General features: G+C 38.4%; 1 long non-coding RNA gene across 1 annotated transcript; it reads right to left on the bottom strand.

Moving 5' to 3' along the window:
- Positions 1-72409: 72409 nt before the first annotated feature.
- LOC110342881 lies at positions 72410-121343 on the bottom strand. The gene is made up of 3 exons (XR_002385056.1): positions 121233-121343; positions 104318-104384; positions 72410-72732 (listed from the first exon to the last, which is right to left on the bottom strand). It is a non-coding gene; the product is annotated as an uncharacterized LOC110342881 (long non-coding RNA).
- Positions 121344-144179: the final 22836 nt, after the last annotated feature.

Here is a 144179-nt window from a genome sequence, read left to right as displayed (position 1 = left end):
CTGATGCTCACGGAGTCCTACAATTCCTTCAACTGTTTATGAGGCTTCATGTGAAAGGCCTGGTGAGAGTCCACCCTTAATAACAGAACCTGTTAGTCAGGTTGTTTAATTTTGGAGGAGATGAATGGAAAGCTAAGAAAGTCCAAGGAATTAAGACCATAACTGAAATAATTTTGTCTAGCCACTGTGGGGTTTTGAGAAAAAGAAAATAAAAATAACTGTGGTGAGAAAGATAGCAATTTCTTCCTTTCCTCTCTCCCCTGTAGATATTTGCTTATTATTAAATAAAAACATACCTAGGTATTTTGCAAAGACCTGAGTAATCTCTAGATGTGAAATTTTGCAGTCACCCACAGCCGGTGCTCCCAGCAAGCAGAAAGGGAAAGCGATAGTTTTTACTTTTTTCCTGTGAGATTCTGGAATACAACTTCAAAGTATTAATTACAGTCACGTTTGATAGATCCAAAGGGCAAACCATTGTGTTGATTCGGTTTCACAGGGGACTTGAGGTTTCTGTGAAATTTAATTAATTTTCTTTCTTCTGTAGGTTAAGTTACTGTAAGTGGGGCTGGATTCTATCAACATGGTTTTTTCTTCCCATTGAATGTGTTTTGAAAGTTGCCTCAGAGAATTTCTCAGTTGAAAAGGAAAGATATGGGTTGGTAAATTTAACCGTGTTATTAAATACAGAAATTGTGACTGCACCAACACAAATCACTTAAGACACATGGCAAATAATTTATAATTACTGGCTCCAATAATAGTGAATATAAATATTTTTATAAGAAAGTCCAGATTGTGCTTATTTGCCATTTTCACTATTAATTCCCCGTTACTGTAGGCAAGTCATCTGTGAGAAGGTGCTTAATTATAGAAAGGTCTGTGACCTTTCTCTCTCACACTGGCCAAGGTCACATTTCACTACTTACATTATTCCACTCATGAAGAAACATTCTGCTGCACCCAACAAGCGGTCTAGTGAGAGCCTGAAGGTTAAAGGACATGCATTTTAAGTTTTTAAATTTTGCTTGCTGTTTGGAGGCATATTTCTGCACTTGTAACATTAAGCTCCTAAGCATAAATATATCGATTCAACAATGTTACATATGTGTTATAATTCGTTATGTTAGGTTAGATTATATCTTGTCAGAAATTGCATCTTTTGTTCTTTTCTCATACTTTGGAATATCCTAAAGTTAATTACTAAATGTATTCTGTGAAACTTTAATTTCTTCTATTTTAAAAAATACTTGATGAGTCAGGTGGTGGTGACTCATGCCTTTAATCCCAGCACTAGGGAGGCAGAGGCAGGGTGACATTTCTGAGTTTGAGGCCAACCTGGTCGACAGGTTGACTTTCCTCTCTCTCTGCTCTTCTTCAAATTCACTGCCTTTTCTTTTATTGTTATTACATACATTCTTAATTATCACCTGTTTAGTTGCTATATTGTTACTTGTATGTATGTTTTCCAGGCTGACTAAATTTTTAATCCTCATCAATCTCTCTCACCCTGGACATCTCATACTGAAGGATTTTTTTCTCACCCAGACTGTGCCACTTTCTGTGTGATATCTTTCTATTTTCCTTGTGCTGTGGCTTCATTCTCTTAGCTTGGGCTGCTGGCATGAAAATAGATGTGGGAGTATTTAACTGGATTATGCAGAACATCAGTGGATACCAAACTCTAGTGAATAACAACACCTTTCCTAGCTACCAAACTGCCTGTAGCCCTTCCTGATCGAGCATTGAAAGACTCAGTCTTGTGCAGGTAACCACAGTTGCAGTGAATTCCTGAGTGTGGCTGCCATGCTATATACACACAAGAGTGTTTCACAGCAGTCCTCTTCAGCCTCTGGATCTTACAGTCTGTCCACCCCTCTTCCACGCTATTTCCCAGTGCTTAGAAAGAGTGGCTAGGACCAATACTTAACACTCACCTTTCCTATTCTTTTGACCAGTGTGAGTCTCTGTGTAAACTAGTGCCTACTGCTTGAAGGAGCTTCTAGAATGAAAGCCAAGAACAACACAAATCTATGGATATAAACACACATATTTAGAAGGTAGATTTTACAGAATATCCCTTTAGCAACACAACAGTAGCAGGCTTTCCTGTGGGGACTTTGATCTTCCCAGTTACTGGCTCTTTCCTGTCAGATCCGTATTACAGTTTGTAGCATTTAAAGCTTGTTAGACAGAAAAAGGCGACCCAAGCTTTCTTGTCTAAGGTCAAGTACGACCCCTGTTTTAGTCCTTTCTAGATGATATTACAAAATTACTTGAACAGGGTAATTACAATCACTGTTAGCTTGTTCCTTCCTGTTATAGAGGCTGCAAAGTCCAACATGAACTCACTGACAGATGCAGCATCTGGCAAAGACTTCCCTTGCAAACACAGCACCATCTCGCTATCATCACCTGGCAGAGGGTCAGAAGGAGGCACAGGGCTATAAGTACATCAACCTCCTTCGTGATGGTAGAATCTTCATCACTACCCACATCCTGAGGTTCCCATCATTACAGACACTTTCTGTGGAAGTTAAGTTTTACCATGAGGTTTGGAGGCACACACCTTGATGTCATAGCAAACCCTTCCTCACAGTGCCAAAGAGCATCTCTTGCTCAGAGGAGATTTCCCTGTGAAGTCTTCCATGCTGGAGATTGCTATCACCTAGTGTTTCACTCTTTTTTAAATTTTTTCCTCTTTAATTTAAGTTATAAACAATCTTGTTTTAAAAGTCAATCCCAGTTGTGAATTAATCCTACCTACCCTCTCACTTTGTGTACTTGTGGTTTGTTTTTTGCTGCAACAATGACTACATATAGATGTCACCCATTTATTTTACATGACAGAGAGTTTGACTAACTTCTAAATCACTATATCACCAGGGTCTTATAACATACTATGTTATGATAAATTGATATTTGCTGAATAAATGAAAATATGAGTGGATTCATGAATCAAATTAAGTTATAACATGTTTTAGCTAAAGAGACCCATAGCCTTAGTTAAAACTATTTAACTAAAAACAACATTTATAATTATTGCAAGGTGATTCCTGAACCTAAGAATGTGAGGACTACAAACTACATATACATTTTGCAGCTTCAAACACAATTATTAGTGTCTTATAGGAAGCAAACCTTCCTATGTTTATCACACTGTTTATCATAAAAATGTTTCTCATTCATTTGTATGACTAAATGAAAAAAAATATTATCTTATTTCTTTCCCACATAATCACTCTGAAATAGGTTAGAGTATTATAATTTCAACTGTTTCAACTGAGGAGAATCAATTTCAAGATGGTTTAATGAAACATAGAAAGTGGATCCAAGATGAATCCCTTTGCAGTGTACATTTGCAATTAGAGATGTGTGGACAAAGGGCTACACAGAGAGACTTGTTGGGTCACACTGCAGCTTCCATGACTAGATTTTAAATTTTTCCCTACTTTTGTTTTTTCATTTTATTTTCTTCCTTTTTTCTCCTGAATTTTGTTTTATTGATGGGGGGGTACAGGGGCAAGTAACGGATGCAAAGGGATGGGAGAACTCATGGGATCAAGACACACGATGTGAAAGACACATAGGAAAAGAAAAGAGAAAAGAATGTAAAAGCTAGAGTCACAGGAGGAAAGCTCTGCTGTCCTCTGGACATAGCCCAGCTTTTGCACGTGTGAATTCACAGTAGCTGTGCTTACCCACACAAGATGTACACAAAACAGAGTCAATTTAAGACTCCAGCAGGGAGGGACAAGGGATTCATAAATAAAGCTCCACCACTAACTGAGAAACTATCAGCAGCTGGTGGCTGCTGGAGTAGAGAGTCACATCATTCTGAGTGGATGATTCAATCGCATCAAATGTGATTACACATCCCGATACAGAGACACTCAAAAGTTTTATGCAAATGACCAGTGTGAGTGTGTGTGTGTGTGTGTGTGTTAGTGTGTGTTCATGTTAAGCACTGTGTTAACAGTTATTCAGAAATTATTTTATTTGGTGCAATGTGATGGCCTGCTTGCATGACCAAAAGGTTTTATCAAAGAATTTCAAATAGAATACTGTTATGCCTTCCATGCAGAAGAATTCAAAACTAGATTATTTTTTTTATTTTGTGCTTGTCACATTTAATGATAATAATCACCTTCGATCCGTCAAAGTAATTTCATATCTAAGCAAGAGACAGTTTTTCCCTTAAAATTCTGATACATTTGTTGTGATACAATTGCATTGACTAAGCAATTAACAAGTAACAGGGCTGAGATTGCAGCAGTGGCATAAACAACAAAGCAATTTAAAGTGACAGAGCTGTCAGGTGAGTGAATCTCATTTGACAGTCTTAGCCAGTTTTAATATCTTACTATTTGTGTTCTGGGAGCAATGTAAATGAAGCATGAGAATAAGTTTGTCAAAGGTTTTTTTTTTCTTTTTGCACACTTGTTTATGTCATAGCTAGTCATCATGCTGAAGAATTTTAAAAGGTTACAATGAAATGGAGCTTACCTTGGCTTGCATTTATGAATATGTGTGTGTATGATGACAGGAAAGCAAAAGCTCAGGCAAACAACAGAAGCTCACCTACGTCAAAGTGAACTCTCAGGCTGTGCACAAATGTTATAATTTATGCAAGATTGGTTGAATACTATAGAGTCAACTTTTGTAATAAAAAAGGTTTCAAGTTTGACATTCATACACTGAAAATATGGAAAGCAATCTCATCCAATGTGTAGGCTGCATACTGACATATGTCACAAAACTCATGAGAAAGTGAATGTTTCCTCTCAGGTTGCATTTAATATATTCACAGCAAAGTTTATTCTCACTGAATTGTATATGTATTGTTTTCCCTCACTAAGCACACATTCCAAGCTGCCCACATGCAGTGTCCTCAAGCAATTGTTTTTCCTATGGCAATTCTGGTCAAACTGAAAATAACTTGAACTTTCCTTTCTTATAAAAAAGAACATTATGATTTTTTAAGATGGAACTGATATAGAAGTTTGTAAAGCAAAGGAAATTCAAGTATAAAGTTTCCACTTATGTTGGTAAACTTACATGGGTATTCCCACTGAGTCATTCTCAAAGAGCCTAGAGTATGCTTATTATTATGGATAATATCGGTGAATTTTCATAATGGCAGAAGCCAGTAAACAGCTTGTGCCTCAGCCACAATTTGATGTGACTGAATACCTCCTACTGAATCCTTAATTTTGAGAAGCAGTTAATAAAAAGTACTCATGCATTTTGGTAATATTGAAAGAAAACACCAGCGCAAAATGCAAAATCCATCCTTTCACTCTGACTGGGAAGCTGCTTATCTCTTGGTGGGGAAGGAACAGTCTACACAAACAGGAAGTTACATAGTTGATAGGCTGTCTTTGGTGAACAGTGACCTTCCTTAATGGCTACACTTGCACCAATGGAACAGTACTGCACCACTTCTTTAGTGATAGACTTGCTTCTGTGAATGCAGAGGCACAAGTTGTTAAAATGCATATAAAATTGTTTAAAAGACAATAGCTACTATTTTTGAAGAAATTAAGTTTAGGTGTTCCTCAAGGCATTAAAATCAGTCTGTATGTTTTTTCCATGAAGTCGATTTTCAAATTCTTTTTTTCCACCTTTTCTTCAATATAAGCAAAATTATAAAGGGATTGACTTCCTTGCTTCATTAAAACTGAACTAAAATAAAGCTGTGGAGATGAGTGGAAAAGATAGGTTTGGCAAAGCAGAATAAACAGAAGGTTAGTCACTGAAATGTTTCAACCATGCAGAGAAAGCTGTCAGATATGTCCTCCTTGTTGAACCAGATCCTAATCCTTGCATCAAGCAAGAATGTGATCCAGCAAGCAGAATCCATTGCAGATGTTTCCAATATAAATCATGAGCAAAAGCCTCAGGACATTCATACAAGCCCGGAACCTAATAAGAAAGTTACAAATCACCCATTCTTCTCCCAAGACAAACTCAAATTGTAAAAGAAGCCAACTGTGATAGGCAAGGATGTTTACTGACATTATGGACATCCTGAATAACTAGATCATCTTTCAGAATTGTCTCTCATGTGTAAATTAATGAGTTTAGAGAAACTTCCATAAGCAAGGAACACAAATGTGAATCATACACCACAGAGACCACAAGCACACTTAAATTTTGAAATCTCCCCTAATGCTGCTGTAACTATCTTTCTTTTGTCATAGTTTAGGTTAGCTAAGACATAAAAGGATGGTCCAAAGTATTTAAATATCTAGAAAAGAAATCTTCACTGACTGGTAATTAGTTCTATTTAATTAGATCTGTCTTCAGTATTCATAGGCATATAAGAACTGTCTATACAAGTATGTTGATTAGTGCTGAGTACTGTATTCCAGGGAGAGCTCTAAGGCTACCATTTACCACAATAGTTCAATTTAACTCATGTGAGTTATTTCCCTGTGATGAATCTCTCTGATGCTTTTATGTTCATTGTAAGGACTATGCTGCTAATTATGTAGTGGCCAAAAAAGTGTTCTCAGTGTCATGTGGGTGTGATTACTGTAACTCTGCTTAAAAGATGAGTATAAGACTTTTGGGTAGGAGACTATAATCAGTGCCTATATAAACATGCTTTTGCAAGTACATTCTAGCCAATGATAGGCAGAAATCAACACAAGAAAGGAGATAACTAGCAGAAAGCAGTCCCGATTTTTAAGAAAGAAATTGAGACTCTTGTGCTCAAACACCATTGTAGGGAGAGATTTACGTACCCATAGTACTGATCACGACCATTTGGGTATGTTCGCAGATATGTGGAACGTACAGGCGATAAAAGAGCTGGAGGGAGGAGATGCTTTCTCTTTGGGTTCCAGAAAGCAGCGTGCAGAACTGTGTTTCTCAGATTTCTTGGCTTGGCCCCAAATCCTTGCAGTCAATCAAGAGGCATAGGTGCTATGTCTTTGGAAGTACAATCAAGTTTGGGAGCTGTGGTGGTTTGAATGAGAAATGGCCCCCCAAAATGCTCTGACATTTGAATATTTGGTCTCCAGCTGGTGATGCTGTTTGGGGATATTGAGGGGGTGTGGCCTTAGTGAAGAAAGTATGCCACTAGGGTGGTATTTGAGAGCTTAACACTTTGCCCTATGTTCAGTTTGCTCTTTATGATTGTGATTGAGGTTGAAGGTATGAGCATTCAATTTCCTGCTCCAGTTGGCATGCCTGATTCTTGTTGCCATCCCATCCCTGTCTTTGTAGACTCTAACACTTTGGAACCATAAGCTCAAATAAACTCTTATATGAGTTGTCATGGTAATGTGCTTTTTTTTACCAAAACAGAAAAGTAACTAATACAGTAGTATAAACTAGGAAAATGGTATCTTCAGAATAACTATTATAAAAAAACTATTCAGTGAAGACCACAGAATTATCAAGTAGCAGGGAAAATGTATCTGGTGTCTTGCTGTATTCATTGTTATATCTCAATGGTTTTCAAAAGAGATATCTGGTGGACATGTGGTAACAGTGTCTGGAAACATATTTTGTTATCACAACTGCAAGGATACCACTAACATCTAATAAGAAGAAAGATGCTAAGCATCTTGCAATGCACAAGACTGTCTCACACAACAAACCACTATCCATCCCAAAGTGTAAATAGTGCCACTATTGTAATGCTTCACTCTAGGAATATAATAGTAAGTCCAGCAGGTCAAATTCCTGTTTACTGTGACAAAACTTCCATAATAATCAATTCACTAGAATGAAAGGCTTATTTGAGTTCAGAGTTGTGAAATTCCTGTCACTAATCAGTTGGTTCACTGTTTTACAGCCTGTGGGAAGGCAATGCACAAGTATGGGGTGTTTATCAAGGGAAAAAGTGAAAAGAGATGAAGAAGACAGGGTCAGATACCAATATCCCCTTCAAGGACATGTCCTCAATAACATAATTTCCTTCCTCTAGACCCCACCTTCTAAAAATTTCACCATCTTCTAATAGTTCTATGGGCTGGGATCAAAACTGTTTTAACAAATGAGCCTTTAGAATTACTTTCCAAATTATAGGAACAAATAAGACAAAAAAGCTTCATAATTACACATATATATGTATGTATTCACATAGTTACATACATATTTATGCAGACATATGTATATGTGTATGCATGTATGAATGTGTAGAAGCACCTTCTTTTAGCCATTACTCATTAAAAATAAGAATTACAAAAGGGATCCAATGGAAAACACAGGCAACATGTAGTTAACTTGAGATACAGTCAAATTCTCATCCATTTTTTACTCAGATCCCATGAATAGATGATGGATGATACTTCATTTATAAGTGGATTGATGAAGATAGATAAGGAGATAAGAAGGTAGATAGAATATACTTAATAGATTGTTTTTATATTCATAAACAGCAAGAACATGTTAAATATATTGCATACAGTTGATGCCACAACAAGGACCACAAGAGAATCATGACAGCTCAGGGATATTGCATAAAATCTAATAACAGGAAATTTCTTCTTTGTAATAAGAGAAAGATACTTGATTGCACCGGACTTGACAACATTGCTGAAGAGTGAAACAGAGCACAAACTCTAAGCACTTAGTGTTCAAACCCTCGGACCACATGAGAACTAGGTGCTTTACCAAATCTTTTTACTCTACTGAGACTTAATTTCATTATCTATAAAGTGGGATTAATTATAGTTCCAGCCTCCTAGGATTGTTTAAGAATTAAATGACTTCGTGCATTTAAAAGCTTAGAAATGTGACTGACATAGTTAGTCTAAGTAAGCATGTGCATGTAAGGGACTTGATTTCACTACATTAAATGGGAAAGGAGAAATAATTTAAAAGGAAATATTTTTCTTGAATTTAATTCAATTTGTGTTTTAAAACGAAGAGTATTAAAACTGAAAATTAAAAAGTAGTGCATATGTAGGCTGCATTTTGGTTAAGTAGCAACCAGATTGAGAAGATACTGAAGGGAAACTTCATTGTCTATAAACTGGCTTTAGACATACCTAGGAGACACACCTCTGGACAGGTATGAAAGCTTTCCCACGAATTAATAAGTGGAGCAAGATATACCCTGAACATACATTTCTTTCATTTAGTGAGCAAGGAGTTTGCAGGCCAAATAAAAGAGGAAATATGAAAAACGCAGAAGAATGTCAAAATTAATCTCTCTGTTCTTGCAGCTCTGTCAGGATTTGAGAAAGAATCCCTATTCTCTGCACCACAACCAGAAGGTATTCCTGCCACCAAGCTTTGTCCACTATGATGGTCTTGCTGTGAGTCAGAATAAGCCCTGCCTCTCTGACTTGCTTTGTTGTATCTTAGAGGTGAGACAAGTAAATAATATAACAGTTTTATTTCTTTGTTTGTTGATATTTATTCTAAATCTACAGAACTGACTAAAGACACGATTAAGGAAATAGATATTCTAGAGGTCATATTCCAGGAGGAATGATTCATAGACAACACAGAAATTTGGCTAAGAAAGATCTCATAGGAAGAACTGTAAAGATGGTTCGGCAGTAAAAATATGTTCTGCTTATAACAGAGGATGTAAGTTCAGCTTTCAATACTCACATAGGGTGACTTACAACCACCTGTGACTTGAGCTCTCAATGAACTGATTCTGGCTTCTATGTGCACCTGTACTCACACACATAAGCCGATTTTCCCTCTCCATTCCTGCCCACACACATATACACCTATTTTTAACTTTAAAATCAAATATTTTTAAGAAAATATCTTCTAAGAAGCACAGATATTTTCATTAAACATCTGAGGAGTATTGAATATAGAGGGACTTGAATAGGTCTGAATCACCCAATGAATATAATTTTGAGGCAAAATTACAGGGAAACTAATGTCAGCTGATTTTATTGTTTTAAATTTTCTTCAAAAGGATTTCATAAATTAAAAGTTCCACTATTAAGAAACATAACATTTCTGGGTTGGGGAAACGGTTCATTGGTTAAAGTGCTTGCCGTGTAAGAATGAAGAGGGAGTTGCATCTGAGTCATCTACACTAATCTCCACTGATCTCCTCACACTGTAGCACCATGGTACATGTGGAAAACGCATGGTGGACAGGCATTTCTTTTTTTTCCCTCCCATAGAAGTGGGATACACCAGTACTTCTAGATGAACACTTTCTACCACTCTTTCTTCTGTATGTAGGTCAAGCAGAGGCCCAGGGCTGGATTTGTTCCCTTTCTCCTGGATGCAGGTAGATCAGATGTCCCAGCTAGAAGACCCTACAGAAACATGAATAATCCCTGTTTTGGGAAGCAGAGATAGGAAATTCCTGGGGACCTTGTAGCCAATCAATCTAGCAAAAAAGTGAGAGACTTTGCCTCAAAAATAAGATGGTTGAGGGCAGATGAAGAGGTAAGAGAGATACTAGGAAGGTTATAAGGCTCATGCTGCATGTTATAAGTGCATGAAACTGTCAAAGAATAAATTCAATAGAAGTTAAATTATCAGTGACCTCAAAATGGATTAAAAATAATAAGACAGATAAATGATGAAGAAGAACATCTATATATGTGAGCATGAGTGAGCACACTCACACAAATGTACACACCCACTTACCACACAAAAATTAATTGACATACTGTCATACACACAGTATTTTTGTTCTAAGGAATTCTTCCATAATAATTCTGCCAAAATGAATCAGACATATCCTAGTCTTGGTAATAGGGTCAAAGAACTGTGATACTAGAAAGATGGTTCAAAGAGTGGCAAGAATATCTTGGGGTAGAAGTACCCCCAACACACAGTTGGAAGATAAAAAAGAATCCAAAACAGAATAATAGTCCAAAGGAGCAGTGAAGCTGGCAGCGAGGTCATCACTTCCAGTGATGGCAATTTATAGACAAATTCACAGAATGCTGAAGAGAAGGACAAGCCACTGAGCATTCACCATAGACATGTCCTTCTTAAGGAAACCATTATCTGTTCAGACTCTGTGAAGACTTCTTTAATATTGTTCTCTTTAATATTCTATGCAATTTTGTTTGTTTTTCATTTATCATTGTCTGAAATCATTTTATTTTCTTGCATATAACTGCTATGTTCTGTCTTCTCCTAAAATGTAAGCATGATAAGAGCAGAGATCATTTTGTTTTCTACTTGGTAGGCATGGAAAAAACACCAAATTCACAGTGCACACATTCAGTAAGCACTCAAGACACACATGAACAGATGTTCAGATTTGTCAACCAAGACCCAGGTTAGCCAGAAGCCATGGAGTTCACTGAGGAAGCAAACTGTTAGTTTTTCCAGAAATAAATCTAGAGTTAATGAGTGACCATATGGTTTGCTTATTGTAACCTAGTGATTTGGCAGATAAGTAATACATCACAGAAAATTAAAAATATTTGAAGAAATTAACAGTAAAAAATGTCTAAGGACATTTCAAACACTAAAAGAATCTATGTAGTGGAATACATAGGAGGCTTTCAATGGATTACCCCCATGAAAATAGCAATAGAATCAGCTAAGTATATTGAGTATCAACATTAAGCCTCTTTCTTCAAACATTACCAGTTCTTCAAGTATGAAGTTAGCAAGCAACCTTTATACTCCTACCCAGGTCCCTATAAAGCATGCTAAAGTCTGAGAGTCACTGGGATCTTATGATACTTTAAGTATTCTGGCCCCAAGATTCCACAAGCAACAAACAGTTCAGAATTCAGCTCCAAGCAGTAGAAGAAAATCCATACCCTTATATAAAGTGTGCACACTCCCTGAAATTGGAAAACAACAAAATTAACTAGAATAATTCCTTAGCATGTCAATAGCCTGTTATGATTTTTTTAAATATTTAGAGAGAAGCTAGGTTTAACAGCAAATTTCTTCCTTCAGTCCTCCTCAGAACCGTAACCCTGGAAAACATTACTAAGAAAGCTAATGTTTTTTGCAGTGTTATACTTGATTAAAAAGTGTCCATTTGCTTCTCTTCTTGTCTTTAATCAGAGAAGCTACTCTTGGTATTGAACAGGGATAAAATGTGAAGATTCATTGCTTTTTAAGGTGGTGAGACTACATGACAGGTGAGTGCTAAGCCTGAATAAGGCATTTATGCCATTCCCTCTATAGTTCAGGGAACACTTGGGGAGAAGAAGCAAAAAGAATATGAAACCAGAAGGTAGGGAAAAGGATGTTAAGCCATCTTGTGTGCATGAGCACACAATAGCTGAGATCATCAGCACTCAGCAACATTGACCCAGCCAACACAGCAGTCAGTTATTGAAAAGAAATGACTCTTGTGGCCCTATCCTTCCTGCTAAACTACTGCATACACACAGATTTTGTGAAAGGAGTTGTGTCTTAGTGTGGGGTTTTATTACTATGAAGAAACACCATGACCACGGCAACTCTTACAAAGGACAATATTTAATTGTGGTGGTGGGTTACAGTTTCAGAGGTTCAGTCGATTGCCACCATGGTGGGGAGAATGGCCATGTGGAGCAGGTGTGTTACTGGAGCTAAGAGCCCTTACATGACTACAGGCAGGCAATAGGAAATTCAATGACTTGAACACAGAGAAGCTTGAGAAAAGAGACCTCAAAGCCAATCCCCACAGTGACACACTTCCTCCAACAAAACTATACGTATTCCAAATGAGGCCACAACTCCTAATAGTGCTACTCCCTTTGGGGCCATTTTCTTTCAAACTACCATAGACTGTATTCCTTTTTACTTTGTACTTATTGGTAAATTCACCAGGCTCCAAAGTATAGTTCCAAACCCATGATCACAGATATGGTCCTGGCTAAACAGAGTGTGTCACAAAACAAAACAAAAAAGACAGAAGTGTGGGAAATGGATTTATAGGTGGTGGGATAGGCGACAACAAGAGTGGGAGGAGGAGTTATATTCATTAAGAACATCTATGAATTGTCAAAAAACAAACTTAATAATAAAGATACAAACAATTTCGACTTCTACTGTGAATCTTTTTATAAAGCTTTACTGAATACAATCTATAAAATACTCATTTAAAAAAAGATCAGAAGAGCTGCTGACAGAATCCAGAAGTTGAATTTTTTTTCTATGACTCACATCATGTCTTAGGGTTGCTACTTCTGTGATTAAACACCAAGTCAAAATCAAGTTTGGAAATAAGGGGCTTATTTGTGTTGGGGGAAGTCCTGTGCATTTGTCAATAAAGTACTGTTGAGCCTAGAGGAAACCTAGATAGGAGGGACTAGGAGTCCAGGGGAACTCTGGGAAGGAGAAAGACAAGAGAGTCGACATGTGACGCCATAGGGGTAAGAAGCCGGGAACTATTCTCCGGTAAGAAACATACTTAGATTAACAATTATGGGGTAATTACTTAAGGCAGAGCTAGCCAGTAAGGGAAAAGCAAGGCCAACAGCTTCATAATGAATATAGCCTCTTGTGTGTTTATTTGGGACTGATGCGGATCTAGAACCAGGCTGGTGCGGCAGAGCCCAGGTGACTGGCGGGGGATATACCAAATCGGCAAGCAAGGAAAAAGCTTCTCTTAACAATTTGGCCTACAATTACACAACAATGGTCATCTAAGGATATCAAGACAGGAACTTAAACTCATCAGGAACCTACAGGCAGAAGATGATGCAGAGGTCATGGAGGGCTGAGGCTTACAGACTTGTTCCTCATGGCTTGCTCACAGTTCTTATAGAACCTTGAACCACCAACCCAGGCATGTCCCCACCCATAATTGGTTGGGAAATCTCTAATTCATCACTAATTAAGAAAATGTCCTACAGGCTCTTCTGGTTACCCCACAAATATTCTGGAGGCTTATTCTCAATTGAGGTTCTGTCTTCTCAGATGACTATAGCTTATGTTAAGTTGACATAAAATTAGCCAGCACACCATTTTTGTTTATTTAAATGGTTTTGTTTTAAGTTTTGGATAAATGGGAATAAATAATAAATATTGAATTCTATTTATTGAAGATAAACCTTTTATACAATATATTCTGTTCATGGTTTCCCTAACCCCAACTCCTCCTAACTCCTCCTACATCCCAATTCTTCCAACTCCATGCCTTCTTTTTCTTTATCTTTGGGAAACAAATGATCAATGAAAACAAGCAAACCAAAATTAAATAACAATGATAACAAAGGGAAGGCACAAGAAACACACAAAAACATTTAAAAATACAAAGTAAAAAAATATGCAAGCAAAAACTCAGTAACACAAAAAATGCTCTCCAAAAAAAAAAGCATGATGATGTCAAAAGCCACAAAAAAGCCATTACATTTGTTAAATTGACATCTACTGCTGGGCATGGGGCCTGCCCTAAAGCATCGGTAATATCCCCAGTGAGATTCCACTGAGAAAAACTAATTTTCGTTTGCCATTTGGAGAGAGCTTCTTGGTTATGAGTAGGGAGCTCAAATCCACTTTTCCCAGTCAGTACTGGGATACCATATGGCTTAGGCCTGTGCAGGGCTTGTGATACCACTATCTCTGTGAGCTGATGTGCATTGATTTTATTTTATCTGAAAGGTGCCGTTTCTATGGTGTCCCCCATCCCCACTGGCTCTTACAATCTTTCATCCTTTTTCTGTATGACAAGGTGTTTCCATCTATGGTGAGATTTTATTCCTTCAACATAAAATGGAATGGGTGCTTTTTGTTTGGTAGTTTAGTTTTGTTTTCTAGAAAATTGTATGTTCTACTGGAGATGTGAAAAACAGGCATGTATATAATTCTGGAGCTATTTACTACATTTGACCCTCATCTTCATTCCACATACTGAAAAATATTTATAAGTAGAAAAGAAAGAAAGTTTATTTTTCTTCTTAGCTTAAGAAACTAAAATTGTACTTGGTTGTGATTCAATAAACAGTTTGAGGAGTTAGAAAACTGAATTTCATTGAGAGCACAAAAAATATGAGTTAGAATGTTGTTAGAAACTTTTCAATTAATCTGTTTAAGCATTTGCAATTTTCATTTCAAATCAGAAGGAACAACATGAAATGCTGAACAAAAAATAGTAAACTGTAAATACAATGCTCATTAAAATACAGGAAGAATTCAGTACTGTCTCACCAAGAGTGCCTTCTATATACAAGCAGACTTCAGGAGTTTTGTGGTTTCTATAAAGTACAACAAGGAATCTTAATGAACGCTAATTAATCAAGGCAATATTTAGTTCTACTTCCAATTAACTCCTGCAATGAATGTTTGCACGAGAGAATACGGACGTTTGAAGACAAGTCTATTAGTTACTTAGGCATTACTTATTTATGTCCAGACTACATCCAGAAGTAATTGATTCAAACCACAATGCAAGTAATCAATGGAAGAAAACAATTTTCAAATGCACAAGAAAAAAACACAACAGGCAGTATGTAAGGAGAGGGAAAGGATAGTAATTACAGAATAAAAGCCAAGCTGAAGGAGTTACCATGCACACACAAAAGTTTATCTTTGAATTTACTTGACTCAATGGTAATTGACAGTTGATCAAGTTCATCATAACCCTAAACTTGGAATAGTAAATACATCTCTTGGGTATCATATCAGTAATTTGAATGATTTTCTACTTAATATCTTAAATTTCTGTTTAACTAGAAATATACTTTTCACATAAGACTATTTCTCAAATGGTATTAATAAAGTCAGGAAAAATGTTATACCTATTTCCACTGCACATACGTAGATATATATAGTGACCTAACCTGAAACACTTAAAACTTATAGTCAGGAGGAGCAGGTGGACAATGTGTCATTTCTGGTAATCCCCTGAAATACTAAGTATATATTGATGTTAAGTTTCTTTGAACCCTTGAAAGGATTCTGTGAAAGAGTATTCCAACCTAGGGAAGCTTTCCAATACTTGAAGTTTATGTATTTGGGGTTATTGACTGGCTTGTGCCCCATGAATGCATGTCAACTAACATTATTCCCAAGAGCTTAAATCTACTACATGGACAAATGTTTCCTGGCATATGAAAGATCAAATAAAAGTTAATGATGTCAAATGACCCTGCCAAGAAGCAAAGCATATTGATTTTACCAGGACTGTTTATATGACTTACAGAGATTTTGTGATTCTTTTATGAACCAGTTAGGGCAGGATTTAACTTCTTTATGTCAATAAAAACAAGACCAGCTTGTCTAATTTATTTACTCGGTATGCTAGATTGAACAAAGACTTTCACTCTTGGACATGAGAGGAGTTAATTTGTTGCTGTTGTTATTTGTTTATCCCACTCTAGCAATGTGTTCAGTATAGTAGATGTCTATTAATCATCACTGGCATCTTGACTTAGAGTTATATAGATCACCTGTGGGTTTGTCTGTGAGGGAGTTTAAGGAGGGAATCAACTGGGAAGACAAGACCCACCCTGAATGTGAGTGGATCCATCTCATGTCCTGGTGTAACTAGACAGAATAAAATGAATTTAGGGTTACCTTGAACTTCAATTGTTGTGTAAACTCAGGAAACTAAATTTTTTCATGTCTAATCTCCAGTGGACTCAAAAGTGACTGATCAACTCTAATATGTTCCCACTGCCAAAGAGATGCCTCTGCCACAATGGACTGTTTCCTTCTCAAACCAGACCCAAACATAGATCTTTAACCATTAATTTGATTCTTGTTGAGTATTTATTTACAATAACAAGAAAAGTAACTATTATAGTGCCCAAAATGCATATCTGAATAAGTAGCTATTATTTCAGGAGTCTAAGAAATAAATTATATGACAAGATTTATTCACCTAATCAGCTAACATGACTATATGCTAACTCTCTCCATTTCCCTGTACTAGACATTGATCTAAAGATGCAGTACTGATTCAAATAGAAAGTATCTGTCCTCAAAAACACCAAGTAATAAAAAAGTAATTACACAAAATAATACCTCAATTCCAAAGGAAATATTTCAAAAGAATACCATGGGTATTGATTAGAAAACCTGACAGAGAAGAAACACAAACAGTTGCCTTTGGGACTGGGTAGATGACTCCTTAGGAGTAAGGGGGACCAGCTCTTGTAAATGTGGAAAATATTCTTGGAGCACTTATTGTGTTGACTCCAGACCAGTCCCTGGGGTTTAGTGATGATCAAGATAGGCCTTCTGTGCTTAGCAACTCCAAAATCTAGTATAATGATATGCTCCAGCTATAACCCAAAGAAAGAATTTAATAGCTGGGTAGAAGAGAGATCACAAATCCACTCATAAAGTTCAGAGGATCAAAAGCCTCTCAGAGTGGAAGTGATCAGAGAGCTGTGTAAAAGTGACATTTGTGATGGGAATTAAAGAATGCATATGCAGAATACTGGTAGATGGAGAAAAGAAGAAGTTGGATGACTTAGTAGACAGAGAAGAAGAAAGCAAAGGAGGAGTTGGCATGAGGAAACCCAGGCTGCCAGCAGGTGTCCATAGTCATGGATGAAGGACACAAGTAAGTTAATAGGGGGCACAAGGCAGGACAGGTGGGTTACATCCAGTTCAGTTCAGGAGACGATTAGAGGCTAGACTACAAAGCCTGTTCTTCTTTCAATACATGAGGGGGACCCACAGGAGACTTTTGATTGAAGGAGTGACTTGGTAAAAAAGGAGCTTTAAGAACCTTATATTCTGTAGGTGAATTTGAGTGATGTGAGGCCAAAGTCAATCAGACCAGCTGGTAGTCCAGACAAGAGGTAATAAGGGCTTGAACTATGACAGTGTGAATGGAAATGAGGAATTAGCAAAGAATGTTGAGCTCTGAACCCATTAGGAATCACCCGCAGTAACTGATCAGATCACAGCTGCCGTGACACCTCTATTAACTCCATAGCATTACATCTCCAGGAGCAGAAGATCTGAAGGACCTGAAGCAAATGAGTCCTCGCTCTAAGGCAAGCCTATTCTGCCACCATTTGCATGATGGATTCCACTGCATATAGTCTGCAGCTTTTGACAGTCTTTATCCCAGTGTGCTCTTTCCCATATCTTTGAATTACTAAAATACTTGTTAACTTTTTCCATTCTTACCTGTGCTTGGTTACAAAAAGGATTAGTTGCAGGTAACTTTACATGATGAGACATCTCACCAGCCCCTTTTTCCTCTTAACTAACATAACTTTCTTTATATCTTAGCTAAGGCCAACCTTTAACTTATCAAGTCTCAGATGCATACACAGGACATGATGCTGTATCTTGCAAAAAGACTAGAAAAATTCCAGTATTCCAATAGTAATTAGTAAGAATACATGTCCAAAAGTATTAGACATTTTTATCCACAGACATGCCTTTCATAAAGATGGTACACTGTAGCTGGAAGTTTATCTCCCACCTGCAAGTTCCTGAATAACCACTAAGAGGCTTATATTAATTATAAATATTTGGATGATGGCTCAGGCTCTTAGTAACTAGTTGTCACAACTTAAATTAACCCATTGTTATAAGTTAATATTTTGCCTCAAAGGCTCATGACGTGTTACCTCACATCTTGGTTTCCCCTTACGCTACATAACATCTTTCTGACTTCACCTTCTTAATTTCTCTGTTTATATTTCCCACCTAGCTATATTCTGCCCTGTCATAGGCCAAAACAGCTTTATTCATCAACCAATAAAAGCAAAACATATTCACAGCTTACAGAAGGACATCCCACATCAGTACACCTTGATGGTTAATAGAATTGTAACACAGACAAGCCTCTAATGCTTGAAAATGAGAACTTGGAAGTCATATATCCTGTATTCTCAATTTCACATGAATCCTGTATTCTCAGTTTACATATAGGCTTCATGACTTACTGACTGTGAGATCTGGGATCTGGCAAAGATATAAAATATCAGGCCTTCCTCCTCATGAAATAATAGTAGAATTTCAATGTTCTGGTGTGTTATTTGCTGTTTTGGAACATTATAAAAAAACTATGTAAAGCACTTCAACACATTGCCAAGAACATAAAATGTGAACTATTATCCCTATGTCAGTATCAATTAAGTTATAATAGAGATCTCCTATTTTCTGGCTCTCTGCTAAAAAAGACTTAGGATTTATCTCCCCCTTATCACAGGATAGATCAAGAACGGTAGCCCAGTGATTCAGAGTTATGTGCCTTTACATTGAAAACAAACTATCATTCCCCTTTTGGTGCCTAACATGTCTCTTCTTCCCTTGGACATTCATCATTCTTTGTCACTTATGTCTAAGGGCTAAGACAACCAGAATTTTCACTTTCATCCATCATGATAAGTAAAGTACATTAAAAGTATATTTTAAAAACAACTCTTCATACAAATACACTATATTATCTCATCACCCCCAGGCTAGTAGTAAAGTGAAGGCTTCAGGTTTGATTTTGTTTTAAATTTGAAAATATCATATATTCCACCCACTTCATATGAAATTGCTTCACCCCAAGGTAACACATTTTGGTTTGTAAAATAAAAAATGCAAACTTTTCTGTTTTCTGTGTCTCTGAACATATAAACAGAAATTCTAACATCTTCCATATCAGATTTTCTCAAAACATGCACCACTGAGTGGTCCCCTGAGGTATCTTTCTCGGAAGTACTAAAACAAACGTAGAAAATTTTGTATTCCCTATTTCTGGTCCCCTGGGGAATCATACCAAGATCACTAGTATTTTAAAATACTGTGAAAAAAATCCCTTCAAAAACATTTATGTTAAATGATGAGTTATCCATACTTTAAAATGTTAGTCAGGCTTTCATTACCTTTAAAAACTACCTGAGGTAATGGACTCACAACCAGGAAACACTAATTTCATTATGTCAGTCTATGGCCACCCAGCCTTTGCTAGCAGCCTTGTGGTGAGGCAAACCACCTGGACAAGATGATGTGGTGATGCAGAGAGAGAAAGGAAGAGCCAGAGTTCAGCTCACATTCAATGATCTAACCCAGTGATCTAACTTTGTTCCAGTAGGCCCTGTCCTGTAAGTCTTCCACAGTCTCTTAGTTGTTATGAGCTGGAGACCAAGACATAAGTACATGGTCATGGCTGTTGGTGGCACATTTAAGCACTGAGTTGAACTCCTGGAATCTAGTTGTAGAGAGGGAAGAGTGATGAGCAAAGGGGTCAAGACCACGCTGGGGAAACCCACAGAAACAGCTGACCTAAGCAAGTGGGAGCTCACAGATCCCAGTCTCACAGCTGGGAAACTAGCATAGGATCAAACCAGGTCCCCTGAATATGGGTGTCAGTTGGGAGGCATGGGCAGTCTATGGGGCCTCAAGCAGTAGAACCAGTATTTATCCCTAGTGAACAAATGGGCTTTGGGAGCCCATTCCCTATGGATGGATACTCTCCTAGCCTAGATACATGAGGGAGGCCCTAGGTCCTGCCCCAAATAATGTGACAGGCTTTGATGATCCCCCATGGGAGGCCTCACCCTCCCTAAGGAGCAGATGGGAGGATGGAGGGGGAATGGGAGAACTGGAGCGAGAGGGAACTGGGATTGGTATATAAAATAAGATTGTTTTTAGCTGGGCGGTGGTGGCGCATGCCTTTAATTCCAGCACTTGGGAGGCAGAGGCAGGCAGATCTCTGTGAGTTCGAGGCTGGGCTGGACCGACAGCCTCCAAAACAATACAGAGAAACCCTGTCTCGTAAAAACCAAAAAAAGAAAAGATTGTTTTTAATTTAAAAAAATTTAAATAAGTGCTAACATAATACCTTTTATTTTAATAACACAACTTCAATATTACAAAGGAAATTTAACATGTAAAATTATGGCCTTTTTTGCTTAGTCTCATCTACATTTTAATTAAGTCAATGAGAACCCTTGATCTACTTTCTAAATTAAGTAAACTACTGACAAATAGTATAAGAGATTGAAAGCAGTCATTTACTTGTTCAATGATGTCTGCCATTGATCCTTTAAAGGGATTGTTAGTCCTAAAATTATTGAAACACATTATAATGGGTGATCAGAATTTAATTAAAAAGTTAGTCTAGTGCAAAATTTTTGGAATTCACATGCAAACTATTAGGGGGACTAATTTTAAAAGTTGTCTTGAAATCTCAGTTCAACTATTAACAGGAAATGTTCCTTTTATTACTATCTTCTCATTTTGTGAAGGAAAGATTTCATACCTACTGAACGGATGGGATTTTGATATTTGAGGGAGGGCCTAGGCCTGCCCCAAATAATGTTACAGGCTTTGATGATTAAAAGAAATTCTTTTAATCGTCATGTAGCTGTGTGTCACAAAATACACATCATGGAAGCAGATGTCTTGTGTGCTTCCTAAGATACTCTAACATTTGATCTTCTCTTCTATATGGATAACTTAGAAGCATGAATCCACAACTCTGTGGCTGAACAAAGCATGGTTTTCAAGAAATATCTGTTCAGAGCTCCCAATTATATGGTTTGCCAAAGGCTCTCAATTACAACAGGCCCACTAAACAAAGCTGAAGTGCAACTTAGTAGCACACATGCTGTTTGTTGATGGAGTGTGAGACTGAAGCTTCCCTATGTAAAATTGGATGAGAGGTCTCAACAGTTTCATCAGCTTCTGTGTATATCTGCAAAAGGTGAGGAACAGAGAACCTGAAGATGGGGAAAGAGTTAAATATGGAAGAAAAGTATAGGCAAGAGGCAGACATTTAGGGTAGGTAAGATGCTCTAAACTCCAGAGATGACAGACTTTGCTTAAGATTTTCTTTTTTTTATTTATTTATTTTTCAGGTTAAATTTAGATAAGAAACAAGGTTGCTTCACAAGTCAGTTCCAGGTCCCTCTCCCTTGCCCTCCCCTCCTCCCGTGTCCTCCCCCCAATCCCCCCATTATCCCCTCATTTCCCCAGGGAGGGTGAGGTCCTCCATGGGGGTGTCCATAGTCTGTCATTTCATATAGGGCAGGGCCTAGACCCTCCCCCAAGAGTTCAGGGTGAGAGTTCATCTCACATTGTTGGATGGGAGTCCAAAGTCCGTGTGTATACTCGGGATGAGTACTGATCTACTGCCCAAGGCTCAATAGATTACCTAGGCCTCCTCACTGACACCCACATTCAGGGGTCTTGATCAGTCCCATGCTGGATTCCCAGGCTGATGCCTGGAATTCAAGAGTTAACCTTTGTCAGGTCAGCTGTTTCTGGGGGTTAAACCAGCCCAGTCTTAATCCCTTTGGTCATCAGTCCTCCCTCTCCATTACTGGCTTTCTTGAGTTCAGCTCAGTACTTAACCGAGGGAGTCTGCCTCTTCTTCCATCAGCCGCTGAATGAAGTTTCTGTTTCCCAGACTCTCTGGCCATGAAATTGTAGGCTGGCACTCCCCAGATCTATGTCTAAAATCCATATATGAGAGAGTACATGCCATGTTTCTCTTTTTGTGACTGGGTTACCTCACTCAGGATGGTTTCTTCTAGTGTCATCCATTTGCCTGCAAATCTCAGGATTCCATCGTTTTGTTCTTGTTGCTGCCTTTTCCAAAGACTTTTTTATTAATAAATGAGTGTGCTTATACTACAACATATCATCCAGAATGTGTTATGACATATTCAGCACTCTGTATTTGGAAGTGATATTTTATCATGGCTTACCTATATAGGATCAAACTGTATGATTTCAATGAAAAATAATATCTTGATCATTTTTCAAAGTTTCATTTGCCTTTGTTGTCTGATTACTCTTCATTTGTATCTGTTTGATCTATAAAAATAAATACAAAGAAGAAACCCTTACTTTGTGTTAACAGAGCAATCATTGGATTAGAAACAAGTTCTAAACACTACAATGGTTTCAAAATGTATTATAGATTTAGATTGGGGACCATGATGTAAATAGCCAATTTTATTTAAATGCCTCAGATTCACTTTCTTCTTGGAAATGTCAATTTAATGTTATGTAGCAATCAATAAAGAGTTGATTACTAGTACTTTCTTACATTATGCCTATTATAATTCAGTAATACACTTTATTACATTTAGTTGGGTTCACAGACATATATGTGATTTTTCATACATCATATGACTATGATGCTTTGTAGATCCATGAGCCCTTGGGGTGCTTAGTCTCACCTGATACTTTCCTCCAGCTCCTCTTCAACCAGCATCCTTCCCTGCACACTGTTGAACTACAAGATTAATCTACCACTGTGTCTGTGTAGAAAGAGCATGACTACATCATTCCTCTAAAGACTTAAGAACAACATCCTGTGTAGCAAACTATGGTCTCAACCTCTCCTCTAGCCCTCGAGAGAAACCCGCTTTCCTCTATGAGCCTAACTGCTTCTGCTTCTGTGGGCAAAGACTGGCCCCTCTTTATCACAGCTTTCTTCTTAGACATAGAATCTGAAGTCTGTGTCTGGTCCTCTAATTTCCTTACCATCCAACATCTATAATAGAAGTTGGTGGTTCAAAAAGACACAAAAACACAAACAAAAGTCCTTATCATTTTTCATCAACCTATAATATGACTTTAGAGTAAATGCCATTGGAAATGCTTCAGCTATCCACTTCTTTTTCAATTTGAGATAAAAAAAAAGAAATACTCCACCCAAGGAAACGTGAGCTGGAATTAAGGATGAAAGTGATGGAATCTAAGTCATAAAATTGCCAATCTCCTGATTCATTCATCTTTTGATTTTAAAGAGGATACTAAATTTCAATGATTCTGTTTCTGCATCTGTAAAATCAAAGAACTATTCTAGAACAGTGTTTTTCACGGCTTTCCCAAACTAATTTACAGGTAATGTGTGGAGCATACTTCACAAGTATGTGTGGTCTCATTTGCTCTAAGATGCATCAGTCTTGAATGTATCATCAGCTGGGGTTGTTTTGTAGTTCTTACTAACTTTTTAAAGTCATATACCCAACTTTCATTTTACTTTGTGCCCCGTGAAGCTACTTTTGCTGATTAAGTCAATTTAGTGGACTGAGATCAGCATTTTGTTCTTAATTAGAAATAGATGAGAAGAGGAAATGCCTTGATATATAACACAAAACAAAGCACTTTATACTGAAATCCTTGATTCAACTCAATTTACATATATCCAAATGGGTATATTGGAACAGGAGCAAGAAATGAAGGGCATCTGTATATATACTCGGCTGAAAATGCAATCTGCTAAACTCTCTACCATCTCTAATATTCTACATTCCATGTTTCTGTAATTAACAAAACTTTTTTTTCTATAGAAGAAAATCCCATTTTCCAGTGGGAAAACCTAATCTTCCAATAGGAAGATTCAAATTCTTAGATAGCCAGAGCTGTTTTTCTTTGGATGTAAGGATTTATGCTCATTTTGTCTACATATTGCACTCAAGATTGAGATAGCCTACATGAGACATTATCTCTGGATACAAAACAAAAGGAAAAAAGAAAGAGATAAGTATAGCAACTTAAATATTCTCACTTTGAAATACAAATCAAGTTATAGTTCAACTGCAAAGTGAGACACTGTTTCAATACTTACCCTTGAGTTGTTGGTCAGGGGTTTAAGAAAGACCATTGAAGTGATACTAGCTATTTTAATTGCTCTTGTCTGCCTATCAGAACTTAACAATAAGACCCTATTGCTGAAGACAGGAAGAAATGCTGATATTGTAAATGTCTGATACTGTAAATCTGGCCAATAATTCATTGTAGATCATACAAGCCTCAGAGGTTAACCTACAACAATTATTTTGCCAAATCCAGATAACATATACTATACTCAAATTTCTGTCTCCATATTGGTAGACTAGTGCAGCTCTCAGATCTCATCAGGGATGTTTTTGTGCACTGTGGATAGTATCTAATGCAGAAATTCACAACTGGTCAAAACAAGAGAACAAGTTTTCGTGGAGTTTTCAGAGACAAATGAGACATCTGTATCCCAACATATCCCCTCAAGGCCCAACGACCATAATGGCAGAGAAGGTGAAAAAAATAAGAGGCAGAAGTCAGGGAGGATCAGATCAAATGAGTGTCCTCCACACATGACAGGACTGATGCAGTTATAAAAGCAAAGCAGCTATAGCTGACTGCACAAGACTCACACAAGTTCAAACCAGTTATCATTCCATCATAGTGCAAAGGATGTGGGTGCTCACGAACGTCCACCTTGAGCTAAGGAGCTATTGGTAGTAGATGGCTTCTGACAAATGGAGTCAGTTTTCTTGAAGGCTGCAGTCCTCTGCATGGTACCACATTCATGAATATATGAGCAGTATAAATTTAACATGACAGATTATTTTTTAAATGAATGCAAGAAGTTAGAAAGGGTAGAAAAAAGGACGTGGAGTTGAGAGGAGTTGGGGAGATGGGTGGGGGCAGTGACTATGATCAAAACATATTGTATGCATGTATGAAGTTCTGAATGGATTAATAAAAATGCTAAGAAAGAAAATAAATTGATAAAACCCAACCCTACAACACAAGAATATTAAAAACTATGTAAGATACAGAAATATAAAATTGAAATACTGTTTCAGTAACTCGAAAACAGTACCACACAGCACACAACAAAGAAACAGAAAGGATAGAATTGGGATCTGCTGGCAACACCATTAAGCGTGTTCTCCAAAGCTGGTAAATGCTTAATGGGCTTCTCATTCCAAGTTCACCCTCCAACATTTTCATCACACACATTCATTTTTGAGCCTCCAATTATTTAGAACTTCTGTTAGGTCTCTTTTATAGTGATTACATTATAAATATTTCACACAATACTCTGACACATGTTTATTGAATCTGTGCACTGAAGCTGGGAGTAGGCATAGTATTTATGCAATAATAAGCATTTTCCAGAGATGAGTGTGTTGATGAACAGCTGCTAGGTACATTTGAGTGATATAATTTGTTTCCATACTTAGGAAGCAATGACATTCTCTTTCTTTTAAAGAAACTACTTTTATAAACCATGTTTTTCAAACTGTGAGCTTTCCAAAGATTAAAATCTTTCTCTAGCCAGGGCAGAAATAGGAGGGAGCTAAAACATCTTCCTGACACACTCTGGACTGAACAGGGTTCGACAGGAAAGCTGTGAGAAACAACTGCTCAATGATATTACTCTCCTGAGAGAATGTTCAAAATATAAAATTATGATTACCAAGGTGAACTGAAAGCTAGGCAAGCCTCTGCTATTAATTGTAGTTCCAAAGCCATTTTGATTTCAGTACATTTTGGAAGTTTCCTATATATGGATTATCTGTCAAACTAATATTCCCTAGGTGTTGTGTGCATTTTTGTTACCTACCACAAGTACCTTACTATCAAATACAACTTGGCTACACAGACCTAACTTTGATAAAAATGATGTCACTTCTATTGTTACAAAAGTCACAATGTTATCCCTGCTGGCAACACAGTCCAAAACACATTCTTAACTATGTCATACTAATGAACAAAAAATAACAAGGGAATAGCCAGTAATAATACAGCTAAGTCGTGTTATCTCTGTGTGTAAAAAAATTGACTATACAGCTATGTGGTTAAGTAGATGGTTTGCAAATAATGAAATTAAAGGATGGGTGTCAGTTTCTTGTTTCAGCTCCAGCTATAAACCCTGGTATTTCAAATGTCTTATTGGTAAGAAAGGAACCAATGTGTTGCTAGAGCTGTCTTCCAAAATCCCAATGAGAAGAAGAGAGATAATGCAACACTGAAGGATCTTAGATCCAGAAGTCTTATATCCATAGCTCAACCTGTTGTGTGAATTAGGGCCACTTAAGTACAGAAAGTTTCAATTTTTCTCATGCATAGGATAATCATTCTTATGCCAACCATCACATAAATTAATACACAAATGCAATCATTTCCTGTACATAAAACTATATCTGTAAAGGGTAAATTTCTATTTTGCATGTTAAAGTACTATCTTGGGGTTATATAAGGGATATTTCACAAAGATTCTAATAAGTATTCTTGAAACTGCTAATTTCATAGGAAAATAACTCTAAATGAACTATAATTCCAGTACTACCAGATATTCAAAGTTTTAATCGTTAAAAGGCTAGTAAAGTTAGTATGGATGGGGGTGAATCAGTTTGACAGTAAATACATGCTAAATCATTTGAAACTAAAGAGCACTGAAATACTGGGGGAAAAAGGATTTTGTCAGAGGCATTGAACGTTCACCAGGCAGGTATTGAGATGTTGGTTTATCCTGCAGCACTTCCTACTGAATCACCGAGACAATAATTTCTTTCTGTCTCATCTAACTCAACCATCACTGTTGCACATCCGACACACACTCACTCCTATCTTAGTAACGTTTATACCTGCGAGTATCTACAGAGAGAAGGGAGTGGAAGAAGTAACATCCGACTTCAAATATTCTCGCCTTTTTTCCAGGGTGTCCTGCCTAATGTATCTGAATTTAGAGTGGATTCAATCCCCTAAGCCCGTAGGCAGGATGGAAAGGAACAATGGAGACTTCACAATAAAATCTTAGTACTTGTCATAGGAGAGTAAATAGATATCAAGTGGTCAAAGATGGCAAATGGACAATACCACAAAACACTCCAGGCAGAGAGAAGGGCCATTGTTTTCAGTCATGTACAGTTCCATGACTTGAACCTGACTTCTACAGCATCAGGTTTTGTCTTTTAGTATTCTCTGACTGCATCTAGATGACTTTCTTTCTTTCATGGTCTCTATATAAGATTTGCTCCCCTAGTTATTGCCTTCATGTCATGAAGACTCATTTCAAATGGTGAGTCTTTGAGACTTACTTTCCTAATCAGAAAGCTAGGTGCTGTAGCCTTCTGTTTCTTTGAAAAATCCTATATTGCTCTTGACTCATTGACTTGAAAGCCCCTGCATTTCTTGGTCACTTTAATGTAACAGAAAACCAGTTTGAGGGGATAGATGTTTTGTGTCATCTTTCTTTGTTGTTCTAGACCAGGATACAAAATTCATCAACCATTTCTCTGCATACACAGTTTCTGGGATTTCAGATGGTTCTAGGATTGTTTGCAGTTCACAAGGTTGATTGGGACCAACTTACAAAAGCCAAAGGCAAAGAAAGGGTAAATCTAAACAATAGCATCAGGGAGAACCTATAATTCATTAATGACCAGATGGTCTAGAGTTAATCCTGTTAAATTAATAGTCTTGGCCCAGGCTTGTGAACTTGAGACATAGACAGGCAAATAAAAAGGATAGAGTCCAGGGAGAGCAGCAGATTCCTTACATCAGCTCTGGAAACAGCACCAGTGACTCTCCTTACCAGAAACTAGAATTCCCAGGGCCTTGAAGAGTAATCCTTGCTTCAGAGTCAAGGGTAGAAGAAACTGCTAATGGTACAAAGCATGGGTCAGACTAATGTGAAGATACCATCACAGGCAGTATGAAATTGTTCCCCATATCTTACCCAAACTAAGATAAAATGTAACTCTATGATAAGGACACATAAAAGGAATAAATGAACTAAGATAGCTTTCTAACCATAATCTCATCCAAAAAAAAAGTTCCCACTGAAAAGATTCTAAAAGCACATTTTCTAACTCCTGTATTTATGAAAGACAGTAGAGGAGTGAAACAAATCCAAAGAATGATGAAGCATATTGGTTTTAATGCTTTGGAGATTGTTTTAGATGAGTTATTCATATGCAGTTCTAACGTGTATGAATAAATGGCAGGTTAAACTAAAAATGTGTGGTGTAAAAGATTACACACATACATAATACAAACTACCTGATTTGTGTTTCTAATAAACATGTGAATTTTAAAGAGCCAGGGGAAATAGTTAATGTTGAATATTCAGAGCAAGGAGAAGTTTTATCCAAGGGAATATTTCATAGGCAGATGGAAGTGAATATGCAAAATTGTTCCAGTTAGGCAAATGTTCCAGATAAATTTTCAAGATAAAACATGTTAGCAGTCCAATGCAATTTATTCTATTTTTAATAGTCTGTTACTGGATTTCTTTTATATGATTTAAGTTATTTTATCACCCTACCCCTTTGAAGCAACACTGAGGATATGAAAAATGGTACTGAGAGAAGAGTTCTGGGTAGGCAGTGGGTGGGAGTGTCAGTGGGATAATGATGTTTCAACAGTACTATGAAAAGATGACAGATGTACAAGAGAAAGTTCTTAAGTATGCTGGAGATAAAGCCCATTAAGCCCCCAAACCTTGTGATATCTGTCTCATCATTCACTCTGGGATTCATTATACAATTGATTCAATACTTCCAAGATATATTAAAGTTGCTGCTCTCATGCTATAGCCTCATTCTTAGAAACACCCTGTTAAATCTATCCCTAGAATTCCTGAAAAGAAAATAAATAATTAAATGATTCCAAGTCTAGAAATAAATGTCCATAGCAAATGTTAAAACAACAAACCAGGAATCAACATCACTGAATTTTAATCCAGATCCATCAGCTGTAAAATATGTAACTTTGGATATCTTGCAATCGTCTCATATTCTGCTTCCTTGCTTGTAAAACAGAGACACTATGTCGACTATGACACAGAATTAATGTGACAGCAAATTATGGAATGTCTATTAAATGATGTCACATAATAAATCCATAGATGAGGTTACAGACAAATGGCTGAGAAAAAATCATCAAAACAGTAAAAGATTCTAAATGGCAATGGCCCAAGGGCTCTAAAAATTTCTATTTCTTCAATGTGGTGTCAAAATTCTGCCTTGTTCAGACTAAACCCAACTGCCAAACAAAGCAAGGATAATGACATTTAGTATAAGAAAGCAATGATTTTCATGCTTACTAGAAATTACCTAAATTAGTCTCAAACTAATTTCACATTAGTCAGAAATGATGGATGGGCAAGACTTATCATAAAAAAAGATGCTTTATATATTTATGCATTTTTATTGAAAAAACACAGCATTTGGTGACTCATTTCCAAGTTAAATTACAAAACAAATGCCTGTGAAAATTTTTACACCAAATTTCTCTGAAAATTTGAACAAAACTTTGAAATGTATATGCTTGAGCTGTAATTCAGCAATAGTGTTTGACTCAAAGATTCAAGTCCCTAGATTTGATCTCTATCACTGTGACGAAACAAAGAGCGCACACACACACACACATGCACACACACACACACACACACACACACACACACACAAGCTAAAATGAGTCAGTCTTTTGTAGCATTAAGGCCAGAGAATTCAACTCTACAAAAGAATGTGAGACCCCAAAGCTCCAAATATACATGGCTTGCATGATCAGTCAGATATTAAAACCAGGAGCAAAGCAAAACAGAAATATTTTTCATTCATCATTCCAAGATATCATATTGACAGTGAAATACTCGTATTACTAGTATATACGAGAGAGTTAGAAGTTTAATAATTGCTTAATCTGCATAAATTTTTACTGAAAGCCAGGTATCCTATATAATGGGCTGATTATAAATGCTATTAAGAAATCAGTTTGTGAATCTTATAAACCTTAATTGACCAATTATTTGTTTTGCTGACTTAGGGATGTTGGTGTATATGTGTTGATTTCATTAATTTAATTTAAGCCCTGATTCCATTTATTGCTTCATATGTATTTTAGAGTGTTGGTTGTTGCTGTTTTAAAGGTCTTCAAGCATATCGTTAAGTTATTAATTTGAGATCACCAAAATTTAGGGTGTAGGCACATTGTACTATGAACTTTTTCTCTTACGACTCCCTTTATGTGTCTCAAGGACTTTGATATGTTGTATATTCAATTATATTAAAATCCAGGAACTTTTTAAAAATTTCTTCCTTTACCCAATTTTGATTCAGTAGTATGTTCTTTAGCTTCTATTAGTTTGTGTACTTTTTTTTTTTTTTTTAGGTTTTACGAGACAGGGTTTCTCTGTATTATTTTGGAGGCTGTCGGTCCAGCCTGGCCTCAAACTCACAGAGATCCGCCTGCCTCTGCATCCCCAGTGCTGGGATTAAAGGCGAGCACCACCACCACCCGGCTGAGTTTGTGTACTTTCTATGATTTCTATTATTGTAGATCTTCACGTTTATTCCACTATGGACAGATGTAATGCAGAATGTGATTTTTTAAATGTCTTGTATTTATTGAGACTTGTTGTATGTACTTATTTGAGTCCTATTTTAGACAAAGCTCCATGGACTGCTGAGAAGACTGCGTAATTCCTTCATCCTTGGGTGGGATGTTTTGTATCTATTTTCTAGGTTCATTTGATTTATGATGCTATTTAACTCTCAAGTTTCTTTACTTAGGTATTTCCAGATGGCCTGCCTATTGGAGAGTGTGGGGTGGTAAGGGTACTCATATCACTGTGCTGGTGTCAATCTGTAGTTTTAAATTTTAATAGTAATTTTATAAGAGATTGGGAAAGAACTAATTCAAGATGCAAAGTAAGATTCAGTCTGGTATTGCTGAGGGAAGAGAACATAAAATAAAGACCATAGACTTCAGAACTTTTTGAAGAATGAGAAAGAACAATGGGAAGAGGTATTCATTGCCCTCCACATTTAGAAAAATAGAGAGAATTTTTAGATCGATACGGGAGATTATGTTTGCAAAGACGGCTACAGCAATATCTCCTACTCAAGACATTCATTTGCAATGTGGCCTTGTCATTTGCTCATCATCAGGCAAAGTCTGTTCCTTTTTTCCTTGAAGATGTGCTGACCCTGTAATCCTTTTTGAACAATAAAACATGATGGAAGTCATGCTGACATGGCTTTGGAAGCTAGGCTTCAAAGCACCTGCACAGCTTTCCCAGCTTTGCTGTATATGAAACTTCTTTTATGAAGTTGATCACCATTCTATAGGCAACCAGACATGTGGGGCCCCTGGTGATGGCAGAGGCTCTTGGCTGACAGATGGGTAACAGGGATTGGGTCCTGCAGGACCTCAAAAGCCAAATAAAGCATTTTTTCACTAGATGCTTTATGGATAGTAAGTGGCAGCTAGCTGGTATGATATTACTTAACTTTTAGAAATATTTCTAATTATTGTATCAAAAAATAAAGTGAAAAAACTTAAAAGAGACAAAAGGGAGTGACTAAAAGTTATTAGTCCAAGAAAGAGTTGCCTTAGACTATGGACAGTAGATGGAGAACAATCAAAGATACAAGACATATATTCAAAGTGATTCTGCCATTGACCATCTTCCTTGAACCAGACAATGAACTTCAGTGATCTATTTATTATGTTACTAATACCTTCATGGACATATTTATCACTCTTCAGATTGGCTTAAAATGTTGATGGAGATAACTTTCTCCAAGTCAAAGCTACTCTTCCTAGTGCACATATTCCTAGGCAAAACATGACATATTTAATAAAATCTTGTGAACACTATCAATGCTTCTCAAATGAATCTGGTCATGGTAACTGGGACAAATACGTTATCTGAGTTCATCTCTTCCAGTACTTCGCAGTAGGTACACAGACAAATATACCCTATTGTATTATATCTCATTTCCCGTCACTATGAGATGTCATCATGCAGCAAGTTTGAATTTCCTAAATGACAAAATTCAATTTTCTCAAATTGTCTTTGTCTCATTCCAAAGGCTTTTTTAGGGGGTGCCTTTTGTTTTGGGGGGCTTTAGCCTCATCAAGCCTACTGCTCCATTGAAACTCAGCAGTTGAATTCTTGAGATGAACTAGAAATGGAAACATCAGGAGGGAAAAATAACTCTGAGCCATCCTAAGCCAACCTGGATAGATAGACCAAATGCCATAAGCATGATATGTTTCCACAGACCTAAAGAAAGAAATGCATGCCTAAAATGAATCCGATATTTTATTATCCATCATTAAAATTATAGCCTGCATGCCACAAGTATCATCAGTCAAGGATGAAGAATTAAAGTCATGCATATCAACACAGGGGGTCAATGAAGACCAACCAGGGGATCAAGAATCAACATCCCAGAAGTGAACCTGATTAATGAAAATGACCTCTACATTCCACTGAATTCCTTCTGCTGCTGCTACTGCTGCTGCTGCTTTAGTTCCAAAGCCTTCCCTTCCTTCAGGCTAGATCTTAGCTGCTCATTACTACAGGAAATTCTCCTTCCCCTGTCACAATGCATACTCTTGTATTAATTCCTATCTCACTGGGTTTGGCTTGTTATAATATGTCGTGTCTTTGGGTGGTTTATATGTGACTCTAGATCATGAATTTACTTCCATGATCTGAAAACTGGATGTTTAGGATTAGGGTACCAATAACAGAGCCAGGGCCTTCTGTGGCCTCCTTATAATTTTGTCTGTCAGCTTCTCATGAGCAGGAAAGAAAGACTGCCTAGGATCTCTTTCACAAAAGATGAATCCCACTCATGAGTTTCTGTCTCATCTAATTTATCTCCCAGAGGTTCCCACTACCTAATACCATCACATTATATGTCAGAGTTTCAACAAATAAGCTTTTCTGTGGTGCATTCAGTTGGGAGCATTTGCCTGTTCCTACTCTGCACTCTGTCTAGGCTATGACTAAAGTCAGATCTTATTCTAAAATATATATTGCTTAACACAAAATATATTCTCTATAAATGCTTGCTACTTAAATAACTAAATGACCTCTTCCAACTCCTGAAGTGAAAGAAAGACTCAGGTCTTAAATTATTAAGTTCTGGGAGCTAGAGAAGTGGCTCAGCAGTTAGGAGCACTGGCTACTCTTCCAGAGATCCTGAGTTCAATTACCAGCAGTCACAATGGCAGCTCACAACCATCTACAATGGGATCCGATAACGTTTTCTGGTGTGCAAATGAACATTTGGACAGATCATTAATTTACATAAATAAATAAATATTAAAATAAAATAATAAAACATGGAGTTCTGTGTGGTTTAGATTAATGCTCTTCCAAAGGCTTAAGATTTAAGATTTGATTACTAACCAGTAAGACTCTTAGGAGGTTGTATGGTGAATCTTTAAGAAATGTGGCTTAATTGGTAGAAATTAGGTCATACAGAACAAGCCCAAAAGGGGATACTGAGGCTCAACTCCTCTTTCTTTTTGCCTCTCAGCTCCCACAAAGTGAGCAGCTTCCCCTACCACTATCTCCCATCATGATTTACTGTCTTACCACAATCCAAAACAAAGAAAACAACGCTCCAAAGACTGAAACCTCAGAAACTATGTACCAAAATAAGCCTCCACTCTGCTTAAGTTCCTTTATCTCAGGTATGTGTTACAGAAGTGGAAGGCTAACACAAGCCCTACAATCAGAACTAAGAACAAGCCAGGTCTTCGTCAAGTTAGTAATCATTATCAATCTGTTTACATAGTTTGGATTTTGATTGTAACCCTCAGGTCTCCATGTTCAAGCCTTGGCTGACAACCTGTGGTATGGTAGATGCTTTGGGAATCTTTAAAAAGTGAAATGGACTCTAAAGAGGACAGGCCACTGTGATGATGTAGTAAAAGGTGATCTCAAAATCTTAGCACAGTACTACACACACACACACACACACACACACACACACACACACACACACAAAATCTCCTTCATTATTTCCTATAGTACATTATGATGTTAGCAAATTTCTTTGTCATGTATTTCTGACAAGATGGGTTACCTATCCCAGGGAAGAAAAGCAATGAGTATACTGACCACAGAAAGCCTTCAAAACTTGGAGTCAAAAACAACCTTTTCTCCTTATGAATTGATTTATTGCTGTCATTTTATCTCAGTGACAGAAAGATAACTAACATGCCTGCTGAAAGAAGAATTGGGCTTAAAATGTTCTAGATTTACAAGATAAAGTTAATATTCAATTGCCCAAGGTAGGTGTAATAAAAATCTGGGAGATGAAGAAGTCATTTACATTGTCATAGCTCAGAGTTTTCAAATGTACAGTTACTTATTTATATAAATTTAGAGTCTAACTATCAACAGCCATGTGTCATCTTGATGGGGGAAGTCTTATGCATATGTCAATAAAGCACTGTTGGCCAATAGGGAACCAAGATAGGTGGGACTAAGAATCCAGGAGGACTCTGGGTAGGAGAAACACAGGAAGTCAAGATGTAACGCCATGGGGTAGGAAGCCCGGAAACCTATCCGGTAAGAGAAATGTTTAGATTAGCAATTATGGGATAAATACTTAAGTCAGAGCTAGCCAGTAAGAAACAAGCAAGGCCAACAGCTTCATAATTAATATAGCCTCCTGTGTGTTTATTTGGGACTGATGCGGCTCTGGAACCAGGCTGGCGGGAATGCTTCTCGTTACATCATCTAAGTTATCTTATTTGACATTGCAGACTGTGGCTAAAAAGGCATTTCAAACTACAAAATATTGATTGTACTTATGCATAGAAATTGCTTTTAAAAAAGAATTTCTTTTCTAATGCTCTGAATACTAGTGGAATACAATTAATTAGATTGTTTTCTTTTTCCCCAGGAAATTCCTTAAAGGTGACAATCTAGAAATATTAATGTGGGCACAAAACGTTACATTGCTGATGGCATAAAAAGGGACTTCTTCATTTCAGTAGAAAATGATGTCTGAATAAAACACATGTAAAATAATGGTACCTTGTTCTTGGACAACATCTAAGACTACTTGTTATTTCAATGGCTTCAGCTGACCCAGTGTGATAAGTATAAAGAGAAAGTGGTTTACATTCACAAGACTCCATATACAGCAAGACAATAGAAGGGATGTTCAATAGACTGAGGACAATTGTCAAAAGAAGATGAATGAGTTTCAGCATTCCACTTGAATTGATAATGAAACACCTGACCTATGATCTCTCTTGTCAAATGGGAATAAACCTACCACAAGACCCAGCAACTCCACTCTTAGGTATATATCCAAAAGATGCCCATTCATACAACATAGATGTCTGTTCCACTATGTTCATAGCAGCTTTATTTGTAATAGCCAGAACTTGGAAGCAACCTAGATGTCCCTCAACTGAAGAGTGGATAGAGAAAATGTGGTACATTTACACAATGGAGTACTATTCAGCAGAAAAAAAAACAATGGAATCATGAGATTCGCAGGCAAATGAATGACACTAGAAGAAACCATCCTGAGTGCGGTAACCCAGTCACAAAAAGAGAAACATGGCATGTACTCTCTCATATATGGATTTTAGACATAGATCTGGGGAGGGCCAGCCTACAATCCTATGGCCAGAGGGTCTGGGAAACAGAAACTTCATTTAGTGGCTGATCAAAGAAGAGGCAGACTCCCTCAGTTAAGTACTGAGCTGAACTCAAGAAAGCCAGTAACAGAGAGGGAGGACTGATGATCAAAGGGATTAAGACTGGGCTGGTTTAACCCCCAGAAACAGCTGACCAGACAAAGGTTAACTCTTGAATCCCAGGCATCAGCCTGGGAATCCAGCATGGGACTGATCAAGACCCCCTGAATCTGGGTGTCAGTGAGGAGGCCTAGGTAATCTATTGAGCCTTGGGCAGCAGATCAGTACCCATCCCAAGTATACACACGGACTTTGGACTACCATAGAACTCTTGGGGAAGGGTCTAGGCCCTGCCCTATATGAAATGACAGACTATGGACACCCCCATGGAGGGCCTCACCCTCCCTGGGGGAATGAGGGGATAACGGGGGGGAGAAGGGGGGGTTGAGGGGAGGGCATGGGAGGAGGGGAGGGAAAGGGAGAGGGACCTGGAACTGACTTGTGAAGCAACCTTGTTTCTTATCTAAATTTAAACTGGAAAAAAAAAAAAAAGAATTGTAAAGCAGAGTGTGGTGGCTTTATTCACAGAACTCTGTACGTTTCAAGGTCAGCCTGGCTATGTAGTTCCAAGATAGCCAGGGCTGTGTAGAGAGACCCTGTATCAAGAAACAAACAAAAAATTGTTATATGTTATAATAATCAGGGGTAAGTTTAAAGGGTTACACATGCATCTCTGAGCTCTTCATGTAGTCTGGAAATGACTACACTAATAACACTGAACTGTAAAACAAGACATAGATAACTCTTTATAAGTAGTATTTTATGTGTACCAGTTTCACCTTTAACTTAAACTGTGCAAGTTTCTTCCAAATGTTGTTTTTTGTAAGCACATTTCTAGTGTTGACAGGCTGTGGAACCAAATATTCTCTCTCCTCTGAGTAAGTTTATTGATTAAATCTTCCTTTCTGTGTGAACTTCCAGATGGATAACAAGAGTTGAGATATGTTAATGGAAGGCAAATGTGCTCTCTGCTCTCTCTCTTTCTATATTTCTCTCCTCCTCTTTCTCTCTGGTGTTCCTTTTCTCTTTCCATCCCTTCTCCCAGGCACTGTGTTCTCTCTCTCTCTCTCTCTCTCTCTCTCTCTCTCTCTCTCTCTCTCTCTCTCTCTCTCTCTCTCTCTCTCTCCCTGTCTCTCTCTCTCTCTCTCCCTCATATACACACACACAGACACACACTGAAACACACTCACACACACATACACTCACCATACACACACACATACAAACACATACACACACACACACACACACACAGTGGTTCTGGCAGCTAGAAAAATACCATTAGTTGATATATGTATTATGAAAACAGAAATCAAGCTGAGAGCCCATAAAGAAAGAAAGGAGAAAACAAAATTCTGACAATGCACAGAAAAGAATCAGGCCAAATGAAATGCCAAAGCAAATTTGAGAAAAAAATGTTTTCAAATCATATGTTGCAATATTTATGGTTGAACTTAGAAAATGAATAGGAAGCAGCTCATATCATCCCAAAGACTTTCACACTACTCCACACTGTCCTCAAATTTTAGAATTTGCTTCTTCACATACGATTCTATTGAGCTTACATGTAAGCAGATATCAGATGCATGGAAAACAGATCCCTTTTCTTTAAAAGAGCTGAATTCATTTTATGTGCTATGTTAAAAATAAAATGACTATTGAGTATAAATGTTCAAATTTCAATGAATTCTTTTTAGCAAAAAGAATGGAATGAACCAAGTTGTATCTCTCAAAATTGTTTATACAGAATATGTATCCTTTACTACCTCGGAGTCTGATTGCATTGGGAGACATAACTTTTAAAGAGATGAGTAAGTTAAATCAGGATAAAGATATTCCCTAATCCAAAGCAGCTGGTATCCTAGGAAATTAGAACAAAGAAAACTATAGGAATACACAGAAAAAGGCAGAGATGCCTCAGCAGAAACTAAGCCTGCTGACACCTTGATCTCATATTTCTATCCTTCAGAACTGTGAGAAAATAGTTTTTGTTGTTGCTTAGGCTTACACCCATAATGTGGCATTTTGTGATGACAGTCCTACCAAACCAGTACACTGCTAACTTCCTAAACACGTGGTGAGTGGCATATATTAAATACAAATCTAGTATTGCTCACAAAAACCACTTTTCTATGTCACCTATAGAAAAATTGTACTATTACTAGGAGAATTTCTTATGTAAGGAAACCAGGGTCAGTGACACGCCCCCCCTAGGTAAAAGTATTTGCCATGCAAGCCTGACAACTTGAATGCAATTACTGGACATCACAGTGAAAAATGAACTGACTCTTCCAAAGATCTCTGAGCTTTACATATGTACTGTGTAACAAATGCACCAGTGTTCATGTGTACATATACATATATGCGTGTATGGACACACACACACACACACACACACACACACACACACACACCAGACAGAGAGACAGAGGGAGACAGAAAAAGAGAAAATAATATCTTAAATAATAAAATAATGTCAACACATCTTATAGTCCTTTATGTGTCTTCTCCACAAGTCTGGCCAAGTTTTTCACAACCTTGAAATCCTAACTGAGCCTCAAAAGGACAGAAATGGCACATTCAGGAATTCCAGGCAGAACCACAAAATTAGAAAGGTACAAGTTGAGCTATGGAAACAAAAATACCAGTTATAATCTGTGTTTCTGAAAACTATAGAAGGTTTCCAATAGGCAGGAACTTCAAGACAAGCTGCCTACATCAAAGTCTCCATGACACCTAATTCCTGTTCCTAAACCCCTGTGATGCTAACTTGTTCCAGTTTGTTCCAGATTCCTGTGTACATACCTGCCTTCCATTGCTGGGCCTGAAGTTCCTGTAGGGCAAAATTCATGAGTCTGCCTCATTGACTGAGCATAATTTGGATAGTGTAGAGTAAAAAAATGATTTTTAAAATCATCTAAATTAGACTAAATCAGAGATTGAGAGTATCTTTGACTATTGCAAACAGTCAGTAATAAGCAGTGTAGGCACATGAATTATTTAATAGCAGCTGTTAGCATAACACTGTCATTGGACAACACATGCTGAGTTCCAGAAAGCATTATTCAGTCTCATTGTAAATTCTCTGAAAGTAGACTAGACCCCATTACAGCCAACATTTCTTATACTATTATAACATATCTAACAACCTGAACTAATGAATGTGAGTTTCTCCATCCAATGTAAAGCAAAGACCCTAGAGAAACTAGGAACAAGGAAACCTGTATTTGGAAGGTATATGTCCATACTTGTGCCTCCATTCATGACCTTTGTAGATTGTCAATGGATATTAGTGGATTAAATTGACTAATCTTAATTCAGTCTCAAAAATTTACTCGTCAGTTAGTGTGGAAATAACACATTAAAGTTAATAAAAGTTATGGTGTAAAACAAATTTCAATAATGAGTTGAACTAGAAAGACTAACCAGAATGATGAAACAAATCTTTTCAGAATCATCCCTTCTGAGTCCCACAGAGCCTGTGAGTCACTTTACACAGATCCCCTCTGCTTTTGGTCAGCAGTCAGCAGAAAGGCACATGGATCAAATGGTTTAATCAAGGTGTGTTCTGGAGCACTCAATATGCCTGTTATTTTAATCTGAGCCGAACATTCATCATTTTAATTACATATCCACAGCACCTTAGTCATCTATTTGGCAATTAAATGACTCAGAAGGTTGACGAGTTGCTTACTTGAATCAAGAAAAAGTTAGAGAGAGAAAAAGGGGTGAAATTGGGTGTGGGGTTGACAAAAGGGGTGCAAAATCAACTCAAATTAATGAGACACATGTTATAGACCAACCAAAATGTTAGGGAACTAATATGACTCATGTCATACATTCCCATAATAACTTGGGGCAGATACAACCATCTGTAGCCTAGCTTACAGACAGGCTACCTGAATCTTAAAGATTCATTCAGTTACCCATTTGGTAATTTTAAACAGCAATCATTTTATTATTTTCTGATGACTGTGATAAATTCAGCTAGGATACTCTATTAGTGTCTATAGAATCCCCTCAAACATCGCTGAACTTAGATCTAGTAAAGGGTTAGTTCCATCATGGAAAATGAGTACTTTTTTAGCTAGGTACACCTATTTTTCATAAGCAATGATAGAGCAAAATCCATAATTAGTGGGCAAGGAAACAGTACTTTTCCATAGGCTAAACTACAATCATATAGATCAAAGCAGATTCTAGCTAGAAACATTCTGCAAGTTCTCATAGGCATCAAGTGATTTTATTTCTCCATGCACCCAGCCAGCTGGTGCTCATTAAGTCAGATTTTGAAAAGAAACCTTGAGTCTTAACTTCACACCTCATTTCCTCTCCATTTTCATTGTTCTCTCTTCAACCAGTGTTACATGAGTAGTAAGGAGATAGCAAATTCTAGTTGAAAACATTCTACTGAAAATGATCTGCATCTGCAGGTTATTTTAAAATAAACTCCTCACCCACAAAAGGGTTCCCCAAAGTTAATTGCTTTGTCATGTTAACAGCATAACATGTTTCACTGGGATTGAGTCAAGTGAGGCTTTTGGATCATCATGTCTAAAGATCATTACATGTAAACTACAAAACTATGAATACTTAAAAATTTGATTCAAATGCACAAGCCTGAGTTTCAATCCATAAAAGATAGCAAAAAATAAAAATAAGTTTTAAAAAAACTCTAGTTATAGAGCTAGTGTTACAAAATGCCATTTGAGGAAGCCATTTGAGGATAAGAGCTGATGAAGAAAGGGATAATAGATAAGAACCAACCATAGAACATGAAGCCAATGTAGACATACAGGTTCTCTGAGTCCTTATTTCTCATTTACATGAGCAAGACACATTTTAATATGTAATCACTGTATGCACCACGTATCAATGTTTTTAAGCTTCTTTTTTTCTTTATTTTGTGTGTTTATTTCATGAGCATATGTATGTCTAAGTGTGGGTTATGTGCACAAAAGAGAAGGCCAATAGAGGGTGTCAGTTCTGCTGGAACAGGAGTTATAAACTGCCTGACATGTGTGTTCACATTTAAATTCTGCCCCCCTATGAGAGAATTATGGGCTCTTCACCACTGAGTCATCTTTCCAACCTCTGTTTCATTTATTTATTTACTTTATTTAGTGTGTGTGTGTGTGTGTGTGTGTGTGTGTGTGTGTGTGTGTCTGTGTGTGTGGTGTGTGTGTGTGTGCTCAGCTGTAGAGAGAAGCCAGATATAGTCATGTGTGATGAGGTAAGGGCAAGTGGCATGTATTTGCCTTTCTTTATAATCACTTCGATTTACATATCAGGAGTTAAATCTAAGCAGCTTCACATCTAAGAACTTACATACTAACCATATGCCATTGAAATCTGAAATAACATAATGCATGAGGTTTTTCTCTGGTGTGGTCATATTTCTAGAAACAAACTAAAGAGGAGGGCCAAGTTCTTTAAGCCCCTTACCATCATACAGAAATCATAGTGACATAAAATAACTGCAATAGATCATCAGCTAAGTATAATGAAATTATAGAGTATAAAGGATAAGTTAGTAATTAAAGTGTATATACATATCTTAGTTAGGGTTTCTACTGCTGTGAAAAGACAACATGATCACAGCAACTCTTATAAAGAAAAAAATTTAACTCAGGGTTGCTCTCTTACAGTTTCAGAGGTTCAATCCATTATAATCATTATGGGGAGCCTGGCAGTGTGCAGGCAGACATGATGCTGGAGCTGAGATTACTACATCTTGCAGGCAACAGGAAGTTGACTGATTGTCACACTAAGGGAAGCTTGAGAAAAAGGACCTCAAAGCCTCCATTCCAATGGTGACATACTTCCTCCAATACCTCCTGATAGTGCCATTCCCTTTAGGGGAAATTTTCTTTCATACAACCATGGTACATATAATAGAATATTATGCAGACATAAATAGGAAGCAGGCAGATTAATACATGGCTTTTGAGAACACTATATTAAGTGAAATGAACCAATTAGAAAAAGACAAAAATATCACAATACCTACTTGAACTTCCTGGAGTAATCAAACTTAGTGTTTTCCAGGTTGAAAATAGAGGAAGTAAGGAATGCTATTCATTGTAGGAAGAAATTTAGTTTTGCAAGACAAAGGAAGTTTTCAAGATTGGGTTTTATAGCAATGCACCTCACACTACCAAACAGCACATTTAAAAGCAGTAAAAATTATACTTATCTGGCATTTTGTTATGATTAAAAGTGTTTTTTAAAAATTAAAATCATGGAATTCACAGTTAAATGAATGAGGCTAGAAAAAAATCATCCCACATGATGTAATGCAGTTTGAAAACACACAAATATAGCACATATGAGCTTATATTTGGCTGTTAGCTATTAAGTCTTCAACATGACTTATAACTACATATTACATTCATATAACTACAGAGGCTAGGTATAGACTAAGACACTAGAGGGGAAGGATGGATCTCCCTCAGAAGGGGAAATAGAAAAGATAGGTATTGAAAGACAGGGCAGGGGGACCTGGAATGGGAGGATCAAACATGAAAGGGAAGAAAAAAAAGGTTAAGGGAGGGAATAAGGGGAGAAATAGACAAAACTAAGGGCCATTTGAGGGCTCATATGGAAACCTAATATGTTAGAAGCATTCTAAATCATATACATGTATGAAGGTTATCTAAATGGAACAGCCAAATAATGAAGGAGATAGTTTCCAAACTGTACACCTTTAAAGAAAATAAATGAAGCCTCCATTTCTACCAATAGGTTATTTCTAATGAATTTTTAGACAAAAGGACCCCATGGAAACCGCCAAAGAAGCCAAGCTATTGCCAAGATCATTGTTTTCTATCCACAAAGACCCTGTATCTGAAGACAAGAACTACACAATTCATTGAACATGGAGAGGTTGAGCTGCTGCCTACGTAGAGCCTTCAACCCTACTAACTAGTGTTCAGAGTACTAGAACATACTCTGCATGTTGCCAGAGGATAAAGGTAAATACCAATCCAGCTACAAACCCTTTGATCTACAATGATGGCCTGTTCACAAGATACACTGGTGTAATAGTAGCCAAAAACTAATGGGAGTAAGCAACCAATGCCTGGTTGTATTTAAGGCCCACTCCATGAAATAGAACACATTCCCAAAACTGCTTGGGTAGCCAAGAAACTGAGACTAACACTACTGTTCTATTAGGACTGTAGCAATAAAATGACACCTAATGACATTCTGCTATAATCACAAATCAGTGCCTTGATTGGTCATCATTAGGGAAGCTTCCTCTTGCAGTAGATAGGAGCAAATACAGAGACCCACAAATGGACAGTGTGAAGAAAATGAGAGATCTTGAAAGACACTGATGAGTTGTTAAAGCTGGTGATGGGAGGCTGACCAGGAGTGTGGTTCTGTTGGCTTATGGCTTTGTTGGACTCTGTTGAGGTATAACCTGCCATACAAGGTCTCAGCTGCTGCTCTGTGGTCATGTTGTAGCCAGCTCTAAGGTCATGATCATCAGTAAATGTCCAACACAAAACAGACCCAATGTCAGTTTTTTAGCTTCTTTGTCTAATAATACTTTGTTGGAGCTTACAAGTTTTTAAAAATATTGTGGTTTCAGGCTTTGCGTTTTTATGGGCTGTCTGTGTATTAGAATGTATATGTCTCTGTGTCTATTTGTGTTTTGTACGCTGTTTTGACTCTACATTCTATTTGTTTGCTTTGTCCTATTTTGGTTGGTTTGATTTTATTATTATGTTTAGATGCCTGTTTGTATTCTAATGAGACAGAAAAGAAAGGGTGCTTTGGGAAGGCTGGAGGAGTTGGGGAAAGAAAAACCATAATCAGAATATATTACATAAAATATCTACTTTCAATAAAAAGGAGTGTATTAGTATAAGTAAAATCCTATTTTATAAATCATATGTCTTATAACATAAAAATATATATGAAGTACAAAATATACACATGCTGCATAAACAAACTTAACCAATGAACAAAAAGGTACAAAGTGAACTCAATAAGGTTGTTGGATAAACAATAAGTGAAAAGCATAACATTTCTAAAATATAGCCACAAACAACCAAAAGTCCTGAAGACAGATCTCTGTATTAGCATGTTAAGAAACAAATTAATATATCCTATTGGTAATGCATATAGTGTTTGTTTTGTGCTATAACTTAAACTTTATATCTAAATTCTAGAATAAATATTTTTAAAGCATAAAAATTATTTTTAAAAGGTTATGCCCTAGAAGACTGTCTGCCTTCAAGAGAGGCCCCATAGTTTCAAAAGCAGTACGACTGTCAGGGATGAGCAAGGATGACTAGGAACATGAACATGATGGGAGTCTAGTAGAAATGAAATTGAAGTTTCTTAAATCTCTCAGAAGAGCAGAGTAATGGAAAAGAATGTCTATCTTCCAGAACAACACTCAGAGGTACCAACAGGGATGAGAATTCCCCAACAGAACAGTCAGCTTCAGGCCATTCAAAGACCTTAGAGCTGGCTGCAACATGACCACAGCACAACAGCTGAGACCTGGTGGGGCATGCTTCTCTTCAACAGAGTACAACAAAGCCAGAAGTCAACAGAACCACCCTCCTGGCCCAGCTTGTCATCAGCACCTTTCACAGCTCATCAGCTTCTTCCAAATACACAGAAATGGGGAAAGAAAAATGAAGGAAGGAAATCTCAGCTGGGGTCATCCAAATAGTGACTCAAAAATCAATGCCTTCAAAGTGCCTGAGTGATTATAAATGGCTAATACTGACTATATTGCTCATTATGAACAGGAGCAAACATTCTAAAGATATATTTTCTCATAACAAAATAAACAAGATATGTTTTGCATATCAAATACCACAATGGTACTATGTTATGTGAGCTGTATTCACTACATGCCACTAAGCAAAATAATGTTGTCTCACTACAAATAAGACCAAATTCACACAAAATTAAATAACTTGCTCAACCTGGAATGTCTGCTAGCTGAGATTCCCACTGAGCTGTGCCCTGTTCCAAGATCCAACCACCCACTAATCATGGCTACGTTCTCAGATTGCCACCTGTTCCACACATGTATCAATGTAATTTCTCAAAAAGACATATATCCCCAAAGGTGTCTTGTGTACTAACATCCTGAACAACATTAGTTTTCTTGGTGCTTTCTTCCTAAAGTTCTAGTCACAACTCAGTCTCTTTATTCTGCCTCATATGCTACACTAGTCCCACAACACAATTCTGTAGATTTGTTCTAGGTTCCTAGTTACAGCAGAAGAGATTCCTGTAGCTCCTCTTAATTCATAACAACTCAGCTCCCCTGCAATGGGGTCCATGAATACTCTCCAAGGTCCTCTCAGAAAGGCTTTGTCATAGTTCACAGTCACTTAGCATATACCCACCTGAAGAACAGGCATATACCAATCCCCAAATGCCCTGCTGAAAAGGCTCTTAAACAAAAATCAGATGAGAACCATTGCAGAAGCTGTGTTTTTCCACAGACACACTCTGTAATTGCTAAAATTGTGCCATCTTCTACAGACTACCCCCACATCCTTGCTGTCCGTTCACTTCTAACTCCGTGTGTACCCAACCTACTAGGGTGGTCATGGGGTGACCTCAGCTTCCAAGGAAGGTTCTGTAAAACAATCAGTCCAATCAATAGAATATAGAAATTAGCTCTGGGGGTTGGCAAATGTTTAAAAGCAGACTCTTGATTTTTTTCCTTTTGGCTATTTTTTATAGAAATATTAAGAAAGATGAAGCCTTTTTTCTGGAGCAGAAAGAATAAGCCAGTCTAAGGCAGATCCCAATGATGAAAGGAGAGTCAAGGAGGGAAAGTCCTCTAGGAGGACAAACTGTGACCGGACTTCTAAGTTGCACAACCAATTTTCCATTCCTTAATTGAACCATTATTAGTCAGATTTAAGACTCTTAGAACCCAAAGTGTTCTGAATAATGTAGTCCTCAAATGAAGCAACATTTCCCATAGTGACAAACAGCACACATAGAGTACTGGGAAGAGGTTAATTCAGTTTTGCAAATCTGGCCTTGTTGCCTTTATCCCTATCTTCAGGGAAGGGGGGAGTCAAGCAAGTTCAGAAGAAAATCACTGCATTTCTTTTGTTGTTCTTGCTCAATCAAATAAACGACACCCACCCCCCTCCTCAAGCACCTTCAGCCTCAGGTTTCTGTTTGTGCTGAAATAATTTATTGAGGTGTTGCAGTTTTCAAACTACTTCAATTTAAGATTCATTTTGTGCTTCTTCTGAATCTTATTAATCTTTTCAAAGCACCTTGAGATTTTTAGGTAAGAGACCAGATAAAAGACAAAGAAACATTATTAAGTAATTTAATCATTACTATTCTTTTAAGAAAAAAATACAAGAATGAAAATCTCCAGGGAACATGATAATTATGGAGACAATAATGGAGAGTTGATTAGGAAAAAGCCTCCTCATCCTTGAAAATAACAGAATCTTCTAAGGGCTTTTAGTGATGTGTGGTTTGCTTTTAATATCTTTTCATTCCTTGCAGACTCAGTGCCTCTAGCCCCCTCAGCACAAACACAGACATCCACATACCCACTCAAGGGCCTTTGTACATGTTCTTTAAAAAAGTCTGAAAGAAAACATGAGGTAATTCCCTCACTGTGGTAGAAATGTCACTTAATGAGACTTTATAAAGAGTTCTCTAGTAGAGATGAACATTTTAAAGGAATAAGCAATAGGAAAATCTCAAATACCTGTTCTGATGACTCATCAGAAGGGAGAAGCTCTGAAAACTGGAAATTGGGAAGGAGAGGTGATTCATGAGTCATTCTACACAAATTTATTTCTTAACATTCGAAGGTTCAGGACAGGACTTGGTAGTGTTTAGTAGACAGGCTAATTGTGGTTGTCCTAAAAGATGAGTTTAGGGGGCACTTAGAGGATGCAGCCTCTGCAGCCTCCATGCCGGGATAAATTCCTATGGTGCCACATCACTTCGTATAGAGGTCAGACAAAGAAACACTCAAGTGATAATGATGAAAAAACCAGTCATCTCTTAAGAATTAATGACTGGAGGGAAGGAATTGATAGTCTTTGACTCTACTTTCAGATATTAACCCCAGCTGGCCATTAATCCTCAGGTAATGCCCTGTGCTGGGGATGTTATTGCTGTTATAAACTATGACTGAAGGAACCTGCACATGCTCAAACACCAATGTAAGAAATTCAGCTAAATGAACAATGCACTCTGGAAAGCATACTCAAGACAGCCCAGAGAAACAGTTGTTCCACAGGCAATTCAGTCCACTTGCATCCATTGGCTCCTTTTAGCTAGGTTAGAACTAAAACTATAAATGGTACCAAAGCTAGACTCTGAACACGACTGGGTTGGCATATGAGTACTGTGATTGATATTCCTGTATTGTCAGTGTTCTTGATTAGAGCAATATAATTACAGGGTTTATTGCTTATGTCAGGGAAATTACAAAGAGAAGATTAGTAGCTAGCAGAGGGTTTTGCAGACATTTCCAGAGGTCTGTCCGCCCACTGACTAGTTGATAGAGTTGGTATTTTGCTCTCCATCAAATTATTTGTAAAAAGGAGCTGGACTATTTCACATTCCTTTCTGAGTGACATTTCTAAAACTGTCATCCTTATGCCTGAGGAGATAATTCCCCAAATTGGGTTTGCATGCTGAAAAAAATCAAAAGCTAATCCCCATAGGCTGTTTGAAATGCCACCTCTGCAGGGACTCCTCTTGAAGCCATACTTCTAGAGTGACATGAAAGGATTAAGAGGTAAATAAAGGAATTGGGCATGCTCCAAAGTCAATCTATTCAAAGAACAGGAAAAACAAAGTGTAAAAGTAATGCCACAACGGGGTTAACAGTCAGGAGTAAAATTCATTGAAACATAATAAGAGTAGTATTAAGCAATAGGAAGAAATTTCCTGGCCAAAATACAAAACGTTATCTGGAATTTTTAAATGACTCAAAAGTTAGTTGCTTTTTTTTTAAATAAACACCATGAAGGGATCTTACACAAGTGCCAATTTTGATGCAATTCATTTTGAATTTGATAAATCAGACTAGTTGTGCATGCTCAGGTAAAGAATAGTAATGAACCTGGGTGTGGAGAGAGTCTTGAGGAGTTAATATCAAAATGATATTTTCCCAAATTACGTAGTTCCAAGTAAAATGCAAGGTAAGCATTTTATTCCAATTTTAAAGACTTAGAGACTATAACTCATTGGCTGTTCAAGATTCTGTTAAAAAACAGATATCCAGTATCTTAGCCTTGAGTAATCTGACCCCCAAATACATGCCCTTTGCACTGCATTCTTTCAGAAATAGTTCACAGCTCAGCTTGGTGACTCATACTTGTAATTTTTCAGCATCTGGGAGGCTGAGGCAGAAGTGTTTTGAGTTCTGGACCAACCTAAGAAACAGAATGAGCATGGTGATTTCCATTCATGGCTGCTGTAAAACTAAGATCTTTTCTCAAAGAGAAAAGAAGAAAAGAGAAAGAGGATGGAGACGTAAGGTTCAGATGGCTTGTGGTCCTTCTGTGCATCTCTAGACCTCTCTTCCAGGACTGCTTGAACATACTCCAGTCAAAACTGCTTTCTACCATTCCTTCAGTGTATCTCTTTTGATTCTTCTATAGCATTGTGACCACCTGTAGATACCCACAGAGGCCTGTGTTCCTCCTCCTACACAAAGCATACCCCAATACACAGCAAATTCTACCTTTACACTTCCTGACCAACCAAGTTGTTCCTGAAGCATTCGACTCTTACAGACCTTGTATCATACTTGTGTGTGTTACATATTGCCTTGTTTAGAATGGGATTTAATTATAATTGCTCTGCATTTCTCATCATCACAATATCTTCTAAAAGTGTATGCTAAGTGAATGAATGCTACCATCTCATCACTCATAACTTTTCTTGATTGTCTGACTAGCAAATGTAAGCCAAGTGAAGATTGCCAAGTATAAAATAATCACATGTGGCCACTTCTAGAACTTGAGTAAATAATTTTCTGATTAGGTTTTTGGTTTGTCATCCTCCAAGATAAACTCAAACTAACTCCATCAAAGTCTAAGACCCTTCCTCATTCATTGCACTGTGATGGCTACTGCAGTCAAGACCTGTGTGAAAACTGTGGTCCAAGAATGGAAAGTATACTCCTACCAAGAAGAATGCAGCAGAACAATCTTTCCTCTTTTCAAAGTCAGAAAGACTTGAGTCTAACATTTTATTTATCCCCCTTGTTAGAACAGAGTCAGAATGAATCTCAATCTGCATCCTGGAAAAGCACACCATCACTCAAATGCACACCATTACAGCTAATCACTGGAAGTGACACACTGTGTGATGAGCATGTGGTATTCTAAGTCCTCTCACATATACCATGAATTACCTTAGTGACTAATCAACATCTCTTAGAAAAATGTCTTACAAACCAAAGGTGGGTATCATGAGGATAAAACTATACTTCATTTCTTAATCATCTCCTCCGAATTTTTCTTTATAACATAAGAGGGTTGATAAAGACTACCATTTGCAATCACAGCATGAGGTTATAGGCTTTGTGACCTTTGAAACTGTAATCATGCACCTCCAAAATCAGGTCTTTCCCAAGATATATAGGGACAACCAGCATTATCCATTTGTCTCACAGAACCAAGAAATATTTTAATTATCCCTTTTGTCTACTTCATTATATGAAAAACTCTGGTATTCTTTGTAAGAAATGTAATAAAATTCCTCATATGAAATTTTATCCACACAATGGGGTCATTTTGGGCTATCTTCCATGCATGTAACTCTAAAAAATACTTTATAATAAAGTGATTCCCTCATCTGTCTATTATTTTATTTTATGTTTTCTTTACAAGGAATATCGGTGAGCAATTTGCTAGGCCCTTCTCCATGAGCATGGAAGTTGTGTCACATGCATGGATTTATAAAAGAAAATTTTATTCTGAGTTACATGAGGTCTTCAAAGATCTAAACTATGCAAACAAAACATCAAACAGCTTTCAAAACAAACCAGAGCACACAGCAGAAGGAGAAAGATATAGGGAAGAAAGAAGACCAGGAGGCATAAAATAGACATCTGTCACAGTCAGCAAAACTGATTTGAGTCCTAAAAAAATGCATGTTCTAAGCAGATTTTTTCTATTTTTATTTAAATTAGAAACAAACTTGTTTTGCATGTCAAGCCCAGTTCCCTCTTGCTCCCATCCTCCCCTTCCCCCACTAGCCCCCCTATTCCATTCCCTTTCTGCTCCCCTGGGAGAGTGAGGCCTTCCATGGGGGATTTTCAAAGTCTGTCATATTATTTGAGCAGGGCCTAAGCCCTCCCTGTGTGTCTAGGCCAAGAGAGTATCCCCGTATGTGGTGTGAACTCCAAAAGTCCATTCATATGCTAGGGATAAATACTCATCCACTAACAGAGGCCCCATAGGTGCTGAGGGCTCCTAACTAGCACCCATGTTCAGGGGGTCTGGGTCAGTCCTATGCTGGTTTCCTACTTATCAGTCTGGGGTTCATGAGCTGCCCCTTGTTCAGATCAGCTGTACCTGTGGCTTTTTCCAGCCCGGTCTTGAACACTTTGCTCATCACTCCTCCCTCTCTTCAACTGCTTTCCAGTAGTTCATTTCAGTGTTTAGCTGTGGGTGTCTGTTTCTGCTTCTATTAGCTACTGGATGAAGGCTCTAGGATGGCATATAAGGTAGCCCTCAATCTCATTATCAGGAAAGGGCATTTAAAGTAGCCTCTCCACTATTACTTAGATTGTTAGTTGGGATCATCCTTATAGATCTCTGGACATTTCCCTAGTATCAGATTTCTCTTTAAACCTATAATGGCTCCCTCTATTATGGTATCTTCTTTCTTGCTCTCCTCTATTCTTCCACTGACTCAATCTTCCTGCTCCCTTATGTCCTCTTCTCCCCTCCTCTTCTCCCCTTCTCTTCTCCCCTCCTCTTCTCCCCTCCTCTTCTCCCCTTCACTTTCTCCTAGCTCCCTGTCCCCTCCCTCCATGCTCCCACTTTGCTCAGGAGATCTTGTCTCTTTCCCCTTCTCTGGGGGAACATGTATACAGGTGACCTGTATAGGATTATAATCCACTGAAGTACCAATCTACATTCAAATATTTTAAAATTACATATTAATTAGATAGCATGATTGATGGCTTAAGTATATGTATTACCACAAAGGAAAACTACCTAGGAAGCATGAAGAACAACCTACTTACTGAAATAAATTGACAAACTTTTTTCAAAAGTCAAATAAATATATTATGTACATACACAGCAGATATTTGTTTTTAATTGCAAACAGACCACCTGCTGAGGCCTCCCCTTCCTCTTTGCCTCCATCTCCAGAGGATCATGCAGATTTTCTTCTAGAACCTTCCTCTTTACCCACCTCTGAGCCCACAGCTCCTGTGTCTCAGCCCACAGCTCCTGCAGTCCTTCCTTGGGAAGCCACAAACCAGGCCTGCCACGGATGCACAAAGGCCTGGCAAACAGTTAGGCTATCTTCAGTTATTCACAATCTGCCCTCTTTTCCAAATCCAGTCTAGTCTCTTTCCCAGCTCTGTAGCAGACCACCTGCTGTGGCCTTTCCTCCCTCTCTGTCTCATTTTCCAGGTGACTAAAAAGATCCTGGTGAAGGTTCTAGGATGGCATATGAGGTAGCTGTCAAACTCATCATCGGGGAGAGGCATTTAAGGTAGTCTCTCCACTATTGCTTAGCTTGCCAGTTGGTATCATCCTTATAGATCTCTAAAAATCTCACTAGTGCCCAATCTCTCCTCAAACCTATAATGGCTCCCTCTATTATGATATCTCTCATCCTGCTCTCCTCTATTCTTCCCCCGACTCAACCTTCCTACTCTGCCATGTACTCCTCTCCCCTTCTCTTCTCTCCGTCTCCCCTCTCCCCATGCTCCAAATTTGCTCAGGAGATCTTGCTTCATTCCCCTTCTTTGGTGTACCATGCATATCTCTCTTAGGGTCCTTCCTGTTTCCCAAACTATCTGGCAGTGGGATTGTATTCTGGTACTCCCCTGCTCCATGTCTAAAATCCACATACGAGTGAAAAAAAGAGTGGGATCAGAGGCAGACACCCACAGCTGAACACTGAACTGAACTCCTGGAATCCAGTGACAGAAAGGGAGAAGTGATGAGCAAAGGGGCCAAGACTGGGCTGGTGAAACCCACAGAAACAGCTGACCTGTACAAGGGGAAGCTCTTGGACCCGAGTGATGACTGAGAGGCCAGCATGGGACTGATCCTGAACTCCTGAATGTGGATGTCAGTGAGGAGACTCAGGCAATCTATGGGGCCCTGGGTAGTAGATTTATCCCTTGCACACAAACAGAATTTGGGTACCCATTCCACATGCAGGGATGCTCTTTCATTCTGGACAGTGCGGCAGGGTCTAGGCCTTGCCCTGGACAAAATTACAGACTTTGGAGATCCACCATGGAGGGTCTCACCCTCCCTGGGGAATGGAGTGGGGATTGGGTAGGGGACTGGGGAGGACTGGGGGGGGAGGATGGGAGGGAGAAGCTGGGATTGACATGTGAAGCATGCTTGTTTCTAATTTAAATTTTAAAAATACAAAAAAGATCCTGGTGAAACATCCTGCTTTCCACCAAACTATGGACATCCTTGGCCACCTCTTCTAGCCCACCCACATTATTTTTTCTTAATTAATCCATTAATTTTTCCCAGTGCAATCACAATTTCTTTTCCCTCCCCTCCTCTCAGTCCCTTTCCCCAACCTCAGCCTTCCCCCCCTATCCACTCCATCTCCCTTCCCTTCAAAAAGGTGCAGGCCTCCCATGTATATCACCCAGCCATGGCATATTAGCAGCAGGCCTAGGCACCTTCTCTCCTATTAAGTCTGGACTAGGTAACCCAGCAGGAGAAAAGGGTACCAAGAACAGGAAACAGAGTCAAAAACAGCCCCTGCTCTCTCTGTCAGGAGCCCCACAAGAAGATCTAACCACACAACAATAACACGTGTGCAGAGGTCCCAGGTCAATCCCACCCAGGTTCTATGGTTGGCAATTCAGTCTTCCTTAGCCATCATGAGTCCCCATGAGCCAAGGTCAAGTTGACTGTGTTTTTTTCCATGGTGTCCTTAGTCCTTAGTCCCTCTGACTCCCATAACCCTTCTTCCTCTCTTCCACAGGATATCACAAGGTCTGACTACTATTTGGCTGATGCAAGTCTCTGCATCTGTTTCCATCAGTTTCTGGGAGAGACTTCTCCTGAGAGACTTCTCTCTCCTAAGCGGACTTGGAATCTCCTCCTAAAGCTGACTTGGGAAGCATAAAGTTTTTCTTAAAGCAACCGACCGGTCTCTGTGTCATCTATCCCGACCACCTCACTACATTCTCGGATGCTGGCAGCACAGCAGGTGCGACAGACTTTCAAAAAAAAGGCTAACCAAAGCAATCTTGAACCAAAAAAGAATACTATGGGAAGTGCCACTCTACCTGATTTCAAATTATAATACAGTCATGATGTTAAAAACAGGAAAACCAGCATGATAATGGCACAAAATAGACTCATTGACACTTTTTATACACAGCTTTGCAAGCCATAACTTTCTGTTAGGAAAAAGCATATCCAAAAGGAAGAATATTGACAGAAAACCTAAACACATACCTGGGAAAGCTCTTCTAATTCTTGGTTATTTTCCCATTGTCAGTTATTTAGAATTACCTTGTTTTACATGCTAATGCATATCGTATATACATTGTTTTAATAGGTATTAATAACATTTTTCATGTTAGTTGACTTTGATGTGTTATTTTGATACATGCATGTAGGCATAAGGTGCTGACATGAGCTTTACATTTATGCCTTATGACTGGGTCTTATGCCATGTTTTCAAAGTTACTGGTTCATGATCAAAAATAGCTTTATCATTGTGGGATTTCTTTTGGAAAAACAAAAAAGAGATTCATTTCGATTTCACACCTGCTCTATCCATTTCATATGAACCTCCAATGGAAACATTACAGATGAGTTCACTTATACACAAATATTTTTATCTGCTCGGCTAATACTGAAATTTAAAACATCATCCCTATAAATATTTACGGAAACTACAAAGCACCCACATACTCCACATTGAGTCGTTTCATCTTCCTGCACAAGAAACTCCAGTCTTTAAGATTTAACAAGGCAAGTCAGCATCTCTAACACCAGCCTTGAGCTCCTGCTTTTGTCAAAGTCAGAGTCCCTTTCCAACCTTGCTTCACCCTGCTTCATAGGAGGTCCCTGAGATGCCTCTCCTGGAGCATTCTTAATCCAGGCCCCATCTAGCAACCTGTGTATGTTTTATGGTTCACAGCATAGAAAGTAAAAACACTGAAGTTTGGCTGTATTTTCCTGTGATTCTGTGTAAATTGAAATTGGGTCATAAGTTCTGCCTTGTATAGAAGCGGTAGGTCAAGAAAACCATTTCATAACTTAATGTGAAAGAATGGTCAGTTCCACGTTAGCATAGCATTTACTTTAACAGGAACAAAGGAAACAGCTCACAATTGTAAAAGGCAGGATTCTTGCTTGTTTTGTTTTTAAATATCGTATGTCAACATGTTTCCATAAGAAAAGCTTTAGTGTTCCCGCATGGTTTTGCCTTGGAAAAAGTATCCCAAGACTCTTTTGTTGGAAATTTTCCTGTGGTAAGAAAATTACAGCCAATTACAATATGTAAGAAAAAAATCCTTATCTCCCACAGCCCCATGGCATTTTATCCAGTTGAAGTCGGGTTCCAATGAACATGTGAGACAGTCTTGATGAGCAAAATGTGTAAGACCCTCTATGGTAGCTAACAAAACTAAAGATATACTGTGTTATTACCTAGGTCAAGTTTGCCAAACTGGTGAGGTGCTTCTAGCATCTAGGTAGGGCCGTAAATGAATAACGCAAGTTAGACGGGATCAATGGAGACCAAATTGCAAGAAGCAGAATGTATAATGTGTCACTTGTTCAAAATACTGTGGAAGGCAAACTCCTCACGAGAGACACTATGTTATGAGTGGTAAGTACATGAATTCCTTCAGAGTATCAACAGATAGGCTGGAATTTCAAATTTTCATAGTGACCAATGCTGAACCTGGCTGAGTGGCTCCTATGAAGTCCCGAGATCCAGGACACTTTGGGACTTTTTTTTTTCTTTCCCACATCAGGATAAATCTCTGTCTCATCACTGACTTCTGATATTTTCTCAAACCAGTGACATTCAGTAGCATTCTTTGTAGTTATGGAAACCAACAGCAGATGAACACCATCCAAGGACGACAAATGAATTAATGTCTATAGAGTACTGTGTAGCTAAGTTATGATGTTGCATAGGGCAATGTGTATTGAATAGTAGATTCATGATAACTTTCAATTTGTTATGGCTGGTCAGTACATTACCCAACTGTAAGTCAGGGACCATCTGTATCCCACACCCCAGTGTAGGAGTTAGCCATGCACTTGCTGTGGTCAGAAATGTTCTCGGGAAACTGTTCCAATACATTCTCTGCTATATGATTCTAGAGCCACTAGACAGCTGGTGTGTGGATGTGTGTGACTGATTTCTCAGAAAACGGCTTTCTATTTAGTTATCTAGAAAGGGACTGCCATGTATATTTTTTACAACCTCTTCACTGAAGCTCCTCTGTGTTTGTCAGTTTCATGTCACCTCTTGGTTCTTCACTGAATTCTTGATGGGACACACTCTCCTTTTCTCTAAACAAAACAGAGTGCTAAGATTCTGTTCTCAGTCCATATCTGCATTGCAGAAACCCATTGTATGAGAGTGGGAGAGAAATGAAAAGTCTTTGCAGGGAGAGAACATGGCTTCAAGAAAGGTAGAGAGAGAGCTAAGATGAAAGAAATATGGTAGTAGCAATCTACTAAATTGTATGAGAAAAGTGTGTGAGCACACTGGAATTAACAAACAAACTGGTTATGAACCAAAAGCTGTGCATGCCAATGGCTATTACGAAATTATAGTTGCAATGTCACTACGGATTTAGTTGCTGCCGAGTACTAAAACAGATAACAATACTTGTGCCATCACTGTATCTAATCATCACCCGAGTTCTACAGATAGTAACCCCTGCTCATCTTCACAGAGGAAATGTAGTCTCAGAGCCTGGGTGCAGATGAGGGGTTGACCTATTGAGAGGGATTCCTTTTAAGGCCTAGTTGAACCCAAGACTGATTCTGCATAACCAACCACAACAATATCATTAACAGTAATTAATTCCTGAGCAGATGAAGCTTCTAGCCAGCAGTATGGCCATGATTCCAGAAGACTTCAGGACTTGGGTTTGGGAGCAGCCATTAATTACAGTGAAGGGAAATTACTTTTCCATCCATAGCCTGCTTTTACCTTACACCTGATCATATACCAAATAAAAACCCATTACTCTGTCCCAATGAGAAACCTTTTAAAAACATTGATCCAAACACAAAAATTTTGTCAAATCAGGTTTTAGGAGTAACAAGCTCAACTCTACAACTTCAAAAATTCCAATTCTCCTGCTTGTCTGAACTTCTGTCTCTGCATAGTCGCTCTCTCCCTCTCTCTCTCTCCCTCTCCCTCTCCATCTCCCCCTCTCCCTGTCTCCCTCTCCTCCTCCCCCTCCCCCTCACCCCCCTCTCTATGACAATGCCTGCTACTAAGATCGTATTAAAGAGAAGTTATAGGAAGCTTGAAGATTAGTAACTAATACAGTCCAGGGATTTCTCTGGACCTGGTTTTGTGACCCTATGGCCTTCTAACAGGCAACATCTAAGAGACATAAGAGGTGGCAATTTCTAAGGTCATAGGTCTGCCTAGGAATGTTCATAGTGCACTAACACACTTATTAATAACAGAGTGAGTTTGGATACATGTAAAGAAAGAAATACAAAAGAAATAAAAACAAAGTAGAAAAAAATCAGATACAGTAAACAAAATAGCAATGAGAAGCTGTTTTGCTATTTTGTCAAATCTCATGCCTACTTCTTGAAGTAGGATCTGGCCATCTCTTGAACAACAACCTATATTCCAGGGTAAACAAACCCTCTTACTTCTCATAAAATAGATATCCTGTGTGTCCCTCCTAATAGGAAACTATAGCTGCCTTTGACAGAAGGAAGGGAAAAGCCCAACAAGTAGTGACAGTTTTCTTTCTTTCCATGTATGTAGGTACCTCACAGCAGCCAAGGGCCTGCTGAGTTCCTGAAAATTACACATTAGCCCTACCAAAACTTTAGGCAAACTGTGATGCTGATGAAACCTGGAAAGGGAGAAAGAATGTTTCTTGTGCCACAGCCAAGAGTCATTTCGCTGGGGAGAGGCTCTGTGAAGGAAGGTTGAGGGCAAGTGCATACCACCTGGGATAAGGATCAGGAAAGCTGCTGCCAGAGGTCGGGAGAGGCAATGAAAATCAACACAAACTTTACAAATAAGTTTTCCGGAAGCGTTGTAAAACATGAAACACTAAGAAAAAGATCCATTTAAAATAAACTTGAGGGATTTTACCTGTTGTGGTCCTTTTTGTTATCTAGTATGGCACGGCAGTTTTGAGAAGTTGGTTAGGTCTTTACATTACGTGAGATGAAAGAGACAAATGTGGGTAGGTTCCATCTTCAAAGTTTCTCACCAGGTATAAGTTTGATGTCTTAGATAACATTTAAAAAGAAGAAAGTAGTAGATGTATAAATGATTGATATAGAAAGACCAGGGAAGACTTCAAGATTTCTTTGGCTAAAACTGTGTGATAATTTGTTGTGTAGCAGTTTCTCTAGATTAAAACTTCTATCTTGTAGAAAAGCTCCTTAAGGCACAGGATGATATATATAAAAAAGAGTAGCTAAAACAACAGGTTTTCGAAGGGGATGAAACATTCCATCCTTCAGCGAAGCTCATTAAACTCAGAAAGTAAATAAGTCAGTGGCTGCAGGAAGTTTCTGAAGCTTAGAAGATTTACTAGATCCTTCCTGCATTGGTTACTTTCCTATTGCTATGATAACATCATGACCAGGGCAACTTATACAAGAAAGAATTTATTTGGGCTTATGGTTCCAGAAGATTAGAATCCACAGTGGTGTAACAAATTGTGGCAGGAGCAGTAACCTAAGAGGGCTCACATCTTCAACTGAAAGCATGAAACAGAGAAAGAATTAGTATTGGCATGAGTCTTTAAACTCTGAAAGCCTGTCTCCAGTGACATACTTCCTATAGTATTACAACTCCCCAAATAGCAACAGCAACTGTGGGTCACATACTCAAGTATTTGGGACTTTGGGGGGACGTTTTCCATTCAAACCATCATGCTTCCCTTTCCCAAGCATGGACTGCTGAGATACACTCCAGACATATTGAGCTGTCTAGAAGAAGTATAGACTAGCTGATCTGCCTGGAAGAGGCTCAAATCTGAATTGGACAGTATCCAACCTGTTGAGTTGCCTGCAGGCTTTTCGACTTCCATGAGCTGTGGATCATAATGGAATGGGCTGTGATATAGAGTTGTTTTTAGTCATTTCTGCTCCTTCAAGTAACTCTGAACCACAATCTTGGAAGTAACTTCAGTGAAACTCATCAGTTCACAAACTTGGAGTTTGGTGCTATCTGTGCTTTTATCTGTGGTCAATTCCCTGTCTGAATTGCATAGACATTTGTTATATTTACTTTAGACACAATGTATACAACACAGACTCTACTTCAAAGAAACAGATTTGATAAGATAGCTGTTTGCTCCTCACTTCAAGACTAGTGAAAGTTTGGAAAACTACTTTGGGAAATTGACATACATTCTCTAGAGTTATGAAGGCATACTGCAGTGTCAGAGGCACACCTGGAAAGTAGGCTAAAATGCTAGCGGCCTATATCTGAGATACCTGCCTATGACACAATACTATTCAGCCAAGTTATTGGCTGTTATTTTTCTAGGGCTGCCATGACAAATTACCACAGTTTGATAAGTTAAAGGTACACAATTTATTTTCTCACAAATCTGGATACCAGAAATCTAAAATCAAGTTGTTAGAAGGGATCATGTTCCCTCCAGGATCTTTGAGAGAATTATATCATATTTCTTTGAGCTTCCAATAGCCCCGGGAATGTCATGACTTGGTGTTGTCTAGTTCCAATCTCCACCTTGGTCTTCACATGCTTTCTTCTCTGTGTCTCTTTCCCTTCTAGATTTCTCTTATAAGGACAAATACTCGGGTTTAGGACTCATTTCACCTAAAAATATTCCTGTTTACATCCTCAACCACCTCTTATCTATGGAAGGTCATGTTTACATATTTAGGGATAAGATACACTTAACCTTTCCAGGTACGTTTAACCTCGGTCTGATTAAGGACTCTGCAGAAATGTTGGTTTATGAGATTTGATTTGAAAACAGGGGTCTCACTATGTAGCCCAACTCTCAAAGTTATAATCCTTCTTCTTTTTCAGCCCACATGTTAGACTTATAGGTAAGTGCCACAATACTTGCCTGGATAATTTAAAACAAAATGCAAATGTATCCTTACAAACAGTATCCAGCCAGAGACAGGACACAATTATGCTGAGTTTACAGAGAATAGTATTCAGAACATTAGATGTATCATAAAAGTCAGAAGTAAGAAATCAAAAAGATAGATATAAAGTAGTTGGTGATTAACCAAACTGTGTGTCCTTCAGAAAAAAAAGCCTCCCCAATAAGCTAAAGTAAGAAAGCCTAAAAGCTCACCTAGGCCAGCAGGAAGCAACTTAACTATTGAGACACTCATTAAAAAGGGTTCCTTACATTCCATTTCACTTTTCCCTCTTCTCTTCCAAAACTTATGACTTTAGAAACTTCAGTTAACAAGTTTAGAAAATATTGCGAATGAAAGAAAAGACCACTTGACCTCCTTTTTTCAGAGGCAAAGCCATTGTCTGTGCCAGCTCTCACTGGGGCAGGAGCACAGAGGCTTCCTCTCCACAAAGACAGGATGAAGACTAGGGAATGAGCCAGGGCATAAACCTGGCAAATCTAATTTCTAGATCATGGCTGCGTTTCCCATGTTAAACTTATGTCAAGATTTTTTTATTTCTTTTTTATTTTAGTTTTAAATAGCTTGTTTGCATGTCAATCCCAGTTCCCTCTCCCTCCTCTCCTCCCGCACCCTCCCACAATCCCCCATCCTCCCACCCTATTGCCAATTCCTTCCACATAGGGGATATATAGAGTCTGTCATTTCACTCAGGGTAGGGTCCAGGCACTCCCCTAAGAGTCCAGGCTGAGAGAGCATCCCTCTTTGTGTTATGGACACACGAAGTCTGGTTGTATGCCAGGGATAAACACTGATCCACTGCTCAGGACCCTATAGGTTGCCCAGGCCTCCTCACTGATTCTCACATTCAGGGGGTCTGGATCAGTCCCATGCTGGTCTCCCACCTGTCGGTCTGGGGTCCAAGAGCTCTCCCCTGTTTGGATCAGCTGTCTCTGCTGTTTTTGCCAGCCCATTCCAGTCACAAAAAGACAAACATGGTATGTACTCACTCATATATGGATTTTAGACGTGGATCAGGAGAGTGCCAGTCTGCACTTTCAATGACAAAGAGTCTGGGAAACAGGAAAGAACATGAAAGATATGCATAGTACCCAAGAGAAGAGGAATGAGGCAAGATCCTCTGAACAGATGGGGAACAAGGTGAGGGGTGGGGGAAGGGGGAGCTGGGAAATAGAGAGGGGGAGAAGAGGAAGAGAGAGTAGGTCATGGGGGAACAGGAAGGTTGACTGGGGGGTAGGATAGGGAGAAGAGGGAATCATAGGTTAGAAGACAGATCATCCACCATTGTGACCTCTAGTGATCTAAAGGGATAACACCAATTGGCAAGCTAAGTAATAGTGGAGAGACGACCCCGAATGCCCATTCCTGATAATGAACTTGATGTCTATAACCATCCTGGAGCCTTCATCCAGTGACTGATGGAAGCAGAGGCAAACACCCACAGTTAAACACCGAACTGAACCCAAGGAACCCAGTGACAGAGAGAGAGGAGCAAATTGGCAAAGTATGTCAAGATTTTATGTCATCTAACAAGAATGGTAAAAATGCTATAGCTGCCTGCAATCCAGAAGCCTCGCAGTGTTGTTCCCCCAACCGAATGCATTGTTTTACAAACAGGAAACATTAAAATAACATCAACAGTTGACCTCAGAAGAACTTCTACTTGTCTTGGGCCATCCAGATTCTAATCACACTCATAAAAGAGTCTGAGAGATCCCTTGACTCAGGAAATTATTAGGATGGCCAGTGGTATTAATTCACTGTTAATTCCAAATTGTTTCCCAATTTGGAAAAATAAAATGAGAATTATTTTCACTTTGCTCTATAGACTCATATACAAATGAGCCTAAAGGGTATTCAATGGGATCTGACATCCACCTTCAATCGATCATCCCAGGAAAGACCAAGTTTGCAGTGTTGGGAGACTTCCTCTGTGTCCCATGCTAGCACTATGCTGAAGCATCAACTATGAAAACTCTGACCCTTGGTTTGGTCCCTTCAAAATACCTTTCTTGCTGGGAGCTGGTGGTACATGCCTTTAATTCCAGCACTTGGGAGGCAGAGGCAGGCAGATCGCTGAATTCCAGTTTAGCCTGGTCTACAGAGCAAGTGCCAGGACAGCCAGGGGTACACAGAGAAATTCTGTCTCAAAAATTTTTAAATAATTAAATTTAAAAAGAAACTTTCCTTTTCCAGAGACAAGCCCCCCTTATTGATTGTCTAATAAGAGTGGTCAGCCTTGAAGCCATGTGCACACCAGCAACAAAAGCAGACTCAGTTGGTCATACATTTATATCAGGATGTGTGTGGGTATGTGTGCATACACATGGACACGCATGCACGCACACACACACACACACACACACACACACAATTTTTTAAAGAGGCTACCAATTTGAGAGAGGGATAGGTATAGTAAGGATTTGAGGAAGGGTAGCAGGGGAAGGAGACTGAAGGGAAGCGCAGGAGGGAGAAAGTGATGCAACTCTTTTTCAATTAAAACATATTTTAAAAATAAAAAAGCCTTTCTTTACATACTTGATCAAGCAAATCTTCAAATACTTTATGTCAGTAATTTTGGAAAAGATGCATTCCCCCCCCCACTCTAATATTCTGCAAAAAACAAATTAGGGCTGCTATTGTTGAAGCCCTGAGCAGTTTGTGCTGAGTGGAATGAAGATTCTACTGTCATCACATTATCAGTGTAATTTCCAGGGGTGTGGGGATGTCAGTATCTTTCCACATACTGTGAAAAAGATAAAAATCAGCTTAAATTCATATTTTGCACAAATAATCACTTATTTTGAATTAAATATTAAAATACATCTTCCATTATACTAAAATATGGATGTTATGATAATCTCTACCCAATACATATGCCCCTGGCAGAAACTAAATCCATAAGAAGCTCAAGAAAATGATAACACAATAACTTTCTCCCCCATGTTATTGTTATATTATTTAGGTAACTATGAAAATCCAAGTAGCAAAAAGCTACATGAATATTTGTGGATGTGAACAAAACAAAAATGTGTTTTGACCTCACAGAATATTTAGGATCCCAGAACTGATCAGAAGTTCAAAACTTAGGAATGAAAACATTTAAATTAGAAACAGATAGGAAGCTTTATCATTGCCCTATATTAATAACTTCCCCTAGAATATTATAACATGAACCCCTAGTGAGGCTACATTTTATAATTTTGTTGGGGAGTTATATGTTAAGCACTGCTGCCCAGAAAAAAGAAACTATCTCCCCAAATTATTTTGTTTCATAGAATGTGAAGGACAGCTTGGTTATTCATCCATAATTAATCCTACACATGCTACTGTAAAAGAGGATCCTTGACTATCAAAACCCTGTGGGGTATTCTTATGAACTACTCTGATCAGACTTGTTGTCCATACAATTTTTTAACATGCTGATAGTGCACACTCCTCTTGCTCAGGCACATGATAAGGACCTAAATTGTCCTGATTCCTTTAATTGCTCTATCAGCTCAACAAGTGAAGATCTCAAATTTATACAGACAGACAGAGGCAGAATCCAAAAGGATGTCTCCTTCCCCCCTAAGTCCTAGTCAAGGGCAGCCCACTTCATTGCTCAATTTACTAAACCATTACCTCTCAGGAAAAAAAAAGAGGGAGGTATTAATTTATTTTTAAAGGAAGTGATTATTCCTCCAAAGGAAAATTAATTACCCTCCAAGTACCACCATCTGTTTTAATGTTTTCCAGCCTAAACTTTGAAAAAAGGTGAAGTAACTTTAATTTAATGTCTCCAGTGATAGAGCCCAAATGACTGTCATTAAGACACCGCAGAATCATTTTGCATCAGGAACTGGAGAGAGATAGGACATGGGAAGTCATGGTGTTTCCTGTAGTGCTAGTGGGAGGTTCTCTTTAGTCCATAACCCCACTGCCTTTATGTCTAGAAGAGTTCAAAAGATTACGTTGCCATGGCACTAAGACTAGAGTCAAGAAAGGATCTTGAATGATGGTTGGTTCCTGAAAAATAATTTATGATATGTTTTCATTTCATAGAGGGTAAGTTTATGCACTTACATATTTTTAACGTAGCTTTTTCTCTTTGGAGTCATGCTAGTTCACACGAGCTATGGTGTTAAAGGAGAAAGGACCCTGGCTCAAGCCACTCCTATGCTGTTCTCCATGGATCGTTTTCTCTGTTTAGTCTTCGGATCAATCCTGTGAAATAAGAATTACTGCAATTCGCAGATGAGAAAACAAGTGTTCAGAAAGGTTAATCTGTCCAATATAGTTCCAGCTTGTAAGTGTTCTTTGATGCTTGATTTGAAACTACTATTGCTACTTAAAAGGGTACAGAGAAGTATGTGAAAGAAAATGATTATGGCTTCAGTAAAATGAGTCCTAATTATGTTTGCAAGTGTTAGCAAGAACTGATATTTGATTGCAAATGGATCTGATTCAGAATTCAGGTATTTTATAATCCAAGTGTGTATGGAATCTCTTAGGCACCTAACATTTTGAAAATGTTTTATCCTTTTTTTTTTGTTTGGAATGACTACATTTACAGAAAAACTGCTGTGATGGAACAAACAATTCCTGAGTGTCCCTCACTTTGTTTCAGTTCTCCTAGTGTCTTCATTCTACATTCACCAAATATAAGAAAACAACTATGGTACCTTGCCATTATTTCAACCCCAGAATTCATGCAGAATTTACGTGCTTCTCCATCCAGGCACTGTCTCTATTCCAACATCCTCTTAAGGATACAACATTGCACTTAGTTGCCATGACTCCCCTGTGCCCTGTGGGCTATGACAATTTCTCAGACTTTGCTTTTTATTCATGAGCCCGACAGTTCTGAGGAGTGCTGGCAAGGTGTTCTGTAAAACGTGTCTCAGTCTTGAATATTTGTTAAATCTAAAAGCTCCTTCCTTAGCTCAACATGAGCCAATCTGTGTACCTTTGTGGTTTATCCAGACCCAGAGGAGCTGAGGAAGAACAGTGTGCTTAAATCTGCTAAGAAATGGTATGCTAATAGTGATAAACCCGGTGGAACTTTGTAGAGTGATAGAGAAGCCCTCTATGTCGATAGTGGGTTCAGCAATTCCTGCACAAGCTTGCACCTCCAGGGATAAAGGACATTACTTCCAGAAACATAGTCAAAGTATAACAAATACAAAAATATTAAAGAAAACCAGAATTGGCTTCCTCATTTTTGAAGAACACAATACACAATAGAGGGTGGGTTAGAAAACGGTTGAACTGGATTGGAGAGCTCAGTCAATTCCTTACGCTGGAAGAACGGAGAGCCCTCAGAGCCATGTACAGAGAGCCAGGAATGGTGGTGCATGCAGGAGATAGATATAGAGAGACCAGTGAATCTATTGAGTTCACCGTCCAGCCAACATGGCTAAGTTCAAGGCCAGTGAAAGGCCTTGTTCCAAAAAAAACAAACCAAACAAGGTAGACAGTGCCTAAGGAATGGATTATGCCAAGCTTGTCTTCAGGCCTCCACACAGCTGTACATGGACATACACATATCACATGCAGAACCTATATGTTTTACAGCCAGAGCAGATAAAGTCAAACAATCTTTACGTTCAAGTCAGATCCCCCCTTGACTGAATTATGCTTGAATTATGCTCACAGCCCATTTTGTTTGGTAAACTGGTTACTTAGTTTTTGTTTATCTGTTTTGTTTTTGTTTTTGTTTTTTTTTCTTACCTGGTGACAACTCTCCAACTTTTGGATGAGATATAATTTTACTTTACAATATTTGAAGAAAGGTTCTGGCAGCCCCAGTTCTGGCCACATTCATTGTTTGGCATTTGCTCAGCAAGTCGCCCTTGCCTGGTAGATCTGTGGATCTCTGCCATGACCAACTACATTTTTTGGATTATCTTCATGTCTGAAAGGATCATACTTTATATGGTTGTTAACTCAACAATGGCTTCTCTCTGGTCTTAACCTTAATTTTCTTAGAAGCTTAGCTAAGTGGACAATTAATAGTGTCTACACTGTGAAATATTTAGGTTCATGAATAAATTAAGGAAATTCTTCTGTCTAATAGATGAGTCTTTGGAACAAGTGACTAACTTCACTCAACTCTATATAAACTTTAGGCCCTATCAAGTGGAGACCAATATCTTCTTAATGTCTTAACCCATCCCTAATCATGAAAAGAAAACAAATATCTTTGCTTATGATTTCTTGGTAGAGATCTTTTTCCACATGACCCTGGCTTCAGGTCCTACCTAACCATGTCCTGTGTAAATCATTTGATTGTTAAGCCCTAGAGAAATTCTTAAAATTTTCTAAGTAGTTAAATCACAATTCAATAAGGGAACATCTCTTAAATTGATGTAATGTTGCAAGAATAGTGATCACCCCAGGCAGGAAAGAGTGAAAATCAATATAACATATGTCTAGACTGGCAGACGCAATCTCTCTATAGGATAGATTTCTGTGTTTGATGGCTGTATGTCTCCTTTCTCCTTGGCCCTTGCTTGAACTCTTTGTATCAGAAAAGGCCTCACAAGGAAACTGGCACAAAGACAAAGCAAACAGGCTTTTGTGTGTCATATGTCCTTGCTCAGCAAAGCGACTACAGTAGAAAAAAATTTTCCTCACTTAAGTAAATCTAAACATGCATAGTGAAAAGGATCTTCAGTGAAGCTGGAGGCTTTCTTAACTCTGTAAGGATCAGTGGGGATGGATTCTGTGACAGCTCACTCTTAAAATATCAGGACACTTGTTTATTGATGAGTTCCAATTTTTATTTCCCTGCAGACTAGCCAAAACTCTACTTCTCTACAGAAGTAGTTCAGAATAAATGTATTGGACTAGGCAGAAAGAAAAAACAGTTTTAAACCATAAGTCCTCTAAATAAGATGTATCTGCACGAAGGGAAAATAGAGTCAGGTTATCATTCGTGTTCATAAATGAGTCTACATTTCTGTTGTTTGAATGACTGGGTAGGTTTCAGGTTTGCAAAGAAGGCAGACCTGGGGGGAAACTGCAGGAAAGAGCAGAGCAGAATTCTTCTGTACAACTCACGGGGATTATAAATTCCCAGAAGTTGTCCAAGAAGGGAAGGTAGAAGAACCACAGAATGGTAGAAATGGGACCCTCAGCAAGCAGATTTGGCCAACAAGAACCACCCACAGAAAATGTTGAACAGAATAAAACTCAAAAGCTTATGCTTCCATAATTACACTTTCAATAACTTGGTTCTACAGTGTATAACTATATAATACTCTTAATTGTCTTAATACAGAATCAAGAAAGAACTGTATGACCACCAAGGCTAGTAGAAGCAATGGAAGGTTCAAGATCAGAAACTATAAAAGACATTAACATGAAATCATGGAATAGACTACTGGTCCTTAGATTAAGGTAACCATGAAAGCTTAAGCCTTCCCTGAATTCACAGGAATCTTTAAAAAGGCATTGGACATCCACAAGTCAAAGAAAGAGAGTATGGTTCTGTCTTCCCTAAGTCTTAAGGGTGAAGATGACACCAGCTCACATGTATTTTTGTTACAAATATAATTCTAATTCTTGTATCTAAACCTTAACAAGAATTGTAGGGTTCTAACCATTTGCTGCCCAATTTCAATATGTAGTCTCCTAGTTTTAAGCCTGAGTATTTTGAAATCAAGCACACTAGTAAATATTTGATGATATTCCATAGTCACATTACTCTCTAGCCTTCCCAATCATCCCCAAAATCAACCTAGCACTGATCCCCACAGGCTCAGATTCACACAATTCAATAGTTAATTGTTCTCAGAGAAGCACAATTGTTAATGTTTAAAGCCTTCATGTTGCAATGTTAACAAATTATTTTAAAAAATTCAGGGAGCTAAAAACTGAAAGCACAAACACATACACACACACACACACACACACACACACACACACACACAAATGCTACCATCTGTAGACAGTAAAATCTATTCTACTTGGCTAGCTACATGTCAAAGAATCAATGCCTGCTCCAAAAGATGAGTGTGAACTAGTGCAGAAAGAGATGGCTGTTCAAAATACAAATACTGCTAAGCAATAATTCACACACACACACAAGAATTCTTAACCCACTGTTAGTCTTGCTACCATTCCCAAATGAAGTTCATTCAAAGGGACTTTGTTCTTGCCTGGCAAGTTCAAGTTCAAGGCAGTAGTTTTGTGTCTATATTTCTATCAGTATAGAATTATACTCATCAGAAATGCTTTCATTCATAAACTATTTACTAGATGAGTATCACATGACAAACTCCATCTTAAAATACAAAGCACAGACCATCACCCCCACCTATAAGGAGCTTATAGATTGTTAATAAGCAAGCAGTTACAGTCAAGAAATTGAAGGGAGACATTTCACATAGTGTAGCTGTGTGTATTTTTGGATGCTCTATGTACATTATACAAAGATAGTGGCATAGAGATGCTAAAGAGGCATCAGTAGAGTTCATCAGGAAGAACCCTGCACACGTCTTCATGTGATGGCTATTTAAAACATTACAGTGGAAGGCAAACTCGCTGAATGATGGCAGGACTAGAGAAAGACTAGTTACAGAATAATCAAATAAGGGAAAGCCATTGGGCTTACGTAGTAGGATGGGTATAATAGTAAACTGGCAAATTAATACCAGGATTTAACTGATTAGGTGAGAATGTGTGAGGATGTGTGAGGAGCCAATTATTATATAGCTGAATGACAAATAAAACCACTATTTACTAAGCTGGGAGAGGGTGCACATAGCAGAGATGGGGTATCAGGCTGAGAGATAAAGGTACTAAGTGCCAGAGGAATGGAATTAGCACCCTGGGTTGTAGAAGTGGATCTGCATGGGAGACAGTTTTCTTGTATTTTTGTTTTTGTTTTGTTTTGCTTTGCTTTTTTTTAATCAACTAGGGCTGCGTGCTTCATTGCTTGCTTACTTTGAAACTTACAGTTTTTGTGCTGGCTAGTTTTGTATCAATTTGACATAAGCTAGAGTTATCTGAAAGGAGGGAACCTCAATTGAGAAAATGCATCCAAAAGCTCTTGTAGTAAAGCATTTTCTTTTTTCATTTATTTTTACAGTTTATTATTATATTATTATTATTATTATTAAGTTTAAATTTAAATAAGAAACAAGGTTGCTTCACAAGTCAGTTCCAGGTCCCTCTCCATTTCCCTCCCCTCCTCCCGTGCCCTCCCGCCAACCCCACCAATATCCCCTCATTTCCCCAGGAAGGGTGAGGCCCTCCTTGGGGGTGTTCATAATCTGTCATTTCATCCAGAGTAGGGCCTAGACCCTCCCCCAAGAGTTCAGGGTGAGAGTGCGTCTCACATTGTTGGATGGGAGTCCAAAGTCCATGTGTATACTCGGGATAAATACTGATCTACTGCCCAAGGCTCAATATATTACCTAGGCCTCCTCACTGACACCCACATTCAGGGGGTCTTGATCAGTCCCATGCTGGATTCCCAGGTATCAGCCTGGAATTCAAGAGTTAACCCTTGTCAGGTCAGCTGTTTCTGGGGGTTAAACCAGCCCAGTCTTAATCCCTTTGGTCATCAGTCCTCCCTCTCTGTTACTGGCTTTCTTGACTTCAGCTCAGTGCTTAGCCATGGGAGTCTGCATCTGCTTCCATCAGCCACTGAATGAAGGTTCTGTTTCCCAGACTCTGGCCATGGGATTGTAGGCTGGCACTCCCCAGATCTACGTCTAAAATCCATATATGAGAGAGTACATGCCATATTTCTCTTTTTGTGAATGTGTTAACCTCACTCAGGATGTCCACAAGACCCAGAAACTCCACTCTTAGGCATATATCCAAAAGATGCCCATTCATACAACAAGGATGTCTGTTCCACTATGTTCATTGCAGCATTATTTGTAATAGCCAGAACTTGGAAGCAACCTAGATGCCCCTCAACCGAAGGGTGGATAGAGAAAATGTGGTACATTTACACAATGGAGTACTATTCAGCAGAAAAAAACAATGGAATCCTGAGATTTGCAGGCAAATGGATGACACAAGAAGAAACCATCCTGAGTAAAGCATTTTCTTAATTGACAGGGGAGGGCCCAACTCATTGGTGCGTGCCGCCGCCCTGGGCTGGTGATCCTGGCATCTGCAAGAAAGCAGACTGAGAAAGCCGTGAGGAGCAATCCAGTAAGCAGCACTTCTCCACGGCCTTGGCCTCACCTTCTGCCTCCAAGTTGCCACCGTCACTGCTTTTGATGATGAACTGTTACATGGAACTGGGAGTGAAATAAGCTCTTTCCTCCCCAAGTTGTGTTCCTGTTGCCATGGTGTTTTATCACAGCAATAGTAACCCTAAAACAGCTTTGAATCAAGTTTTCTCCAACAAACAGCACAACTTATCATGCACATCCTGAGCCAGGACAGCATCTGGGCCGTAGTCACCAGAGAATTCAGGGAAAGGAACACGCAGGATCCCTCAGGTCCTCTCATCCCACTGCTCCTCTCTTTTGTGGTTTTATTTTTAAACTATATTGTAGTGTACGATTGCTTACATAAAATCCTCATTATTCTGATTTATAAACTGGCATTCTCTGCTTCTAGAGTGTACCTGAAGGCAAAAATACCTTGAGCTTTGCATGCACCAATGTACACAGCCTTAACAACCACCACAATTCCAAACTCAAGATAAAAAGTTATATGGCACCAGGAGGTGGCTCATGCCTTTACCCAGCACTTGAGAGGCAGAGGCAAGTGGGTCCCTGTGAGTTCAAGACTAGCCTGGAGCCTGGTGCATACAGCAAGTTCCAAGACAGATTCCAAAGCTACAGTGAAACACTGTCTCAGGGTGGGGATGGGTGTGGGGGTGGTGGGGAGGTGGTGATTATATGGCTCTGAGTCTTAACCCTCAAAATTTCAAGACACAAATTTATTGGTCAAGCTTACATCAAGCTTGCATCCTGGAGCAAACTAGCTGTAATACAGGAAAGGCTGGTGCCATAGCATAGCACCCTGTTAATTGTCCATTGAAGACTTCTGAATTGAGTTCAGAAGACAGACCAGCATTTGACCCCTGTGTCAGTCAGCTTTCTCTCACTGCCATAAATGCATAATCAGAGGGCTACATTATTTCTGGGTTTTCAGAGACATAGAACACATTAATGGAAGAAAGTGTTACGTCAGAGATATCCACCTCATGTCTTGGAGAGAAACAAAATAAGACTGGGCCTTCTTTTATTCTATTTGGTCCTTCATCATGTTAGATGGTTCCATTAGCTTTCAAGTGAGTCTTCTCCCAACTGGTGCTATGCAGCATTCCAATCATCTCTGAAAAAATCCTCTCAGGTACACATAGAGGCATGTATGTATCTAACTTCTAGGAACGTCTCAAGTCAGTCAAGTTGATAATCATATATCAATACAGCATATGAATGAAAATAGTACCATGGTATTCCGTGAAGGTATGTTATGCTATGAATGTGTCTACCAAAGTTAATTCTTCTCATTAAAGGTATAATATGAGGCACTAGTTATGTGAAGAAGTTGAAATATTAAGTATTGGTAAACATGAGGATTCTGATTCATGAATAAATTAATCATGGATTAATGAGCCATCATAGGAGTGGTTATGACATAAAATCAAATTCATTGGCTTAGTTTCTCTGTCTCATATTAGATATGTGTTCTCTCCATGTCAGAACTCAGCATGAAAGTTCTCACCAAATATCAAACCAATGCTAATGCCTGCTTTTGTATTTTCTGGATTGTCAACTAAAATAAGCCTATTTTATCTAATAAGCCTATCTATCATTTATCCAGCCTCCAGGTTTTTGTTATAAAACCACCAAACACATAAGAAGAAGAACATTTAGGGATGATGTGTATAAGACAGAAAAGGTCAAAGAAAGAAATTGAAGTTACAACACTAACAGCACTGAGTGGAGAAATAATCACCTGAGGAGAACAAAGACCAATGACCAAAGTGTCGGGAGGCAAAAATAAAGATTATGCAAAGAGTGCACTATTTTGAAGCCAGGAAAGAAAGGATATACACAAAAGCTACATGGGAAACATATTGACACCGAAGTCTAATACGCCATGGAATGAGCAAGAAGTAGCCACTGGGAGAAAAATAAGCAGTTTTGACAGAATGCAAGGACATGGGCCAGACTGTGGTGGGAAAAGATGTGGGAGGAAAGTGAGAGAATGGTGACAAGCTGCTGCGGCCAGGCCTGGGAAAGAACTGGAACTCTCTGATACACATGTCTTTGTGTGTGTAATAACATGACTAGTGAAATGTGCCACAGCTATGTTTGTTTTTATTGACAGTCTTCAACTGAATTCTGGTTCTGCGCCATGTTTTATGCAAATATGAATCCTAGGGCTTATGTTCATTATGAATATAGATTTCTTTTCTGTCAACAGCAGAAAAAGTAAAAATGTACCATTAGTAAAATTCACCAACTTTTCATTAGAATAATAATTCATATAACCATGGCATCTCATTTCTTAAATACTTTTAGATAGACAAGAGCTTCCTCTTTGAAAATAACATAAAGTACATGTCATGAGGTCTTCTTTTGGTGTGTAAGCCACTGAAAAGGCCCTCAGTACACGCCACAACTGAGAGGAAAGTCAAGTGTTATCAAAAGAAGGCCAACATTCTCACAGCCAACAAAGTGTCACTTGTGTGAAGGAAGTCAAAAAGTCTAAAATGAAACTTTGAGTCTAATTAACTCAGAATGTCAGCCTTCAAAAAAAACTGTTTCTGACCTTGTAACTTTAATTCTCATGACTCCTATTTTACAAATTCTTTATTAGTTTCAGTGATAAAATGCCCCAACAAAAGCAACTCATGGGACAAGGAATTTATTTAGTTAACAACTCAAGACATGTTTCCTCATGGAGGCAAGAGGATGGAGCCAAGTGAACTTTAAGCATTTGGTCACATTGAACCCATGGTCAGAGAGTGCCTGCATGCTGATTGCAGCTCGGCGGCCTTGGCTCACTCTACACTGTCCAGGATCCTAGTCTGGGAACAGTAGGCGCATTGTAGGCAGGTCCTCTTTCATCAGTTAGTGCGATCAAGGAAATCCTTCACAAGCTTGTCCAGAGACGCTTGTCCCAGCTGCTTCTCCATTCTGTCAAGCTGACAATTAGCACCATCACAACCACCCTAAGGACAAACAGAATCAGTCGTGTGGTAGCTCTTTTAGTGCCTCCTCACCATGGTATTGGATTTCTTCTAAGATTTTGGCTTCCATGATATATGAATGAAAAAAGTAGACACCAAATGAAAAAAAAATTAAAGTATTCTCTAGTGAAGCATGCAAAGTCCAGTTTACCCAAACTCAGATACACAAATCTCTTAATGCAAGCCTGAAATTTTCTGTGACTGGCAGAATAGAAGTTACAAATAATTGGAAAATATCTTCCTCAAAAGTCACACAAAAATTCGATCAAGCCAGCATAATTCAGTTAGCCTTTTCACACAAGCCAAATGAGCAAATGCCCAGAGGCTCAATTTTCTACTGCACGAAGGTGATGGCATCCATAGCCAGAGAATTTGTTCCTGAAATGTCATTTCCACCATACTTAACCCTTATGGGGTACCAAGTTACCCTACATAATATGTTAAGGACTTTTTTAATTCAAACATCCTGAGAAATGATGGTTTAAAAAAATACTGTCTTTGTTTGCCATCATTAAACCATTGTGTTTTCATACTCATAGAAAACAACTTTATGATACATATATATGAAAATATATCACTGCAATTCAGAACACATTATAGCCTCAAATCTGAGCTTTCATTGGGGTAGCATGGCTTGGCAGCATGCTCAGTTCCAAGTGCTCCTGTTGTGTGTTCAGAACAAGGTTGTAGCAATTGCCGCAATACTACCCAGGTGAGTACTGACAGGCACATTACATTTAGTACACACTTCATTTTGAATTGATTTTGGTTGTTGTACATTCAGAAACCTTGTATTGTCACCAAATTTTGCATGACTGACACGCTCAGTTTCACAGTCTCAAATGTGGCCACAACTCAAAATCTACCAAATTCCACAAAAACATAAAGTAGGAGTGCAGACTGGGTTAATGACCAACATCCATACCGAAGACTGCTCCTTAAGCCCACTGAACCAGGTCAGCAAAGGCCTAAATAGGACAATTTCAGAGAAACAATTCTCTAAAATTTTGCTATGAAAAGTTATGGATTACATTCTTAGTGTAAAATAAATGCATCCCCACCAGACTTCAAAGGTCTTAGAATCTCTTGGACGAAGCAACAGTGAGGAATCAAGTGCTTCTGAACAGGTGAACAGAGGAACAAAGTGATTGGAAGTCAGGTACACTAAGGGAACTGTGGATGGCAGAAGATTTCAGGCAGCATAGATTAGGACACTCAAGGGTTAAAAAAAGTTCACCTGGGGTTATGCTAACTTAAAGATATTTTTAAATAGCCTAATTCTCCATCAGCCGATGAATGAGCAATGACAATGTGATACATATCTGCAATGGAATGTTACTCAGCTGTTGAGAAAAAATGAAATTATGGTATTTGAAGGTGAATAGATGGAGCTAGGAAAAAAATTCCCAAATAAGATGAACCAGACCCCAAAACACAAATAGTATATGTTCTCTCTTATATATAGATGTTAGCTTTTAAGCTTTCAATATGTGTGCTATAATCCAAATAACCATAGAATTGGACATCTAGTAAGAAACCAGGTAGGGAGGAGGGGATCTCCCAGGGAAATGAAAATATAATATCTTGTTATGGAGAGATAAAGGGGAAACCAGAATAGGAATATTATATAGATATAAAATGGAAGAAAGGAGTAAAGGAAAAAAGATATGGAGGGTTAACAAACATTAAAGGCCTTCAAAAGTGTAAAACTACTACTGCATAAGCTAGATAAAATATATACACATACAAAATGGAACTTTGACACCCACTAGAACAGGTAAAATCATTTTTCTCCAGGGTACTGTCACTATGTCTATCAATCGCACTTCAGGGCAGACTCCATGCCCAGTGCTTAGCCAACACAGAGCAAACTCCATGCCCAGTGCTTAGCCAACACACAGCAAACTCCATGGTTTTCTGTGAACTTTTTGTTTTGTTTTGGCATATTTTGTCTTATTGATCTCTGCTTATTTGTTTTGATTTTCATTTTTGTCTGGGTGTTGAGAGAGACAGAGACAGAGACAGACACAGAGAGAGAGGGGTGAGAGTGAAAGAAAACTGGGTGGTAGAGAAATGGGGAAGTTTTGGGAGTCATATATTATAAGAAAAACTAAGACAAATATATGAAACCAAAGTTTTTATATTTTTAGAATTATACCTTTTGTTGGAAAAGCTTTGGTCATGAATTTGTATGACTTTCAGCAATTTGCTTCTTCTACCTAGAGGAATATGAACTCTGGTTCTGGACTCCTAGAGGTCTGGTTCTACCTTCTGAAACATGGAAAAACCAAAAGAAATAAACGGGGGGAAATTCAAAAAAATGGGAAAAGAGATAAAAAGATAAATTGACTGTTTGGCTGAATTGACCAATCAATTAATTCAAAAGTCAACTTACCAGTGCTATTCAATCTAGCTACATATCTTTTCAGGACTATTAAAAAGAGACAGGTCAGGACCTCTTCCTCCAAGGTTACTATTCTAAAGGATGAAATAATGCTTTTATCAAACAATTAAATCTCTCGACAAAATCAATTACTGATTGTATCCCAGATTCCTAGGAGAATTGCATCATAAAAAGTGTTCCTTTGTAAGTTGTCAAGGGCAAGGACACAGCAGCCTTGAAACCTTTTTTAATAACCATAGTGATTATTAGTGTCTGTTTTGAGAAGGGAGATGCTTCCATCTTCATATTCCCTAAGCAAATGAAAACATATTACAAATAGACCATTACCTGATTTCCCATCTTTTAGTATAAATGGATTCATTTTAACATAATTATTCAAGAGATTTTATTTTTCCAAAAGTTGCTAGCATAAGGGGTTCTTCTGTACTTACTTTCTGTTCCCCTCAACAAAAAGACTTCAAATAGCACATCTGAAAATAGGATACAATCTTACCACCACGCTATGAAGGCATGGTTTTCTGTTGTTGAAAAGCTGTGGGCACCTGCAGTAAGGTGCATGGAATTACTGTTCCCATCACAGTAAGAAAATATTTCTTCCTCATGAATGCAAAAGACAATCTTTTATATGACTATGTGATCATTTTGTATCAAATTTAATTTTTCATATATGACAAATGATCTTCTCTTTTCTATTGTCCCAAAGGAAAAATATGAGATGAATTTTAATTGAATCAAGCAACTCCTAATGGGCACAAAACCTTCACCTGGTCCTATGCTGCTGTTCTGGAGTGAAACTGCTCCTCTAATTAATGGTTTCTTTCTCAAAGCTGGAAGATATTGGTACTTCATTTCACACTCCTGCTTCCAGGAAAAAAGTCAGCATTTCTGCTTAGTTTTAGACAGAAAGAAAAAATGAAAACAGAGTATTTACTCCTTTAACCAATTTTTACACCCCAGAATTCATAAGCACCCAAATATGAATACTTCTAGTTGCATTGTACCTACTCATTTCTTTCCATTTGAATTTTTATTCTGTGCCTCTGGTTAAAAGCATTTTGGCTTTCTGCTTCTGAAGGAATTTAATCCACATCATATGCTCTCAAACTCTACCTCTGAAGTGTGATGGTCTGGATGCTCAAAAGAGAAGTACTATGTAAAAGATTGTTCTTTCAGACACAGGGGATGATTTTATTAATAAAGTGCTTACTCCCCAAGCACAAGGATCAAGTCCAGTCCTCAACACTTAGGTAAAGAGGCAGGCAGAGTATTCCTGCATTCCCAGAACTGGGGAAATTAAGAGGACAATGTGGTTTTATGGGGGTTTTTTTGGAGCAATTTCGCTACCCAACCACACCAAATCTGTGGGCTCCAAATTCAGCAACAGACCCTGTCTCAAATAATAGAGAGATTGAGAAAGATCAACCAGTGTCAGCCTTTGACCTCCATATGTACAAATACCCATGCACACACACATACAACATATCCCTACACACCCACATGCACATGTACATACATACACTTATGCACACATTTTTAATTACATTTCTTCTGAATTTTAGAAAACGCATGGTGTGTACTTGAGAGATGAGTGCACATTTGTGAGGGGGTTTGAAATAGGGTTTCTCTGTGTAACAGACATGGCTGTCCTGGAAATTGCTTTGTAGATGGGGTTGGCCTGAAACTTATGAGATCTGTCTGCTTCTGCCTCCCAAGTGCTGAGATTAAAGGCATATGCCACCCCTGCCCAGCTAAGATGAGTGCACATTTTGAGTAAAGAATGTGGTCAGCTTCAACATCAGTGGGTTCCACATCTATAGATTCACCCAATCACAGATCAAAATTTTGCCTTCAGTTAACAGATACTTTTCCTTACTCTATGTACAATAAAGTACAGATACTCATATTCTATTGAACATTGTAATGGATGTTGAAATGACATAAAGTTTATGAGAGGCTATAAACGGGTTATGAGCAGGCCTAGAGAGCACACAAATGGATTGGGAACACTGGAGGTTCAGGAACCAACCAATTATGCTTGCATTTAATGTCATCTTGCCAAAAATGAGAACCACCTGAAGAATCACCTGACTCAATTGAAGAATTGTCCTGATGTATATGACAAGACTCACTCCAATTGTGGGATGTAATTTCTGCCCAGATAGGAATGGATATTTCATCTCTTAGCTGGCTGTAATTCTTTATGTAGGGTTGATGCCACATGTACTTCCCTATCCACATTAGCTACTGTCATCCTTATGCAGCTCATGTTTAGGCAGCAGTCATGTTGCTGAGACGTTACGGGCACGGCTTCCTAGAAGACACAGTCTCACAGCAAATTCACACATTTTCTGGCTCTTAAAATCTCTCTGACCCCTTTCTGCTGTGCTGCCTGAGCTTCAGGTGCCCACGTTGTTCTGTGGGAGTGTCGGTTGGAACTGCACTCCACAGTTCTGCTTTTCTATTGGTTGGTTGTGTTTTTCTGTAATTGTCTTCACCTGTTGCAAACAGAAGTTTCCTTGATGAGAAGTGAAGGCTACAATTACTTGTGTGTAAAAGGACAAATATTTAGAAGTCTGTCCTCTCTCCTTTTGCTCATTTGATCTCCCCTCTGCCCATGGAGTTGATTTCTTCATAGCTGATGATACTTTCACTGACAGTGAGACTTGTGTTTCCAAGCTTTCATCGTGTAATGGGAACCAGCATCTTTCTAAGTACCTCCTGGGCTCTTTGTGCCTTGGGGACTGAGAAACAATCATTCTTCATTCCCAAGTGACAAACACCTATTCTGGGACTACTCGGGATCATGAGGCAACTCACTTCAAGGACCAAATACCAGGTTCTCAGAATCTCAGTTGTGATTTGGCCTTTTATACTATTTTAAAACTCATTTGTTAAATTCTGATACAAACCTATGTGTATGCACATACATATGTGTGTATGTGTGTGTCTAGGTATCCCCTTAGTTCAGTTAGAATGGAGAGTCCTTACTAAGACACAAACCTTCACATATACCAAGGAAGAGCTACATGTATTCATTTTCTCTTACTTTACTTTGTGAAAAAACTCTGTCAACCTAAATTTCTAGACATAGCCATTATGCTTTATAAATTTGACATATAAACATTTGGGTCCTTTAAGTAGATAAAAATTACTAGGCTGTGTAGTTTTAAAATCCTTGAAACATAAATAAGGGCATACATTTTTAAAAATTTATTTCCCGAATTATCAAAATGTGGGTTTGGGGAAGATTACTTTGTTGATAAAGTGCCTGCTTACACAAGCATGACAATTGTAGTTTGCATCCTGAGCACCCACATAAAAGCTGACCACAATGGCAGTAGTGTAAAATCTCGGCTTTGGAGATGGGCAGAGACAGGTAGGTCATAGGTCTTGATGGCCAGGCAATCTTGCCAAAATGTCAAGCTCCAGACCCAGCAAGCGACACAGTTATAGAAAACAGTGGTGAAGAATGACTGAGGAAGACACTTGACATTACCCACACATGTGTACATGCTTTGTCACACATACCTGTCCCCACACAACTATGTATGTATGTATGTATGCATGTGTGTGTATGCATATATATGTGATGTCTATTTGCATATATGCATATAGTATAAATGGGGTTAGGTACATGTCACACAAGCACATTCACCAAAAGAAATTATCAGTAAAATTAATTGTACAACATCTGAGTTGAAAGATAAAGCTTCCTTCAAAAGAGCAACCACCTTTAATAAAGCCGAATTAATTCCCTTTGCCTGACCTGAAGTCTTATTCACAGAGGGTATTCAATAGTTAGTGAAAGGAAAACCAGATGACTCTCTGAACATGCAAAGCCTCATCCACAGCAGCTAGTCACTGAACTTCTGTAGTATGAAACCCTGCCTCTTGTATAAATATCCCATAATAGCATTTCCCTAAGTGAACAGGGTTTTTTAAGTTTGAATACCTGCAGAAGAGATAGTTGTTTTCCTGTTATGTATCTCTTGACTTCACTATTCCCTCTTACAACTCGACCCAGTGACTTCCCCCAGGTAGCATGCCTGTTTGGCCCATGAATTCATTTTTTGAGCTTATGTTCAAAAGTTCTCTAAGAGTCCCAAATAGTTTATTTTGAAACAGTATTCATATATTGCCCAGGTGGTCTTCAGACACCTGAGCTCAACCTGTCATTCTGTCTTAGCCTTCCAAGCACATTCAACCCTATGTCATCACCACAGTGAACTCTAATATTATTATTTTTAAGATGAAAATTAAGTATACTACATTCATATTGGGCAAGAAAGAAAGCTTAATATTTCTTGGCAATGCATCAAAAATTAATAATATTTTAATGCTCCTATTTGAATTACAATATATTTGGCTGATAGTTACCATCTTTTTTTCTAAACAAAAATAGAGCATCTGCCCTTCTCTTTCTCCTAAGTCCCTCTCCCCTTCCCCTGTACTCCCAAGTTGCTCAGGAAATCTTGTCCCTTTCCCTTTCTCAGGAGGACATGAGGGAACAGGAAGATTTAGTCAGGGAAGAATAGAGGAGAGCAAGAAAAGAGATACCTTAATGGAAAGAGCCATGGTAGGTTTAAAGAGAAATCTGTCACTAGGGAAATGTAGAGAGATCCACAATAATGACAACAACTAAGAATCTAAACAATAGTGAATAGACTACCTTACTTGCCTTTCCTCTGTAATGAGATTGATCACTACCTTATTTGCCATCCTAGAGCCTTCATCCTCCAGTAGCTGAAGAAAAAAGAAGCAGCCACCCACAGGTAAGCACTGAGCCAAACTCCTGGAATCTAGTTGCAGAAAGGGAGGAGTGATAAGCCAAGGGGCTAGACCAGATCGAGGAAACCCATAGAAACAGCTGACCTAATCAAGGGGGAACTCATTGTCCCCAGACTGACAACTGGGAAACCAGCATAGGATCGAACCAGACACCCTGAATGTGGGTGTCAGTTAGGAGGCTTGGACTGTCTATGGGGACTATGGTAGTAGATCAGTATTTATTCCAAGTGTATGAATGGACTTTGGGAGCCCATTCCACACAGAGGGATACTTTCTTAGCTTTGACACATGGGGGAGGGCCTAGGCCCTGCCCCAAATGATGTGACAGACTTTGATGATCCCCCATGAAGAACCTCACCCTCCTTGGGCAGAAAGGGGATGGGACAGGGTCCCAAGGGGAGCATGGGAGGATGGGAGGAAGAGGGAACTGGGATTGATATGTAAAATAAGATTGCTTCTAATCTAAATTGAAAAAAGAAAAAATAGACCATCTGCAACATCTTTATTAATTGATTGTAGTTTAGCTGTTATTTGTAAAAATTTGCATTGCTTTATTAAGCATATCCGTGCATAGATCTCAACCATAGCTTACAGAAGCATGAATGCCATAGTCTAGAAATTTATGCAGGTTTCTTTGCATATGTGCTCTACTAAGACTTTCCAAACAATTTCTCATAGTAGAAGCAAACAATAAAACTTTCCTGAGTGAAACAAACTGTTAGAAAATTGTAATTAGGTATGAATTTTCTAGCTGTAAAATGACATAAGTTATATCTCCTTACTAGACAAAGTACCCAAATAATTACAAAAGCAATATTTTCCACACCTGACATAAAAAACTATGAAAACTTCATTTTGTACATTAAATGAATAATAAACATGTCATTGTTACTCATGTATGTCCATGTACTTTGTAGTATGTAGTATAGTATCCTGTATTACCTTACTTATAAAATATCAGACTTACATGGAATAGGTAAAAGATTTTCTATGTGAAATAAAGGTGTCTTTGCTTACACACATGAATAGAATTTAAAAGCATACATATACAATTCTGAGATTGTAAAATCTATTTTTAGATTTTTAAGGAGAAGTTCATTTACTGGTTTCACACATTTAGCCTCCATCTATCATAGCAAAAGCATCTAATATTTAGGTATCTTAAAATCAACCATCTACATGTTGGTTAGGAAATAATCACACTTAAAAAGAAAGCATGAATTCACTCACCCAATCTACTGGTAAACATGCTCAGTTCTACAGTATTTTTTACCAAGGGAATGCCTTAATACCATTGAAATAAATTCTAAATATGTTGGCCAAATTGTAGCTAAACCACTTAGTGCAAAAAAGCTACTAATTACTTATTTTTTTTGTTACAACATCCAGAACAATATTGGAATGCACTAAGCAATTGTGCTGAAAATGTACCCATTGTCTCTGTCATGAAAGCCTTGGGGAGCACTGTCAAGAGTGTATTTATGATGGCGCAACTGGTCCACAGGCAGAGTACAATGAACCAAGCTGTACACCCTCTTGTTCTCTTTTGGCACTAACTTTGCTCTTGCTCTTGGTGTGATAAAGGGGGTGACTGGTCTCCTGCCTGAGCATAGTCAATGCTGCTAGAGCCAATTTATCACTGAGAGGAAGCATCTTGCACTAATGGAAATGGCTGGTGGCCAAGCCTAGCCTTCTAGTAACATGAGTAGCTAATTTTTGTCAGCTACAAGGTGTTGAGCATGATAGTATTGTGTAGACTTGTTTGTTTTAATGGTGGCTCCTTCTCTATTGTGCTGATTGATGTACTAGGCTACCTCCTCTAGAAAAAAGATTATTGTGAAAATTTTCTGGTAAATAGACAATGTAAGGTCGAATGTGAGGTTTAAATACATCATCAAGTGAAAGTGTATCAATAGAATACAAATAGAACAACATAGCAGCAATTTAAAAATAAATATTAAAATATCTTCAATGTATTAGGTTGAAAATTTTCAATAGACTTTGCAGTCTTTTGATAAAGGTTTGAAATGCTTACTATTCATCAGCTGTATAAATTTTGTTAAGTTATTGAAGTTCTGAATCTCACATTTATATTGTTCTTTTATTTAGCTGTTTTATTTGGGTGTGATTATGTAACTTATAAAAATAAAGCAGACATTTATGAGAACTATACCATATAGCCCTTACTACATTTCTTATACAATAGAACGTCAACTTCAGAGATTACTTAGCAAAATATTCAAAGATGGTATTTTCTTATGTTTCATAGAGTGGGTGAGAAACACTGATCATGCTATCTATCTGAAAATGGTGTTCACTGGTATAAAAATAGAAACCTCTCTCTGGCACAAAATTTACCTGAATTAAGCCGTTGTGTCCACTGCTGAATTTGTCTACACATATTAAGGGGATCAGAGGAGTGCTCCCTCAGAAGATTGCTCATAGAGGAGCCTGCATCCTTTTTACCTAAACTAGAGATGAAAATACAATGTACGTCTGCCCGAGTAAACTGCACTGGGTGCTGGATAAAAATGTGAACTGATATAGTTCAAGAAGACAGAAAACCACAACAAACTATGCTTAATAAAAAGCTGGGGATATTGGTGCTGAATACAAAAACATAGATTTCCTCTAGACCTGATGTGACCATTAGCTGTTATAGACCCGGAGTTGTGATATTTCACAGAGTTTTCCATCCATAGTGAAGTGAAGGCAATGAGGTGGTAATGGTACTGTTAATACTCCAAGGTAGGAAGGAAAGAGTGTCACAGGACTCTCAGCTGATGATCAGGGCTTCACTTCCTCCTGTGCCTACTCCAGCTACAAGTAACTTGAGAAGCTATAGGATTAACTGAAAGAGGGATTCTAAAATTCAACTTCCGCAAGGCTCTCGCCTATGGATGAGTGAAACTCTCCTGTGATATAGCTGTTTTGAGGTCACCTACACTCTTTTGTAATCAACTCCTCACCCATATTTCTGTATTAGCAAACTTAATGAACTCTTTGGATCACCAAGTTGAATTTGGGTCTAATCTGTGAGTGGATAACGCCAGAACAAAGCCTCACCTGTGTTAACAATTCTAGAAAGCCGATTGGATTGACTTTTGTGATTCTGAAGAGTTTGCAATGTTGCAATTGCTGAGCCTAATCATTTTGAGTTATTTATCCCTTAAATCACCGTTCATTGGCCACTGTTGGTTGCCACTGTGCTTAACCTAACATCTACACTTGTACTATTAGGTAAATCATTTTGGAATATGCTAACAGACCAATAGCTTCTACCAACCTAAAGGTTTGTAACAAGTTTTCCCACTCTGTTGCATTTTACCTATTTAATATTAGCATATAGCTATTTTAAACTGCCTTCACTTATGATCTTCTTTTATTCTATAAAACTTTTATAAAACCATTATCACATTGGAAGATAGTAACCACTAGTCTAAAAACAGAATAAAGTGTCTCTTATTCTCATTGAGGTGAGAACTGTGTTTCTACCTGGACAAATTATTTCTTTGGTAAATCATAAGTGTCCTTTCTAAAGTAAACAGTCTTTTTTTCAAGTCTCCCCAGCAAGGGTCATGCACCAATGTGTCACTAGATCAGTTGGATGGACCTGTTGTGGACTGTACCCATGGACATATCTAGGCTCTAATAAATAGCAAAACAAAAAAATCCGTGAGTAAAATTACAGAGAATTTCTATATCTAGTTCATCATGGACTCGGCATTATATGAACATTTTGAAAATCAAAGTGTATATGGAGGGAAACCCATGATTTAAGTATAGAAAGGTCCCTAATGCTAACCTGGTCCAGAAAGAATCAACCAAACAGAAAAACAGTAGTTCTGCCCATACTGCAGAAATTATCTTATCAAATAAAATAAGCCACTGGCCATACCACAGAGCTGACCCTATTTGCAAAGTGGGGCTTAAATGAAATGAAATTACATGCAGAGTGGCTCATGTAGTTTCCCAGGACCATACACTGACCGATGTGGACTGCCCTCATTGTACAAATTACATACCAGGAAATTGTATTTACAGTGCTAACTCTACCCAAATTAGGTGTCCTTCCAATTAAAGACCCCCTTCCCCACAGAATCCTATCACCATAAAGCAGTAGTTCATCTGTGATTGGAATTTTCCCTAGGTTGATAACCAACTTCCCAATAAAAACACAGACTTATCAATAATTATGAATGCTCACTTCTAACTTAGACTTGTCCCACTAGCTCTTTGAACTTAATTTAGCCTGTTTCTATTAATCTGTGTTTTGTCTCAGAGCTTTTTACCTTTCATTCTATATCTACTACTTTCTTGCTTCCCCTGTGTCTAGATGGCCCCTGGCATCTTCCTGGTGTCCCATCTCTTTTCTTTCTTCCCCCAGCCTGAATTCCTCCTCCTACTTACTCTCCCTGCCCAAAAGTAAAGCAAAACAGCAACACGTTTTTACATAATGAAACAAATGCAATACATCTTTAACATAAACAAATAGTCAGCAACATCCATCTGTTACTTCCATGCTCATTTCTTTCTTTATGGAGTAATAAGTAATTTTGTCATTTTCATTGCTCTATACTTTTTCACCACTCTATAAAGAGTGCATTTGTTAATCAGCCCACACAATCCTCACCATACAATAGTGTCAACACTCCCTGTGACAAAGCACTGACGGAAAAAATGCAAGTGTTACCAGGCTGAGGACCTCGACTTTGCCTACGAATTCAACATAAAACTTTAGAGCAAGAAATAATAAAACATGTTGGAAAAGGAAGTCACAGAAGATACAAGAAAATGGGAAAATATTCAGTCCCTAGATAAGCAGAATCAGTATTATGAAACTGTCTATATTAACAAAATTAGTATATGGAATTAATGCAATACCTACCATAATCTCATCTTTCACAGGTTTAGAAAAAAATAAGACAAGAGTTTATATGGAATCCCAGAAGACTACAAATAGCACAAGAAATCCTAAGGAGTAAGAACATCGCTAGAAGTTTTACAATCTCTTATCTCAAATTATTCTAAGAGAAGTACTGATAAAGACAACCTGATGCTGGTATAAAAATAGACTGGGAGACCAATGTAATAGAAAAGAGAAAGACCAGCAATATAACATCAAAACTATGCTCATTTAATTTTTGACAAAGGAGACCAAAACATATTTTGGAGAAAAGATAGCGTATTCAACAAATGGTGCTTGCCAACTGGACTTCTCCCTACAGAAGAATAAAATTAGATTTATATCTTTTTCCATGTACAAAAATCAATTCAAAATGGATCAAAGACCTTAATTTGAGACCTAAAATACTGAAACTTTCAGAAGCAAACACAGGAATGCACTTCAAGAAACTGGGATAACAAGAACTTTTTAGATAGAATACCAACAGCACAGGAACTAACCTCAATAGATGAGACTACTAGGAAACAAGTTACCATACAGCATGGAAAACAATAAAAAATTAACATACAGTCCAAAGAATGGGAGAAAAATCTCTGCCAGCTATATTTCAACCAACGGGTTAATATGTAGGCATTACAAATAATTGCAGAAATTAAATACCAAGGAAAGAAAACTGTGAATTAACAAATGTGCAAGTCAACTGAACAGTTTGAAAAAAAGAAAATAAATGAATAAAGGAAAGAAATGCAAAAGGTCAATAACTATTTTTAAAGGTGTTCAGTTTCCATAGCCACCAGGGAAATGCAAATTAAAACTACTTTGAGATACCACCTTATCCTAATAAGAATGGCAATCAGCAAGAAGCTTTACAATAAATGTTTGAGGAGATGTCGGGGGGAAAGAACCCTTGTTGATTGTTGGTGTGGGGTGTAAATTAATACAGCCAGAGGAAATTAGTTTCAAGATTTCTCAAGAAATTCAAAATATAACTACCCTATGATCCAGCTATTTCACTCTTAGGCATATATCCAGAGAATTCCATATCAAACTATATAAATATTGGTATCCTCATATGTACTATTATTCACTGTGATAAAGAATTTGTTCAGCTTGATTATCTACCAACAAATGAATGTATAACAAAAGTTTGGCACATACAGAAAATAGAATACTATTCGACTCTAAATAAAAAAGAGGGTTTTTTTCAAACTTAAAATATATTAAGCAAGTTTAAACAATCTCAGAAATAAAAATAGTGCATGTTCTGGCTCATAGCCAAGACTTCATGTATATGTATAAACAAATGCTCAATTGGGTAGAGTAGAATATTAAGAAAAGAGAAGAAGGAAGCTAAATACAACAGGGTAAGGAAGGACTGAATGTAGGTAATAAACATGAGTTATGAAAAATCATATAGCGCTAATTGTTTTCTAGCTTTAATTTTATTGTGGATATTTTGCTTTTCATGGTGGATGAGTGCCTAAAATATCCTTGAAATAAAAAAATGTTTTATACTGACTTAATATTTGATGTGAGAACCCACAGCTTCTGTTGCAAATGCCTATTCTAACGGCATTCAGTTGTATAGATTTGCACCTGATTAATTTGGATGTGTGGTACTTTTATTATTTTGAAATTTTTTATAATAAATTTAAATTTTAAAAGATATTAATGTACTTGTCATTCTTCTGGTCCCATCTTCATCAAATATTTGTGAAGAATGGGATCACCATAGGATCTTTTCCAATGAACTTCAAGTTGTACACTAGACACTTTCCTGAATATCCCTTTCTTACAGACTCTAATTCTTCCCAAAAGGTAGGGAAAAGGAAAGTCACCAAGGCTTTCATTTTTAGCTTTTGACCATGAGTCATCACAGTCTGAGCCTTCCATTTGACAGCTTTGGTGCTGTTAGCAATGTTGCTTAGCACCTTAGAAATTTAGTTTTCAAAGAAGTCAAGTTGTCAGAACCTCTTTCATACTGTGTGTGTGTGTGTGTGTGTGTGTGTGTGTGTGTGTGTGTGTGTGTCTCGGTCTCTGTGTTTCCGTGTACATGTCTATGTGTTTCTATGTGTGTGTATGTGTCTGTATGCTTCTCTATATGAGTCTCTCTGTGTGTCTCTGTGTATTTGTGTGTGTCTATGTCTGTGTCTGTGTGTCTTTGTCTATTTGTGTGTGTTTGTATGTGTGTGTGAGCTTCTTTGTATGTATCTGTGTGTTCCTATGTGTGTGTCTATGTGTGTGTTGTGTGTGTCTGTGTGTGTGCAAATCTGAATGATTAGTCATTTTACAACAAGAAGAGTGATGTCATGCGTTATTGACTGTTCATCACTAAACTATCAGCTAAATAATATCTTTAAAGGAATTCAAGCAAGAGCCTAACTCTCACAATTAAATCTTTCTGATAGAACTTTGATAATTTGGAGACTGATAAGCTTTCTATCATCTGCCACTGCTTGAATCACATTGTTTTACACTATTGATTTTGTGTTCTTACACATCTTGAATGTGATGTATATAGGAACACATGTGAATGAGGAAACTTTAAGTATATTTTGTTGTGTTTATTCAGTCAACACTGTGACTGTAAGTCTGTATTCCTAAAATGCAAAGATGTGCAGTCATCCTGCAAGCAGACAAGAAGGGTGTATACTCTCTAAGCCCCAAGATCATCAGAAAAGAAATACACTCAAACCAAAAAAGTCTCATACCTCAAAGTCCCTTCAAGTCATACACTGACATTTCTCATGGTGTCAGGAGCCCTTTGAACATGCTGAATTAGCAGCACAATTTAATGAGGACTAGGCTAATTCAACAGAGATAGTAAGACGGTCTCTCCATATCGCCTCACTTTAATTTCAATCTGCTGTCCAGTAGCTAAAGGTGAAGGTGTGTGTGACCTTTCCCAGCAAATTTGAGTCTTCAACTTGACAGAATACAATTGCTCTTCTTCAGATGTCAGAGTAACCATGATGCATGATGTTGATAGGGGCCAGATTGTCTGAGATATATATTTTCATTCACCTCCTTAGAGATTGAACCTGACAAAACTGTAATAGTTTATTGAGTTCCAAATGACAATGACGTACAGGTATCTTCAAACACTTTTATTCCTCTGACTTCCTATGAATGCTTAGGAAAGAAAAGAAATCCCTTTATTCCACAAAATAATCATCGTGTAAAAATTTCAAAATAAAATTTTCACATGTAATTATTTGATGCAGTTGTATGCCTCACCCTATGGAATATGCACATCAAACATTAAAATCAAGAAGTGAATGACCTTCACAGTCGCTTTCTTCCTGGTTTAACTATGATCTATGAAGTCAGAGAGGATGGTGAACACCAGGAGAACATGGTCCACTGAATCAACTAAGCATGGGCCCATAGTGACTAAAGGTGCAAGTACATGGCTATATATGTCTTCACCAGGACCTCCACATATGTTATGACTAATATCTTAATAATTGTTGTGGGGAGACCTAATAGTGGGATCCAGTGTATCTCTGACTCTTTTGCCTGCTCTTGTGACTCTTTTCCTCCTATTGGGCTGCCTTGTCCAGCCTCAATATGAAGGCATTTTCTTTGTCTCATTGTGTCTTGTTTTGTTCTGTTTGACTGATATCTCTTGGAGGCCTGCTCTTTTCTGAAAAGGAAACATGGAAGGGGTGTATCTGGGGGAGCAGGAATGTGAGGGACAGCTGAGAGGAATGGAAGGAGAGGAAACTGTGGTCAGGATGTATTGTATGAGAGAAGAATCTGTTTTCACTAAAAAAGAAAAGAGTTTCTTCTATGTAAACACCATCATGAATATAGATCAAAAACCAGAAGATGTGTTCTGCAAAGGGTCAGGGAGTAAATGGTTCCAGCTTTGTAGGTTGTAAAGGCACTTTCACAATTCAACTCTGTGCAAGACAGCAGCTACAACATTGTGCCATCAAAAGTGTGTGCCCATGCTTCATAAAACTTCATCTGTCAATACCAAGTTTTGACTATCTTCACAGAATTACGCATGAGAAGCCACCTGTTTAGAAGGCGCATGTGTGTGACATTATTACATTATTAAATGTTTATTGAGTGTCTTGGAGAACAGACACTAGGACAAAGGGAAGATTTGTAGAACTCTGCTATAAGACACTCCATAGCATCACTCTGTGGATCACAAAAAACTAGTCTCATTTATAAAGCAAGCACACACCTTTAATCCCAGCACTCGGGAAGCAGAGGCAACCAGATCTCTCTGAGTTCAAGGCCAGCCTGGTCTACAGAGCGAGTTCCGGGACAGCCTCCAAAGCAATACAGAGAAACTCCGTCTCGAAAAACACAAACAAACAAAAAGAACACGTTTCATTATCCTTTATCATTGATGCTGAAGGAGGCAGATGCCAGTAGATGAGGCAGTTTACTGTGGGAAGTGATGTGTTGTGAGTACTCACTGCTAAGGACACTTATCTGGACTGACTTTAGGGTTTTAACATCTCTCTCTCTCTCTCTCTCTCTCTCTCTCTCTCTCTCTCGGAAAATTCCACCTGTAATTGCACTTTAGAAACTGCACATTTTAGATTAAGACCATGCTTCTCAATCAGTGTGCAGCATGCAAGAAGCACAGACACTCCCAGCCAAAATAGCAGAAGAGCTACCAGCATGTCAATTTTATTAATTTAGCAAAAATAAAATTTAAACAACTTAATCACATTCTAAGGCATTATTCTATAGTTTACAAACATGAATGTACTGTGAAATGGAATGCAAAATTGATATGTTTTCTTTGTAACATGTCAATCAATCTTTTAAAATAAGTACGGAACTTGAGCCTAGAAGTTTGGCCTCCCTTTTAAGAGTCAGAAGGCTGTAAAATTCACTCTCCATAACCTTAATAAGTTCTTTGGTGAGAAGTTTACCGAGTTTGGATGGATGCCCACCTGCAAATGCTATTGTAACAGTTAAAGAAGAGATACTTTGAAGTTCATAAATATGTGGCTGTGGAGGTCACAGAAGAATGAGAACCAATCAGTACACAGTACCCCATTTACGTAAAGGAAGATATACACACAGGAGAAATACACAGGCTACAGGAACAGGAAAATGTACACTGAATGCATCAAACTGGTTGTACTGGAGTGTGCAAAGTGGAAAAGGAGACCGATGAACAAAGAAGACAGAACCTATGTGTCCAACCAACAGAAATAAAAATGAACTATAAAATAAATGAATTAAACCAAAACTCTGCATCTGATGTTCAAAGAGAGTTCCATCACCAACTGCAAAGTTTTTCTAAGCTGAAGCTATCTTTGAGTTTCTACCATGAATTCTTTATTGAAAGCTAGATGAGAATCATCAAAGCAAGTTGTGACTTGAAAACATAGCAATACAAAGAAGAACAAAGAAAAAAGGGAACAAACTATCTAGGGTTTGGTTAGTACTTCGGTTTTCCAGCCATTTCGGGCATGCCTTTTGTGCCTATAAATGAAGGAAGTGCTGCTATTATTCAAGTTGGCAGGTAAGGAAACCCAGGCAAAGTCACTCTGCTGAGAAGAAATGATTTGCAGGATTTAATCCTCTGCCTGTTGACCTACATTCATAAAATTTATTGCACACTGCTTGAGAAAGGAGACAGTGCAGGGAATCCTGAGGAGCTTAGGGGGTAACACCAGAAAGAAGGGGGCAGATGGGATGTGGAGGGAGACTCCATAAGACAATGGACAGAATGACACCTTCTGCAGTGTGGTCCTTAGTCTTCCTTAAAGTGCATGCTTATGAATGATTTCCCAGATCATCTGCAGCTTCCTATAAAGAATGGAAGCATCTTTTGCTCTTCCCTTTCAAATGTGTCATCAACATATTTTAACCATTTTCATTACAATCTTTATAAGGAAAAAAGCCAAATTGAGGCAAGTTATGAAAACTGACCTTTAATTAGCAAATTAGAGTGCTTTGTGGAGAATTTTTAAAGCAAATGTCTTTGAACCTGAATCTAGAAACCCCAAGTGTCTGGCCTACAGCTTAATAGTGTATAATGGTTTTTAAAGAAATCTTGTAAAAATAATTAGGCATCTACTGATTAGCTGCTTAACAATAATATATTATATATATAACATAATATATATGTCATAGATAGATGTCTCATTCTGACATCAGAGAGCTTCTTGCTGTAGATGGCAATTAACACAAAGAACCACAACTAAGACAATGTACAGAGAGTAAGAGACTTTGAATATGACATCTCCATCAAACCTTCCACAAATCTGTGTGGAAGAGGAGACAAAACAATTTTAAAAGCCAGAGGGAGAGTTGATCCAAAGTAAACAGTGTCATCCAGACACAAAGGACTGCTGCACACATGAACTCATAGAGACTGTAGCATGCACAGGGTTTTCACAGGTTGAACCCATGTGGGGTTCCAATGCTAAGAGAAGGAAGTAGACATGGGCTCCAACTCCTAACCAAGAAGCTATCTGTTATTAATAACCATTGGCAAAGGAAAAACTAGTTTTTCCCAATGGAGTCTTACTGGGTATATTAACCACACTGAATGGTAGGCTCCACAGCCAGGAGTAGTTGACCAACACAAAAAGAAACTCCGTGCTATTGTTGTAGACATTTGTCTCTTCTTGCTGCATTTTGACATGTTTTGTCTTAATGATGTTTTTCTTGCATATTGTAGTTTTGTGTGCGCGTGTGTGTGTGTGTGTGTGTATTTCTTGTTCTTTATTGTTTGGTTTTGTTCATTTTTTTAACAGGAGAGAAAGCAAGGAGGACATGGAGTTGGTTGGGTTGGCAGGTGGGAAGGATCTGAGAGGAGTTGGGGAAGGGAAAATTGTGATCAAAATATAATATCTGAAAATTTTCAATTAAAAATACTCCACACCAGCAAGACCCCAACATTCCAATGCGAACAAAGCAGAAGAGAACTACCTTAAAAGCACTTTCATGAAAATGATATAGGCCCTAAAAGAGGATATAGGAAAATCCCTCAAAGAAATGTAAGAAAAAACAAACCAAAAAATGCAAGAAATGGAAGAAAAAACAAACCAAAAATTGCAAGAATTGAAAGAAAAAACAAACCAAAAAAGGCAGGAAATGGAAGAAGAAATGAAGCAAAAAATGCAAGAAATGGAAGAAGAAACAAAGCAAAAAATGCAAGAATTGGAAGAAGAAACATACCAAAAAAGGCAGGAAATGGAAGAAGAAACAAAGCAAAAAATGCAAGAAATGGTAGAAAAAACAAAGCAAAAAATGGAAGAAGAAACAAGCCAAAAAAGGCAGGAAATGGAAGAAGAAACAAAGCACAAAATGCGACAAATGGAACAAAAAGCAAACCAAAATGCAAGAAATGGAAGAAAGAACAAACCAAAAAATTCATAAAAGGCAACAGACGAAAAGATAAACAGAAAATTGCAAGAAGCAATGCAAGCACTGCAAGGGTTGAAAACTGAAATAGAGACATTAAAAAAACACAATCTGAAGAAAGGCAGAAAATAGAAAAGCTGGACAAACAGTCAGGCACTACCAATACAAGCATTACCAACAGAATAGAAGAGATGGAAGAGAGAATCTCAAGTGTTGAAGATACACTAGGAGAAATGGATTTATCAACCAAAGAAAACCTTAAATCCAACAAATCCTTAACACAAAACATCCAGGAAATATGGGACACCATGAAAAGACCAAACCTAAGAATAATAGGTATAGAAGAAGGAGAAGCAATCCACCTCAAAGGGGCAGAAGGCATATTCAACAAAATCATAGAAGAAAACTTTCCCAACCTTAAGAAAGGCATGCCAATGAAGGTACAAGAAGCCTACAGAACACCAAATAGAGTGGACCACAAAAAAATCCCCTCGCCACATAATAATCAAGACCCCAAACATACTGAATAAAGAAAGAATATTAAGAGCAGCTAAGGAAAAAGGTCAAGTAACATATAAAGGCAGACCTATCAGAATTACACCTGATTTCTCCATGGAAACTCTGAAAGCCAGAAGGTCCTGGATAGATATTATACCTACACTAAGAGACCATGGATGCCAGCCCAGACTACTATACCCGGCAAAGCTCTCAATCACTATAGACAGAGAAAACAAGATATTCCATGACAAAACTGGATTCAAGCAATATGTGTCCACTAACCCGGCCCTACAGAAAATTTTGGAAGGAAAAATCCAACCCAAGGAAACTAACTACAACCAGAAAAACATAAGCATTAGAGAATCCCTCTCTACCAACAGCCAAAAGAACAAAGGGGTGAAATTCCACACATAATTCCACCAACAACAACCATCACAAATCGAAGAAGGATGAGCAATCATTGGTCATTAATATCCCTCAATATTAATGGCCTTAACTCACCCATAACAAGACACAGACTAGCAGAATGGATTCGAAGACAGAACCCTTCCTTCTGCTGCATACAAGAAACACACCTCACCCTCAAAGACAGACATTACCAGAGAGTTAAAGGTTGGGAAAAAAATTTTCAATCAAATGGACCCAAGAAACAAGCAGGGGTAGCAATCCTAATATCTAACAAACTAGACTTTAAAATAAAATCAATCAAAAGAGATGAAGGAGGTCATTACATACTCATCACAGGTGAAACCCACCAAGATGAAGTGTCTATCCTGAACATCTATGCCCCAAATACAAAGGCATCCACATTCGTTAAAGAAACATTATTAGAACTTAAATCTCATGTAAAGCCCCACACAGTTATAGTGGGAGATTTCAACACACCACTCTCACCACTAGACAGGAATACCAGACAGAAACTCAACAAAGAAGCAAAGGGTCTAATAGAAGTAATGACCCAACTGGGATTAACAGATATCTATAGAACATTTCATCCACATAAAGAAGAATATACCTTCTTCTCACCACCACATGGAACCTTCTCAAAAATCGACCACATACTTGGCAACATATCAAACCTCAGCAGCTACAAAAAAATTGGAATAACTCCATGCATCTTATCAGACCACCATGCTTAAAAATTAGAATTCTACAACAACACAAATTGCAGAAAACCTACAAACTCATGGAAATTTAATAACGCTCAACTGCACCATCCCTGGGTCAAAGAGGAAATAAAAAAAGATATTAAAGACTTCCTCGAATTCAATGAGAATGAAGACACAACATACCCAAACCTATGGGACACTTTGAAAGCAGTGCTACGGGGGAAGTTCATAGCACTAAGCACTCACATGAAGAAACAGGAGAACAGTTATACCAGAGAATTAACATCACAGCTGAAAGCTCAAGAACACAAAGAAGCAAACAACCCCAGGAGGAGTAGACGCCAGGAAATAATCAAATTGAGGGCTGAAATCAATAAAGTAGAAACCAGGAAAAAAATATAAAGAATCAATGCAACGAAGAGTTGGTTCTTTGAGAAAATCAACAAGATAGACAAACCTTTGTCCAAACTTACCAAACAGCAGAGAGTGAACACGCAAATTAACAAAATCAGAAATGAAAAGGGGGACATAACAACAGACTCTGAGGAAATCCAGAGAATCATTAGGTCATACTTTGAAAACCTGTATTCCACAAAATTCGAAAATTTTAAGGAAATGGATGACTTCCTGGACAGCTATCATTTGCCAAAACTAAATCAAGAACAGATAAGCAATTTAAATAGACCTATAACCCCTATGGAAATAGAAGCTGTCATCAAAAGTCTCCCAACCAAAAAAAGTCCAGGTCCAGATGGCCTCAGTGCAGAATTCTACCAGAAATTCAAAGAACAGCTTATACCAATTCTTCTCAAAGTGTTCCACACAATAGAAGCAGAAGGGTCTTTGCCAAACTCTTTCTATGAGGCTTCAATAACCTTGATCCCCAAGCCACACAAAGATACAACTAAGAAAGAGAACTTCAGACTAATATCCCTCATGAACATTGATGCAAAAATACTCAATAAAATACTGGCAAATCGGATCCAAGAACACATCAAAACAATCATTCACCACGATCAAGTAGGTTTCATCCCAGGGATACAGGGATGGTTCAACATACGAAAATCCATCAACGTAATCCACCATATAAACAAGCTGAAAAACAAAAATCACATGATCGTCTCACTAGATGCTGAAAAAGCCTTTGACAAAATCCAACACCCCTTCATGATAAAGGTCTTGGAGACATCTGGGATAACAGGGACATATTAAACATAATAAAAGCTATATACAGTAAACCAACAGCCAACATCAAACTAAATGGACAGAAACTCAACGCAATTCCTCTAAAATCAGGAATAAAACAAGGCTGTCCACTCTCTCCATACCTTTTCAACATGGTACTTGAAGTTCTAGCTATTGCCATACAACAACAAATGGGGATCAAGGGGATACAAATTGGGAAGGAAGAGGTCAAACTTTCACTGTTTGCAGACGATATGATAGTTTACATCAATGACCCAAAGAACTCTACCAGGGAACTCTTACAGCTGATTAACACCTTCAGCAAAGTGGCAGGCTACAAGATCAATCAAGAAAATCAGTAGCCCTACTATATACAGATGATAAAAGGGCTGAAAAAGAAATCAGAGAAACATCACCCTTTACAATTGCCACAAACAACATAAAATACCTTGGGGTAACGCTAACCAAACAAGTGAAAGACCTGTATTGTAAGAACTTTGAATCTTTAAAGAAAGAAATTAAAGAAACCCTCAGAAAATGGAAAGATCTCCCATGCTCTTGGATAGGTAGGATCAATGTAGTAAAAATGGCAATCCTGCCAAAAGCAATCAACAGATTCAATGCAATCCCCATTAAAATCCCAGCACAATTCTTCACAGACCTTGAAAGAACAATAATCAATTTTGTATGGAAAAACAAAAGACCCAGGATAGCCAAAACAACCCTGTTCAACAAGGCAACGTCCGGAGGCATCACCATCCCTGACCTCAAGCTCTATTACAGAGCTATAGTCCTGAAAACAGCTTGGTATTGGCACAAAAATAGACAGGTAGACCAATGGAATCGAATTGAAAACCTGGGTATTAACACACACACGTAAAAACATCTGATCTTTGACAAAGAAGCTAAAAATATACAATGGAATAAAGAAAGCATCTTCAACAAATGGTGCTGGCATAATTGGAGACTGGCATGTAGAAGAATGCGGATTGATCCATGTTTATCGCCATGCACAAAACTTAAGTCCAAATGGATCAAAGACCTCAACATAAATCCAGCCACACTGAGCCTGCTGGAAGAGAAAGTGGGAAGTACCCTTGAATGAATTGGTACAGGAGACAGCTTCCTGAACATAACACCAGTAGCACAGACAGTGAGATCAACAATTAATAAATGGGACCTCCTGAAACTGAAAGCTTCTGTAAGGCAAAGGACACAGTCAGCAAGACAAAAAGACAGCCCACAGAATGGGGAAAAATATTCACTAATCCCACATCTGACAGAGGGTTGATCTCCAAAATTTACAAAGGACTCAAGAAGCAAGTCTCCAAAACACCAAAGGACCATATTAAAAAGTGGGCTGCAGAACTAAATAGAGAGTTTTCAATAGAGGAGTCTAAAATGGCTGAGAGGCACTTGAGAAAGTGCTCAACATCCTTAGCCATCCGGGAAATGCAAATCAAAACAACTCTGAGATACCATCTCACTCCTGTCAGAATGGCTAAAATCAAAAACACCAATGACAATTTATGCTGGAGAGGAGTGCCAACTGGTTCAGCCACTTTGGAAAGCAGTATGGAGATTCCTCAGAAAAATGGGAATAAACCTACCACAAGACCCAGCAACTCCATTCTTAGGCATATATCCAAAAGATGCCCATTCATACAACAAAGATGTCTGTTCCACTATGTTCATAGCAGCTTTATTTGTAATAGCCAGAACTTGGAAGCAACCTAGATGTCCCTCACCCGAAGAGTGGATAGAGAAAATGTGGTACATCTACACAATGGAGTACTATTCAGCAGAAAAAAATAATGGAATCATGAGATTCACAGGCAAATGGATGACACTAGAAGAAACCATCCTGAGTGGGGTAACCCAGTCACAAAAAGAGAAACATGGCATGGACTCTCTCATATATGGATTTTAGACATAGATCTGGGGAGTGCCAGCCTACAATCCTATGGCCAGAGAGTCTGGGAAACAGAAACTTCATTCAGTGGCTGATCAAAGAAGAGGCAGACTCCCTTGGTTAAGTACTGAGCTGAACTCAAGAAAGCCAGTAACAGAGAGGGAGGACTGATGATCAAAGGGATTAAGACTGGGCTGGTTTAACCCCCAGAAACAGCTGACCAGACAAAGGTTAACTCTTGAATCCCAGGCATCAGCCTGGGAATCCAGCATGGGACTGATCAAGACCCCCTGAATCTGGATGTCAGTGAGGAGGCCTAGGGAATCTATTGAGCCTTGGGCAGCAGATCAGTACCCATCCCAAGTATACACACGGACTTTGGACTCCCATAGAACAATGTGAGGTGCACTCTCACCCTGAACTCTTGGGGAAGGGTCTAGGCCCTGCCCTATATGAAATGACAGACTATGGACACCCCAATGGAGGGCCTCACCCTCCATGGGGGAATGAGGGGATAACGGGGGGGGGTTGGGGGAGAGCACGGGAGGAGGGGAGGGAATGGGAGAGGGACCTGAAACTGACTTGTGAAGCAACCTCGTTTCTTATCTAAATTTAAACTGGAAAATAAAATATAAAAAATAAATAAATAAATAAATAAATAAATACCCCCAGAAAAAACAAAAGAAATAGTAATTCCTTTTTAATGATAGAGTCAGGGTCAGAGAGCTCAAGTTTTTCCAGAGTTGTGACACAGGAATACACTGTGTCAGGACAATGTACCTTTTCTGTGGAAATTTTTTCAGTCTTGCTTTGTAACTGCAGAGAAGCAAAGTCTAAAATAAGAATTTCAGTTACCAAAAAGACTCACAAAGCCCTCCTTGGTTCTTCCTGAAAGATCACAACTGTATTCTCCAAGTTTTGAGAGAAGGAATACTACCCATGCTTTGGTTACAGACTCCTACAATCCAGCAGAACACTTACTTGTTGAATGAGACTTGAGATGCCTAGTGTGCTGCCTTCTGTCTGGTTTACCTAGTTTAATAATCTACAATCATGACCTTATAAAAATTAATTTCTTGAAATTCCTCCAGGATTCTCATGAAAACGTTGGCTCACATGTATATTTGCTTTCTTATCTTCTTTTTTTATTTACTCAAGTACTTATTTATTGCACATGCATCTGAGTGTGTGTGTGTGTGTGTGTGTGCGTGTGTGTAGTGCAAACATGAACAGCACAGGTGTAGAAGTCAAAGAACACCTTCCTCTGTGTAGGCACCAGGGATCATTCTGAGAACATTAGGGCTGGCAGCAAGCAACTGTCCCTGCTGAGCCATTTTGCTAGTCCTTGACATTGTTAATTTTTGTTTTGGTATTTAATTTTCAATGAACAGCCTTGAGTGTCCAAAATGTGTTTTGTGAGTTTTTTTAAACTTTGGTCTTCTTTAACATTACATGTTACCCAGGTTAAATGGCACAGAGCTTCTAAAGATTCAAAAACTGTTTTGTTTTGTCTTGTTTTGTTTAATCTAACGTGGAATAACTAACTCCTGAAACATGGGGAACAAGGAGCTTAAGAAGAGAGCCAAGGAAGATAACTACATTCACAAAGACACAGGCAATATAGAATCATACTTTACAAAACACCAAAAGAAAAAGGGAGGAGAAACTACACAAAATAACTTCACTAACAATAAATCAAGCGCAAACAAGGATCACCAATCAATGGTCATTAATATCCCTCAATGTCAACGGCCTCAACTTACCTATAAAAAGACACAGACTAGCAGAATGGATACGAAGACAGAACCCTTCCTTCTGCTGCATACAAGAAACACATCTCAACACCAAAGACAGACGTTATCTCAGAGTAAAGGGCTGGGAAAAGATCTTCCAATCAAACGGCCCCAAGAAACAAGCGGGCGTAGCAATCCTAATATCTAACAAATTAGGCTTCAAATTAAAATCAATCAAAAGAGATGAAGAAGGGCACTTCATTTTCATCAAAGGAAAAATACATCAAGACGAAGTCTCGATTTTAAATATCTACGCCCCAAATACAAAGACACCTACATTCGTGAAAGAAACATTACTAAAGCTCAAAATGCACATAAAATCTCACACACTAATAGTAGGAGACTTCAACACTCCGCTCTCACCGCTAGATAGGACCTCCAGACAGAAACTTAACAAAGAAACAAAAGAATTAATAGAAGTTATGACCCAACTGGGTTTAACAGACATCTATAGAACATTCCACCCAAATACAAAGGGATATACCTTCTTCTCGGCACCACATGTAACCTTCTCTAAAATTGACCACATAATAGGAAACATAGCAAATCTCCACAGATACAAAAAAATTGGAATAACCCCCTGCATCTTATCAGACCACCATGCATTAACATTAGAATTCAACAATAACACAAATCGCAGAAACCCTACAAACTCATGGAGATTGAACAATGCACAATTGCACCATCCCTGGGTAAAGGAACAAATAAAAAAGAAATTAAAGACTTCCTCGATTTCAATGAGAATGAAGACACAACATACACAAACTTATGGGACACTTTGAAAGCAGTGCTGAGAGGAAAGTTTATAGCACTAAGTGCCCACATGAAGAAACTGGAGAACAGTCATACTAGAGAATTAATAGCACAGCTGAACGTTCTAGAACAAAAAGAAGCAAACTCACCCAGGAGGAGCAGACGCCAGGAAATAATCAAATTGAGGGCTGAAATCAATCAAGTAGAAACCAGGAAAACATTGAGAAGAATCAATGAAACAAAGAGTTGGTTCTTTGAGAAAATCAACAAAATAGACAAACCTCTGTCCAAACTAACCAAAAGACAGAGAGAGAACATGCTAATTAACAAAATCAGGGATGAGAAAGGGGACATAACAACGGACTCTGATGAAATCAAGAGAATCATCAGGGCATACTTTGAAAATCTGTACTCCACAAAATTTGAAAATTTAAAGGAAATGGACAATTTCCTGGATAGATATCACTTGCCAAAACTAAATCAAGAACAGATAAATAATCTAAACAGACCTATAACCCCTAATGAAATAGAAGCAGTCATCAAAAGTCTCCCAAACAAAAAAAGCCCAGGCCCAGATGGCTTCAGTGCAGAATTCTACCAGAAATTCAAAGAAGAGCTCATTCCAATACTCGTCAAAGTATTCCACACTATAGAAGCAGGAGGCTCACTGCCAAACTCTTTCTACGAGGCTACAATTACCTTGATACCCAAGCCACACAAAGACACAACTAAGAAAGAGAACTATAGACCAATTTCCCTCATGAACATTGATGCAAAAATACTCAATAAAATACATGCAAACCGGATTCAAGAACACATCAGAAAAATCATCCACCATGATCAAGTAGGTTTCATTCCAGGAATGCAGGGATGGTTCAACATTAGAAAATCTATCAATGTAATCCACCATATTAACAATCTGCGAAAGAAAAACCACATGATCATCTCACTAGATGCTGAAAAAGCCTTTGACAAAATCCAGCACCCCTTCATGATAAAGGTCCTAGAGAGATCAGGGATAACAGGAACGTACCTGAATATAATAAAAGCAATATACAGTAAACCAACAGCTAACATCAAACTAAATGGAGAGAAACTCAAAGCAATTCCTCTAAAATCAGGAACAAGACAAGGCTGTCCACTCTCTCCATATCTCTTCAATATTGTACTTGAAGTTCTAGCTACAGCAATAAGACAACAAAAGGAGATAAAGGGGATACAAATAGGAAAAGAAGAAGTCAAACTTTCATTATTTGCAGATGATATGATAGTTTACATAAGTGACCCAAAAAACTCCGCAAGGTTACTCCTAGAGCTGATAAACACCTTCAGCAATGTGGCAGGATACAAGGTAAACTCAAAAAAATCAGTGGCCCTATTATATACAGATGATGAAGTGACTGAGAAAGAAATCAGAGAAACATCACCTTTTACAATAGCCAAAAACAGCATCAAATATCTGGGGATAATGTTAACCAAGGAAGTGAAAGACCTGTATATCAAGAACTTTGTGTCTTTGAAGAAAGAAATCAAAGAAGATACCAGAAAATGGAAAGATCTCCCATGCTCTTGGATTGGTAGGATCAACATAATAAAAATGGCAATCTTGCCAAAAGCAGTCTATAGATTCAATGCAATCCCTATAAAATTCCATCACAATTCTTCAAGGACCTGGAAAGAACATTAATCAACTTTATATGGAAAAACAAAAGGCCCAGGATAGCCAAAACATCCCTATACAATAAAGGAACTTCAGGAGGCATCACCATACCTGACTTCAAGCTCTATTATAGAGCTATAGTCCTGAAAACAGCTTGGTATTGGCACAAAAATAGGCAGGTAGACCAATGGAACCGAATCGAAAGCCCTAATTTTAACCCACACACCTATGAACACCTAATTTTTGACAAAGAAGCTAAAACTGTACAGTGGAAAAAGAAAGCATCTTCAACAAATGGTGCTGGCATAACTGGGTAGTGGTATGCAGAAGACTGCAGATAGATCCATGTTTATCGCCTTGTACAAAACTTAAGTCCAAATGGATCAAAGATCTCAACATACATCCAGCCACACTGAAACTTTTAAAAGAGAAAGTGGGAGATACTCTTCAACGAGTTGGTACAGGAGACCACTTCCTAAACATAACACCAGTGGCACAGGCACGGAGATCAACAATTAACAAATGGGACCTTCTGAAACTAAAAAGCTTCTGTAAGGCAAAGGACACAATCAAAAAGACAAAAAGGCAGGCCACAGAATGGGAAAAGATATTCACTAACCCTACATCTGACAGAGGGCTAATCTCCAAAATTTACAAAGAACTCAAGAAACAAGTCTCCAAAACACCAAAGGATCCACTTGAAAGGTGGGGTACAGAGCTAAATAGAGAATTCTCAGTAGAGGAGGCTAAAATGGCCAAGAGACACTTAAGAAAGTGCTCAACATCCTTAGCCATCAGGGAAATGCAAATCAAAACAACTCTGAGATACCATCTTTCTCCTGTCAGAATGGCTAGAATCAAAAACACCGAAGACAATTTATGCTGGAGGGGATGTGGAGAGAGAGGAACACTCCTCCACTGCTGGTGGGAATGCCAACTCATACAGCCTCTTTGGAAATCAGTATGGAGATTCCTCAGGAAAATGGGAATTACTCTACCACTAGACCCAGCAATTCCACTCTTAGGCATTTATCCAAATGAGGCAGGTTCATACAACAAGGGCATCTGCTCCACTATGTTCATAACAGCATTGTTTGTAATAGCCAGAACCTGGAAGCAACCTAGATGCCCCTCAACTGAAGAGTGGATAGAGAAAATGTGGTACATTTACACAATGGAGTATTACTCAGCAGAAAAAAACAATGGAATCTTGAAATTCGCAGGGAAATGGATAGCACTGGAAGAAACCATCCTGAGTGAGGTAACGCAGTCGCAAAAAGACAAACATGGTATGTACTCACTCATATATGGATTTTAGATATTGATCAGGATAGTGCCAGTCTGCACTTCCACAGATAGAGAGTCTGGGAAACAGGAAAGAACCTAAAAGATATGCATATATGCATAGTACCCAAGAGAAGAGGATGGAGACAAGATCCTCTGAATGGATGGGGAACAGGGCAAGGGGGGGGGTAGTGGGACCTGGGAAGAATAGAGGGGGTAAAGAGGAAGGGAGTTGGTCATGGGGGAACAGGAAGTTGAGGGGGCGGGGGTAGAATAGGGGGAAGAGGGAATCATAGGATCGAAGACAGATCAGGCACCAGAGTGACCTCGAGTGATCTAAAGGTATAACATCAATTGGCAAGCTAAGCAATAGTGGAGGGACCACCTCGAATGCCCATTCCTGATAATGAACTTGATGTCTATAACTATCCGGGAGCCTTCATCCTGGGACTGATGGAAGCAGAGGCAAACACACAACTAAGCACTGAACTGAACCCAAGGAACCCAGTGACAGAGAGGAGTGATGAGCAAATTGGCAAAGAATGGGCTGGCAAAACCAGCAGAGACAGCTGATCTGAACAGGGGAGTGCTCTTGGACCCCAGAAAGACAGTGGGGAGGCCAGCATGGGACTGATCTGGACCCCCCCAAATGTGAGTGCCAGTGAGAAGGCCTGGACAACCTATGGGGCCCTGAGCTGTGGATCAGTGTCTATCCCTGGTATACAATCTGTCTTCATGTGCCTATAGCACAAAGAGAGATGCTCTCTCAGCCTGGACTCTTAGGGGAGTGCCTTGACCCTACCAAGAGTAAAATGATAGACTCTAGACATCCCCTATGTGGAAGGATTTGGCAATAGGGTGGGAGGGAGGGTGGAAGGGGAGTGCGGGAGGACGGGAGGGAGAGGGAACTGGGATTGACATGTAAAACAAGCTATTTAAAATTAAAATTAAAAAAAAAAACTTAAAATAGCAAAAAAAAAAAAAAAGAAGATAGAAGACGGTTTGCAAATGCTGTTTTCAAAGACTTCGACTATGGTCTTCCAATCCTTGTCCTCTCAAATGAAAGAATTCACAAACACATAGTTTAAGTGAAAATTTATTTAGTAAAGCAAACCAAACCAAGCATTCTAAAGAGAGATTTGATAAACTGCATCCAAGTCTGCAAGCAGTCCAGTAGGTTTTATGCTGTAGGATTTAAAGAAGTTTCATGAATACCTAGGAGGCACATAACCTTAATAGGGTAGGGACATCGATTTTCTGTCCCCAGATATAGTGACCCAGATCTTCTTTTGAAAGCATTTCCTCCCATGACCCTCCCAAGCAACTGAGCATGGAAGTTTTAAAATACAGTTAGTGGTGTCAAAATGAAGTCAGGAACTTTTGAGGCTATAGACAATTCCTTGGAGCTTGTTTGGCAAGTGGGAAACTGCCTTAGTTCTCAACACAGAGGGAACAATCTAAGCTCCCCTGAAGGAATTTTAACCACATCCAGACCCCCAGAAACACAACTGCTGAGATACTCTGCAGCTGTCCTTAGCTGCCTCATAGCTATCTTACCAAAAATGCAACAAAGTGTTAACGTTTTAACACAAAGGCTATGGAAGAGTATCTATTAGCATTTTTCTTATAAAGCATTTCAAACATTTAAAATTATTTAATGGATGATGTTTTTCACATTTTGTCTGCAATAGAGGAGAGAAAAGTTGGACTATGAAAATGTAAACAATGATTAAAGCCTAAGGGGACAAATAGGGGTGGACAAAAGGTGAAATGTGGGGATGGAGGCGGACTAGCAAAGGGCAATGTCTACAGCTGTGTGAACATTTTAGTAAATTAAAACTTAAATGAAAAAGATAGACCTGTTTCCACAGCACATTTAACCAGATTATTTCACGGGTTAAAACACATTCAATATGAACACTCACCATTTTCTCAGGAAAAGAGACAAGGCAAGGATATTTTGGGTTGATGTTTCCAAAGCATGTGTTAATTCTGTTGAATGAGAAGAGAGTACAATTAATCATAATCAAACTTTCACATTTGGCTGATCTGAAAACATTATTTCAAAGCAACAAACCAATAGTTCATCTGTCTATCTGAGTTTCCTCAACATCATGCACTTCTCAACATTGCAAAGGCTGCAGGAACAGAATGGTGGCAAACTATTGGCATTGGCATCTCTGCATTAAACATCTGCACACATAAAATAATTCTCCCATTATTTTTTAGTGATTCAAACCTCCGTGTCAATTTGCTTTCCTTAATTGCTTTTTTATTTCATTACCAAGACTTTTTAAAGTAATTCATAGTATGCAGCAGTGTTTGAAGATGTTTGTCATCTTAAGTAGCTTTTTCTTTCACTTACCACTCAGAAGCCAAAAGAAATTCGAACATACTAAGTAAAACACTAGGGTTTTAATAGATGTAATTAACAGAGAGATAATGCTTGAGGACTTAACCATTCATTCATCCATCCATCTACCCATCTGTTCCACACACTTTTTTGAGAAATTACTTGACATTTATGTTAAGATAATGAAATGTCTTAGGGATTTCCAGATTTAGGAGAAAAAATACATGAACAATAATGGTAATTGAAGTCTGAGAAATGTTAGATTAGAGACTGGAGCATAGCATAGGAAATAAGAATAAAAACTTCCAGTAGAAGACACAGCTCGTCTTGTATGCACTATTCCTTTTATTCCAATATAAAAGTCTGTATTTCACCTATCACTCAGGATTCAGTTCAGACTTTTTTTGAAAATTAGATACTAGAACACTGTTTTTCTTAACTGTGGGTCATAACTCCTTTGGATGTCAAATGACCCTTTACAGGGGTCATCTAAGACCCTCAGAAAACAAAGATATTTACATTATGATCCATAACAATAGTAAAATTACAGTTAGGAAGCAGCGATGAAAATAATTTTATGGGTGGGGGTCACTACAACATGAGGAGCTGTATTAAAGGGTTGAAATGTTAGGAAAGTTGAGAATCCCTGGACTAGAAAGAGTTATAAGGACACTTGTATCAACTCACATAACTTTTCACTGGTGACTACTCAGAATGGTGATTCCATTTTATTTCGTGAGTGTCCATAGTAGGTTTTTTCATTCAAAAATATGAGAGGAAAATATATGAATCCCACCTTGAGATAATCCCATATTTAGCTGGAAAGATTAATTTATTAATAACCACAATATAAATATAAAATAATATATTATTTATAATACACTATAAATAATAATATACTATAATATAAATATGAAAAGCCAAATGTTAATGTTTTGATGGGGCCAGATATAGGTCACATCAGTAGAAAACAATGAGACAAACTTGGACAAACATGTAGGGACACAGCAGCTTTTTGAATGTCAAACTTAGAAATGCATAATTTGGTCTTGAGAGATGGCTCAGCATTTAAGAGCACTGGTTGCTCTTCCAGAGAACCCAGGTTCAATTACCAGCACCCACATGGTAGCTAATGATCATCTGTAATTCCAGTTCCAGAGGATCCAACACCCTCATACACACATGCAGAAAAAACACCAATGCACATGAAATAAAAATAAATGATTAAAAATAAAAGAAATCATACTTTGTCTGTAATACCTGAGGAATAAGTAAGCATTTTTAAATTTCTGGAATGATATTATGATGTTGTTAACTGAACATAAAAATGTTAAGGTATTATTTTTAACATATTAACATGTCTACTATTGTTATCCTTATTCAGCTCAAACTATAGGCAACTAAAGAATGCTGAGAATGAGAGAAATAGTCTTCCTAATAAATAGCACATGTGTTGGTCAGCTTGAAAACATCATACAAGTAACATTATACAGACTGAGAAGGTTTTATTAATATTTAGGAATATATATATGATGCTTATGACAATAAGCAATGAAAATGCCATAAATTTTAAAGGAAATAAAGGGTATATATTTGGAAGGACTTTAAGAGAGAGAAGGTGAAGAGGCAATGATGCAATTATATTATGATCTCAAAAATAAAAGAAAATTTAAAATATAAACAATTGCAATGATATATACAAGAATTCTAAGCTGAAATATTTAAAATACTCTGGACAGTTTAGAATTTAATGTAAAAAAGTATAGTTTTTAAAGAATTTATTATTATGAAGAGCTAAACCACATCAATGACAAGAAGGGGCTGATAACTTGAATAAAGATGAAGGGGGGGACATCGATGGAGCTTGTGAACAGTATACCAGATAGACCTGGAGACCTCAGAAAAATTTCACCAGTCCCTACATAGGGAGGATAACTGAACAAACTCAAAACAATAGGAATCTAATCTAATAAAAGAAAATGGCTAGTACTTATCAGTTTTGTAGAAATATAAATGATTAAAAAACTTCCTTGAATATGTAAAATATTCTGGACACCATACTGACTGACTCATTCACATAGCCCATATGATTCTGACTTTGAGTAAGTTCTGCATTACACTCATTTATTTAGTGCATGTGTGTGCGTGTGCGTGCGTGTGCGTGTGTGTGTGTGTGTGTGTGTGTGTGTGTGTGTGTGTGTGCGCGCGCGCACGCATGTGCATGTGGTGCAGGGGGGTGGACCAGAGGAAAGCTTTCAGGTTCTGATTCTCTCTTTCTGCCATGTGGATCTCAGTGGTAGAACTCACTCAGGTTGTCAGGTTTTGTGGCTAGCACCTTCACCAGCTGAACCATCTTGACAGTCTTCTCTCCCTTTCAATGATCTTTACTTTTAAAAAGATGAACAGGTTGTACTTAATCCACAGATAATGAAATTTATATAAAAATAAATTGCATGGCCTGATGAATGCTTCACAACTGTCAAACAATACAGCTCAATTTCAAAACCAAGATTTGTCTGATTCTAAAGCAAAGGTTAGCCTGTGGCTAAATCCAACCACCACCTACTTTGTCAACAGCCTTCTAGCAGCACAGCCACTCGCATCTGCGTACACATATAGATAGATGATGACAATGATGAAGACAGATAGATATATAGGTAGATAGGTGATAGGTAAATAGATTGATTGATGACAGATAAATATACATATGTAATATTCATCTATTTTCACCAGCAGTGTTAAATAGTACCAACAAAAATACCTGGTTTCTAAAACCTTTATCATCACTGTTTTACCTTATAGTCCTCAGTAACAATCATTGAGCAAATAAGTATATACTCTCAGGATTCTAGGTGTTGACTGAAGTTTTAAACCTCACAACAGCTCACACAAGTGATAAACTGTCAGACACTTGAGACAACAAAGATGCTTGTGACTCTAGCAATGAGAAAAGCCTTGAGCTTCCCTGACCCTGACCGGATTCACCTTCAATGGCACGGCTAGACCTTCTAGACCATGACTAGAAGATGCAACAAGGGTTTTCCTAGCACTGCATCCCTTCCTCACCTTAGGTATGCATGATCTAGAGATCTTTCCAAGCAAAGCCACTCAAACCCTTTACAGAACTTCCTACTGTCAGATGCAACTACAACAAAAATTCAATGCAGTCATATGTAAATGACACCTGAGATAATTCTTTTAGATAAAAAGTGATTCTATAAATATAAGATTATGGATTATAAAGCTATTAAATAAATTTTATAAATAAATTCAAATTATAACCTGTTTAGGATGCCAAGAAGAGTCTAAATTTCAAAGGAAGTGGCACTAATTAGATGAAAGGAGAGAAAACAAACTCTGCTAAGTGGACCTTTCAGGCAATGTTGGTACCTCTTTCTTCGACCTTTCCCTCTGAAACCTTTGCCTGCTTCAGGAAAAATGCTGAGACGAGGAAATGGAAACAGGAAGTTTTGAGAATGACACATGTTTGAAGAGGCCTGTGCTATGATCCTCGCTGCCTTCTTGACTCATTGAATTGCCCTCAAAGGCTCAGAAGGAAAGTGTTCCTGAAGACTGAGGGAAAGAAAGAGGCACTTTCTACTATGCCCTACACCCAAGTAAGAAAAGCCCTGTAGCTGGCTCTACATATGGGTTGCTGTACAGCATTTCCTTGAACTTGATGCCATAAACATCAGGGTTTTTTTTTTTGCTCGTGGGTTATTTAAGTTAAAAATTTAAGTGTGAATACTGAGTAGTGCCAGTTTCTACTCTTGGGTCATCAATATCCTCATCAGAGATAAAAACTTGGACTTTGCCAATAGAATACAGGACTTTGCCAAGTATTCTTAATTATACATTTCTGCCAGCACTATCACAAATAGTCATAGAAATGGGACTTACTTTTCTAAAAGTAGCAACACTAATCACTATCACAGTCAAATATTCATGTTTGTTCTCCCCACCATGTCTTCTATGTAATAAGGTTTGGAGTTCTATTTCTTATCAGAGAACAATGTTGAAATTAACGCCTTGTCCTTCACCAGACATTAAAAACAGTGAGAGCCATCCTGACCTTTCTACTTCATTTCAACCAGGTCAACTTTCATCAAGCTGATCAATACCCAATGTTTAAAGTTTTCTTGTTACCAGCTTTTAGATGCAAAGCTTCTAGGAAATCCTGTGACTTTAAATGCTGACATATTCCAAAATCTCTTTATATACCTCTCTATCCCCAAATTCTTTTCCATTAGATTCAAACCACCATATCCAATGTACCATCATCATTAGATTGTGTGGACCCATGTATTGCCGCTTACATTTCTTTGGTTTCCTCTTTGGATCTTTTTTTTGCATATTAGTTATTTAGCCTGCTCTGTATAACCTCTAGTCATTTTCCCACAAATTAAAGCAAAATACACTCTAATTGATCATTTCAAGAGTTTGATATGCTAAACCAATAAAACAAATTATATAGATACATTTTTTCAAACTTAAACCTCTTAAAAGTATAGAAAAAAACAGCTTCTGTTTGGGCACTTTACTTAGATATCAAAGAAAAATAAAAAGTAATGTTGTCTACTTGATGGGCCAATATACCCATGTATGTGCACATACACATGCTGTAACTTGGTGCTTCCAAGATCTGGAACTAACACATTTGCTAGAGTTTCCTTCCGTATACTTTATGGCACACTAAAATTAATTTGACATTTAAAATACCTTCCACTTTCACAGTTGCCTTAAAAATGAGACGGTTGTAGATAGGCGAAACTTAATAACAAATAATTCAGGATTTCTGCTCTCTGTCTGAAGCACAACTGTCATAAACATATACTTTCCACTCAGGGTTACCATGAGGAACGTATTAAAATGACAAACAGGAAAATGGATATGCTCCCAGCCAAACATTTTCATCATTAACAATAATAGAAATGTTGTTCCCAACAAGCCCCTGGGTATTGCAAGTGCTCAGGCTAGGAAGTAATTGCTCATAGATAGGGCTGGGCTGGCAACGAAGCCACTAGGTCTTCTTTTTTTCTTAAATAATGATTACATAAAACCGATTCAAACATTCTTCTGTGAAAACATCTATGAAAAGACCAGGAACAGTTCTGGCTCAGGAAAACTATCTGGAGACAAGATACTGTTTGGAGGCTTACAGGGTGAATTCTGCTGTGGATTCTTATACTGTAAACTCTTCTTGACTATTCCAAATTATAGAATCAACCTAAGTCCCGACCAACAAAAGAATAGATACAGAAAACACAGTGTGTATACACAGTGGAATTTTACTCAGCCAAAGGGAATGAAATTATGTCCTTTGGATAAAAATACATGAACTGGAGATTACTACATTGGGTGAAATAAGCCATTCACCCAAAAACAAATATATACTGCATGCTGGCACTTCGAAGTCTGAGCTGCAGGAGTGAAGAGGACATAATTAAGAGAGGGAAATGCTGGAGATAAGAGACTAGAAGAGGGGAAGGGGGAATGATGAACAAGAAACAGTAATGGAAGGATGAATATAACCAAAGCACACAGTACACATGTATTGAAGTGTAAAATTCACATATGGTAGTGAAAACATCATTCTATGTATCAAATAGAGGGATGAATAAATTAACTTCATTATTAACTCTACAAAATAGGCAGTACATTCCATTTCTTTGTGGTAGCATTCTATAGACCAAGGGATAGATAACTTAATCTGAATGCATACGAGGCTTTTAACAACTGAGCATACTCTTAGACAGGAGGATTGACAGTGTGAGGAAGAGAACAAGAAGTTGGAAAATGGTAACATGAGTGTGTAACTAGTTCCTCCCTGAAGTCCTCCCCAAACAACCTGAATACAGCACCCTTTGGAACCTGTACTACTTTTTGAAGACTTGAATAGTGAAATGATGAGGACCAGACTAGTGCTTTCCTCAATGACAGGAGAAGTCCGATAAAAGCTTGGGGTAGATATGGTGTGCTTAACTGAATTGTCATTTTAGGATGTCTTTCCCTCCCCCTCTCCCTCTGGCACATCCTCTTCCCCTACCCCTTCCTTCCTTCTGTCTTTTTTCTCTGTTCATATTTTTGTGCAAGTGCAACCACACTACCAGTCATGCATGTGGAGTTCAAAGAACAGCCTTCCAGTGTTGGTCCTCAACTTGTATCATGGTTGAGACAAGAGCATCTTGTTGTTTGTCATGGAATATGCAATGTGAGCTAGCCTTCAAGCTTCTAAGGATTCTCTTGTCTCAGCTCCCATGTTACTGTAGGAGCCTGGGGATTACAGACACACACTTCCATACTCAGCTTCACCTGTGATCTGGGAGTTCCATCTCAGGTCCTCACTTGCATGACAAGTGCTTTACCTACTAAGCTATCTCCCCAGCCCAGGATTTCAGATTCTTAAAAACTACTCACAACCCCAGAAAGATTTGCATATAGATATAGGTATAGACATTGACATAGGTTAGGTATAGATATAGATAGATGATTAAATATATGTAGAGAGATTAGATACAGATGAAGAGAGAGATTTTGCATGTCCAAAATTAAAATTTTAAAACTGTATTAATTTGTTAAAAGAAAAAACCTAGAAACCGGAAACCACTTCTAGTTATTTAGCACTCACTTCCCAGCCAATACATTACATGCTCGGCTTCCTGTGGGGTAAACACCCCAAAGGCCAATAAAGGAAGCATGATACTGCAAAGTTTCTGTCATCTTTGGAAGAAACCAAAGCAAATAACCAGGAGAGTAAAAATAAGACAGAAGAGATACAGGATCTTCACCAGCACCCAATCAAATGAAGGCACAAAGCTCAGTTTCCAATGTTTTTCACCCTTTCTGAGATTCTTCCATGACTGTCCATATAAATCTAATGTTTTATCTTTTGTGTCATAACTGAGCCAAGTGTATAGCTCTCTTACTGGGTTTAGCCACAGTACCATCATTTGCATGTCTCTTCAAGGACTATGGAGGGAAACTCAGAGTTCACTAGAATTCCAGTCTCAACTACTTGTAAGCTGTGTGACCCAGGGAAATTTTCTTCAGTACTATTTTCATTCCTTTATCATTGAGATGGAGATAATATGGTACCCCCACCCCCATGGAACCATTGCAGAGATCTAAATGAGAAAATCAGTGTGAGATGTTTATCACAGTGTTTATCACAAAGGAAGAAGCAAGGAAAATAGTAACTGTTATTTTTTAATGTCTTGAGCAGTACCACATATTTAGTGGTTCCTGGGGCTCTCTGACTGGTAAGTCAAAAATATATTAGAAATCTAATAAATGCCAAGTGCTCACTAAGAGGTAGGTGTACATGATTTGGTAAAATCAGTGTGGTGTTGAAATGTGTTATCATGGTTATGATAAACACAGATGAAAATGTGTCTAGGAAGGTGTATCAAATAGTATAAAAACAAGCTTCATGGGATAGGAAAACTCCCTTGTAATCTCCTCACGTTTGTCTACAATTACATGAAAGCTCAAAATTTTCCCTATAGCTCTATGCAGATTGTGGGAGGGGCCAATATAAGTTACTTGGGTAGATTAACATCCTTTGTCAGCTAATATATATAGTAAAGGCCTTATTACTATAAATACAGGACTTGTTTTGTAAGAAATGATCAACTTCAAATAACCAGAACTTAAATTATTCTGCAGATGAGAAGAAATGTTTTTGATTGTTTTGTTTTGTTTGGTGGAGGCAGATATTCCCACTCATCATTTCAAGAAGAACCTAAATAAAATTCACTATGGAGACATCACCATTGTCCTCTGTCCCATACACATCTGTTTCCATCAACCAATAAAACAGCCTCTCCCTGTGCCCAAGATGCTCATCCCCTAGAGATAAGTGAGTGCTATCATGTTCTCTCAGCAACCTGTACTACAGAACTGTTAAAACTCAGCATCTATGATTTACTAGGTTCTTGTTAGACTTACTTTCCCTTGAAGTGTCCAACGGAGGCCATAAAATACTAGTGAGAGCTTTTCCAAACAACTGCTTATCAATTAACTGAATACCAACCCTGAATGATCATATCTGAAAAGTCACATGCAATTTTTAACCAAGGTGCTTCTCTGAGCACTGGGAAAAGGACGGTGATGGATTTTATGATATGTATATCTGTTAAGTTGAAGGTGAAAAAATTCAATTAACTCCTTTTTCATGGGCCAGCGTATTATTCCCATGATCATTACTTAGCTAAGCTACTTAAGATAACTGTCCTTTAGAGAAAGGACTCCAAGTCTCATTAACTAGATTTCTGACCCATAGAGGAGTTTTATCATTTCTGTTCAGGGACTTTGCTTTTTTTTCATTTCAATTCAGTACTTCATCAAAATGTAAAGTACTAGCATGATTTAATATTATTTTGTTGAAGATCCTTATTCGTAAATTTAATCAAGATATTAGATTATGTCCAAAACTGAAGTTTAAGCTTCTCAGGATATTGTTCCTTGTAGTTTTATATCATATAGGCTGGGCTAGTCTCTTGGGAAGGTTTAAATTAAGGGAGATTTGCTTTGAAATTTGGGAAGAATCAGTTGAAGCTGTATATATGAATCACAGAGATAGTTAAGAACACAGTGTGATTGAGAGGCATGATGGAATAGACACCTAGAACAAACAAACAAGGATAATGTATTTAGATGATCAAGTGCTGTTGACCAGGGGTGACAGCTATATTTTCTGCTCATTCAGTGACAATGTAATAATTACAATTGTACTTTAAGATGTATCAACACAATGCTTTCAAAATAAAACTACAGATTTAAAACCTTCTACCTACAGGAAAACCCATGTTGCCTGGTTTTCCTCTAGATGGTCTTGTGGTGACATCCCAGTATAGCCTGAAACAGAGGTCAAGAGCTCAGAAGAATGATCTGTATGGTATTTAGAGACCCATATGGAAGACACATTTCCCCTCTGGACTTTTAGAGCAATTTGTATCTTTTATTTTCATTGTATTAATCACTGTATTAAAATTATACATTTACTCTATGTCTCTATGTACTGTGCATTCACTTGGAGTAGGGATCATTTATGTTCATCTTTCCATTTCCAGTGTCTTACAAACAATTATAATAGCTAGCTATGACTGAAAGCTTATTATTCACCAGCTGTAGCTCTTATATATGAGGGTGATTGAACCCTCAGAATAATGTGAGGCGGTGTTTCTTTATTGCTCACATTACAGATGGGAAAATTGAGGGTTGTGTTGTGTAAATAAATCTTCCAAAGTTATGCTGCTAGTGAGACACTGAATGTCATCTGGTCAATGTGTCATGCTCAGGATCATCATGTTACCCTATGGACATGGTGGGCAAGTTAGACCTGGAGACTGTAGGCAATGGGTGGAAGGGATTAGGAAGCATCATGAACTGTATTTCCCAGAAATAAGGCAGTGAGGAAAGACATCAGGTAAAATGAAATTGTATACTATTCTCTAAGTGTGATGGTGATCGGGGCAATAAGTCTGATGTGGCTGACTCCTCTGCCCCATGTAGCAAGCTACTACTACAAAGTAGAGGAAACAGAGTTTGGGTGTGGTTCCTTCACATACTCTTACAGTCAGGGGTTGTGGAGATTTGAATGAGAAATGTTTCCCACAGATACTACATATCTGAACACTTGGTTCCTTACTGGCACCATTATGTGGGGAGATTCTAGAACCTTTGGTTGATGAAGACTTGCTGTAGAAGTGCATCACTGAGGGCAGGCTTCTAGAACATCTACATCGCCATGCTTGCAGTTTGCTCTCTCTGCTTCCTGATCGCGCTTGGCTCTCAGCTTCCTCTTTTGGCTACCCACTGCCATGCATTCCCTGCCATTGTGCAAATCCCCATTGGAAACGTAATCCCAGACAAACTTCCTTCCTTAAGAAGCTTCTGGGCACATTTTATCACAGCAACCACAGTCTTGCTAGATTCCTGATGCGTCAATGGCAAAGTGACTCACTTGTTCTTATCTGTCTTGCTCTTCTGTTTTAAGTACACCTCCAGTGAATTCCTTTACCTGTGAGCAAAGTGATCACATGACTTATACTATGGGCCATCCCAGAAAGGATAAACCCCAAAACTACTTTTTTATGGATTCTCCATGTACTGTGGCAAATCTCATTGTGCTGGGCAGTTTATAGGCATCTTTCCAACATCCACTGTACTCCTTGTAAATAAATCTTTCAGTGGTGTGGTATTCACTTGGAATAAGGCTCAAATCCTCAAAAGGGCACTCGCTCTGCATAACCCGAACCCTGCCCACCTTCTTTCATCATACCCGACTCTTGTTTAGCATAGTTGAGTCACAACAGTGTGATTCGAGTTCCTCGGGTCTTCTGGGTCTCACTAGTTATAGGTAGAGTGAATTCAGTGGATTTGTGTCTTGGTGACTTCAAAACTGAAACAAACCTGGCCATAAGATAAGGAACTGAACAAAGATTCATTACCTATAACAAGCAAGGCAAGCTCAGAGTTTCAGTCTTAGGGATGTTTACCTCACACAATGGAAGCACAAGGATGTTACTCAGGGCCTCTCTGTAAATTTATGTGGCAAAGCACTTCTGAGTAGACACACTGCCAATTGTCTTAGCTTCCTTGCCTGGTGCCTTTCACCCTGATAAAAGGGGAAAGAGGGTTAGTTTTAGTTTACAATTTCAGATTACAGTCCGTCATTGTAAAGAAGTCAAGTCACAAAAACTTTGAAGCAGTTAGCTGTAACCACAATCAAGAGGAGAAAGAGAGAACGGATACATGCATTCAGCTTGCTTTCTCCCCTCTTCTGCAGTTTAGAATCTCCTTCCATAAAGACAGCACTGCCTGAAGTACATGGGTCTTCCCATCGCTATTAATGCAATCAGGATAACCTGTCATAGACGTGTCCATATCCCAACCTATTCTAGAAAATACTTCACTGAGACAGACTCTTTTCTCAGATGATTGCAATTATGCCAAGTTAGCAAGTAAAACTACTGATTGAGCTTAACTTGGGTCATAGTTTAGGGAGGAATGATGACTCAAAAGAAAGACTTTGGGTGTAGCAGATCTCAGCTAGAATGTTTAGTTTGTATCAAAGATGATGGGTGCAAATGCTCCAGGAAAGCCTGCTTGCATCACAGAGATGGAGGATCTCTTAATACTGTGCTGCTGGGTTGGTGGACGGTGGCTAGCTATTGTTCAGAGCTCTCCACTCATCACTGACCATCAATAAAACAAAAGAAGCCTCCTCACACTTCCTTTCCCAAAGATGTTCTGGTTTCAACCAAAAGAAAAGAACACTTTTAATTTGACTGGATACAACAATCTACGGCCACCCCACAAATACTTGACTTATCTACCTGCTGTAGACATTAAGTCAGCACATCGTTGTCTCCACCTAACTGGATATCCCATACTTTCATTCCAAGTTACTGTTAATTGTTGGGGAGGTTTCTTTCTCTCCAGTCCTGCTACCTTCAGTCCCAAATAAACACACAGAGACTTAATTATTAAACTGTTGGCCTATGGCAGGGCTTCTTACTGGATAGATCTGACTTAATTGTTAACCCATTTCTATAAATCTCTGTGTTTCCATGTGGTCCTGGCTTACTGCAGAATGTCCAGACTTGTTACTCATTTGCTGGCTACATTGAGTCCTTCTTGAGGTCCCTCTCTGCCTACCCTTCCCAGAATTCTCCTCATCTCCTAGTCCTGCCTATCTTCCTGACTCTATTGGCCAAACAGTGTTTTATTCATCAACCAATAAGAGAAGCATATATACAGAAGGACATCCCCTATCAGTTAACTATTCCTCCAGGATCAGGTTAGATATTACCTTTTTTTGTGCAGTTATTTGTAATACTTACATTCTTAGTATATTAGACCTCTGGAATTTATTACTTTTTACTTTGAAATCTAAATAATCATGTTCTCTGTGCTGAATTATTTATCTATACAATGCCAATGTTTATCATTTCTTCTATTTCTGCTCCATCCTCTTGTCTGTCTATCTGTATCTCTCTCCCTCATTCTACTTATTCTCTGTTACTAAAGATTTTAGAAAGTATTTGGTTTTGTTTCATTTTCTTCCTATTATTAGCTAATATTCCATCATTTTAACCATGAATCATACCTAACTCAGTCAGCATAAAGTTTGTTACTCTTGACAGGAGTTAGCAGGAATAGTCCAGCCCCATTCTACCTGTCTTATCCCCCTGAAACTACAGGACTAACAAAGATGTGTTCTTCTCAAGATAGGAGCAGAGTAAATCAAACCCAAGTGAACAAGCAACCACTAGGCATTTGGACACACGATGCCTGCTAATGTGACATTGACCAAGTCAGTTTGTAGATACAAACTCACCTAGGTGTAAGGGTTCAGGCGGATCGGATGGGACAGATATTCTGGCACTCAGGAGTCACAGAATACTAAGTGTTACACATCTCAGATGGAAAGGTATCCTGGAACTTTGGAGCCAAGGAGTACCGCAGGTCACAGTAAGCATAGCAGCTTACAGCCTAGCCTCAGGGAAAGGCTTCCCCAATGTATCTGCTCTGCTCCGGCAGAAGAGAGTCTTCCAGTTGGGGATCTCTGCCCAGTGTAGCAGTTTTGCTCCGGAAGGAGAAGGTTTCCCAAGCGAAGTTGCTACAGTTCAGCTCTGCTCCCAGGAGAGTGCAGAGTGGAGTGTAACAACTCCACTCTGTCAAGTAAAAGTTTCCGCAGCAAGAGTTACAGCCTCACTCGCTCTGCTCTGCCCAGGGTAGTCTGTGCTATGTCGCAAAAGATCTTCACCCAAAGCTCGTCGAAGGGCTTTATTTGTAGCAGGGGTTTATTAGAAGGAAGCAGCTAGACCTGCCAAGCTGAACATAACACTGGGTTTATATAGGGATTCTTGGGAGCGGGGGAAGTTTTTCCAGGGTAGGGATTGGTCAGATTTTAATGCTGAGCTTATATTAGCTAAAGCTCCTACTTAAAGAGTGGTTAGTTTTCTGCACAGGGTTAGGGTCAGATTTGGCTCTGGTTTCAGGGCCAAAGTGTATGTATTTCTTTGGTCCTTTTAGCCTTTTGGCTCTAGTTTTAGGTGTATTTCTTTCACTGGCTCTGATTCTAGGAACAAAGTGTGTTCCTTTGGCACTGGTTTCAGGGTCAGGGTACATTTATTTGGTTCTGGTTGCAGGGCCAAAGTGTGTTTCTTTGGCTCTGCTCAGGGTGTGTTTCTTTGGCTGGCCCTTTTTCCCTACAGTAGGGACAAGGGAAAACTGCAAATTAAGATGGCAGGAGATGTGGTTACAAAGAAGGCTGGGTAACTGGGTCTTCTTTAACCCTCTGTGCCCCCTATTCTAGTTGCGGTTATTTCCAATCTTGCTATCAGTCCCTTGAGTCTCGTCAATGTGCTTTATTTCCCCCTAAAACTAAGAATGAGAAGTTTCCTGCTTGTACCAGCAAATGTGGTAATAAAATAACGGCTCAGTGCTCTGACACAAAGCCTTACCTATTAATATTCAAGGCAGGTGATAAAGGTCTACTTATCAACTTCTGATTTATAAATAGAACCGATTTGTCCCCTGACACTGCTGTGTAACTTCACTCAATTTTCAGGAAAGATAGTGCTTCACTCCTAAACAAGAGAAATAATTATCACCATTTTTAAAGCTTTGGTTATACATTTTGCTTTTGCATATTAGTCATTTTCTACAAATGGGAGGATTTTAAATGGTTAGAATTTATAACCATAATAATCAGACAAGCAAGAACCAAAGTGTCATATCTACATTGTTCCTTTACTAAATACAAGAGACGTATAATATGAATGACAAAGAAAAAGAAATCCCTTTTGCATGATGAGTGATAACCACACCACGTATCATGTATTCATGTGTGTATCTCAATACTAATTGTGCTGAGCTCCAATGAGACCAAACGGTTTATTACTTTTCAGATTCAGCTCTCATTCTGCTGTTATGATTCTGGATTTTCCATACGAAAACTCTCATCTGTTTTAAAATTGGAAAAGCCAAGCTGGTTACCCTCTTCTGCATCTAGTAAACAGTTAGGCACATAATTACAGCATAGCTGCCCATTCTTCCAAGCAACAACAATGAAAGAATTGATATAGACATGTGTAGGTCAGGCCCTCTTCTAGGATGCTTGCTGAATCTTAGATCCAACAGTAACATCATTGAATGATTCCTTTCCCTTCTCCCTAGCTTCTATCTATAATATCCTAAATATACTAAACTCCATCTCCTAAATATTACTTGGCCAACCTTCTCTGTCTATTCAGAGTCTTAGTTCAGACTACCTGGGGAAAGAATGTATCTCCTATTTTTATCTGTTTGTATAAAATTCCATTGTTCTCTAATAATTATAAGGAATGAGAGACCTGGGTGAAACACAAATGTAGAGCTGGGCACAGTGGAATCCAACTGCAATCCCAACTGCCCAAGAAGCAGAGGCAAAAGGATCTCAAGGTCATGTACTGTTAAGTGAGTTCAAGGCAAGCAGAGTCAATTTGTGAGATCCTGTTTCAAAATAAAATTTAAAAAGGAGGAGTAGCAGGTTATGAGTAACAGGTTCATGTCTATAATTCCAGCAGGAAGATAAATGCTAGAGGAGCAGAAATCCGAGATCATCCTCAGCTACACAGTGAGTTCCTGGCCACACTGAGCTATGTGAAAAAGTATCCTCACCTGCATGCTCCAAAAATGCAGAGGACAAGGAATTTGTAGTTAAATAGTATAGCACATGTGAAAATCTCTGAGAGTTCAACACCCCCAGAATACACACATACACACACACACACACACACACACACACATCTAATTTTCTTCCTGTGTGAAATTCTACATTTTAATCTTATTTGTTACTACAACAGACTATCTGAAATAAGTAATTTTAAAAGAAAATATATTTATCTTGCTTTAGCTCTAAGAAGCTTGCAAATCCAATGCTTGCTGCTGGCATCTCTGCAGGTCCAGGTGAGTATCTCATCAGGGAAGGCCAGATAGGCACAATAAGAAAGGAAACAGGGATACCCACTTTTGGATAGCAGCTGACTCCTGTGAGAAAATCATTGATCCCTTTAAGACTCCTTCCCTGTGCCACAAATGTCTCCACATAGACCCACCTCTCAATATTGCCTCATTAAAGAATTAAGCCTCAACTTTCTGTAGTCCATTGTTCACACCAGCTGGCCTGATCTCATCTCCTTGTCCCTGAAACATTTCAGAATATAAGATTCTTCCCACACTTATATCTTGCAAGGCTTTGAATAGGGCTACCACTTAAACTTTGGTATTCTCATCTATTAGTCATGGAGGAGCTAATAAATAAACCTTTCTTTACAGTTAAACTACAGTAATGGTTACTTTTATAGAGTTCTCAAAATGTGTTAGGCACTATTTCCAATGCATCTATAGTACCTCGTTGGAACATTGGAAAAACTCTTGTTGGCAAATACTATCATTAGATACACATCATGGATGAAAAAGTGCCATACAGTGAATTAAGTAACTGGCCCAAAGTGACATGGTGAGTAGGTGGCATTGCTAAGCTTGTAACACAGACTGTCTGTTTCCAAAGTTCTTTAATTGCTTTTTGCTTTAGATTTGCTTCTCACGGTTGATGATGTCTCTAAAACACAGGCTTTTTTATTCAGCATAGGCTTTTCCACACAGTAAAAATTCAAGATTCTTAGTTTTAAAATGGAAATTAGTTCCCAAGTATCATGTCTGTATAGTACTGATCCTCCTACTACAGCCATCTCACTGCAGAACCCAGGAAAGTGGATATATGCTCTCCACCTGACAAAGACACTAGACTATGAATGAGGCAGGAGTGGAAGGAAAATCCCAAAGTAAAATCTTTGTTTGGGAAGAAGTCTGAGAGGGGAGCTAAAAATAGCTTGCTATAGGAAACAGCAAGACAAGACTGTCACCAAACAGGACAAAAGAGGCTGGCTGAGTCCTCATTAGACTAAGGAATGGTGAAAAGCAAGTTTTGATCTGCCTTGCAAGATATAAGTGTGGGAAGAATCTTATATTCTGAAATGTTTCAGGGACAAAGAGATGAGATCAGGCCAGCTGGTGTGAACAATGGACTACAGAAACTGCTGGGCAAATGTCTTACAAAACACAATGAGAGAGACAGAGACAGAGACAGAGACAGAGACAGAGAGACAGAGACAGAGGAACACAGAGAGACCTAATTGGGCTAAGAGATCTTGCTGCTCTTGAGAAAGACTGAGGTTCCATTTCTAACACACACAGGTGTCTCATAACTCACAGTAAATCCAGTTCCAGAGGATCTGATACCCTTTTATAGCCTCTATGAGCACCAGGCACTCCCATGGTACACAGACATCCATGAAAGCAAAATACACACACACACACACACACAAAATGAAGCTTTAATGTCATAAATAAATAACCTAATATGATTCAACAGTGCCATGGTGATTGAAGTTGAGATCTATCCACTAGGCTGGACCCCAAGATCATAACCATACCTTCTTGATTCACTGTACTTCCACGTCTGCCGGTGTGCACCATAAATTAGAGATCCTGCAGCTTTCTCCTACTTTGTCAACTCAATCCTCACCCAGGGATAACTGAAACCTACACAGAGTAAAGAGAATCCACTCTTAGTTTGAAATTTAAATTGAACTAGGCAGTCTGCATTGTATCAGTTAGCCTCAGTATCTATTGCAAGTAATTTTTAAGGTGGAGATGCTCCTTTGAAGTCAATTACATTTGTGCACTAGATCCTTCCTGGCACAAATAATCCCCATGGAGCCTTTTATCCCTTCATACAGTGTGAAAATACAGGACAACAAACAGACTAATTGAAGATGAGGATAGAAAGGGAAATGTTAGATCAGCTATGCTTCAAAGACCTGCGAACACTTACCATAAATGTATACAAATCCCTAAGAAAAACTTCAAATCAAATTCAATCCACCTCAACAAAGTAAAACATAAAAGATAAAAGATGGCATTAAGTGAAAAGCTACATAAACTTTTGTTAGCAAGGTGTCACAAGTCCTCAGATAAGCTCTATGAGTACCACTTTTACTGCCATTTTTCATAAACGTGTAATAGTGGTTATCTTCATATACTTTATCAGTTTTTGAAGAATTTTGTATAAAGCATTTAGATCATATTCACCCACTCACCCAAGATTTCTCAGATCACCCCTCCTGTGACACACTCAGCTTTATGGCCCGATTTTTTTTAAAAACCCATCAAGTTTAATTTCTGCTGCCCATGTATTCATGGGTGTGTGGCCTTTCTCTGTAATGTGGTTAGCTTACCAAGCCATGCTCATAGAGAAATATCTCTCTGCTCCCTCTCTATTTGTGTCTCTGTCTCTTTCAGTCTCTCTGTCTCTCTCTCTCTCTGTCTCTCTCTCTCTGCAACTATAGATGGTCAGTATCTCCTTTTCTAGGGGTTAGTACTCCAAGTCCACCTCCCCTGTCAATGTTGGGGTATGGTGTGGCTTGGGCTTGCACAGATGTTATGAATGTTATCATAACCACTGTGAGTTCGTGAATGCAACTCCCTTGCTGTATCTACAAGGTACTGTCTCCTTGCGTCATCCGCCACCTCTGTCTCGTACGCTCTTTCTTTCTCTTCTTCTACAGTAATCCCTGAGCCTTGGGAGGAGGGTATCATATATCTCATTTGGGCTGAGCATTCCAGTCTCTTATGCTCTGCCTGATGAAATGTAATAAGGAGAATAAGAGTCCCCAAATAAGTGTGGGGGGTTATGTGATCAGAACAGCATCGCATTGGCAGCTACTCCCTTAGCCCACAACTGTAGGATGTGCTCCAGCTGTGAAATCCCAGATCACAGATGTGTCAGTTAATTCTACCTAACCAAATGCAGTCATTGTCTTCTCAAGGCCCTTCGTCATCTTGAGATAACTTTGTATAAAAACTTAGTGTGCTAAGTAATCTCTGTAACTATGAAATCCCTATTGAGACTTACAGCCTCAGGACTCCTCCTCCTCTCTTCTCAAGGCCTTCAAGTCTCATGATAACCTCTGGTATGCTAAGTAATCTCTGTAGCCATGGGAACCCTGCGGACTGGGACTTGCAATCTCAGGACTCCCTGCTCCCCTTCTGTTTTTCTTTGAAAGTGCCTTGCTTTAGTGGCTCAGGGCTTCAACTCTCCCGACAGAGCTGAGCCCAGCTAGCTGGTTTTCCGGAAATAAATGGACCTTCTTGTACTTGCATTCGGTGTCGTTAAGCTCCTTGAAGCCTTGGGGTTCTCTCCTAGTGGGCACAGCCCAGCCCAGTTTTGGGGCTCTGTGTTAATTCTCATCTACTGTATATAGAAGCTTCTCTGATGAAGACTGAGAGCTACATTAATTCTCAATCAGAAGCATAGTTGGTAAAGAAAACTTACTATCTTTAAATCACAATTAACTTCATATTAGCATAAACAGTATTGAAGGCAAGATATTAATGTAAGTACAAGTATAGCTTTTGAAGTTGAGATTAGTTTTTACCTTACCGTTTCTGTATTTTCATGCACTTTTAGAAAACCCTCCCATATTTTTTATAATTGGGATAAATAATTCCTAACATAGTTATTTTGAAGGAAAGATGAATTGCTATCAAAAGTATATATACTCACTAGATAAGTAGAGTACTCAATAAATGATGCTTCTCTCTAGTAAATATATAATCATATACATTATGAGGCATGTATATACTGAAACGTTTTTGAGACTTGGCCTCCCTATGTATGATCTTGTTCTATATGTAGCCTGGTGGGCCTCCCACACAGAGATCTTCCTGCTTCTGTCTCCAGAATGTTGGCTTTAAAAACAAGTCAGTTGTCAGTTGTTGATCATATGGGTCACCTCACTGATCACCAAGAATCAGTGCCAGGACGAGTGCTAGAACAGATGGGGGCTGGGAGAGCTAATGAATGACTCTCAAAGCTAGTCTCCTTAGTAGTATTTGTAGACGCAGGGATGCACACAGTAACTGTAGACCACAGGACTGTCCATGCAAGGAAGAAATGATTCTGCCTTAGTAAGATAATCCATTCACTGTCTTCTGTCTCTAGTTACCTTTCATCCTAAGGCCTTGGTCACTAAGACTCTGTCACACACTGCTGTAGAGATCAGAAAGTTCAGGGGGGACCTGGTACAACACCCATCTCTGCATGAACATATCCAAAGCCATACCCACAGCTGAAGTCTTCCTTAAGAGCAAGAGACTATCACAATGCCCCATTGGCAATAAAATTAAGTTCAAGCGCAAATTGCTGTATTGCTTCCCTGTTAAGCTTCTCTTCCTGTGTGTATGATGTTGGTTGATGGCCACAGCATCCATCCTGTGAGGCACTTTCTTTCCTGTGTATAGGAGTTTTGCCTGCATGCACAACTGCACCACATGCATGCCGCTGACCCCAGCCATCCGATTCACTGGAACTGACTTTCCAGATGGTTACTGTGAGGTTTGCTTGACATGGTCCATATTAAGGCTTAATCAATCCTTTCTAAACTCAAACTGATCACCTTCCTCACAAGGGAAAACTCTCCAAATGATTCCCTTCTACTTCAATAAAAATGCCAGACTCTTAGACCTCGTCTGCTCGGCTCCCACCATGCCTGTCACAGTGCCTTAGATCACTCCCAGAAGTGGCCACCATCCTCCACAGACCTCTCTCCAAGCAGTGTATTGCAGTTCTGTGGCCATCTATCTACCCTTCAACTTCTTTAGTGTGAGAACTGGCTTGAAATGTAAGTGTGGTAGCAGTAATTACTTGAATAAAGGAATGTCAAATTTTTAGAATCACTGTGTATTAAAACATAAAATCTTAGCCAGGTAATGACTTACCTACTCTTTGTCTCAGTCCCATTATTTCTAAAATAATAGCTATATTTATACCACTAAGGCACAGACAAGATTAAGGAATGTTATACATGGGGATGGACAAGGAAATGCCATATTTCTGTTTTTCTTTTAATTGTGGTACTTTATAAATATATTGTACCGTTTCAAGGCTGGTTTGAAGAAAATTTCCCAGGATCCATTTAATTAGTGGAGAAGTCTTTGAAGTATCTTAGTGAACTTTCAGGACAGAAAGCTCTAAGTGCCAGCACCATCGGTGTCCTTAATTACACACCTAAGAAGTGGAGGAATCATGGGGGAGCCAGAAGCACCTCTCTGCCCGTTCTCCCACTCCATTTCCATAAGAGAGTACTCACACACAAGCAGTGTGCTAGGGGTGGAGATGAAGAAAATGATACAAGGTATTATAACAAAGTCCACTTTTAAATAATTATAACTTCAGTTAATTACACTGACATTTCTCAGCAAAGATTAAGTAAATCAGAAGGGGGTAAAAGCGATTGAGAAAATAAAAAGCAAGGGTTGGACTGCAAGAGCATCTCCTTTGTCTTTCCTTGAGGAGTGTAATTAAATTAAGTGGGATTGATTGAGTGTCAAACATCTGTGGGAGTCATTTCCTAACTTCATTAATGCTATTGTGCCTGGAGAAGGCACAGTGGTAATTTCTCTCACAAGGATCTAATGAGAGTCTAGTGATGTGATGGGAAAGCCTGACACAAGCCGCTGTGTGCTATGCTGCTGTCTGTCGGTGAGTGAGGGATTTATTAGAAATGCTGGCCTGGCAACAGCAGGGCTACATTATCCACATGGGAGTGGGACAGCGGGCCTCAGAGAGCTGGGTAATGGAGTCATAAAGTTGAGAGTTTAGACAGCCAGCATAAAGAAATAAAAATGGACCTGCTAAGGAGAACTAAATGGTCATAAAATAGATCATATATAATGAGGTGCAGCAGATAATGAGGTGCATTTATATGGAAAACACTAAATAAAAATTATGACCATTTCCTCTTTAACCCCATAACCATTGAGGCTTATCACTGCATCTGGATTTGCAAGGTAAACTGGGGAGAATGAATTAATTGGGAGGAAGCTACCTATATTGGACAGCTTCATGCATTATTATAATACTTTCAGATTGTACACTAGCACCCAGTAGAATACTTGGCACTGGACAGAGCATTATGAAAGATATATAATTCCTATTCTTTTTATAAAATTGTGATAAAATGCTCTAATACTGTTGCAGTTATAAAATAATTAAGTGGGAATAAATGTAAAGTTAGTCTTGTGTTATTCGTTTTATCATTGCAATTGGAAGTTTCCTGCTTGTAAGCTTTATCAGGTCACGCATTTATCAGTTAATGAGTAGTTACTCTGTCCTGGGACTCTTGGCCAATTCAAAGATACCGAATTGCATAAGGACAGTTTCTGCTTGGTTCAGACTCAGGCAGAAAACTTAAAAGAAATCATTAAAATACAAATGTATGTGTAAAACCTGATGTTCACACCAGCTCCCATGGGAACATAAAAGGCATAGATTCTGTTAGAAATCAGAACTATGAAAAATGAGTAGATATCAGCTTGTTTTGGAATGCCATCCTAGGTAAAGGAGAGGATAGGGCTACATGCTGAGATTTATAAAAGTAGCCAAGGCCATTGAAATGACTCAGCTGCTAAAGGTACTTGTCTCCAAGCCTGACAACCTGAGCTCAGTCCACAGCATCCACAAGGTAAAGGAAGAGAGTCAACTCCAGGAACCTTCTCTCTGACTTCTACATATACACAGATAGATGGATACATGGATGGATAGATAGATAGATAGATAAATAGATAGATAGATAGAGATGATATACAGAAAGATGAGAGCTAGATATAGATAGGTAGATAGATGGTAGTTAGAGATATACATACATATGTACATAAAAACCTACAGATATTCAGATATGAAATAGCAAGGAAATTGTGGAAATACTAAAAGTAATGTTCAATGCAGATTGAAACCATATACATACAAACAACAAAACTGACTCAACATATGCATGTGTGTGCATACTTTCCATATATATTACATATAATAAATATAACCAAAGAAAAAAAGTTATCAGTTTGAAAGTGGGAGTTTGAGATGGTGTAACTGGGAGGGCTGGAGGAAGAAAAGTGATGTAATTCTATTTCAGTTAAAACATTACCAAAAAAAAGTGTTCAATGTAAAGGAACCTTGAGTACTGAGGTTGCAGAAGCCATGCTTCAGTCATGATGAGTCTCTTCTTGTGGAATTAGGAACTGCAACCACATGATAAGGGTGTGCCTGGCTTGTAAGTTCCCCTACTGAAGCCTCAACTCCCAACTTCTGTATCCAGTGAAGTTTTCAATAAGAGACAGTCAAGTTCAACAAGAAATTCCCTGGGGTCGGAACTAAACTCCAAACTTTTAATAAGAGAAGGCCAGTATCTCTATCTTCTCTCCACCCTACACCCATCTTCTTCCTCTCCTTTCTTTTACTCCTCTCCCCCACCCTTTTCTTCATGTTCCTTCCTTCCTGGCTGTCACTCCACTATTTAAAAATCATAACAAGATGTCAACTGTTTACAAACCATGAACAGAAGCCTCACCAGAAACTGGATTATATTAAAAGTGTCAGTGAGAAGGCCTGGGCAACCTATGGGGCTCTGAGCTGTGGATCAGTGTCTATCCCTGGTATACAATCTGTCTTCATGTGCCTATGGCACAAAGAGAGATGCTCTCTCAGCCTGGACTCTTAGGGGAGTGCCTTGACCCTACCAAGAGTGAAATGATAGACTCTAGACATCCCCTATGTGGAGGGATTTGGCAATAGGGTGGGAGGGAGGGTGGAAGGGGAGTGCGGGAGGAGGGGAGGGAGAGGGAACTGGGATTGACATGTGAAACAAGCTATTTAAAATTAAAATAAAAAAATAAAAAAAAACCTCATTTGTGGAATTTTCAGCTTCTAAATCTACTGGGAAATAAATTTATGTTATTTAAGACACTCACTGTATGGCATCTTATTGTGGCAACCTCACTGACCATTGATGAGGCTATGTAGAGATGCATGGTCATTCATTGCTTCAAATGTGCCATTTTAACATCACTCTCCAGTACTGAATTCTCTCTACTCTAGACTTTGATGCAGCCTATTGAGAAAACCAGACCTGTAAGATCCAATGCACCACTTTAATGCAATGTCTAAGCTCCTGTTGCTAATTTCACATAACATATGATGTCCATCTCTCATTAGCTACCAGATACAGTATAGCTTCTCCCAGACAGGATGAAGATGTGAAATTTCCAATTTTATTGAACCTCCACCATTATCTGATGACGCTAACTACTATTTAAAAGCTACCTTATAGTGTAGTGATTGACAAATGGCACGAAAATGAACAGAGTCACTCTAAAGTTTTAAGGTGGCTCCTTGTGTAAGACTTCGTTCAACTTATAATGGGAGGCTTTATTCATTCAAGGGAAATATTAAACCCATGAATAACTTATCTCCAAATTATTACCCCATAGAAAGTGACAGTCTTATTTTACTTTAAAAGCAACATAAAATTTAGTGACTTTATAATACCTATATTAGCGAACAGTGTTTATATTTATGGCAAATACTATGTCATAATTTCCTATAAGAAGGTGTGAAAACCTAAGAACTTGGGAGGAGCTGTAATATAGCCAACCTTGGAGTTAGCCGTTTTGTGACAGGACTCGGTGGTCTTGTCTTAGCATAGCTGTTCATTAAAATTTACCATCTTAGAAAGTGAACACATGGTCTACTTATTTTGAGTGTCCAGGTTTGAAGGGCAAAAGTCACTACATTCATCATTGGCTTGACAGACACTCAGAAATGTGTCAGAGTACTGTCTACTCATTGTCATTGTCACTGTCCCCTTCATATTAACTCCTAATTGCAGGGGAGAAGCTTAGAACTATATTTCCTTGTATCCAGTTTGCATAATAACTGAGCTAGAAGCTCCCAAAAGGGACGTTAGCATGTCTTGGTTAACTATGGTCACTTTACTCTGGTGACTGCAGATTAACTTGCCCTGGGTAACGCTACAGTGATTCCAGATGGGTGCTTCAGCATCCTCTTCTTCAGCAGGGCCTCCAGGAGCAGTGGTTTCTCTTGCATGTGTCCGGAGCCCTTATTAGTTGTGAAAGCTTTCATGTTCCTGGCCTAGACTACCACCTTTCCTACTTAGCAGATTTGAAGTAGCTTATGGTTCTGTCTCTTCACCTAGGCTGAGCCTCCTCCTAAGAAAAAGGAAGAAAACAGGCAAGGAGGCAGAGGGAAGACAGGAGGAGAGGCGGGGAACAGTGGCTTGCCTTTCACAATGAAGCACACTACCTCCTTCATTCTGTGGACATCATCTGCCAGCAGAGCAGTGTGAGTCCTCAGTACTCCAGAATGTGACAGTACCAGGGACGGTGACTGAAAGCCCTGTTGGCATCCACAGACCCCAATAAAGCAAATCACTGGAGATGCCATCACAAGAAATTGTTACTAATTCTCTAAATTATAAAATGTGAGCAGGTTGGCAGACAGATAATCAAAGCTGACAGAATAATGGAGCCACTCAGAGGACAGGCGGGATGCAGTGGCACATATGTCCAGTCCCACAAGGAACTTGAGGGGGGTGGCTAGAGTGAGAAGCTGTTTTCCTCTCATAAAGAATGTTCTTTCCCAGGGAAAGGAAAAGAGGTGCTGCAATTCAGAAAGCAGAACAACAGTGCTTCTCTGAATCAAACACCTAATTCCTGTATTTTGTTTCTCAGAAACCAAATGTTAGGGAAGAGAAGGCAAAATATGTTAGACACATATGTTAAACAAAGGTGTGAAACACATGGATATTGACGTATTTAAACCTGAACTAAAACAATTTACTCTTGCAATACGTCCAATTTCTGGTATTACTAAGTTCATGATTTCTCTGTGTATGCATATGTATGCAAATGTATACACTTTCCTTAAAATGTAATATTTTTAGTTATTGAAACCTTGTTACTGCGCCACAATCCTGTTGTTTCCTAGCATACTCACTAGTTTTGGTTGTCAACTTGACTGGCCCGGGAATCAACTAAGAAACTTGTTTCTGCACAAGTTTACAAGTGTGTTTTCTGGAAGGAGGAAGACGATCTCCCAGAGCGAGCAACACCTTCAATGCCATCTCCCAGGTGCCAAGGGAAATGATGTTGTTTTTCCATCTGCTCCACTCCCCTCCTTGTTGGTCAGCACATCCACTCTCCTGTTTCTGGCACTGCTAGTGATGTGCCCTGCCGGCATGAGAACCAAACATTTTAAGACTGCCAAGACTGAATGAAAAATGTTCTCCAGGCATCCTCCAGACTTCGGTGTTAGACTGAGCCTGCTGAGATATTCTGCCTTGTGGAATGAATAACCACTGAGATCTTAGCCTTCCTAGTGTGCAGCCATTGTTGTTCTACCCATGTCAGATCATGCAAGCCAATCCCATAAATTCCCTCTGCGTTATCTATACAAACCATCTAATCTGTTCCTCCCTGCCTGGCACATTGCTAGTGTCAGTACAGTGGCACGGTACCCATATAAGCAAGGACACTTTAGTGCAAGAACTGTTCTGAGAATCCTTTTCAGCCAATATTTCCCAAGAGATTCATGAGTTTTCAGCTCATTATCTTGGGACTTAGGTCCCCTGGCCCACTATAATTTGCTTAGATAACTAAAATTTCATTGGAGCAACCTTTTTTTTACTTAGATCCTATAGCCCTTCATTCAGTCTTCTCAACTTGGATACTATTGAGTTATATTTTTTAATTTGTATCTTCTCTCCTATTTAGTAGTTTATATACTTAAGATAAAGCAAAAGAGTTTAGAATTCTTCTAGATATGAGGTACCTCCTCAACACAATTTATGCATTGAAGTCTTGGCTTCTTACTAGACATGTTTTTGGAAGGAAACTGCACCATGGTTCATCGATGGATTGAGACATTGAAGGATGTGCAATTCGGTGGCACTACTGAGGGATTGGGGCAGTAAGGACAGGTTGGAGGAAGAAAGTCAATGAGGCATACCTTAGAAGGACACGTCTTGTCTAGCCTCTTCATCAGTCTTCCCTTCATCTGCTTCCAAATACCATGAGGTAAGTAGCTCTGCTCTGTCTCATTTTCCTACCATAATGTGTCTGCCTCACTGAAGCCCTAAAGGTGGTAGAACCAGACAAGCATGGACTAAAACCTCTGAAACTGTGAACCAAAACAAAACCTTTCTCATTAAATTGCCTTTAATAGGTATGTCATTACAACTGAACACTAACTAAACATGCTCCCCTTTCTCCTTCACATGGTAGTTTGTAGACAAGTCTTGCCCTCTATGCTCCTATACGGAAAAACACTTTAACAAGTATCTAAAGAAGTGACTAGTGTACATTCTTTTATCTTCTTTTCCTTAAAGCACAATTCTAATCAAATTATTCTCATACAGAAAAACCTTCAGGCCACCTCTTTCTGAAGTATGACCTATTCTGCTAAGCAGCAATGGTTCTCATTCACCTTTCCAACATTCTCATGTAATTGAGTCTTACACATGAAGTTTATGGCCAGCCAAATGAAATTATCATCCAATTACACGCACAACGACTTCAGCCCTAGCCAAGCATTATGTGACTTTTCCTGGAAAGTTGTGAACAAGGATTTGCAGGAGCTTAGCTGGCACTAGAGCCTCCTTTCCAAAGAATTGTTACTGCTTATATAATTCCCAGAAGGGGAAATGTAAATACGGGGACTCAAGAGCTTCCTGAGCCTTGTAAACTTGATTTACTTCCTGGACTTTTTACATTCTTCCCCAGTCTTAAAGACCCTGTTTTCAAGAAGAAATGCTTCAACTTGGAGGGGAAAAAAAGTAATACCAGCTAAATCCCATTGAAAATAACCAAATTGCCAATTAGTTAATTGTGAAAAATTACAGACAAAATACACTTATCTTAAAATGGAGTATATAGCTTTGCTTGTTTGCCTTCTCTTCAAAAGATGAATCAACAAAGAAATGTCACACACATCTCACAATATAGACCACTTATAATCTGTACAGTATGTCAGCAAACCATGTGCTGAAAAACTAAAACACAGAATGATATATAAAGCATATAAACATTATTTATTGTTCATTCATTTACTCAGCTGGTCTTGTGTCCAACAATAAATTTGAATAGTCACAATACAGACTTAAAACCCACAATACCTAAAATATCTACTGACTAGACTTTTAAAATTTTAACCTTTGACAAGGCTAAGATAACCTCTAGGGTAGGTACAGAGCAGCACAGACTCTCCAGTCCAAGTGGGGAAAAGAAGAAAGCAGAAACTTATGTTAAGCATATGCTGAAATCAACAAGATACCTGTTCTCTTTAAAAAAAAAAAGATGGATCGGGGGTGTCAGCCTACAATCCCAGGGCCAGTGAGTCTGGGAAACAGGGAGGTTCCCGAGAGATATGCATTATACCCCAGAGAAGCAGAAAGAGGAAATCTCCTGAGCAGATTGGGAACTTAAAAGTACTCAATGTCATTTTGACTCAATTTCAATTTTGATACAATTGTTCCCATCTCTCTCTCTCTCCTTCTCCCTCTTTGTCTCTTCAAACAAAACTTGTATGTGTAGGATGCAGCTCTTTGAATGGTGAATATCATCAAGCCATATCACTTCATGGAAGAGGACATAATGGTCTTAAAAGACAATGCAATTATAGGCTTAAATATATCCAAGTAGAATTTTGGCAACACTATAGGGATCCTGGCTACTTCTGTGGTGATTTTTTCTATCAATTACAACAAACATGTACATTTGTATAATTAGTCCTACTAAGACGATCAAATGAACAGCAACATATATGAAATATTGTCATGAAATGTATTTCACATATTTGAACCCATGTAGATTGTAGCAATGATTTTCTATTCCTTCTTCATTCTGAATCTTCAAGACCTGTCTGGGCTGTCAGCAGTGCATACCAATTGTTTACAAAACAGATTTCATTCGCAGGGGAACTAGAGGCCTGGTCCAGTATTCTGTGAAGCTGAAAGAGGAAGGTAAAAATAAAACTGGATGAAACAATGACAGTTGCAGATTTCTACTTGAAGGAAAATTTAAAGAATAAATAAGATGTCAGCAGAATATATGGCTTCCTTTTTGGATGTAGGCTTCTATTCAGAAGTCATGCCACAATAGTCTTTGGATAGGAAACACATTTTTAGGAAGATCCTTGAGTTGAAACAATATTGATAAATAATGGATTGCATAACCTTGGCATCTATTGTAATTTCCTTTTGTCTCCTTCGCTTTACTGATCTGTGCTACCTCATTTACATCTCTTAAAATTTTGGCTGCCAATTTTAAGTTCATGTCTAGTCACCCAATGCATTTCAAAAGTTTCAAATTATCTCGGTAAGTCTTTTCAATATCAGAGGCAAAGAGAGTTATGAATACACATTGGAAACATTTGCCTCAAGTAGATAATATGCATGATGTTTGATAGTTGTGTTGTCATTAACAAATCTAGTACAGAGTGGAGCTACATATGTAGTATATTTAAGTATATATGAAAAAGAAGTTAATAGAAAATATTCCTGATTTTGTAACTTTGTTACTCAAAGTCTTTGGTCTGTGAAGTGTCAGTCTTCTCTCTAAATGTGGAGATGACTGTTGTTTCTGTTTCCTCCATATTGGTTTCTCCTACTTTGCTAACAACACTCCCCACTCCCACTTAGCCTCCATTCACAAAACACATGGTTTGGGGGCTAAATTCACTTTTGGGGGGATAGAATGTGGTCCAGCCATGTACATCAGATGATTTCCTTCCCCTAGAGACTTAGTTATCCATAGCACCCTCAGACCAAAGCTCACATAGGATCACACTTAGTCTGACCAGGTGAGAAGTTAATGCTACACAGTAAAGGGGGAACCTCTTGACAAATGGAGCTACCACTAGAATGGGAGAATGTATGAGTATGTGCCCTCAGAGACTAGAAGAGGGCATAGGATCTCTTGGATCTGGAGCAGCAGGCAATTTTGAGCTAAATACAGATTATAGATAGTTACTTATGGTAGAATTTAGAGTTAGGTTACTTAGATTTTGTAGAGATAGAGATATATTTGACATAGACAGTCTACAAACCTTTCAAAGACCTTCAGAAAATGGCATTTAAAAATGGTTTAGATTTTTTTTGACACTGAGAAGTGTCTGCTCTTGGAAGCACCAATTACATCTAAGAGGAAGATGGGCATCAGAGAACCTCATTATAGAGTTTTCTTTCAACATGGAAAGATTAGCCATTTGGGCAAGAAACTGCTCTTGTTTGGACTGCTTGACTGTTGCTGTATAAACTGGACATGCAGGACCCACAAGAAAGTGACTGCTGAACTCAAACAGTCCTGCAGGGTTTCTGCTTCATGGAAGAGTCTACAAGACTTTCTGCAGGACACAGAAAAATGACTAACAGACTGCCAATGCAGATGGACAGCTTGATATTTCCTGATTTTCTGAGAAGTCTTCCAAACACACTGTGGCATATGGGCTGAAGATGGATGACCCAACGTTACAGAGGAACTTTGGGTGACTATCCAGGTAGCAAGATGTCGCTGTCAATTCTAGTGCTTATATATTATCCTCCTGTGGTCTTTGATGGAGTTGAAGACAGATAGTTGTAGTTATAGTTTTCCTTAGTTATGATAAAAGATAAGTTACATATAAGACTTAAGACTCACAAAGATAGGACAGATGATATTTTCTTTAAATCTTACTAAATATTAATGGACTAATGTTGTAACTATAGTTCTTACTTGATAACTGTTCTGATATATATATATATATATATATATATATATATAATTTGATTATGTTAAAGTTAAAACCTTTCTTTTTATTTAGACATAAAAGAGATGATGGGAGATGTCATTCTGTAAATCTGTCTCTTATTGGTAGTTGAGTAAAGCACTGTTGGCCAATAGGGAAGCAAGATAGGTGGGACTAGGAGTCAAGGAGAACTCTGGTAAAGAGAGGCAGAGAGAGACACAGTGTAGCCGCCAGAGGAATAAGATGTCTGGATCCTTTCTCCAGTAAGAGAAATACTTAGATTAACAATTAGGGGTTAAATACTTAGGTCAGAGCTAGCCAGTAAGAAACCAAGCAAACGGCCAACAGCTTCATAATTAATATACCATTTTGTGTGTTATTTGGGAACTGCAACTGTGGCTGGCAAGGAAGACTACACTCTACAGCTACCCAACATGTGTAGCTAGGAAATGAAGCTTGATCTTCTGCAAGAACAGCTGATGATTCATCTCTCCTTGTCTTCAGTGCTTGGTTTTCAGAGCACTCAAGGCATTGGCGTATAAAAGGATGATGGAGTTGGTAGATGGTGGAGAAATTGCATAATGAATAAACTTCAGAAGATCAGAATGACTCAGGAGCCAGCGATACACCACTGTTGACCCATGGACCTTACTTTTGGATTATGATTTACAAATCCATTCTTAATCATTTTTAAATTTTAGAGTTGGACTAGACATTTTAAGTGTGTTTATTATAAGTAAACCCACTTCTGAACGTTTTAAGACTTATTTCCTTCATATTTTCCAAAGTCTGCTAACAAAGTCCTGGTTACTCCACCAGCCACAGTCCCTCTATCCTTGAAAATAAATTATTTTACCATAACAAATAATCTCATCTCCTATATCTCACTAACATTAATTCCTACATGGTAGAGCTTCAACACCAGAACCTTAATTTTGGATAATCCCCCAACATTTTGAGAAAAAAATCAGTTTTCTAAAAGAAATTTTCATCAAAAAGTGTTTTTCAATAGTATTTGAATTATATTAAGAAAAGAAATAAATGAGACTTTCCCTTCCTTTACTCCTCTCAGCCCTCCCTGACCAATCCCCTCAGTTTCCCTTCAGAAAAGAGCAAGAAAACAAGAATAAATTTATTAATGTTTACTCTGCAGATATACCTATGTTTACCATATTTATCATTATTGTAATGGCAGTGTTAAGCAGGATGAGAATAATACTAACTTATAATTGTCTGCCACATGCAGGGTAATAAACCCAGGGTCATAAATCCACATGTCCTTTTAATATTAAAAAAAAGAAAAGAGCAGGCCTCCCAGGGATATCAACCTAACACGGCATAACAACACACAGTAAGACTAGGCACAAACCCTTAGTGGGAGACAAAAGGTTCCGAGAGCAGACAAACGAGTCAGACACCCCCACTCCCACTGTTAAGAGTCCCACGAAAACACCAATCTATCAACCTTAACATTCATGCAAAAGCCCTAGCACAGACCCACGCAGGCTAAGTGATCCCAGCCTCAGTCTCTGTGAGCCCCTATAAACCCTGCTTAGTTCATGTCTGTGAGCCACATTCTCATGATGTCATCCACCTTTCTGCACCAGAAGTATTTTGAAGTTGGCATTAGGAATGTGCATGCTGATACAGAGGTCAGGAGGGGAGCAGGGAAAGGCAAGAGATGAAAGTCTATGCATCAGGAGACAAGGTAGACCTCTATGATGACAGAGAAGCACTGAGGACCCAGGAAAGACTGAATCAGTCAGCTAGAGCCTGGAGAACAGCATCCCCTCTGTGCTTTGGTTCAAGGGCTCTGAGACACTTTTCTGAAGAACTCTTCGTTCAGTGCTTGCACAGAATTTCTGAAAGGGGTGGGGAGTAGGGCAGTGTTTCCAGTTCATGGCTTAAGAAATTCTTAGCCTGCTTTACAGAAGCCTGAGTGTCAAAATCACTTAATTTCAAAGAGCTGTTGCATTCAAAGGTGTGTCAGGAAACTGCAGAATGAAATTGAAAAGCACTTTCTGGCCCCCATAGCCATCAAATGAACTGGGAACATAGAACCCACTTTCTGGCATTTCAGTGTGCTTGAAGATGAGGATTTCTTCTGCCCACACACTGGCCATATCCCAGGTCCCCACCTAACTCTACAGGCAGCTGATTGAATACAAAAATTATTTATTTGAAGGACATTTTACTCACTTACTTTACATGAATTTTTCCAATTAAGTTCATTGTTTCCTGCTGTTGAGTTTATTTTCTTAAAGAAACATTCTTCCCAAACTCACAATATGTAAGAGCCTAAATTCACATATTTTGCCTATAGTATTTTGATGTAAGTTACTTATTTTAAATATATCATTTTTCTTCTTTGAAAATGTCATACATGCACACAGTGTGTTTTATTATCCCCAGTTCTTCCTTCTAACTCTTCCCAGATCCATTTCCACACTCTCTTACCTTCATGTCCTCTTTATTTACAACACACTGAGACCAATCACCAGTGTATGGTTGACCTACAAAGGGCTAGGTCACAAAGAAAGTTGGCTCATGCTCAAGTAGCCATTAATTGTCTACACACTCCCCAGTGAGGGGTAGAGGCTTCTGACCCCTCCTTCCCCTTCGTGTTAGAATATTGACCTACTTGATCGTGCGTAGATCTGATGCAGACAATCATAGGTACCATAAATTCCTGAATGTGGCAGTCTTGTGGGGTTCAAAAGACAGTTTCTGGGAGATCCTCCCCTAACTCTGGATCTTTGGAATCTTTCCACCTTTTGTTCTGTGCTATTCCATGAGCTAGGGGTGGGGGTGGTGATGCAGATGTCTCACTGAGGGATAATTAAGGATTAGCACTCCATAGATACTTCTCCAAACTTTGACTAGTTGTGTGCTTCTGCCTTAATGACTATAGCACAAAGAAATGTTTCCAATGAAGTCTGAAAGTTGCATTAATCTGTGGATTCCGAGGGCAGTATAATGCTATGCTCTTATAGCAAAATGATTGAAGCAGATTCACCCGTTTGAACCTATGAGCTCTATAGCCATTGTTTCTTAGCCATATTTACAATACCAGCTATGTGTTGCCACTGACTTCTTTTATGTTTGTGTGTGTGTGGTACCATAGACTGAACCTGGGACCTTACCCACACTAAGCAAGATTTACTCACTGAGCTATATCCCCGGACCTCATTTTAATTGTTTTATTTGTAAACATAGTCTCAAAAAGTTGCTCATGGTGGCCTTGAACACACACTGTAACCTAGGATGACCTGGAATTTGCAATTCTCCTGCCTCCACCTCTCAAGTAGCTGGGATTATAGACATAAGTCATTGCAGAGCCTACTAATGCTGTAAATTATTTATAATGAAAGGAGTATTTGTTTTATTGATAGGAACTCAGGGTACTAATATGCACATTTAACCTAAATATTCAGATCATGCAAAGGTAGCTTTAAAAACAAATTAAAAGTTGGGCATGGTGGGCACATTACTTTAATGCCAGCACTTGTAAGGCTGAAATGGGCAGATCTCTGTGAATTTGAGGCCAGTTGGTATACACAGTGAGACCCTATCTTTAAAAAAATAGAATAAAATAATGACTTTATAATACTTTAGCTAAAATCATTAACATAAAAAGAATGTTCAGGGACTGGGAAGATGGCTAAGTCGGTAAAGTGCTTGCATTGCAAACATAGACACCTGAGTTCAATCCAAAGAACCCATGCAAAAAAAAAAAAGCATTGGAAAGTTACTTTACTAAGCCAGAAAAATCCCTCAGTGCATTCTAAATATGTTTGTTTCTGCCTATATCTAAGTCTCACCTTTCATCAAGGAAGCCTCTTTATAATAGAGACCTTTACAGAAAACCATAACCAATCAAATTGTATAGTTGTGGACTCACATTCTAGCTGCTACATCTACAAAACAACTCCTGTACATAAGACTCAGAGATCATTGCAGAAAAGGAGAAAAATTGTAAGAGCCAAAGGGGATCAGGAAGTTTTCTGGGAAAATTGTGTCTCTTAGGAATATCAGAACAACACCCATGAAGTGTCACTGAAACATGACCTGAACAAGGATGACATGAATGGACATGAAAACATGGAAGGGGGAAACTCATGAAGTCTCAACCATAGACAAAGAACTACATATAACTAAGTAATGCCAAGGGCAAGAGAAAACATCACTTGTTTAGCTAATACCAAATGGTCAGTCCTGAAAACATCAAGTAATGGTACACAAACTGAGTAGGTTGTATTGTTATATTTAGGAATAGAAAGATTTAATATACAGACAGATGCCATGAATTTGAAAGAGAACAAGTTCAGGGTGGGGACTAGATAGAGTTTAAAGAAGAAAGGATGAATGATGTAATTATAATCTCCATAATTAAAAATTATTTTTAAAATGAGTGTTTCAACTTAGCACATGTAGCCAAGTGGAACAGTTACGTTTACACTCACAGACTTGGTGAAAGAAGCTTCTTTTTGCCCTGGGCACCAGCTAATGCAGAGTCTCAAACTGGTCCATGTGCCGAGAATAAATGGTTGAATGCTCATCCCTAAAGTAGACTTCTCTATCAGCCCTTCCAAGGCCCAGGGATACCACAGAAGGGACAAAAAGATCGTTAGAGACAGAGGACAGAGAAGAGCGCTGTGAAACACTGTCTTCTCGATATAGGAAGGGTGTCCCAATCATGAACGCTTAGCAGTTGTGGATTCTTGCAGAAGACCCACACAAAAGCAAGGAAGATACAGGAGTAGAAGGAGGGATGGTAGAGGAGAAGGGAATCAGCAAGAATGGAAAAGGGACCACAGATGGTAACGGAGAATGCAATAACAATATATTCTATACGTGTGTGTAATTATCAAAATAGCAAAAATTAGTGTGGTGAAATATGCATATAATCTCAGCACAAGAAAGGCAGATACAGGTAAATACCTGCAGCTGGCTCTTCAGTAGCTTAGTCTTACTTGGCAAGCTCCAGGCCAGTAAAAACTTCTGTCTCAATAGCAATAAATACATAAAAGATACATGGAGCCTGAGAAATGATGCCTAAGGTTGCCTTTTCACTTCTGCATGTATACATCGTACTTACACACTAGCTCATAGACAAATGAACATGCATGCAGGTGTACACAGCATGCACATAGACAAAAACACAAATAAAATAAAGCCAATGAATCTTTAAAAATGATGTAGGTGTTATAGAGATACATATCTCTATAGTATGCAAAATAAATATAATATGTGTTCTACTTAACACATTATTGATATAAATAGTATATGGCACTCTACATGTAATCAATCAGTGAATGTGGCAGGAACTGGCACCTTACATTTATTAAGTATACCTCATTTTAGAAAAGTTTTGTCAGCACTATGAAAATCAGAACAAGTCGAAACTGAAAAACAGCTGGATGTGAACTCTAGAAACCTCCCTATCTTATTCAAGAAACTAAACATGTTTTCCTTGCTAATTTGCACTTTACTTCACAGTTAAAGGTACCTTAAAGGTGTTAAAAATAACAGTAATTCTGTGATCTGATCAAACTTGAAAGGATACTGTTTTCCTCTCCTTTTTCACAGAGAAAGTTGAGAAGGCATTTGAAACTGAGATCCACGGAAGCTTCTTATGGGGGAAAAATTTGTTTCCAATACTGACTGCACAATTTGCATAGAGATTGCAAAGGCAATCATGTTTAAGAAATGCCATATGTAAAAAATGGAGCGTAGTGCCAGGGGCTAAGAGCTCATCATGTGCCAATCACTGAAAACTCTGATCCCATGCCAACACCATGGCACATGGGGCAATCCCCATCTGAGGAAGTTCCAGAATCATCCTGTATCCCCTACCCTGAAGACAGGCTGGCATCTCTGACTTGTCCCATTGTGTACCAATTGTCATGGAAACTCCATCTGATATTTCCATTCTCAAAATGCAGGTGCTCAAGTCGATGCTTAGGGGGAAAACCAAGAGTTAGATTCATGAGCCTAGAGAACACACACACACGTATATCACTCCTCTCCACTATTTTGTGTCCATGTGCAAAATTGAACAAGAATATTCTGTGGCTTAAGATTACCCAAGGTTGCAATTGAGAGTATTGCAATTATTTCTTAGAATAAATTTTCCTACTTCGATGCAATACTATGTGTTAAGTCCTAGTTTTTCATTAAAATAATGAAAATGGAAGTTTTGTACACATGTCCATTGGCCTTATGCTAAACCCTATTGACACACTTCTGCTCTCTTTTCCATTGTCCCCACCTTGCCTTCCTTCAAATACCATACCACAGGAACCTCAGAGCTCTCTTAAATACTCAGATAATCAAAATGCTATTTTAATATACATTCTCCTCACACCCACAGTTTCCCAGTCCAGAGTCCTTTTCAACTCAAGTCTGAACAGGAATGATGGGCCTCTGACTAGGTATTTATTTCTGCCTCCCATCTCTTTGATAGAGCCCACCTACTCACTGGAAGTCTAATGAGTTTCCTCTAACTCTATTTCCTTTAGGTGTCTTTCATGCTTGGTGACCTCCAAGGCTTCAGTGTCACTTATTATGCACACCCCAAGCCTTCTCTGGTCCTCAGAGCTTTCCATTAATATTACACCCCCCAGGATCCCATCCCACCTTCATTTCTCATTACTTCTCACCACAGCCTCTCCACTCCCACCAGCAATGTCTGTGGTTTGTTCATTTTCATCTCTGTATCTTTCCACATACAATCCCCATCCTCTGACCTACAAAGTCATGTCTTGCTCTTTCCACCAATATGTTGCTTCTTTCAAATGTCTGTTCATCCTTCATCTCTTCAAAAAATTCCTTCTTTGTAAATTGCAACCAAATGCAGCACTCATATCACCCTCTCTCCCCTTCAAAACAGGGTATTGCAGTTATTGGCATGAAAACAAAACGGGAACAAGATACACAGTTTGGCAACCAAAGTACACAAATAGTTTGATCTAAGTAACAAATGAAGAAAACGTCTTGCAGATAAAGACAATGATTCAAGTTCCAAGTAAACAAGCAAAGCTCTCTTACGCATTTATGATGTAAGTATCTTGAATTAATAGCAACACCTACTAATTATTATGTGCTTTGTCTCTACTAAAGTCCATATCATCACTGACTAGCTTCTTTTGTATTATAAGGAACATAGATGTTGCTACAGTCATGTTATAGAGGAGAAAATTGATGGCCACGGCAGTAATATAAATTATCCTAGTGTCTTAGTTAAGGTTTTATTGCTATGGCAAGACAACATGACCACAGCAACTCTAATAAGAAAACATTTAATTGGGGTGGCTCTCTTACAGTTTCAGAGGTTCGGTTCATTATCACCAGGACAGGAAGTATGGTGGCTTGCAGCAGATCTAGTGCTGGGGTAGCTGAAAGTGCTACATCTTTCAGGCAACAGAAAGTCAAATGACACACTGGGCAGTACCCTGAGCGTGGGAAACTTCAAAGCTCAACCCCCACAGTGACACATTTCCTCTGACAAAGCCATATCCATCCCAAAAAAGCCACACCCTCTAATGTGTCACTCCCTATGATTATGGAGGACAATTACATTCAAACAACCACACCAAATTAACACTGAAATAAAAGATAAAGGCAGAAATTAAGATTTGCCCTTTCCTTGATTCTGTGATGTAAGCTACCTACGTTTACATTTCTAGTGTGGTGTTCACAGAATCTGTTCAAAGAAGAAGGAAAATAAGGAAGTGAATGGGGAAAGAAAAAGAAGAGGAAGGAAAGAGAACATGTTTAAATCTTCCTGGTGTAAGATTCAAAACAATAATTCCTAATGTGTGCACATTCCTTATGCATAGATGCATTATTTTCCACACATGGCTTCTAATGTCACTATTTATCAAAACAGTAAGAAGAAAAACTGAATTTAAGAGAGAATGTGTAAATTTTTATGAGCCAAACCCAGAAGTAAAAACCATCATTCAGTAGATATTCTATCAGCTGGAATTCAGTGAAATTGATGTACCTAATGCAAATAAGTCTAGGGAATATAGTCTAGTTAAGAGCCCCTCCCCATAAAAAGGCTCCAATAAGCAGCTAACCCACAGTTGACAGGCTCTATTTTCCTTCCACATAGTATCCACTAGCAGAACTGGAGCTTAGCAGCACTGGACACTCGAAAGGAAGAACGAAGGACATATGCCACTAAATATCACTTTGTCAAGGTTGTCTGAGAACCAATAGAAGAAACTGGACAACAGCTCTACTTTGTCTCATGCTTGGGATACCCTGTTCTAAGCCTGAGTTCACATCATTTAAAGACACGGGGTGTTTGGAATGAATGTGACACCTTCAACCATGATTAAACTCCCTCCCAGAAAGTACTGCTAGAATAGATTATATTTTGCCTGGAATTCTGAAAAATGATAATACTATTCAAGAAAAAGAGATGACCATATAAAAAGATATTGTCAAAAGTATTGCCTTACCAATTTAGTTATTTTTAAATTGTAATGAAATCCACTTTTCCACAAACTCTTATAAATGGTTTTGCTAAGAACTAAGTATTTATGGCCCCTGTAAAAATTCATACACTGAAGTTCTAATCCCCAAATGTGATGGTATTGGGTTGGGGGTAGAATATTCATGAAAGGAATCTATGTCTCATTAGGAAAAGACACAATGAAATGTCATCATATCTGTAGGCCATGAAAGGACAATGTAAAGGTAATCCTTTGAAAAGGGTCCAAACTCAGAGGCAAATAGTCCTCGACCTTGAATTCCACAGCCTCCAGATGTATGAGAAAGAAGTATCTCTGACTCCATAGTGTATAGTTTCTGCTGTCATTGCAGCCTATACTAACTTACTCCTTCAACTTCATTCATAGTTTGGATATGTTTCCTTAATGTTCTGATAAAATATGCTTTTGTTTAGTTTCATGTATGTCAGCATTCAGCTCTAGGTCTTGGAGATCACCCTGGCCTCTACTTTATTGAAAACTATCTCTGCTTAACCATTTATCAACACAGTTTGTGACATTCAATACCATCTTATACTTTTCCGAACAATATAGAGTTAGTCATGTCATGGAAGACATAGATAGCATGGTGTAAATTTACTAATTTGCACATTGCTCTCCCTTCTTCCTACCTCTTATGTAGGAACAATACAAACTATCTCCAAAATTATATCTCATCTCCAAAAGATAAGTAGCTATTTTCTTCATTACCTACACATGACCTTGAGTGTTGATAGATGGCAAAATTGTTTAATAAAGATACTTCTCTCAATAGCTACCTCACTAGGAAATTCAATGAATAAATTTTCTGTAAGCACTTGCATGCTCATAAAAATACTTTTTAGTTTTTATTCTGTACTTAATTTTTAGACATCATTCCTGATGATAAGAGAATGATTCCTGGTTATATTTATTAATGAAGCCATTCATGTTGAAAATACCTACAATGTGACCACAGCGTGAAGATGAACCAGTATTGATACTTCTGAGAAATGTAGCCGTCAGATGAAAAATAAACTCTTAGGGATATACCTAAATGACTGTTTAAAGAGGTTCTGAGAAAACACATTTTTAATGGCAGTAGTAAATTTAGTTATTCTGAAATATCCAGTGTGATATTTGAAGAAGAGAAAGAGAAATTCAAAACTTAGAGAATGTTTACAAAATTCATGGGAATTTTGTCTTCCTGCTCAAACAGACCACATATTCCCAGAATAGGGTGAGTGAACAACCCCAGAAGAATA

The sequence above is a fragment of the Mesocricetus auratus genome, unplaced genomic scaffold (genome assembly GCF_017639785.1).
Source record: "Mesocricetus auratus isolate SY011 unplaced genomic scaffold, BCM_Maur_2.0 Super-Scaffold_100006, whole genome shotgun sequence".
Classification (NCBI taxonomy): Eukaryota; Metazoa; Chordata; class Mammalia; order Rodentia; family Cricetidae; genus Mesocricetus; species Mesocricetus auratus.
This window is presented reverse-complemented; position numbering and strand designations above follow the sequence as displayed.